We start from the raw sequence: 144,179 nt of genomic DNA on the forward strand, positions 1-144,179 counted from the left end.
ACAATTCGTGCTGGGCCCTCCCACTGCACGTCTAGTTTGTTGTTTAGCGATGTGCGCAATATCATGACCTCATCGCCAACCTCAAAACGACGGGCCCTGGCTGTCCGATCATAATAAACCTTGGCCCTCTGCTGGGCCTTTGCCATTGCTTCACCTGACAACTCCTGTGCCCTTCTTAAGCGTTCGAGGAGCTTAAGTACGTACTCTACCACGACTGGGTCGTCGCCCCTACCTTCCCATGATTCTCGAAGCATGCGAAGCGGAGATCGAAGCGAGCGACCGTACACCAGTTCAGCTGGCGAAAACCCCGTAGCCGCATGCGGCGCGGTCCTTAAAGCAAACATCACCCCAGGCAGACACAGCTCCCAGTCAGTTCGATGTTCAAAACACAAGGCTCTCAACACGCGCTTCATGACGGAGTGGAGCTTCTCAACGGAATTCGACTGTGGGTGGTACACTGAGCTGTGTAGCAGCTTTACCCCACACCTTTCGAGAAAAGTTGTCGTCAAAGCGCTAGTAAACACTGTGCCCTGATCTGATTGGATTTCCGCAGGAAAACCAACTCGCGCAAATATGGACAGTAGTGCATTGACTATCTCAACTGAGCTGAGTTCTTTAAGCGGCACTGCTTCAGGGAACTTTGTCGCTGGGCAGATCACAGTCAAAATGTGTCTGTACCCCGTGGCTGTTACCGGCAGAGGTCCCACAGTATCAATAACGAGCCGTCTAAAAGGCTCCGTTATGATAGGTACCAATTTCAACGGCGCCCTCGATTTGTCCCCTGGTTTGCCCACCCGCTGACAAGTGTCACATGTCCTCACGAAATGGTCTGCGTCCCGAAAACACCCTGGCCAATAGTACTCTTGCAAGAGACGGTCCTTAGTTTTCTTAACTCCTAGGTGTCCGGACCACGAACCCCCATGTGACAAGCGCAACAGATCCTGACGATAGCATTGAGGCACGACCAGCTGATCGAACTCCACTCCTCTTCGGTCTAGATACTTCCGGTACAGGACTCCACCTCTTTCCACAAAACGCGCAGTTTTCCTGGCGATACCTTCTTTGACATTGCAGCGCACGTTTTCCAGGCTGCCATCCTTTTTTTGCTCGGCTATCAAAGCCGACCGGCTGACTTTTAGCAACCTATCAAGTCCGTCTGACGTAGGCGCGATGAGCAAATCAGTAGATAGCTCTTCTAACTTTCCCGCGTCGGGCGTTTCCTCTCCAGTATCTGGCGCCTTTAACGTTACAGACTCTAGTTTATTCAGTTCGGGCGTGCTCTGAATATCAGCTTGCTGCGCCTCTGACCCTTTTTCGTTGTTTGATAACGTCGGCCCCGCAACTACCGCCTTTGCAGCGAGCTCCCGAACCTTCGATCTGGTTAAGGCCTGAACACTAGCTTCACCAAACAAAAGCCCCTTCTCGCGCAGGAGGTGATCGGACCTGTTTGAAAATAAGTACGGGTACTGGGGTGGCAGCATAGATGACACTGCCGCCTCTGTCTCAAGCGCTCCGAAAGGTCCTTCAATAAGCACCTTTGCTACTGGCAGACACACGCTATGAGCTTCCACGGCTTGCTTGATCCATGCGCACTCGCCCGTGAACATATGGGGTTCTACGTAAGACGGGTGAACTACATCCATCGTAGCTGCGGAATCGCGAAGCACTCGGCACTCTTTCCCGTTCACGAGGAGGTCTCGCATGTAAGGCTCGAGAAGCTTCATGTTCTCGTCAGTGCTGCCTAATGAAAAAAACACAACTTTTGGTGTTGTTTCCGGACACTGCGCCGAAAAGTGACCCGGCTTCTGGCACGTATAACAAACGCCCGCTCGCCTCATCTCGAACCGCTTTCTGCGTTCGGCTTCGGCTGCCGTCTCTTTACGTTTGGTCGGATTGCTTTCACTCGCATCCTCACTACGCGTGTCCCCCTTAAATCTCATGGGCGTGAACCTTGGCCTCTCAGACTTGGAGCCAAATTCACCCTTTTGACCGTCCTTAGCTCCGCGAGCTCGACGCGTCACAAACTCCTCGGCTAGCTCAGCGGCTCTAGCTACCGTACTCACGTCTGGCCTATCCAAGACCCAGTATCGCACGTTCTCAGGTAACCGACTATAAAACTGTTCTAGCCCGAAGCACTGCAGAACTTTATCGTGGTCACCAAACGCTTTCTCTTCTTTGAGCCACTCCTGCATGTTCGACATAAGCCTATACGCAAACTCGGTATATGACTCGCTTCTGCCTTTCTCATTTTCCCGAAACTTCCGACGGAACGCCTCCGCAGACAGCCGGTACTTTTTTAGCAGACTCGATTTTACTTTGTCGAAATCCTCTGCCTCCTCTCTATCCAAGCGAGCGACTACGTCGGCCGCCTCGCCGGGTAACAAAGTGAGCAAGCGTTGTGGCCACGTTTCCCGAGAGAACCCCTGCTTCTCGCACGTTCGCTCAAAGTTAACCAGGAACAAACCAATGTCCTCTCCAAGCTTAAACGGCCGCATTAGGTCAGTCATTTTGAACAATACGCGTTCTCCTGCACCGTGTGCCTGACTTCCATTACGAGCGCGTTCCATCTCTATCTCGAGACGCTTCATTTCCAAAGCGTGTTCGCGCTCTTCTTTTTCTTTCTGCTCTTTAAGTTCGCGCTCCTGTTTCTCTTTTTGCTCTTTAAGTTCGCGCTCATATTTCTCTTTTTGCTCTTTAAGTTCGCGCTCATGTTTCTCTTTTTGCTCTTTAAGTTCGCGCTCCTGTCTTTTTGACCTCTCCTCAATAGTCTCAAGGCATTCCGACAGCTCGTCATCCTCAGCCTCTAACTCAAGAATAGCCTTTAGCAGTTCAGGTTTTCTTAGTTTGTCTGAGACATCCAGACCCAACTCTCTTGCAAGCTCCAACAATTTCGGTTTGCGCAACGACTTCAAATCCATGGCTGCTCTGAATGCTGCTTTCTCTACTGCTTACTATTGTCTTGCCGCAAACTAACCCGGCAGCAACGACAACCACAATTACCAGCTCTGTTTGTGACACTAACAAAAGCCTGGCAAAGCTCAGAAGAAGAAAGTCCCGCACTCACCTAACCTCGCAGGCAGGAATTCCGCGCAGTCGTTCCGCTGCAGGCAACCAGTCGTCACACAGGGCTCGTTGCACTGCTCCCGGATCGTCGTTGAGCTGCTCAGCATACTGTCAACTGCATCTCTTCGCTGCTGGCCTCCGTTGTCGCGATCTCACCGCTGGCAGACAGTTGTTTGGGATCTGACTGCTGGTACGATCTGTTGGGAACTCGGCGCTGACGCCCGTGGTTGTACCTGGGTCGCAAGCCCCAAGGGTAGCGTTGGCCTGGCGGCCTGGGGTACAACTGGAAGCATCCGAAGGTCCCGGCAAAGCATGAGTCGACTGGTAACAACGAAACAACTTGTTTATTTTAACATCGCAAAGAGTTGGCGGTCAGGTTTGACCGTAGTAGAGAGACGGGAGAGCACTTCACTCAACAGAAGAAATCGGAGCCCCCCTTTTGGCGTCCGGGGGCAGCTGTTTTTATACTCTCGCAGTTGAGGGCAAGAAGGAACCCCTCAAAAGACGAGCACGTGAATGTACAATGGGCTAATGGTGACGCACACTGTCGTAGCGCTGCGCACGATCTCGTAGCACCCTGTCGTGGCGCTGCGCACGATCTCGTAGCACCCGGTCGTGGCGCTGCGCACGATCTCGTAGCACCTGGTCGTGGCGCTGCGCACGATCTCGTAGCACCTGGTCGTGGCGCTGCCGGTCGGACACAATGACTGGAACGAGATCCCTGCTTTGGCATCGCCTGTTTCGGGCACAATGACTGGAACGAGATCCCTGCTTTGGCATCGCCTGTTTCGGGCCCAATAACTGGAATGAGATCCCTGCTTTGGCATCGCCTGTTTCGGGCACAATGACTGGAATGCGAGGAGGATCCCTAGGCGGTCGCATCGCCGCAGACGCGCCTGGAAACACCTGGCGATGAGTGTTGCGGCGACGACGATCGGGCCAAAATGTCTGCCGCCCCGCCGCAGACGCGCCGGCAAAACCACGTGTCGCAGGCGAAACGCAACAGTAGAAGGACGCCCAGCGAAGCTGTGTATGTGGGCCCTTTAATGGCGAACTGCACCTCCACCGCGGGTCGGCCCGGCATTGCACTACATTCGGGCTCGGCCCATGTATTGGCAGTGCTTAACGCGTGCTTCACCTCCGCCGCGGGTCGGCCCGGCATTGCACTATCTCCGAGATTGGCCCACATATGGGGATTGCTTAACACCTGCTTCACCTCCGCCGCGGGTCGCTCCGGCATTGTACTATCTTCGGGTTCGGCCCACGTATGGGGAGTGCTTACCACCTGCTTCACCTCCGCGGCGGGTCGGCCCGGCATTGCACTATCTTCGGTATCAGCCAACGTATGGGCAGTGCTTAACGCGTGCTTCACCTCCGCCGCGGGTCGGCCCGGCATTGCACTATCTCCGAGATTGGCCCACGTATCGGGAGTGCTTAACCCCTGCATACGTAGCAAAAGGGTCTCAATATAAATTTGCAGTGGAAATAAAGCACTATTACGGGGGCGTACGCGCGCAACCCGTCTCAGGGCCCGCAGCGAAATTACCTTGTATATGCCGCGAAGCGAGTCTCCGCCCCAATCCAGTTCGCTCGCAGCACCCTCGCAAAATTTTTCCACACGCGGCGCCTCAGCTAGAAAGCGCCGTTCGGTCCTGTCCACTATTGTCCAGCACACTGTAGCACTACGAAGGAGGTTTCTGAGCGCGTGTTTTATGCGTTTGTCCCCTTGACATGCCGGCATTGCGGAGTGCGGTCGAATTTGATTACGTTCCGCCGCTGGCATCCCGCGCGGTGAGGCAGTGAGCACGGACGCCCCATTCGGTGATCACTGCGTCTGAAGGGGCAAAGTTCTGATGGTGTTATATAAGTCGCGGGTCGCTTTTTTCCTCGCGACGATAGATTGGATTTTTTAGAACCACTGCTCCAGAAGGGCAGATGTAATGGGCAAATGGAGGCCTCGATCAGGAGAGCACCTGAGGTTATAATAACGCAGGCGGCGCAGGATCTCCAGTGCACCCAAGGGGTAGCGGGGGGATGAAAGCTGGATGCAAGGCGGCCCGTGGGTTGCGGCCGCGGAGGCCGAAGCTTGGCAGGGGGTGTCCGCATAAAAAAATTCGCTGTCCGCGATAGCGGGCAGCCGATCTTCTACTCCTCTGTCCGCGCAGGCCTCAGCGAGTCCCAACCCACGGACCAGTCCGGGTTCTAGCTTTGGTGTCCTCATTGCTACTTTGGTGTCCTGGAGGCGCTGCCTATAATGCGAAATAATAGCACGTTGTTACAATGAGTAAAAACACGATTGAATAAATATAATTACGTCTAGCCGCCAACTTGTGACGCTAAGTTCAGCACTACCGCGCCCCGCGATTTCTGCAACACAACCCAGAACTTTGCCTCTGAAGGTACGTCGGACAGACTTTCTCGCACTTGTGGCGCCGGCACTGAGTCAGTCATCGTCACCGGCGGCCTTTCAGCGGCTTGCGTTCAACCACGGTTGCAAAGGCGCTCTGCCTTCTAGATTTTCAATATGTGCAGCCCTGGCTCTACTACAGTCGCTACTGCTCCCCCAGAAACATCTGTGATGTTATTTACAAGGTACACGGCACGTAAGGTGCGACAAAGCTATGATCCGCCACAACTGACTTAGCACGAGCGCCGCAGGTGCGAGACAGTCTGTCCGACACAGCGGTTGCCAAATCGGGTGTCAGTCCTTGCTGCTTCACCTATTTTACCGCGCCGGCAGCCAGCGTCCGAGCATACACAAACACGACCCTACTCCGCAATGCCGGCACGCCTAGGGACAAACGCCTACAACACGAGCTAAGGAACCTCCTCCGTAGTGCCTAGGCAGAGGCATATAGTCAAGGAGAAAAAAGCCCCCAGATTTTATTTCTCGCGCCTGCGCACAAATGGCTGGCGATCCCTCAAATGAACGTCTCGTTACTTTGCTGCGCAGTCACGCACGGTCGCGCGCGCCCTATCTTGAAAGCGATCCGCAGACACCTCGTACTTCGTGCGTGCTGTCTTTTCACCGCTCTCCGTGGAAGCGATAGACAGCACGAAGGTCACTTCGCTCGCTGCTGCGGCTGCGCTTCCTCACGCCAGCGTTGTGACAGGGAGTGTGCGCGGTCATCTAGTGCGATGTGCTCATGTTCGCCTGTGCGCCCTGACAGCGCGCTTGTTTAGTTAGTAAGAGAAAGTGTCCAAGTTTATACGTCTGATAAAACTACTATCCTTACTTTGTATAGCTGTCTACTAATTTGCTATTGCAATCGATGCTTCACCTTTCGGGCGAAACTGCGATTTTTTATCGGACACTTATGTTGAATTCCAATGGCGGAGTCGGAGCAGCCGACGGACTCCGCGAGCGAGCACTCGACCCTGGCGCAGAGCAACGCCTCCAGATCCGCGAGTGGAACACAACCTGCGCCGCCGGAGCAAAGCGGAAGCGGAAGTTCTATCACCGAGTTACCCAGGATACCTTGCGTGTTGTCATTTCATTCCGCTGTTTGCTCCCAGCACCGCTGCACCGGTCACTTGTCTCTTCAGCGCCGTTCACCTGTTGTTTTTTTAAAAGCGCGGAATGGATATCTCGCCAAGCGTGCAGCAGCTTTTGCTTCCTCGCGAGTCGTGACCAGTGGCGCCTCCTAGCAGACAAACGTGGTAAAGGAAATACGTCACGCAGAGTTCCGGTCCATTCCGCCGATTTTGGCGGAGCATCTTTTTCTGCTCCACGGACTGACTCCCGCTCTGAATCCCCTCCGACTCTCTCATTGGAACACCTTACTCCCGCCCTCACTCTGCCATTGGAACAAACTTGCTCCGAAACGAGCAGAAAAACTTGCTCCGACTCCTCCATTGGAATTCAACATTAGCATCTGAACTTCCTTTAGTTCGAGAGATGTATCGTGCAAAAGAATAACATGGTGGTCCATGTCCATGATGTCCATGTAACAATGTCCGTATGTCTTTTTTTTATGCGAACGAATTGACGTCTATGCCACCTGCCATCCTTGGTCGTCGTCGAAAACGACCTCTTGCCGCACCTTTCAACAATTACAGCGGGTAGAGTTCTCGGCATACTGCATCGCGTAATGCAAAGAGCACTGGACAACACTTAAGAAACTTTGACGTCACGTCTTCCGTGAGCTCAATGCCCATTGAGCGCTTGATCAAAATTGGCCGAAAACGGCAATAGCATAGGATCAGTTGTTGCTACAGTGCGTTTGTTCAGCCGATGCAGCGTAATTCCTAGTTTTGTGGCGAAAGTGTCAAATGACTCATTGAGCGAAAAAGCCAGCGTGTCTAGCAGTGAAACGGCTTCTAAATTCCCATTGTCTCCAACGCCACGTCAGGAGCGGGCCTCACCGGAGCTGAGCTGGCGAAACGGCGAAACCTGCCTGTTGCCGCAGTGCACGGGCGAGGGCATCGCAGCGGCCAGGTCTCCCTCGCTAACGCTATGGGAAGCCTGTGTTATACGCGCGTCCCTTGCCGCGCAAGCTCTCGCCTGCGTTCTATATGCGCCTTGGTAATGCCAACTCCAAACTAGCCAAGCATCTCAACGCACTCGCTTGCCCACCAGAAGTTCATAACTCGAAGGACCGCTAAGCGGTGTTCCATCGGACATTAAGGCTTCCGCATTCACAACTGGGGAGTGAATGCGGAATACACCACTTCTTCTTGCATCGTTATGAACGAAGAGGTAGAAGTGGTGGAGCTACCTTCATAAAGTCCGAAAAAGACAATGGGGTCGGATGACAATATCAATAAAGAATTTGTATCGCGTAAAGACGCGTCGTGGAGCACCTTGGTAGGAGGTTTAATGCAGGAACTCCAGGCTGGGCTACTCCTTTTTCGCAGGCAAGCAAGAAGCTTAGGCCGAGTGAGAAAAAAACATTCAAAAGTGGAAAACGAGCATTTAACATTGGTGCAGGCCTTGAAGACATTTCACTTGTACCTGTATGAGAACAAGTTCAGAGTGTGAACTCATCACCACCCGCTTAAATGTGTAAGCAAGTCAACTAAGTTGTCCAATGGCCGGCTGATGCAATGGAGCCTAGCGATTCGGGAGTGTGAGTTGTACAATGGGTATACAGGGTGATAATTTTCATGTGTAACATAATTTTTAGAAATAACTTGTTAGATACCATAATTCTAGTCCTTGAGCTGTATTATTGAGAGAAACAGATATTGATTGTGATCATGTGGACTTCGACATGCATTGGCTGCGAGGCCGCCGTCGTGATGTCGTCGCGGTCATTCAATCGTCGTCACAGCTTCCTTGACTCACATTTGTTGTCATAACATTAGTCATGGCGGAATAGTCATACTGTGGTTTTACCATCGTACTCACTTCAATAACGTCATCCCATTGTCTCATGCTGTCGTCCTTATACAGACCTTCGTCAGTACACTGTCATCTTTCTTCCTTCGCCATTCTATCGCAACTACGCTGTCGTCATTCCGTCGTGGTTATACTGCCATTTTCATGCCATCGTCGTCATTGCGTCGCTGTCAAACAGTCGCTATCATGGATCTTGGCCATACCATCGTCGTCGTGCCATCGTCGTCATTCCAGCATCGTCATTCGGTTGCCGTTATCATGCCAACGCCGTCATAATTCGTTGCGATTTCATTGTCCTGATGTCACCATCGTCCCACCGTCCTCGTTATACCACCGTGATCATTTAAAACCCGCCATCTCTATTTTTGTCATGCCTTCGTCGTAATACTGCCTTTGTCGTTCCACTGACGTCACTTCTCTCTCGTCATTCCGTTGTCGTCGCTGCTTCGGCATCGTGCAGTCGTCGTCATGCCGCGATGCTCACGAGCGACCTTGGCAAGCGAGTGGCATAGCAAAGTGGGACATTACTACAATATGTCGCATATAGCCGAAACAACGGAAGTCTCAAAATGACCACTACAGATGTTAAATGAACGTCGCTTGAGAAATGCGGTGTGTCGCTACATTGATCGAATGCTAATTGCATTACCATCGACAGTCATCGTGAGATGAGTTTTTCCATGAGTTTCTTTAAGTCGCTAAGCCTTATTTTGTTTCGAGTTCGCCAGAGTACATACAGCGTTCCATCCTATTGCCTCTTCAGCAAACACGCGCCTCCATATAGAGTGAAACGCTTACACAACACTTGTCCTCAATATACTGGCATCACACAGAAAAAGTACCTAACAATTGTCGGAGAGCGACTTCGCAAGAACAGTCTTGCGCGAATTTGTTTTTGTTACCTCGGACTTAAATTTGTTTTTAGGTAAGGTATTCGAATTTGAACCAGATAGTTTTTATTATTATTATTATGCAATTTTCCATTAGTGGTAGTGGCTTATTTCCTGTAAACTGCGAACACATTTCACTAATCTCAGCTGCTGTATGTCTGATGGAATGAGAGAAATACATATACGGGGAAATTTTATAAGTGCGTTTTACGTGCAACAGACGTGCGCGTCGGATAGCAAATGATGACTTGTGCAGGGGACTGATGTGCGCTCTTGTAGGGGCAGCAAAATTTTCTCTTTTCCAGGAGAAAACCCATCGCTGGAGAAAGTTGGCGAACTACAGGAAACCACCGTCCCAAACATAAAGGGCCCCCTCACTGAAGTCATATGGCGCATTACAGGCTAATCGGGCAGCCCTGCATCATATGTGATCCGGATCAAGGCGTTATGCACCTTGTTGCTTGAAGAAAAGCCTTTAAAGTGCAATTATTTCTTTTTTTCGCACCACACAACGTTAAGCCAATGGGAAAGCAACAACCACAGAAGGCTATAAAAATCATGCACAGTGAACATAGACTTCATAAAAATATGCCGAAACATACCTTGCATAAATGACTTCTACAACGATAAATAAATGGTGAGCACCATTATACGGAACTACCATTGACTCTGTGTATCTTTCTCACGTTTAATACCTTCTCGATAGTGATTAGGTACCTTCAAAAGTTGTTCATTCATTGACATCAACGGAATGCTTTCTTTTTTTCAATTCCTTGTGGCGCAGATTACCCGGATCACCTCTTTGTTATTTATCATTACTTACTTTTCTGCTCTAAATACCCTTAAGGTCACTCAGGGGAGGCATGGGAAAAGGGGGGAGAGGTCACGCACTGAAAGGATGATATCCTACTAGAGAAATAAACGGCATCAAAAGGAAGATGCATACAGGATCTGCATAAGTGTAAACACGGAGAAAGCAGGAGATGGAAATTCAAGACGATTAGCAAACCGAGAACAAGGTAAAAGCGGGAACCAACGTTTCGACAAGTGGACTTGGCTTTTTCAAGGCGTCATATGCTTTCCTCGGCACAGTATGTATAGGTAGGCTTCTTTTAAAGTTGAGAGGGCGTAAGGCGGGTTGGCGAGACAATGAAAGCGGGTGTGTTAGCGGCGAGGGCGTGGAATTGAAAAGAAAGGGGTGTTACTGAATGTCGGTGGAGGGATGTGAGGTAGCGCCGTGTGTCAGCCAGTGACGCGGCCGTGTGTTCTTTCGTGAAAGGGGCCTGCACGTCGGGTGGAGGGGCGATTATCTGCTCTGCTGGAGATCAGGCAGCTATCGTCTTTGAAAGAGAATAAAACAAGTGTCAGAAAATGGTGCTCGTAGAAAGAAATTACTAAAATGTATTAAATATATAAATAAAAGAGAAAGGAAAGAAAAGAAGAAAAACACTAAGCAACACCCAATGAAAAATAACTAAGTGCTGTTGTCTATAGCTTAAAAGTTAGCATTGCGGATGTATTCTAAAGCTCCCTTGACAATTTACCGCCTGTTGGTCGCAATGTCTTGAACTTATGGATGAGGTATGATTCTCTGTATTTTCTCTCTCGCGTAGAACGGAAATTTCACTGCCCCGCTGTAAGAATAAAATCAGTTGAAGTTCAGCGCTCAATCTGTCTTTTCGTACTCTGCCTTCTCAAGTTTTTATTTTCCTTTTTTGGCGCAACAATGTATTCTTCACTGTAGGATGTAGCGTTTGCATCCTATAGTCAACTTTCCGCACATACGCCATCGGAATCTGCATAATCGTCGAGCCAGACATGCGCTCGACAACATGCTGTTTCAAGTGGCGCTGGCACATGACTGATGCGGGTGAAACATTTTGTCAGCACGGCGAAGCGCAAGCTCACGTCTCTCGCAAAGTTCTGCGTCTCAGCGCATCGAAAGCAATTATATTTTCACCCGTGGCTTGGACGTTTGTAGCCGAAGTTGCAATTCAGGGCAAAGCAAGTGGTGCCCCTCCGGCTTCTTTTCTGTGCAGGAACACTTTCACTCTGGTCCCGAGGTCTCAGCATCTTCGCATTCACTAATATCGCCCGCAGTCTTCACTGCGCACCCGGAAGGTCTAAAGAAATTACAGGAACTCTGAGAATTATTGTGTCTGCGAGCGCAGCGCACCGTGCCGTCAGCGTGTTAACAGACGACATAAATGACCGCTTTAGAAAATTGCTCATTGCAGCAGGAAACATCGCACTTTTGTGCACTATCTGAACATATTTTAACCATCTTATTTCATGTTTTACAGTGAAAACAAATTATTTTAAGTATAGCAGGCACGCAATTACAACACACTGAGCAGCAGACGACGCGAGCTTCGCGACAGGCCTCTGACCGCTGCGCCACACCCGCTGTCATTATGCCGAGAAGTAGAAAACAACGGCGGTCGGCACACCTACCCATCTAGCCACCGTAGCCTGATCACGCAGCATGGCGCCATCTCTCGAAGGAGCCGGCGTAAAACCCGCGCCGCCGAACTCACGGACCGCTGGCGGTGAAAAGAGCACAGGCAACACAGTCTCAGCGCCAAAACATGACAGGAATTTCACTTGCTAAGGCTAAACGGGGCGAGTGCAGAGAGCGTCTTGCTTGGCAGTGGAGCCCGCCAGCTGAAATCATGGGTTCGCGGCACTGAAATATTTATATCTCGGCTATTAATGGGGGGGGGGGGAGCTTATTTGAAAAAATTTTGCGGCGGAACGCTCCCTAGAGGACACGTTGCAGCTTACAGCGTATAACCAACATTTACTATGGGGCCTGGTGAGGGCGTTTAAAACCTTAAGCGCTGCCTGATAACTGAAACTTGTTAAGAAATGAAACGTGGCATATATTGTCAGAGCAATACAGACTCGAAGGAAAAAAAATAGTATAATGGCTGAAACTATCCTCGATGATTACCTAAGTTAATGCAAAGCATCTCTACCCTCTACGTGGCGTGGCGCAAAGTCGGAAGGAATTCACGTCATTCTGGGGAAACGCACGCTCGAGGACCACGAAATGCCTGCGCGGGCCGCGACATCTTGACAATCTACGATGGGAACTGGAGGCATTGACAGACGCTAGACGCCGCACAAAATTTGTCTTCACCGAAGTGCTTCTGGAAGTACGCCCCTGCGTCCCGTAAGTTCCGGTCCTTTAATCGGCGCTGCTTCATCTAGGCGGCCCATTGGGGCCGATTTACGCTCGAGCCGCACGCCGCGCCGCTCGCCTACCGTACGCGAGCGGTGATACTAAGAAAAAAAAACTGCACATGTCGCACACTGGTGCTCAAATTTCGGTACAAAGCACGCGCGGGCCCAGTGTAAACCGAAATTCATGCATTACTGTGCGACACGTGCATTAAAAGCGGACGTTCGTTTGGTGTGTCGCTGTTCTTGGGACGCGCGTCGCAATTCCTTTGTTGCTCGAGCTCCACGGCTGCGCGGACCTCGTAGGCCCGTCGCTTCGCCTCCTGCCTCGCCGCTTTAGCACGCATGTCGCACCTCTTTAGTCTCCGCAAAGCATTTGCACTCCTAGGCTCCTCTTCCGCTTGATACTTTCGAGGGAGGGTCCATTGTTTTGTCTGCGAGTAAAGGCCTACGCGCAGACTTAGCGCAGCTAGCGCGACCAAGCCACGTCGACTTGTGGCGTGCGCACCAGCAAGATGGTGTCAAGCCAAGCGCGGCGTGTTACCGGGCGCGTGGAGCAAGAACACACCGAACCAAGAGCGGTCAGCGAGCGGGCGACAAACTCTGTCACCTTGGATGGCCGCGTTTGACCTTGGCTCAGACTACGCAGTGGAATGCTTCGCAATTAAAAGCGACAGTGATTCATCAGTGCGGGCAGTTCTGTAGCACTACCATAATTGCAAGGCACAATTATCAGCGTGTGCGGCAAATTATAGACCCCGTTCTGGAGTATTGAACACAAAAGTGCGTGTGTCAGCGAGCTTTCAGTGGGATTGACAAGGGGGGCGATTATACACCATGATGGCTCTTGATTTCTCACGGGGTTCTGAAGTTTAAGACTCTCGCAGCCATGTATGTATTTCTCGTCTGGGTTGTTCGCAGTATACAAAGTGTCCCAAGTATCATGCACCAAAATTTAAAAATATGCATACGCCACTTAGCTGGACAGAACTGTAGGTAATGTTGTTTGCCATCGCTTGGAGATACTCGTATTTTTTTGCCCTCCGCCTCATTAGATAATTAGTCTTGCTTAATTAATCAACTTCTCAAATAATATAATTAGATTAAAAGTGTCATGAAAAACTCCTGATACAGCTTGCTGTTGCTGTATACGTGTTACATAAAAGTGTGCTTTCGAGCACGAAAAAATCCCGCGAATAAATGCAAAGCGACTCGAGCGGCCAGTCGCGCGGCAACTTTGCGTGCATCTGCGGGCAACTTTGCGTGCATCTGCGGGCTTCTTTCACGCCGTAAAGCCACTTTTATGTAGCACATTCAGCAGCAGAAAGCTGCATCAGGAGTTTTTGATGTCGCTTCAAAATTTACTCAATGACACTTTTCATCTAATTATAATATATGAGAATTTGATTAAATTTTAAGGCTAACTATGTAATTGGGCGGAATGCAAAAAAAAAATAATTTGACTATCTACTAGCGTCGGCAAACAACATTACCTTGGTACTATCCAGCTACGTGGCACTGGCATAATCTTAAACCTTGGTGCATGATAGTTCGGGCACTCTGCATGCATCACGTTTGCTTTGCAGTAAAGTTTCAATTGTCAGATAACGGTTGTCCTTTTTTTCTTGATGTATATGTCGTTCATTAGGCACTGCTATTATGTAGCAGAGCGTATTGCTACTTCGGTAACCTGCGCCATAACTTACAAAGCAGCTGAATGCGCACTGCTCTTCTCATAGATGCATCATGCAACTACACAGTGAGTTCACTATGAACACATCTTACATACGCGTGCGCCATTTACTGTACCTATCTGTTCGTGCTTTCCCTTCCCGCCTCTCTGCGCAGTGGAGCAGTAGGCAAGGAGAAGCTTCGGACCCATCTTGTTACGGTTATTTTTCTCCCCTGTTTAATTCATTTCTTATCTGTCGCACCTAGTGGCCAACAGTAAAGCAACGGCGCTATCTCAGTGGACCAACGTTAAATGACAAAGAGAAGGAAAATACAAAAGGAATAGTTAGGGAATAGGGGATCTAGTTATTACAATTGAGTAAGATATCTAATATGGCATCCAGTTATCTAATTTGTTGAATGAACGCAACTCAAAGCTCCCGGAAAGCTACTCGCTCCAATATGGTTTTTCCGTTCTCATCCATTTCGTTAGGAGACCGTGAGGTAAAGCTTCTTTCCAACGTGGCTTACTGCGACCCCTGGGCTTACCGTACTAGGTGAAGCGGTCCGAAGCGAAAGAACACGCAACCCGACAAACCTTGCCCGCCCTCACGACCCATTACCTTTCCCCGTCACCTCAACACCAATTGTTCTCGGACAGGTGGGCGAAATCTAATAATTGTTTCTCTCTCGCTCTTTCTTTATCACGGGAATTTTCTCTTGCATTCATCGGTGCAGCAGGGTAGTTCCAGCTGAGAATATCCGCCTACTGCCCGCGTTTTTTTTTGTTTTTGTTTTGTCTTTTTGTTTTTGTCACGCGCTGCCTGGAGCACTGCGATGCCAAGGGACGAGAGGGGCCTACCGGCGCGTGCACTGTGGCCGCGTTGCTTCGACCGCGAGGCGCTGGGCGACGGCCACGGTGGTAGAGCGAGCGGCGCGAGCCCCGTCCCGTGAAGCCTCTCGCGCCCTGCCACGCTGAACGTTCCTTGTTCGACATCTGTCTCTTCACCCGCTCGAAATAGTGACCCGGATCGAGTGCGACAGGCTCGCCCAGGTGACTGTTCTTCGACAGCCTTGGCTCCCTACATTTCCTCCACGTAGAAAGCTCGGTGTCCACGTGCAGCGACGCCCGCATGTCTCCCCAGAAGAGGCGGTACCGTTCGCGCCGCGGTGGCCGAGGAAGGCGTCGTGGCGCGGCCCGTTCACCATACAACGGGACCCAGCGAGGAGAAGGCGACGTACCGGAACTGGAGCAGGTTTCTGGAGAAGCGCAAGAATGCGCACCTGAACGCACTTGCGAATACGACGACGAGGTAAGACGACGTCGTGCACATCCTCATCGAGCCAGCCGCTCTTTGGCATCACTACCGCATAAGTGAAACTAAACTTGTACCGAGCCGCAGCGCTGTACCAGCGGCTAGGGCGTTGAGCTCGAGGTCGCGGGTTCAATCCCGGTCGTGGCGGCCGCGTTTCGATGTGGGCCAAGTGCAAACACGCCTGTGCTTTTAGATTTAGCTACACATTAAAGAACCTCGGGTGGTAAAAAATATTGCGGTGTAACCGCCTGCGGCATGCCCCAAAATCAGGTCGTCGTTTTGGCGCGTAAAACTGTAGACTGTCTTTTGAAAGCAATGTCTTCGTTAGCGAGTAACCGCTGCTTGTGCGTATCAGGTATGTTGTTTGTGGTGTCATTTTTCTAGCCTCTTTCGCGAGCGGATCCCGGAGTATGTGCAGTGTAATTATAAGTGCCGCTGCAGGCACTTATGCCTTTAGGTATGTGCCACTGGATTACTGGCCCCGTGATTGCTATGATAATGATGATAATGATGATGGTTGCGATGATGTGGATAATCAATGGCAAAAAAGTTTAAAGGCAATTCAACATCTAGCGGATGTCGATCAAAGGTTGTCGCTCTAATATAGCTCTCACAATTAACTATATAGTTCCCACACCCCAGTCGTATCACCCATGCACCCGCCAAAAAGACGCTGTCATTGATCGACTTCAACAAGACGTTGAATCGCCTTCCTACATTTTCTTTAGAATTTCTACTTGCAGCATCAATGAATGGCATGCAGGCAATTTCGCTTGAGATTTAATTGCTTCAGGCTTGTAATTTGCGTGATAATGGCGTGTAGACAGCCTGTGTTCGAGGCACTTCTTTGTGTCATCAAAGTTCACATCACTGGCACTTGAACCACGCTTGACAGTCTGCCGGATTTACTAATCCAGCAAAAGTGTGAGAGAATGGCTTGTCCAGTTCTGTCTTCGGTCATGAAAGCAAGTAAATTGTTTGCTTCCTGTGGTGAGACGGATGTCGACTCAAGCATTGCAGAGAGGGTTGCGTGGGTAACGTTGAAGCAGTTGCGAGAGAGCAACTACTCTCAGTCACCCACTCTCGTTCAACGCCGCGATTAAGTGGTTTGAGCACTTTAAAGCGAGTAGCTTACTTCGGTTCCTTCGCTCGCTTTTGTGGTAGGCGCCGGAGTTTATGGAAAGTCACCGATGTAAAGGCGACGTGCTCTCGCGCAGCTGAGTTGAGGGAGCACTAGCCCCCGAACGCCAGCAAAATCTGGTGCAGTCACACGAGAGCTAGTTGCATTTTTTAATATTTTAATGTCATCTCACAGATGAGGGTAGATTATTGTTGCAACTTTATTGTTAGCATTATAATATTTGTTTTTTACTTCACCCGCACACTATGTGTGCTGCATTGTACAATTCATCCGACGTGCTTTATCCCGTCACCTCATGATTTGTTTCACAGCGCAGCGACTAATTGATCGCGATTAAAAAAAGGCAGTAATACATGATGGATGTCGTCACAATTATTCAGTCAATCTATAGCACTCGCTAGCCGGTGCTTGAGCTCTCAACGGGTGTTCTCTATCTTCCGTCTCGCCAACCTACGTCACCTGGCAGGTCAAAGGAGGATCCGAGTCAGCCTCCTCCGAGACGCAGAGTGGAACGGAGCCGCTGTTGGAGACCACGAGCAGCGAGGCTTCAGCACCAGGCCAACTTGACGTGGAACCTGACAGGGAAACGCACGTGTGGCTCTACCTACAGAAACTGCCATCTGCCCAAGATTTTCTGATCATTTCAAAAGCGCCGCCGAAAGAAACGACCTGAAGTTCGCGAGATGCCTGATGTGTCACGCAGCTACTTGTCGCTGGCGGCAAGGCGTGTCAACTGCCTTCTTTATTCCAATGGCTCAGTGTTTTCTTCTTTCTTCTTTTTACATTGTAGTGTTCGCTATTTACCCAATGTCCGTCTAGCTTGTATTCTTCTTGTTCTCGTGCTACTTTAATATTAACCCTCCACGTTGTACATACTGCGACGTTTGCTAAGTAAAGACGAAAAAAGAGTTGGATCATTGTTTCACCTGTCAATCACTTTCTATCGGTCTCCCACCGCGGCAGCCCAATGGCTATGGCGTTGCGCCGCTGAGCTCGAGGTCGGGGGTTTGATCCCGGCCGCGGCGACCGCATTTCGATTGGGGCTAAAGGCAAAAAAGGCTCGTGTACCATACGCTTAGGTGCCGGTTTAAAACCCCCAGGTGGTCAAAAGATAATCCGAAGTTCCGCACTATGGCGTTCCTCATAATCAGATCGTGGTGTTGGCACGTAAAGCCCCAGAGATTTTTTTTATCACCTTCTAGCATAGGCTACTGCCAAGAAGACGCGCGAGCGTGTAATATTTCGACTTCAAAAATGGCGCTATAACTTTTCGCTGACTTTCTTTCAACATGGTCAGTTTATCGATGACACCAATCGTGTTAAACTACAGATTCAGAAAACGGACATGGAAAAATAACAGAAGTGCACTAGTACGCGCCCATGCAGGTAGGTACCCCATAGAGCTCAGCTTTGCGCACAGTCACGTAGTGATGAGGGTACGCATGCATAAAACGCGCTAGTATTAAGTTGACCGTGGTGGCAGGGTGGTTAGCGAGTAAGCATTGATAATCACGGCGCTTACCGAGCGGTGTTGTACCCTAAATCCTTGAGGGTCATAAGATACTGCTCAGACCAACCTCGTAAGACCAACCTAGAGATTCAGGGTGTAGTGAAGACCGAGAATGAGTGCTTGAGCGACCTACTTTCCAAACTTGGCTCAACGATCAATGAACCAATCGCTGTATCGAACATTGAAACGTGCCATCGTGTACCTACACGCAGTGGTGATCGGACAAATATAATCGTCCAGTTCAAGAGTAGCGCGAAGCGGGATAGCGTTTTCCACAAAGCTAGAAAAATGCGTCTCACAAATACAGATCTTGGGTTGGAAGGCTCTTCTTCGGTGTATGTGAATGAACACCTTTGCCCTGCCCCGAAGAAGCTTCTCGCGATGGCCGTGAAAAGAAAACACGCGCATCACTGGAAATCGGTGCGGTCGTTGAACGGCAAAATTTTTGCAAGACAAGCTGAAGACACGCCCGTCCTCCACATAAGAAACGAGAGTGACGTCGTGAAGATAACGTCGGGGCAGGCGCAGGTGTACAGCGAGTGAGCAGCGCTAATTTGTGCACCCCGCAACTTTGGCTGCTCACCATCGTCAAAATGGCTTATCAAGAGCTGGCTCTCCCGCATCTCATTGCTAAGCAGGATGCATCGGCCACGGCTGTTTTGCATCTTAATGCGCGCTCAGCATGCAACAAGAGTGACGATATCATCCATTTTTTGGCGCAATTTACTTTTAAGTTTAATGTGATCATGATATCGGAAACATGGTACTACATGTGCTATGCTGACTTTGCAAGTTTATTACCGCTTTTTTATTAGTCGGCCCAGCAAAAAAAGGCGGGAGTGTTGCACTTTTTGTTGAAAGCTATGCAAAACACGAATTAGTACCAGACTCTACGACAGTAACAGATTACTACGAAATACTCACTGTAAAGAGTAAAAACAGGATAATATCTCTGGTGCATCGCACACCGAGCGGCAATGTTATCACTTTTCTAGATTTTTTAACCATTCCTAGATTATGTAAGCATGAACAATTTTATGCTTGTGTGTGGCGGCGATCTTAATATAGATGTACTTAAACAGAGTAACTCATCCTTCCAACTGAACACGTGCCTCCAGTCTGCAGGTTTTGTAAATACAATCACCACACCAACACGCATTACAAGTCATACATCTTCTTTATTTGACTTACTCATCCTTGATATTTCTACTACTGTATGCAACACAGGCTCATTGGTGTCTGACATAAGCGACCACTGCCCTATATTTTAATCTACACCGATGTCTCTAAGAAAACAGCTGATGCCTGTCAACAATTCACTTATCAGCGTATAACACAAGCAGGTTTAGAGCTGTTCAAGAATGACGTTATGAGTCACGATTGATTATATGTTTTGAACAAAACAGATGCAAATGAGGCATATAACGAATTTATTATAACTTTTACGCATATGTACGCCAGCTATTTTCCAATGAGGACAGCTAAATATTCCAAAAAAGTTAGATAGCCTTGGGTTACTCATGAGCTTGCAAAAATGATCAAAACAAAAATATTCTCTATCATTCCTTCTTGCGCACGCGCTGTGAATTAGCATTACAAACATTGAAAAAATTTAGAAACATGCTAAATGCTGAACTTAGAAAGGCAAAGGCGGCGTACTATGAGGACTTATTTGCAAATGTTTCTACACAACAGCCAGAAATTGCGTGGCAAACGATTAATCTTGTTCTAGGTCGCCGCAAGGACGATACGCACCTCACATCGATGAAGCTGGGCTCACGTGAGATAACAGGCACAGCGCTTTCCGATTACTTTAACCACCACTTCGTAACTGCACAAAGCCGCTATTGCTGAAGGCAATGATAGCATAGGGGTGGCTTGTGATAACGATGCTGTTCGCGAAAGCGCATTTTCTTGCGCCTACTGATGAATATGAAGTATACAGTGTGTACATGGGGCTGAAAAACAGTAAAGCTTTATACTTAAATAATTTGCAGATTAAACCTATAAAACATGTTTTGCAATTTATTGTACTTCCGCTTGTGCACATTTACAACTTAATTTTAGAGACTGCAGTTTTTGCAGATGCAATGAAACGCGCGAAAGTTTCGGTTATTTATAAAAGTGGTGATCGAAATACCGCGTCTAACTATCGACCGATATCGGTGCTCCCAATTTTTGGAAAAGGAATGGAAAAGCTTATTTTTGCTCGAATGACGGAATTTTTCAATAAAAAGAGTGTGCTTACTGATTCACAATATGGATTTTGGAAAAACAGATCCACAGAAATGGCTCTTCTTACGCTGAAAGAATACATTTTGCAGAGCTTTGAAAATAACTACTACGCAGTCGGCATTTTTATAGACTTTAGTAAAGCTTTTGACAGCCTCAATCACGAGATCCTTATTCGGAAGCTTTGTATGTATGGAATTCGTGGGAAACCGTTAGAATTACTCAAATCATATCTGAAACATCGACGTCCCAGTACGTTTCCATTAATAAACATAACTCGTCCCTCTTAAGTATTGTATGTGGTGTGCCTCAAGGAAGTATTCTTGGACCACTTTTGTTTAACGTTTTTATAAATGATATCGTAACCATAAACAGTGAGGCTCAAGTTATTGTGCACGCGGATGATTGCACATTGTGTGTCTCAGGTCCTAATGCGAATGAACTTGTGCAAAAATGTAATAAAATTATGGCAGGTTTGTCCGATTGGACACAGACAAATAAGCTTAAAGTAAATTCAAAGAAAACAGAAGTTCTAATATTGCGCGCAAGAAATAAACCACTTCACATTAATCATGCTATTTATTTTCAGAGCCAACGCATTAACTGGCTGAAGAATCTAAAATTCTAGGAGTATACTTTTCTTCTAATTTACGTTCGGCTGCCCATATCAAACATCTCTGCGGCAAACTCTCTGCGGTTACCGGTGCTATGGCACGTTGCCGCACATTTCTACCTATGAGAGCAAAACTTCAAATATACTACGGTCTCTTATCGTATATAAATTACTCTTACCTTGTCTGGGCTGCAACATCTAAATCTAACTTGCAAGAGCTGGTAATACTTCAAAAGAAAATCGTTCGGTATATAGAGAACGTTAATCGGCTTTCACCAACAGATAATATATTTCTCAAATACAGACAAAACCGCGTAGATAACTTATACGAACACAGATTACTAGAACAATTTACTTCTCATCCGAATATGTTAAGAATTATTTTACATCCCTTGCCCCTTGCTCAGCTAGAACTCTGCACACACAAGAAACATAGGACACGAAACCCTGAGGTGTGGAAGGTACCATGGTTTCGAAATAATTAGTCTACAGTCCTTAACGCAAAATATACCGACTGTATTAAACAAATATAAGCACACAGCTACGCTAAATAAAAATGGTTTGCGTGACTACTTTCTTTCTTTATAGTGACACTTTAGTATATTGCATCCAAGTGGAAAATGACATTGTTATGCATACGTACGATGTGTAATATTTGTTCTGTATAAAGACCAGTGTATATATCATGTGAGTGCTACTGCGATGTAAGGGACCCTGGGCCTCCGTCAAGCTGCTGCGACAGCTTTTTGCCCAGGTGTCCCTCCAGTTCCTCTTGTTTCTGGTAAATAAAATTTATTGATTGGTTGATTGAAACAGCAAAAAAAATTTTTATTGATTTTATTTATTGGGTATCTGCTTCGCCATTCAGGCATTACAGCAGGGAGGGTACAACTCATATAAACAAAAACTCAAAATTACATTCATAAAGCATGGAAGAAATCATCATTTGAACAAATACAGACAGTGTCAGGTGGTAGAGTATTCCAATCTCTTATAGTACGAACAAAGGAAGAGTAGCGGAAAGCGTCGCTTTTGAAAGGAATCTCACGTATTTTCAATTTGTGATCTCTCCTTTTAGAAACATATATGGGCGGCTGAAAATACAATTCCCTAGCTATCCCCGTTTTAGAGTGGTATATGTTATTAAGAAATTTTAATTGGAGATTTCGACGACGGTGTTCAATAAGATGTCAATGTAATGATTTTTGCGTTTTGTCCTGCTAAGCATCCAGTCATAATTGCCAAGGACAAACCGAACTGCCCTGTTCTGCACTTTTTCTACTTTATCTACAAGTTCTGTAGCATATGGATCGCATATACTACAGAAATAGGCAATATGAAAACAGAAATTGTTGGAAATAGGCAAGGGGAGATGGCGCAGCCAAAAAACATTTAGAATGCGGGATGTCCTCGCCAGCACATTACACATTTTCCTTCGTAGCGTTCCTACGTGTGTCCTGGCCAACATTAGCCGAGTTGCTAAACAGAACATGGAGATCCCGCGTACTGTGTGAATTGATGTAAGCGAAGCTTTCTGGTTTTTTTTTTAGATTGACGGACCATAATTAGCCGTAATGTTGACGACATGCCAGAATAGGGACGTTCATGATGCTAAGCGTTACCTTGCGTGCACCGCTGGTGTTTGTTTACGTACATAGTACACAGAACACACAGCGAGACCTGTTGGCTCGAGGCGTTGTGCGCAATTTAGGCAGCCTGTGAGAAGGTTAGCACTGTCGTTTTGCCTCACATGGCGCATCGCATCATGGCTGAAGTGCTGCTGTGTTGGACGACTGCTTGCGTGTGATGTCTTGTAGTCGCGGTGCATTATTGCGGCTTTGCGTGTGCACGCTCCAGCTACGTCAGTTGTCCGTATAAGCAAACTTACACGCTGTTTATTTTTCAGAAGTAACAAGAACATACTCACCCAACCTTCAATTTACGTATCTCTAGTTTATCCTCGACTGTTCTTATGTCTAGAAGTAGCGCTTCGTTTACTGCAAAAACCCAAACGAGGCATGCTTAATTTCTGACGGCACCATTTCTCTCTACAGTGATCCTTCTATGCATGTGAGCTCTCACGAGCGAAAAGGGGCATGTCTGTTCACTCTTTTCGTGACAGCGCCGCTTCTACCCATTCAGTGTTTCCTCACCCTACCTCATCTCTACCATTCTATCTATCTCCTCTCTAGACTGTTGCGCGTGTGCACGAAGGTAAGCGCTGTAGCTCCTACAATGCTTTTGCAGGTGGTTTGACGCGTGTAATTGCAGCCGTTTCAGATGGCACTGTGGAGGCGCCAAGCGAGGTGTTCTTGGAAAGGTCTGAAAAGAAAAAGCGTAAACTAGGAATGCTTCTTGAGGTCGCATTTCCCCTCTGCCATGCAGGTATGCACGTTATCAACGCCTGACGTCATATTCACGTAACCATTGATGCAGGCATCGGGTGGTGACCAGCAGCGTTGTCTGAACAGCCCAATCAAAGGCTCTCCGAGTTTATAGGAGGTCACTTTTGTTTGCTTTCACAATGAATAATATTGCCTACATTGAGTTTTTCTTATCTAATTGGCTGACAAGAAGCCAGGCGCACGCTCAGGGACAGAGGGATTAGATGGGGCCGAGCCTCTGCACTGAAAATGGATAAAGGATAAAGAGGGCGGTGGCGGCGTCTGCGATTGGTGCGCTTTTTCGTACTTTGCTTGTGTTTGCTGGTCGAAAAAAATCGGTGGCGTGCAACGGACAGATAAAAACGTCGCTAAAATGGATCCTCCGCAAAGAATAGTTGGCAATGTGATGTCGTATACCTGCCAAAAACAGCTCGATAACGTTATACAGCTACGCAAAAAGTTTTGTCATATGCAAATAAACCCATGCTCTCTGGCAGGTGCGAGTAAACAATGCCTGAGCGATCGGCGACAGCCATCTTCTATTCATACTGCAGAGATTTTGCGCCAAAAAACAACACACACAAGAAAGACGGCGACATCACGGGCGCTACTTCAACTGTTTAATGAGGGTGAAAGCACTCGACATATATAGCCCTCCAAAACAGCGCGCATGCGTACAAGGCAACATGGAGTAGAAAGGTTTGTCAGAGTAGGTGCGATAGAAACTTCAGCTCGGCCTCGTAAAGAAAAACCGATGTATCACTAACACAGTCCGGACCCGCTTTCTTGATGTAGAAGGCTTCCAATGTTTCACGCGATGTCTGATGCCTGCCTCTACCAAAATCCTCGCATCGCGGAACCGTGGAAAACAATCGGTGCAAGCCCTGCAGTGATCCACAAGTCGCTCACCTTCATTATTTTTTATACCTTTTGCATATTCCCTAAGCCGGTCGTTCACACAATGCGCCGTCAGTCCAATGTAGGATTTCCCGCAGGACAGAGTAATTTCATATTCGACGTTTGTGGCACACATTACGAAACGCTGGCCATGCTTCCTCTGACAGCCAGACATTTGGCTTTCGCAAGTTATGCGACGGCTTAGCTGGGCAAGCTTTTGGGGCGCGGAGAACACCACCGGTACATTATACCGGTTAGCCACTTTTTTCAGGCTGTGCGTGACTTTATGGATGTACGGGACCACTATAGGCCACTCTTTTTTTCTTCGGCTCTACCCTGCTTACCCCAGCCTTCAACTTCTTCAAAAGCTTTTCTGCCACAGGGACCAAGACCGACTCAGGGAAGCCAGCTGCAACGAGCCTGCCCGATTGGTTGTAAAAACTTGCTTGCATCTCATGCACAGACGACTTCCGGAGCGAGGACTCCAGGCAGAGGTTGGCGATGCCTCTTTTCACTACCTTTGAGTGGGCCGAATTGTACGGCAGGAGCCCTTTTTGCGCACAAGGGGAGTAAGCCCAACAAATGCGCCCATCTGAAAACGTTAACTGTAAATCTAAAAACTGAAGCAAACCATTATCCGGCAGCTCGTAAGTAAAAAAGAGCCCTTTCCCCAGGTTTCTAAAATCATCTAAAACACTGCTCACTGCAGCCTCATTCGAAACGGAGCACTGCTTGTTTAAAACCACTAAAAAGTCGTCCATGTAACGAAACACTTTAAGGACTTTGTCATTAATAAAATGGTGAAAACGATCGTGTAGAGAGCGACCGATAGATGATAAAAAGATAGTGGCAAGTACAGAGGCTATGCAAGAACCTATGCATATACCTTTCTTCTGCAGGTAAGGTTGCTCGTCAAACAAGCAGTTTCTCGACTTTAAACAAGCAGTGCTCCATTTCGAATGAGGCTACAGTGAGCAGTGTTTTAGATGATTTTAGAAGCCTGGGGAAAGGTCAATGTTTTACTTATGAGCTACCGGATAATGGTTTGCTTCAGTTTTTAGACTTACAGCTAAAGTTTTCAGATTAGCATTAGCACCGCGATGACCGAACGCAAGGCGCGTGACATTCTCGCCTGAATAACGCGAGCTGCATGTAGAAATGTTCGCGATGAATGCGGAGTATCTCAACTATTCTCGTGTTTCGTCACGATTCTGTAATTTCTGCACGCGTTTAAGTGGTCGTACGCCTTTATGACTAACTGGTGCCGCTGCCTCTCAAGCGCAAACTCTCAAGCGCAATCAGGTGATTGAGAAATGTGCGGAATATAACCAACCCTTATATATAGCTTTCATTGATTACGAGAAAGCGTTTGATTCTGTCGAAACCTGAGCAGTCATAGAGGCATTACGGAATCAGGGTGTAGACGAGCCGTATGTAAAAATACTCAAAGATATCTATAGCGGCTCCACAGCCACCCTAGTCCTCCATAAAGCAAGCAACAAAATCCCAATCAAGAAAGGCGTCAGGCAGGGAGATACGATATCTCCAATGCTATTCACAGCGTGTTTACAGGAGGTATTCAGAGACCTTGATTGGGAAGAATTGGGGATAAAAGTTAATGGCGAATACCTTAGTAACTTGCGATTCGCTGATGATATTGCCCTGCTTAGTAACTCAGGGGACCAATTGCAATGCATGCTCACTGACCTGGAGAGGCAAAGCAGAAGAGTGGGTCTAAAAATTAATCTGCAGAAAACTAAAGTAATGCTTAACAGTCTCGGAAGAGAACAGCAATTTACAATAGGCAGCGAGGCACTGGAAGTCGTAAGGGAATACATGTACTTAGGGCAGGTAGTGACGGCGGATCCGGATCATGAGACGGAAATAATCAGATGAATAAGAATGGGCTTGGGTGCGTTTGGCAGCCATTCTCAGATCATGAACAGCAGGTTGCCATTATCCCTCAAGAGAAAAGTATATAATAGCTGTGTCTTACCAGTACTCACCTACGGGGCAGAAACCTGGAGGCTTACGAAAAGTGTTCTACTCAAATTGAGGACGACGCAACGAGCTATGGAAAGAAGAATGATAGGTGTAACGTTAAGGGATAAGAAAAGAGCAGATTGGGTGAGGGAACAAACGCGAGTTAATGACATCTTAGTTGAAATCAAGAAAAAGAAATGGGCATGGGCAGGACCTAATAACCGATGGTCATTAAGGGTTACAGACTGGATCCCAAGGGAAGGGAAGCGTAGCAGGGGGCGGCAGAAAGTTAGGTGGGCGGATGAGATTAAGAAGTTTGCAGCCATGGCATGGCCACAATTAGTACATGACCGGGGTTGTTGGAGAAGTATGGGAGAGGCCTTTGCCCTGCAGTGGGCGTAACCAGGCTGCTGATGATGATGATGGTGACGATGATTATGCACATGTGTGAGGCAAAAGACCAGATTTCATAATGTTTGCAAGTAGGAGTGCTAACGTGTATGCTTGCTTTCAAACGGCATTATAACGCAGACAAACTTGCGAGGTAGCAGAAGTACTATCACGTACACAAAACGCAAGAAAGAGTGGTCATCAAGGTTAATCACATTGGTTGAACTAGCTGAATATGACCCAAAAGTTGTACGTTACACTTTCTGAATGCCAACAGGGTTACCACTTTTTTTTCCAGACAATGGACAAGCGACTGAGCATCTACTGCTGCGACGTATTTGATTTCTTGAGGTAAGGCCCGTGTGGATTTAGCATTATCTTACGTATGGGAGCTTAACCTCAATAGGAATCTGGGCGAGTGGGATTACTTCCATTTTGAAGCATTGCACAGGAGAGATAGATGCAGAGAAAACGCCCGCCGTGGTGCCTTAGCGGCTATAGTATTGCGCTGCTAACCACGATGTCGCGAGATCAAATCCCGGCCGCGCCCACCGCAATTCCGTGGGGACAAAATCCAAACGGTCCGGGTTCCGCGCATTGGGTGTACGCTACAGAAACCCCGTCTGGTCAAAATTAATCTTGAGTGCCCTATTACGGCAGGCCTAATGATCAGTTCGTCGTTTTCGCACTAACATCCCAGAATTTAATAGACCGTCTTATTGAAGGCGCCGCCATTTTGCGATCGCAGCGCCGTCTATCGTGTGGCGCCATGCTGGTATGTGGGATCGCACTGGAGGGTGCACGGCGAACCTGCATGCTGTTGACAACCAGTGGCAAGTTTTCCCCCTTTCCCGAGAGGTGTCGACAAGTTGTTTGGATTGGGAAACTTCTTAGCGTGTTGTCACTAAGCTTTTAGCTTCGATATAGCCGCAATATCGAACGGCGACGGGCCTAGAGGCGTTGCCGTAGCTGTCCCCACGATCGAAATAGGAGGCCAGTCAAGTCTGAACACTGTCGATACGTAACGTATACATGTAACGTGTTATTATTGTATGTGTAGCCTTGAACGGCTATTAAGGTATCACTAAGGCGACTACATTGAGAGGTGTCTCCATGTGTCCTGCGGTGTGTCGCACCAGCGTACACCCCAATCCAGGTAACTGCGAAGCCCAGAGGAAGAACGTTTTGCTAGCTTTCGTGGGCCTAAAATTTACGCGGTACGATTTTCTAAACATTGATTATCTGGCACGCGGGCACCAAAACTTAGAAAATGAAGAACTATATATATACAGCATAACTTCATCGAAAGGGCTGTTAACATGGATAATATGAGCTGATGATAGTGAGAGCGAATATGCCACGATCAACCAGACGCACGAGACGCGTGGAACCCTTAGGTCTCGAATGGTGCCTGTGCGTGCCAAGACACCTCGCCTACTCGAGTGAGCTGAAAAACGAACTGCTCTTTGCAAGGGCAACTTTATTTTCTTCAGTAATACAGCGCGCGATGAGCACCGTCGACAGCTTGCCGGCGAGATTCGGAAGCACGGAAGAGCCCAAGTGAACTAGGCCGGCCGACACACGGCCGGAAAAGAGCACATCTTCATTTCTTAGTCGGCGCGTACTGTTTTCATAACACGTCCTCGGTAAACTTCCACCAACACGTTGGTTGCCAAGCATCAAGGCTTTTTCATGTCCTGGCTCCGGACAGGCCGCCATTGGAATATGAACCTGGCAACGTTTAACGCTAGAACGTTATCTAGCGAGGCGAGTCTAGCAGTGCTATTGGAGGAATTAGAAGGCAGTAAATGGGATATAATAGGGCTCAGTGAAGTTACGAGGCCAAAAGAAGCATATACAGTGCTAAAAAGCGGGCACGTCCTGTGCTACCAGGGCTTAGCGGAGAGAGGAGAACTAGGAGTCGCATTCCTGATTAATAAAAATATAGCTGGCAACATACAGGAATTCTATAGCCTTAACGAGAGGGTGGCAGGTCTTGTTGTGAAGCTTAATAAAAGGTACAAAATGAAGGTTGTACAGGTCTACGCCCCTACATCCACTTATGATGACCAGGAAGTCGAAAGCTTCTATGAAGACGTGGAATCGGCGATGGGTAGAGTGAAAACGAAATACACTATGCTAATGGGCGACTTTATAGCCAAGGTAGGCAAGAAGCAGGCTGGAGACAAGGCAGTGGGGGAATATGACATAGGCACTAGGAATAGCAGGGGAGACTTATTAGTAGAATTTGCAGAACAGAATAATATGCGGATAATGAATACCTTCTTCCGCAAGCGGGATAGCCGAAAGTGGACGTGGAGGAGCCCAAACGGCGAGACTAGAAATGAAATAGACTTCATACTCTGCGCCAACCCTGGCATCATACAAGATGTGGACGTGCTCGGCAAGGTGCGCTGCAGTGACCACAGGATGGTAAAAACTCGAATTAGCCTACACCTGAGGAGGGAACGGAAGAAACTGGTAAATAATAAGCCGATCAATGAGTTAGCGGTAAGAGGGAAAATAGAGGAATTCCAGATCAAGCTACAGAACAGGTATTCGGCTTTAACTGAGGAAGAGGACCTTAGTGTTGAAGCAATGAACGACAATCTTGTGGGCATCATTAAGGAGTGTGCAATGGAAGTCGGGGGTAACTCCGTTAGGCAGGATACCAGTAAACTATCGCAGGAGACGAAAGATCTGATCAAGAAACGCCATTGTATGAAAGCCTCTAACCCTACAGCTAGAATAGAACTGGCAGAACTTTCGAAGTTAGTCAACAAGCGTAAGACAGCTGACATAAGGAAGTATAATATGGATAGAATTGAACATGGTCTCAGGAACGGAGGAAGCCTAAAGGCAGTGAAGAAGAAACGAGGAATTGGCAAGAATCAGATGTATACGTTAAGAGACAAAGCCGGCAATATCATTACTAATATGGACGAGATACTTCAAGTGGCTGAGGAGTTCTATAGAGATTTATACAGTACCAGTGGCACCCACGACGATAATGGAAGAGAAAATAGTCTAGAGGAATTCGAAATCCCACAGGTAACGCCGGAAGAAGTAAAGAAAGCCTTGGGAGACATGCGAAATGGGAAGGCAGCTGGGCATGATCAGGTAACAGCAGATTTGTTGAAGGATGGTGGACAGATTGTTCTAGAGAGGCTGGCCCCCCTGTATACGCGATGCCTCGTGACCTCAAGCGTACCGGAATCTTGGACGAACGCTAACATTATCCTAATCCATAAGAAAGGGGACGCCAAGGACTTGAAAAATTATAGACCGATCAGCTTACTGTCAGTTGCCTACAAAGTATTTACTAAGATAATCGCAAATAGAATCAGGAACACCTTATACTTCTGTCAACCAAAGGACCAGGCAGGATTCCGTAAAGGCTACTCAACAATAGACCATATTCGCACTATCAATTAGGTGATAGAGAAATGTGCGGAATATAACCAACCCTTATTTGTAGCTTTCATTGATTACGAGAAAGCGTTTGATTCTGTCGAAACCTCAGCAGTCATGGAGGCATTACGGAACCAGGGTGTAGAAGAGCCGTATGTAAATATACTGAAAGATATCTATAGCGGCTCCACAGCCACCGTAGTCCTCCATAAAGAAAGAAACAAAATCCCAATAAAGAAAGGTGTCAGGCAGGGAGATACGATCTCTCCAATGCTATTCACAGCGTGTTTACAGGAGGTATTCAGAGGCCTGGATTGCGAAGAATTGGGGATAAAAGTTAATGGAGAATACCTTAGTAACTTGTTATTCGCTGATAATATTGCTTGCTTAGTAACTCAGGGGACCGATTGCAATGCATGCTCACTGACCTGGAGAGGCAAAGCAGAAGAGTGGGTCTAAAAATTAATCTGCAGAAAACTAAAGTAATGCTTAACAGTCTCGGAAGAGAACAGCAATTTACAATAGGCAGCGAGGCACTGGAAGTCGTAAGGGAATACATCTACTTAGGGCAGGTAGTGACGGCGGATCCGGATCATGAGACGGAAATAATCAGAAGAATAAGAATGGGCTGGGGTGCCTTTGGCAGGCATTCTCAGATCATGAACAGCAGGTTGCCATTATGCCTCAAGAGAAAAGTATATAACAGCTCTGTCTTACCAGTACTCACCTACGGGGCAGAAACCTGGAGGCTTACGAAAAGGGTCCTACTTAAATTGAGGACGACGCAACGAGCTATGGAAAGAAGAATGATAGGTGTAACGTTAAGTGACAAGAAAATAGCAGATTGGGTGAGGGAACAAAAGCGAGTTAATGACATCTTAGTTGAAATCAAGAAAAAGAAATGGGCATGGGCAGGACATGTAATGAGGAGGGAAGATAACCGATGGTCATTAAGGGTTACGGACTGGATTCCAAGGGAAGGGAAGCGTAGCAGGGGGCGGCAGAAAGTTAGGTGGGCGGATGAGATTAAGAAGTTTGCAGGGACGACATGGCCACAATTAGTACGTGACCGGGGTTGTTGGAGAAGCATGGGAGAGGCCTTTGCGCTGCAGTGGGCGTAACCAGGCTGATGATGATGATGATAATCTTAGAACACATTTTAACAGAATAAGTTTAATGTGGGTGCACGAAGGTGTAGCTTCGTCCATTCGCAATAGTTGACCGACTCGAATACGCGCTGTTCTTTCACATCGCACTTTCTTCAGGGGTGCCGAGTTCGTCACCGTGCGCTCACTGGGAAGAAAACCTTCCGAACAGACACGCGATGGCATCAATTCCTTTCTGTTTATGCTGGCAATACAAAGCGGGTGCTTCTCTGCTATCGCGGCGACGGTGTCCACGAAGTCTCCGCAGCTCAAGGTGCCCTTCACGCTTGCTTCCTCAAGTTATTTTTGCAGCCGAATACAGCAGAGTGGTAGCCTGTCGACCTTGAGTCATCTGTTATCGCAGAAAAATCCCAGCCGAAACAGGCTAGAATAACACTAACTCGCAATGAAACCGCTACCATTCCAAGCTGTCGCTGGGAGAAAACGGAATCTGCACATACCAGTGCGAGGAGGAGAGCGGCGCGGCGCGCTGGTTCGAGGCTACGTTCCTCCTCGCGGATAAAACGGAGATGCTGCCACAGAAGCGCTATTTTTCAAATGAAGGTTTATTACAGACACGCAGCAAATATAGGATCAGCGTACAAGTCATACAGCTGAAGCATTTCAAACCCATAAATACCCGCATGTGTGCACATGTCATTCCTCTGTTTCGATAGCAAGGGGTGAATGTGCATTTTTAGTTCACATTTTTCCCCACGGGTTTGCTGAGGTACTGTTGTAAAAGATGGTTATTCGGTTATTCTTTTTTATAGAGTAAGCATTCTTAGGCTACTCACCCTGAAAATCTGTCCGTCGGTCTGTCTGTCCGTTCGTAACGCCTAACGCGGTGCGCTCTATAGAGAGAGAAAAAAGAATAAATTCGAAAGGAAAAAAAGTACACGCAGAATCTTTTGTGGGAGTTAACTAAATGATGCGTAAGCATTTGATACTAATTACCTGCTGCGTCGCCGTATGCTTCCGTGTTTCGAATAATTGCGAGAAACACCGAGGAAGAATCGTGAAACGGAGATGGCGGTTGCAACACCGAAATCTTAGCTGAGACCAACATGAGACGATGAAGAAGAGGCGTGTAGTAGCAATGCTCACTTGTGTTGTAGGTAACTCCCAGAAGATGTGGACGTGGGATAATATGGCGAGATAGAATTTGTAAATGAAGTAAATATATACAACATTTATTATGTTCACTGCCTCTTGTTTAGGTCTTCTGGTTGCGTTTCTTCTTCATATTCAAATTGGATGATGGTGTGTTTGCATGATGCCACTGCTTCTTGGAAGATGGGCACTGGCCAATACGTGTTGTAACACGTGACGCAATTGAACCATGTCACGTTTGGCAGACCTCGTACGTAGACGTGGTCGATGAAGACCCGCCGTGGTTGCTCAGTGGTTATTGTGTTGGGCTGCTGGGCACGAGGTCGCGGGATCGAATCCCGACCACGGCGGCCGCATTTCGATGGCGGCGAAAACACCCGTGTACTTAGGTCGAAATTTCCGGAGTCCTCCGCTATGGCGTGCCTCGTAACCATAAAGTGGTTTTGGCACATAAAACCCCGTAATCTAATTTTTTTGGTCGATGATGCTGCCTCCTGTCGATGCGAACCATTATCAATAGTGCTCAACCGTACTCCGGCGGCGGCTGCGTATGGCGCGACCACGTGGGCCCCGTCTTGAACGCGATCTGCGATGGGGACACGGTATGCCGGGTGCTGATAGCTTCTTACGCACTACGTTCTCGCCGCTCAGTTTGTGTTGAAGCGAGAGGCAGGACGAAGGTCAATTCGCTCGCTGCATCGGACCCCATCTTGAAAGCAATCGTCCTACGTGACGGACGAACAGAGGGACGGGCGGAGAGGTTTGCTCGTTGGGTAAGCATAGAAATTCAGACGTATTTAAACATGCAGCAGATCCAACCACTTGTAATCTATATAAAGGGAAGCTTTGTGTGAGTGCATAAGAAGTCGAAACACAAGTTCGTGTTTATTGAATGTTCGCACAGAGTGACCGGGAAGGCTTTATTCAGCCATTGTATAGAGGCTAGTGCAATGCCTCAGCCGCTGCCGCGGATGCGCGGAGGCGAGCGCCCTCTGGTGGGGACGCAAAGAAGGCAGCGGTACAAGTACTACATTGTGATTGGTTGGACTATTCGGCAAGAGAACAGCCAGGCAGCAGCACCCACGATCACGAAACCCGGTGAGATTAGCAAAGCGAAGGTTCACTTTGAAAATTCGAAGAAAAATGTTGGCGGTGGTGAGTGTCGAACCTATGACCTAACTCTCAGAAAGCCGAGTGTCTTACCCACTGAGTTTAACACCCACGCTTGCAGATGGCAGATATATCTGAGCCATATGAATGTGTTGTACTGCGTTGTCTGTGTAATCGCGCAACACAGATAGAGAAGCAGCCAATGAATTGATAAGGATGGTAAGTAGGGATGACGGTTTATATAGGTGTGATCGGGGTTTATAATGGTTAGACGCGGATGAATACGGGGATAAACTGCGATAAGGGCTTAAATGGTGTCAGCAATTCTGATGAGGTTGATAAGGGTCGGATCAAATCCGATTAGGTTGATAAGGACCGATAGGGTAGGAACATGCGCAATAATGTTGAAAGCGCTGATAAGGGTCGGATCGACTCCATCAAGATTAATGACGTCGGATAGAGTCTGACATGGTTGATAACGACCGATAAGAGGTTATAAGGGTCGGATCACGTCCTATAAGTTTGATAATGGCAGATAAGGGTTCATGAGGGCCGGAGCGATTACAAAAGCTTGATAACGACATAAAAGGGTTGATAAGCTCGAATCAAGTACGATAATGTTGATAACGCGCGATAAGGGTTGGTAAGGGTCGATAAGGGTTGCATCGATTTCAATAAGGTTGATAACGACTGATAAGGGTAGATAAGGGCTTATACTGGTCGGATCAAGAGGCAAAACCGATTCGAAGGCCAATAAAACATACATTTAATGAACCGTCTACTGCTTGGCCAGTAGCGGCAAACAACGTATGTCCTGTCGTATGTGTGGAGTTGAAGTTCAATGTTTGACGGAAGCCCGTCTGGTCGGGATAAAACATGGTGAAAAGGTAGACAAAACCTGGGGCACTACGCCGACCAAAGTAAAATTTAAAAGAAGGCGTTTCGACTGCACGGGAGCCTTGTGTGAACAAGGCTCCCGTGTGGTAGCCGAAACGTCTTCTTTTCTTTTAAATTTTGCTTTGGTCGGCGTAGTGCCCCTGGTTTTGTCTACCTTTTCACCATGTGTGGAGTTGAGCAGGTGGCACAATGCTTACGCATACAACTCCACTGGAGTTAATGCATAATTTTTTCTCTTCCTTTACGTTAGGCCTGGTCTGCGTTACATATACATATGTACTAATCACTTGCCGGTATTAACCCTTTGAGACGCTGTCTACACAATTGTGCACAGCAAAAGAGTGCATCAATAGCAAAAGCGCTTATGAAAGTAATGGTATTTAAAATGTGTTTCATACATTGTGAAATACTTATTATTGGAACTGTGCTGCAATATTGACTAACGTGCGGAACGTTTTAGCAGAATGAGTGGGAAGGTAGACAGCTGGGTGTCTTAATCTGTGTCAGCATGTTGTATGTAGCAGGTTCGCTTCTTTCATTGTTTTTTACAATATCATACACCAGCAATAATTTTCAAGTGGCTGTATAAGTGCTTTTCAAGCTTTTCAAAACACGATATAGAACATGTTCTCATATTTTGTGTTCCTATCGCGAGGTTTCGCATGGAGTGGAAATTTTGTAAACTTGACAAAACTTTCTAAACAATTGAAAATTCTTAATATTTTCTGCAGCTGTACACTTTCTACGATTCTGAAGATGCAAGAGATGTGGTGAAAGTAACTTTTCACGGGATAAAGTGGCGTCTGAAAGGGTGAAATGTTGAGTTGAAAGAGAGTGTTTCTGCTGTTCCTTCCATTACTGTTTGTGCCTGCTCTTGGCGCTGGTAGGTTAGGAAAGTATGGGAGATTCTTTCGTCAATACTGACAGCAAGTTACTTTCTGTAGTTTGAGAAATATTAAGCACTTGCCTTTTAGAATATCCGTATTTCACTAAACACGAATTCTGCCTAATGATATAAGGTAAAAAAAATTGCGACTGATACTCCCTACAGAAGGACGATCGTCGTGCTAAGCACTATGTATTGCCTCCTTGTTTGCGTGTTTGCGGTCTGAACGTTCTTGCTTATCTTCTTCCGTTAGATTTGAGCAACGCTGCCTATTCCTGGCATTTCTGGCGCCTGACGTAGAAGCATCACTCATCTTTCGTTCAGGCATGTTTGCATTCCGAGAGCAGCTCCTAGGAGCTGTGGAGGGGATGGCGAGCGGCACCCGGTGCCCAATTATTGCACCAATGAGCGAGCGCTTCTGCGCCAGGTGTGGGCCATTTGCTCGGTAGCCGCACCACCATCTGCAGTGCATGAAGACGGCGGAGCTTATTAGGACTGTTACGGGTTGCGCAGTCATCGTGCCCATAGGACCCAGAACCCCCAAATTCTCCTACGATCACGTGACTCACCTTCAGTCAACGCTTACTGCATGGACAATGCAGATTGGCTGTTTTCAATCTGCTAACGAAACCAAGAAATTGCGTTTTATTTTTAAATTTCGTTCATTAACTACTGCACATATCCTCATGAGTTTTTATTATGAAAGATAATATTTTGTTTCCATCAGGATTGTTGAACTATTCTGCTGTAGTTGTAAGCGGAAAATTGATTTTTTAATCTGAACCAGAAAAGTGAAACTGAGCTTGCATGCTCTTCATGAGCGCTTCCTATACGAGGCTTCGCATTGAGAACATACTAAGAATACAGAAAATAAGAACGTTACCAGCATATTAATTTGGGCTTGTTGATTGCTCGTCGTTACAGGGGTACACCATAGATGTCTAACGAAAAGACGCGCAAAGAAAGCACACACAGCCCTGCAATTTCAGCAAAACATTGCCTTTTTCGGCAATCTCTCTCTATCTTGCCGACAGTAGTCCTATATCTTGTTCTTATGCACGCTGAGTGTGTTCTCTTTTGGCTTTCAGCTCGAAACCCAGTCTGATGGACGTGGTGTTTGATCGGGCTTCACTATGCATCATGGAGTCACAGGTTGATCGGCAAAGGTACGCCATGTTGAAACGCTATGGTGAAGTTTAGAACCAGTGAAAGTTAATCAAGTCGGTGGTGATTCAACTTCTTGAAAGCCTAGCATGGGAGCGGGGATACAGAAAGTTTGTGTTAAGTTGTTCTTTTCGTTTCTTTTTATGTCCGTGTTCGCACGCCTGCGTTTCATTGAGCCCTCGAGCAAACTAGCTGTGCGGTGCCTTGCCGCCTGCCGCTTACCGCTCTCGCATTACTCTTCTCGGTACATTCCTCACAAAGCAGCAAGGTTTCGCTACCGCCGAAAAAATTCTGTTTTATTTATTTATTTATTTATTTATTTATTTATTTACAATACCTACAGTGCTCGTGTGGGGCATTAGTGTAGGGGGAATATTAACATAAAAAATACAAATGCCTAAAAAAGCGCAGATTGCTAACAATAATTTAAAATTGTCTACAGGAAAACTGTGAAATGTGGTCTGAAAATAACTGTCTGTCATGCGACGTCACGAAAACCATGATAGCTCCTCATCTGATATGACGTGTACACACTGGTTATGCGTGATTGGACCGAAGAAAAGAAAGATGATTATTTCTGATTCGACGCCTTTTCGCCATTAGCCCTCTGCTATTGGTACGTTATTATAGGGCCTATAATCTTGCTGCAACCCCATTCAATGGCTTGGCGAACGCACTCGTTGATGCATTAAATTATTCTTGCACACTAGTAATAATAATAATATTTGGGGTTTTACGTGCCAAAACCACTTTCTGATTATGAGGCACGCCGTAGTGGAGGACTCCGGAAATTTTGGCCACCTGGGGTTCTTTAACGTGCACCTAAATCTAAGCACACGGGCGTTTTCGCATTTCGCCCCCATCGAAATGCGGCCGCCCTGGCCGGGATTCGATCCCGCGACCTCGTGCTCAGCAGCCCAACACCATAGCCACTGAGCAACCACGGCGGGTACTAGTAAGTGCGGCTTCCCCACAAGGCTTCATCAGTAGTAGGCAAGAAGTGTATGCAGGGTCACCATAGATGATAAACTATTGTCCTTGAACCACTTATTCGAGTTTTTCATAGAAGTGCCTTTCACCTAAGATTTCTCTGCACACAGGGTATTAAAAGGAACACAGTTGAGGAAGTAAACTCCCCCTGACGGCACACGCTTGTGTCCATCTTATAAAAACTGATAAACTGCAATGCCTCCCAAACCACCATGAAAAGCAAACAGAAATGACAGAGGCCTCCACAGTAGAAAGAAGGGTTTCCCGATTTTGAACGACACCTAGTTATGTCAATGCATGGATGACTTCTGGGCCCAAAAGAGACAAAAGACATTCTGTTTACGAAAACATATCTTGAACATCTACGGTGTGTCTTTTATTATTCTTAGGCAGTCTCAAAATAACAGCAGTGGGTAGACAAGACTTAGAAAAAACTATTAGCATCGTGTCTGCTTCCAAGATACGGGCCATCTAGGTCGCAGGTGATTCCTTTCAGGCACATAAGCGCTTAGTACTTCCATACGTGTACCCTTTAGTTAGCTGAGAATGAAACTCTGGTGTTCCGTCGGTCTGCATATACGCCTCGCTATTGCATCGATAAACGTCCAAAAATGTGTAAGTGCCGTTCCTCTTCTGTAGACAGCCTGTAACATACCTACATGTAAATGGGTTAGTAGAAAACTTAATTTAAAAGTGCTCATCCGTAGGGCAGAACATTCCTGACATGGGCCAACCTACACGCAATGAGCCCATGAAAGCGCATTTTGAATAATCAGAGTGGCAAAAAAGCGCTATGACTCTAATTAAAGCATTTCCTGTACACAACGTGAACGTCTGTACACGTAGAACGTCGATTGAATAAATATGGACAGCTCATCGTTTGCGCCACGGTTTGCATGTACTGTCTCCCACGTAGGCGTAGGCGAACATTTTATATTGAGAGCAAAATAGTGTACATTCATGTTGAAAAAATAAAAAATAAGAACATATCTTGTCCTTTTCCCACAAGGCAGCAGGATTCAAACAATAGTGGCATGTCAAATCATCCAGCAATATTCCGAACCTCTTCTCTATTGATAGAAAGCCCTGTTTGCGCTTGACATAAGTGTGTGATAGCTGCTAAACAGCTTCTGAATGTGGCACAACATATGCGGGCACGCAAGCTGGCGTACAAACAAACACAAAGCTTCAGAGGCCGACACGCGCCCACCTTGAGCACTGATAATACATTGCAAGATCTCTACGGCCTTGACGACGATAGGAGACTCGGCCTTTGAAAGCGGAAATAGGACCGAAAGGTTTGTACGTCTCAATAGGTGGTCTCCTCAGTCCAGGTACAATTCTCAAACCATCTACGCCTCGACTCGTTTGTACACATTACCAAAGCTTCAATATCTTTCTAGCTCAATTCCGCAAGACAATAAAAGCCCTAAATAACACTGTGATGCGTCATGGTGAGGCTTAATCTTGGAAACAATCGTTACCACTGCTTAAAAAGGAACCACAGCTTCGTTCATAACTTGACGACTGATCACTGGACTGGCTTAGTACATTCTCACAAAAGGCGCCTGCTTTGGATTGGCTTGGTAGCTATGGGATTGATTGCGAACAAGCTGTTGCTGTCTTTAATGAACACTCCGGGCGCATTTCCGCCGTCGTCGTCGCCGTGATGTTTCATGTAAAGTCCAAGGGTGATAACATCGTGGCAACGCCCCGTATGATGTATGTGTGAGTGAAAGCGTGAGAGGGTGAGCCGACGATGATGGATCGATCTCGCGCGCGCAAGGGAGGAAGGAGGGGAGAAAGCGCGTCGTTTTCCATCGCGTGCTAGGCACGAAGAGGCGGGCGTTCTACTCCGGCGGCGGCTGCATAAGGCGCGCCCGCAAGGGCGCTCTCTTGAAAGCGATCTGCGATGGGGACACAGGGTACTGTTGCGTTTCGCCTGCGACACGTGGTTTTGCCGGCGCGACTGCGGAGGGGCGGCAGACATTTTGGCCCGATCGTCGTCACCGCAACGCTCATCGGCAGGTGTTTCCAGGCGCGACTGCGGCGATGCGACCGCAACGGATCACCCTCGCATTCCAGTCATTGTGCCAGAACCAGGCGATGCGAAAGCAGGGATCATCCCCTCATTACAGTCATTGTGCCCGACCGGCAGCGCTACAACAGGGTGCTACGAGATCGTGCTCGACATGGTGCTACGGCATCGCTACAACAGGGTGCTACGAGATCGTGCTCGACATGGTGCTACGGCATCGCTACAACAGGGTGCTACGAGATCGTGCTCGACATGGTGCTACGGCAGCGCTACGACAGTGTGCGTCACCATTAGCCCATTGTACATTCACGTGCTCGTCTTTTGAGGGGTTCCTTCTTGCCCTCAACTGCGAGAGTATAAAAACAGCTGCCCCGGACGCCAAAAGGAGGGCTCCGATTTCTTCTGTTGAGTGAAGTGCTCTCCCGTCTCTCTACTTCGGTCAAACCTGACCGCCAACTCTTTGCGATGTTAAAATAAACAAGTTGTTTCGTTGTTACCAGTCGACTCATGCTTTGCCGGGACCTTCGGATGCTTCCAGTTGTACCCCAGGCCGCCAGGCCAACGCTACCCTTGGGGCTTGCGACCCAGGTACAACCACGGGCGTCAGCGCCGAGTTCCCAACAGATCGTACCAGCGGTGCGATCCCAAACATCTGGTGGCAGCGGTGGGATCGCCTCCGACTTCAAACAACTGTCTGCCAGCGGTGGGATCGCGACAACGGAGGCCAGCAGCAAAGAGATGCAGTTGACTGTATGCTGAGCAGCTCAACGACGATCCGGGAGCAGTGCAACGAGCCCTGTGTGACGACTGGTTGCCTGCAGCGGAACGACTGCGCGGAATTCCTGCCTGCGAGGTTTGGTGAGTGCGGGACTTTCTTCTTCTGAGCTTTGCCAGGCTTTTTGTTAGTGTCAGAAACAGAGCTGGTAATTGTGGTTGTCGTTGCTGCCGGGTTAGTTTGCGGCAAGACAATAGTAAGCAGTAGAGAAAGCAGCATTCAGAGCAGCCATGGATTTGAAGTCGTTGCGCAAACCGAAATTGTTGGAGCTTGCAAGAGAGTTGGGTCTGGATGTCTCGGACAAACTCAGAAAACCAGAACTGATAAAGGCTATTCTTGAGTTAGAGGCTGAGGATGACGAGCTGTCGGAATGCCTTGAGACCATTGAAGAGAGGGAGACTGCAAAAAGACAGGAGCGCGAACTTAAAGAGCAAAAAGAAAAAGAAGAGCGTGAACTTAAAGAACAGAAAGAAAAAGAAGAACGTGAACGTAAAGAACAGAAAGAAAAAGAAGAGCGTGAACGTAAAGAACAGAAAGAGCGAGAGCAACAAGAGCGTGACCGTCAACACGCTTTGGAAATGAAGCGTCTTGAGGTAGAGATGGAACGCGCTCGTAATGGAAGTCAGGCACACGGTGCAGGAGAACGCGTATTGTTCAAAATGACTGACCTGATGCGGCCGTTTAAGCTTGGAGAGGACATTGGTTTGTTCCTGGTTAACTTTGAGCGAACGTGCGAGAAGCAGGGGTTCTCTCGGGAAACGTGGCCACAGCGCTTGCTCACTTTGTTACCCGGCGAGGCGGCCGACGTAGTCGCTCGCTTGGATAGAGAGGAGGCAGAGGATTTCGACACAGTGAAATCGAGTCTTCTAAAAAAGTACCGGCTGTCTGCGGAGGCGTTCCGTCGGAAGTTTCGGGAAAATGAGAAAGGCAGAAGTGAGTCATATACAGAGTTTGCGTATAGGCTTATGTCGAACATGCAGGAGTGGCTCAAAGAAGAGAAAGCGTTTGGTGACCACGATAAAGTTCTGCAGTGTTTCGGGCTAGAACAGTTTTATAGTCGGTTACCGGAGAACGTGCGATACTGTGTCTTGGATAGGCCAGACGTTTGTACGGTGGCTAGAGCCGCTGAGCTAGCCGAGGAGTTTGTGACGCGTCGAGCTCGCGGAGCTAAGGACGGTCAAAAGGGTGAATTTGGCTTGAAGTTTGAGAGGCCGAAGTTCACACCCATGAGAGCAAAGGGGGACACGCGTAGTGAGGATGCGAGTGAAAGCAGTCCGACCAAACGTAAAGAGACGGCGGCAGCCAAACGCAGAAAGCGGTTCGAGATGAGGCGAGCGCGCTTGTGTTATACGTGCCAGAAGCCGGGTCACTTTTCGGCGCAGTGTCCGGAAACAACACCAAAAGTTGTGTTTTTTTCAATAGGCAGCACTGACGAGAACATGAAGCTTCTCGAGCCTTACATGCGAGACCTCCTCGTGAACGGGAAAGAGTGCCGAGTGCTTCGCGATTCCGCAGCTACGATGGATGTAGTTCACCCATCTTACGTAGAACCCCATATGTTCACGGGCGAGTGCGCGTGGATCAAGCAAGCCGTGGAAGCTCATAGCGTGTGTCTGCCAGTAGCAAAGGTGCTTATTGAAGGACCTTTCGGAGCGCTTGAGACAGAGGCGGCAGTGTCATCTATGCTGCCACCCCAGTACCCGTACCTATTTTCAAACAGGTCCGATCACCTCCTGCGCGAGAAGGGGCTTTTGTTTGGTGAAGCTAGTGTTCAGGCCTTAACCAGATCGAAGGTTCGGGAGCTCGCTGCAAAGGCGGTAGTTGCGGGGCCGACGTTATCAAACAACGAAAAAGGGTCAGAGGCGCAGCAAGCTGATATTCCGAGCACGCCCGAACTGAATAAACTTGAGTCTGTAACGTTAAAGGCGCCAGATACTGGAGAGGAAATGCCCGACACGGGAAAGTTAGAAGAGCTATCTACTGATTTGCTCATCGCGCCTACGTCAGACGGACTTGATAGGTTGCTAAAAGTCAGCCGGTCGGCTTTGATAGCCGAGCAAAAAAAGGATGGCAGCCTGGAAAACGTGCGCTGCAATGTCAAAGAAGGTATCGCCAGGAAAACTGCGCGTTTTGTGGAAAGGGGTGGAGTCCTGTACCGGAAGTATCTAGACCGCAGAGGAGTGGAGTTCGATCAGCTGATCGTGCCTCAATGCTATCGTCAGGATCTGTTGCGCTTGTCACACGGGGGTTCGTGGTCCGGACACCTTGGAGTTAAGAAAACTAAGGACCGTCTCTTGCAAGAGTACTATTGGCCAGGGTGTTTTCGGGACGCAGACCATTTCGTGAGGACATGTGACACTTGTCAGCGGGTGGGCAAACCAGGGGACAAATCGAGGGCGCCGTTGAAATTGGTACCTATCATTACGGAGCCTTTTAGACGGCTCGTTATTGATACTGTGGGACGTCTGCCGGTAACAGCCACGGGGTACAGACACATTTTGACTGTGATCTGCCCAGCGACAAAGTTCCCTGAAGCAGTGCCGCTTAAAGAACTCAGCTCAGTTGGGATAGTTAATGCACTACTGTCCATATTTGCGCGAGTTGGTTTCCCTGCGGAAATCCAATCAGATCAGGGCACAGTGTTTACTAGCGCTTTGACGACAACTTTTCTCGAAAGGTGTGGGGTAAAGCTGTTACACAGCTCAGTGTACCACCCACAGTCGAATTCCGTTGAGAAGCTCCACTCCGTCATGAAGCGCGTGTTGAGAGCGTTGTGTTTTGAACATCGAACTGACTGGGAGCTGTGTCTGCCTGGGGTGATGTTTGCTTTAAGGACCACGCCGCATGCGGCTACGGGGTTTTCGCCAGCTGAACTGGTGTACGGTCGCTCGCTTCGGTCTCCGCTTCGCATGCTTCGAGAATCATGGGAAGGTAGGGGCGACGACCCAGTCGTGGTGGAGTACGTGCTTAAGCTCCTCGAACGCTTAAGAAGGGCACAGGAGTTGTCAGGTGAAGCAATGACAAAGGCCCAGCAGAGGGCCAAGGTTTATTATGATCGGACAGCCAGGGCCCGTCGTTTTGAGGTTGACGATGAGGTCATGATATTGCGCACATCGCTAAACAACAAACTAGACGTGCAGTGGGAGGGCCCAGCGCGAATTGTTCAGAAACTGTCGGACGTTAACTACGTGGTAAGTCTGCCAGGAAAGCGGAAAGCACAGCAAGTTTACCACTGTAATCTGCTCAAACCTTATAGACAAAGGGAAGCAGTGGTGTGCATGATGGTAAACGTTCCTGAAGAGCTTCCGGTCGAGCTTCCAGGACTAGGCTCAGTGACGAACAGGGAAGACACCGGTCAAGTCATTAGTGACCTTATCAGTAAAGCACCGCTGTCGCCCGAGCAGAAAACCGAACTACACCAGCTATTACAAGAGTTTCAAGGTCTGTTCTCTGAGAGGCCTGGTAGGACTTCTGTACTTACTCATGATATAGAACTTACCTCCCCAGAGCCAGTACGATCCAAGGCGTATCGGGTGTCACCCCGCCAGAGCGATATTATGGAGGCTGAGGTAAAGAAAATGCTACAGCTCGGTGTTATTGAGGCAGGTGAGAGTGATTATACCTCCCCTTTGATTTTAGTTGAGGTACCGGGCAAGGAACCTCGTCCTTGCGTCGACTACCGCAGGCTTAATTCCATCACTAAGGATCAAATTTATCCGATCCCTAACATCGAGGAGCGCCTTGAGAAAGTTAGTAGCGCTCAGTTTATTTCCACCCTAGATCTTGTCAGGGGTTATTGGCAGGTTCCACTTACAGAAGAGGCTAGTAGGTATGCGGCGTTCATTTCACCAATGGGAACATTCCGTCCTAAAGTGTTGAGTTTTGGTTTGAAGAACGCGCCATACTGTTTTTCAAGCCTCATGGATAAAGTGTTGCGGGGACAGCAAGAATTCGCTTTACCGTATCTAGACGACGTAGCGATATTCTCCGCATCCTGGTCTGAGCATGTGGCACACTTGCGGGCAGTGCTAACCCGCCTGCGCGAAGCGGGCTTGACAGTAAAGGCTCCTAAGTGCCAGTTAGCACAGGCCGAGGTTGTCTACCTCGGTCACGTGATTGGTCAGGGTCGTCGCCGCCCCTCTGAAATAAAGGTGGCCGCTGTGCGAGACTTTCCGCAACCGCGCACGAAGACCGATATTCGGTCGTTCTTAGGTGTCGCCGGCTACTATCAGAGGTACATCCCTAGGTACTCTGATATCGCGGCTCCCCTGACGGATGCTCTAAGAAAGACAGAGCCTCAAACAGTCGTCTGGGACGAGACAAAGGAAAGAGCTTTTAGCGCCCTAAAGAGTGCCCTAACAAGCCAGCCTGTGCTACGATCGCCAGACTATACAAAAGGGTTCATTGTTCAGTGCGATGCTAGTGAGCGAGGCATGGGCGTTGTACTGTGCCAACGGGAAAATGGAGAAGTAGAACACCCCGTCCTGTATGCTAGTCGTAAGCTGACCAGTCGTGAGCAGGCGTATAGCGCCACCGAGAAAGAGTGTGCGTGTCTCGTGTGGGCCGTTCAGAAATTGTCATGCTATCTAGCCGGCTCGAGGTTTATCATTGAGACGGATCACTGCCCTCTCCAATGGCTGCAGACCATCTCTCCCAAAAATGGCCGCCTCCTGCGCTGGAGCCTCGCTTTACAACAATATTCCTTTGAGGTGCGTTACAAAAAGGGGAGTCTCAACGGTAACGCCGATGGCTTAAGTCGAAGCCCCTAACGTAGGAATCAGCCTCAAAATTGTTTGTTACTGATGTTTTTCTTCCTGAGGCAGAATTTTTTTAACATATTGCTTTTGTTTAGTGTTTCAAAGTGATGATATGCTTTCTAGTGCAATTTTTCAATTTGTGGACGCGTTCTGAGTGATGCTAGACTACTGTAAGGAACTAGGCAGTGGTATAAAAAGGGGAAAGAGCCTGGCAGGGCTTAGTGAGGGTTGTGCCGTGCTTGCTGACTGAGCGGTTGAGTTTCAGCGTAGTTCTAACGCTTGCCGGGAACGAGAACAAAAATGTGAACTCTCCCGAAGTCACTTTGCAGTGTCCCGTGCGAACCTGAACGAGAGAACGAGGCCTTCTCTGTGCGCTGCGCTCAAGAAACGTCGAGGGACGCCCGACTTCGGTTATGAGCATCATCGAGCGACATCCCTCCGGACAGCGGATGCAGTCCCCTGTCCATCGGGATCTCCTTCCCCCGGCGGGGCGGTCTGTTGCGTTTCGCCTGCGACACGTGGTTTTGCCGGCGCGACTGCGGAGGGGCGGCAGACATTTTGGCCCGATCGTCGTCACCGCAACGCTCATCGGCAGGTGTTTCCAGGCGCGACTGCGGCGATGCGACCGCAACGGATCACCCTCGCATTCCAGTCATTGTGCCAGAACCAGGCGATGCGAAAGCAGGGATCATCCCCTCATTACAGTCATTGTGCCCGACCGGCAGCGCTACAACAGGGTGCTACGAGATCGTGCTCGACATGGTGCTACGGCATCGCTACAACAGGGTGCTACGAGATCGTGCTCGACATGGTGCTACGGCATCGCTACAACAGGGTGCTACGAGATCGTGCTCGACATGGTGCTACGGCAGCGCTACGACAGTGTGCTTCACCATTAGCCCATTGTACATTCACGTGCTCGTCTTTTGAGGGGTTCCTTCTTGCCCTCAACTGCGAGAGTATAAAAACAGCTGCCCCGGACGCCAAAAGGAGGGCTCCGATTTCTTCTGTTGAGTGAAGTGCTCTCCCGTCTCTCTACTTCGGTCAAACCTGACCGCCAACTCTTTGCGATGTTAAAATAAACAAGTTGTTTCGTTGTTACCAGTCGACTCATGCTTTGCCGGGACCTTCGGATGCTTCCAGTTGTACCCCAGGCCGCCAGGCCAACGCTACCCTTGGGGCTTGCGACCCAGGTACAACCACGGGCGTCAGCGCCGAGTTCCCAACAGATCGTACCAGCGGTGCGATCCCAAACAGTACCGAGTGCTGATAGCTTAGTGTGCTTTGTGTTCTTACCGCTTAGTTCGGGCTAAAGCGAGAGGCAGCACGAAAGTCATTTTGCCTACTGCTGCTACTGTGCTTCTTGGTGCTAGTGTTTTTAACAGCGAGTTTCCACGGTCATCAAGTGAGATGTGTTCATGTTTGCTTGTGCGCGCTCCACACCATGCTTGGTAATTGGAGATTGTTTACACGTTTAAACGGCCAATAAAACTACTACCCTTACTTAATATAGCTATCTAATAATTTGCTATCGCAACGGATGCTTCGCCTTTGGGTCTATACTGCGGCTTTTAGTTCTAGGTGCGCCAGGAGAGTTTACGTACATTTGCGCTTGTGGAAACTAAAGGGTTGTTGCAGCGCATGACGCTACGTTCCGCCCCGTACGTGAGTGTAACGTACCAAAGTGCGCCTACGCGAAACTGAAACTGGCTATCGTTGAAAGCTTATAAGTAGCACTGCTCAGCACAGAAAAAAACATTATTGGAGAACAGAGAGAGAGAAACTTCATTTTGACGGGGCAAGGAGAGGGGTGGATCCCTGTGATAGGTGAAGCTCTCAGATCAGGGTCTCAGTGGCAGTGGCAGCGCTTTGGGCTCTGGCCATCAGTTTTCGCACATCTTCCATTGCCGAGCTGGTCAGCACCACATTCCACTGTTTGTTCGTTGCTTGTCGGTTGGGAGGATTATTAGGGATGTTTTGGCAGCCTCATGTGGTCTGGTATAGGGTTGCTCGCTCTGTACAGGAATGACCAAGGGGTTCATAAAGAGTGGAGTACGTCGCGTGGAGGAGCGTGAGGTCAGAATAGGTGTTTGTCAGGAGTTTCCTCCACGCCGTGGCTTCAGTAATCAAAAGACTAGCGCAAATAACAGGGACACAGACAGAGAAGACGACAGGACGATTACAGGATGACAGGACGACAGGACGACGATTAGCGCTCGTCCTGTCGTCTTCTCTGTCTGTGTCCCTGTTGTTTGCGCTAGTCTTTTGATTAATGATGACACACCAACTAGCCCAGCTTTCTGCCGTGGCTTCAGCTCTGGAGAGGGATGGGTGGAGTGGCGGCATAATTCTTCTCTAAACGTGCTAGTGTTATGGTTAGTGTGTAGTTATCGTGAGCTGGGTTCTCTGTCGTCTCTCGCAGTGCCCTGTTACAATGACCTCGGGCAATCGTGTGCGCACGATGGCTTCCGCTGACGGCTTTGGGTCCTTATGTCTTTAGTTTAGGCAGTTGAGGATATCGCATGGTACTCCATGCACATGGGCAGTCGCGTATGCTCGACATGCTGATTCACAGTCTGTGATAATATTATTACGATATTATCGGTAGATGCCCGAGAAACGAGCCGCCGCGAGAACGACGACGAAGTGAGTCTGTGCCCTTGGCGCGAGAAAATGTCGGCCTGGCGCTCTGGCTCCAGTCCAGTGTAAATAGCTTGTAAATAGCCTCTTCCGTGTCTGTCTTTGGCTTAGAGCTTCTCGGCCCATTTCCGGAATCTACATCAGGAAACAAGTGGGTTGCAGTGGCGGCTGACTATGCGACCCGCTACGCCGTAACCCGCGCTCTTCCGACCAGTAGCGCAACCGACGTTGCGGACTTCCTTCTACATGATATCATTTTGATGCCTGGTGCTCCGCGTCAATTGCTAACCTACCGTGGCCGTACGTTTTTGGCGAAAGTCATTGACGACATCATGCGGGCCTGCTCCATTCTGCATAAATTTACCACCTACTACCACCCTCAAACGAATGGCGTCACTGAGCGTTTGAACCGCACCCTTACAGACATGTCATCCAAATACGTTTCAGACGACCACCGTGACTGGGACCTGGCTCTACCCTACATTACCTTTGCATACAACTCTTCCCTTCTCGAAACTGCTGGCTTTTCCCCGTTTTACCTCTTGTATGGCCGCGAACCGACGCTATTACTAGACACCGTGCTTCCGTCCGCCACAGCCTCAACTAGCGCTTATGCCCGTGATGCAATCGCCCGTGCTGACCATGCTCGTCAACTTGCGCGCGTTCGTCTACAAGTCTCTCAAGACAAACAGAAGCGACGCTACGACCTCCGTCACCGTGATGTCCATTTTGCGCCCTGCACCCTCGTGTTGCTTTGGTCACCATCGCGTAAAGTTGGCCTTTGTGAGAAATTGCTTTCCTGTTATACCGGCTCATATCGCGTGCTCCGCCAAGTGACCGATGTCACCTATGAAATTGTTCTAGCCACGCCCACTACGTCCTCCGGTGTGACAACCAGTGACATTGTCCACATCACCCGACTCTAGCCCTACAACTCTCCACGTGCCTTGGATATTTAACAGCACCGTGACGGCGCTTTTGCCGCCGGGGGGTCGTATTACGATATTATCGGTAGATACCCGAGAGACGAGCCGCCGCGAGAACGACGACGAAGGGGGTCTGTGCCCTTGGCGCGAGAAAATGTCGGCCTGGTGCTCTGGCTCCAGTCCAGTGTAAATAGCTTGCAAATAGCCTCTTCCGTCTGTGTCTCTCTACACATAACAATGTGAACTTCGTCATCCTGTCTCGATGCCGAAATGACGAGGGCGATGGCGGCCTCTTCTACTGCGGCGACGTTGTGCATAGAAAGCGGTCCATGAAGACTGTCAAAGTTAGTGCAAAAATGAAATGGACGCATTACCAGTACTTCCGAAGTATAGTGCTAACGTAAACAGCAGTGCTTCATCATGGCAGCACAAATTACTGTTTTCGCATTGTTTTCGTGTATGTATTCATAGAAAGCATGGCAGCGTGGCGACAACGACGGGGGCCAAACAATGGTGGTATAACGACGATAGAATGCAAACAACGGAGATGATGGCGCGACGTCGATAGCAGTGTGAAAAATACGGCATGACGACAACAGAATCACCACAGTGCGACGAAGATAGCGGCGTGACAGCAAAGACGGCAGTGCGATGACAATGGTATGACAACGAATGTGCACATCCGTTTTCTTTTCCACGTTTTTAATGCGTAAGCATTTCTATGCTTACTCAAGGAGTAAAACCGTCCGTCCGTCCCGTAAGACGATCGCTTTGAAGTAACGCCCACAGCACTGAGCGAATTCGCCTTCGTACTGCCTCTTGCTTCAACGCTAATAGAGCGGCGAGAACACAGCGCCCACGAAGCTATCAGCACCCGCGGCACTCGGTCCCCATCGCAGATCCCTACCAGGATAGGGGCCCACGCGTCTCACATCAACGCGGACTAAGTGGCGAGAACGCAGTGCACGCGTAGCTATCTTCACTATGCGCTCTCTGTCTCCAACACAAATCGCTTTCAAGATAGGGCCCTCGCAGCCGCCATGCGCACCCGCTGCCGGTGGTTCGACGGTTCACAATAATAATAATAATAATATTTGGGGTTTTACGTGCCAAAACCACTTTCTGATTATGAGGCACGCCGTAGTGGAGGACTCCGGAAATTTTGACCACCTGGGGTTCTTTAACGTGCTCCTAAATCTAAGCACACGGGTGTTTTCGCATTTCGCCCCCATCGAAATGCGGCCGCCGTGGCCGGGATTCGATCCCACGACCTCGTGCTTAGCAGCCCAACACCATAGCCACTGAGCAACCACGGCGGGTTACCATCCTAAGAGCATGCTGCTGCGCTGCCTCCTGCTCGCGTCTCTCGTACTCCTCTACTTCTCATTTGCGCCTCTTTCTGCATCTTCACACACGCGGATTTCCGCTCCACGCTCACGGCTCTGTACTGCTTCGTGCTCAGCAACGGTTCACAATGGTTGAAAGCGGATCATTAAGGCGCTAAAGAGCGACAACGGCTTATAATGACCGGAACGTCATCCGCGCACCTGGCGCCGCTACCTGCAGTAGTTCGCTTGCGTCATAGATTCACCTTGCGCCGCCATCCGCAGAAGTTCGTGCCGCCGCAGCAGTGCCATTTCTGGTCGAATCAAGTTTCATTTGCGTCCATAATGACGCCTGGCTGCGTGGAGATGACCAAGTGGCACAATGCTTGAGCATACTTAGGCAACTCTCAGAAGGCCACATATGTCTTCTACCATTCACATTAAAGTCATACAGATCTTGCTCACCGTGCGCCATGAGAATCCGTCTGAGCGACGCTGTGGTTAGCCGACAATATCAAACGTCATATTTCCACAAGTGAGAGAGAAAGCTTTATTAAATATACTTGCTGGGGTCAAGGGGGGCGAGAGCGGAGAGGCTAGCCCCATCATAGCTCTCCTTCCTCAGGCAGCCGCCAGACCTTGAGTATTGGCGGCGTCGTCGGGCAACCGGACTTCCTACAGTTGGTTCTACGGGCATGCGCTGAGCAGCACTGCCTCCCACTGCTCCGGCGCGGTGATTTTAAATGTAGAGTTGGCGCTGTGTTTAGTGGTGTGTGTCGCTGCGGGACAAGCCCAGATTATGTGGTCGAGGTCGGCGCGACCCACCCCGCACGCTTTGTATTTAGTTGTGTAAACATCTGGGTAGAAGTGACTGTACAGCGAGGTTGTAAGGAGTGTGCGTGTCTGTAATAATCGCCGTATTGTCGGTTGGTACTTATTTAGTGACTTGTCAGGAGGTGGGTAGTTCATTTATGCCTTAGGGTAATGCACGAGGATTTCACCATACGTAACCATTCTGTCTTTCGCGTGGCCGCGCCAGGAGACGACTGCTTCGTCTCCAGCCTGCTGGGCTGCACGATACGCACAGGGGACTTCGGCGACGAACGCGCCCCGCACCTGTCAGCGCCATGCGGCGGGGAAATACCATGCACCATCGCCACCGTCCACAGATGCTAAACCATTATAAGACATCACAAAACTGTCGCATTAAATTTCCGTATTCCTCAAAGTTGTAGTGGCGTTCGGCGATGTACGCCAGCTTTTTATCTACTGTGCATGGACGAAGACGTTACGCCATGACCGCTCTTAGAACCTGCTACTCGAACCAGCGAGTAAGCCTCCGCTATGTGTATTGTGAGGTTCGTTGTTTCAAATCTTTTAAAACGGAGCTTTCTTGCCGAGTTCGAGGCATTTTTACACGTATCTGGCCTCAATACCGAGAGTCTTTAACAGGATAGTGGCGCCATCTAGTAACCTGATGGCAAACTAGTAGTTCACAAGATTTAAGCATAGAGTTTGATACAGTCACTATTAGGCGGAACTGCGGCGCTAATGTCTACGGCAGGTGCAAGCAAGGCGATTCACCCAGCATTGGAATGATGGCTAGTACTTCGATTTACCTAAGCACCGTCTCTGTGGCTTCAAACAGCTTTGTGACTATGGAATTGCTGTTTATGAACTAAGCCTAGTCACGGTCCCCCCCCCCCCTCCTTCGTTATCTCTATTTTAGTTTCATCTTCATATAAGCCCGGCTTTCCTGTTCAAGGGGTTCCGAAAGGTGACAAGCTCCGACGATATTTACAAAAAATACTCGGATATCCGGCAGCATTACAAATTTGAAAGGAAGATATACCCCTTACTGCACCTAAGTCTAACTAGAGAAGATGCGTGTTGCTCTGCGGCGTCTTCAAGCAAACTCCTATGTACACGTCATTATAATGCATAGAATGTACCCGACCCAATTCTCATAGGTTTGCCTGTCCTGCTGTGTACCGGAAACCATTTGTCACAGGTTGATGGGGTGTCCTAACCTTGCCTAACCCAATAATCAAGAAGCTCATTCAAGAACTGAAAACAAAAGCACGGAAGATGACCGCCAAGAATCATGGGATGCGATGCTCTCGGCCGCAGACTTGGAGGACCAGCGAAAGCTGGTGAACCAGGTCAGGGAAGCAGCAGAAGCCAATGGCTACCTGGACTGAGGAGGCCACCCGCCTTGGGTGAAGAAAGAGCTCTCTCTCACTGATTCGGATTGTTCAACTTTTGTTCACTCTCACTCTTACTGTTCTAAACCTGCACATTTATTTGCAAGAAGCAGCCTGAAATAGTCTGCTTTTACCATTACTGGGTCTAGGTTGGCCTGTTTCTTCCTTAATAATTTTCCTTTTTCTCTTTTGAAACTGAGAGGAATCCTAGACCTCACTAACCGATGGTCACTGCCCTTAACCCCACCTAACAATCCTACATCCTGAGCTATATTGGGATCAGCAGAGAGTATCAAATCTATGTAACCTTTCTTTCTTCGTTAGGGCTTTTCCATGTCCACTTCCTGTTACTGCACTTCCTGGAGAAGGTATTAATTATTCGGAGTGTATTTCTTTCAGCCAATTCTAACATCTCTCTTCTGGCGGTCCTTAGAATCGATGGCGTGGTTGCTAATTGCTAGATCACCAGCCTACTCTTCCCCCCTTTTGCATTGAAGTCGCCCATGATTACAGTATACTGAGTTTGCACCTTTGTCATTGCTAATTCAACACCTTCATAAAACTGTTCGATTTATTCAAAGGCATGACTGAAGGTTGGAGCGTAGGCATGTACTACCTTTAATCTATATCTCTTATTTTGCTTTATTATGACGACTGTTGCCCTCTCCATGCTGTAGAATTCGTCAATGTTACCCACTATGTCCTTATGGATTAGGAGTCCTACGCCGTGTTCTCTGTTATCTAGGTGGCCTCTGTAGCAGAGGACGTGGCCGTTAGTCAGCACTGTATAAGCCTCCCCAGTTCTTGTAACCTCCCTAAGGTCAATAATATCCCAAGCATTGCCTGATAATTCGTCAAAGAGCCCTGCTAAGCGAACCTCACTCGAGAGGGTTCGCGTGTTAAACGTCGCCAGGTTCAGTTTCCAAAGGCAGCCTGTCCGAATTCAGACATCTTTAGCACCCTCTGCCACGTCGCAGATATCACTGCCGCCTTGGTCAGATTCTACGTAGCTGCTGGGGACTAAAGGCCATGGGTTGATTGCAAGATTCATGAGGGAGTTAGTAGTCGAATACTGCACCAGAGAGGCCAATTCCTGTTCGGGTGTGGGAGTGTCCTGGTTGAAGCTTAATGGGCCTTCCTAATTAAGTTGCACCTGTGCTAGTATCACCCCACTCGCTCTCAGCAATTTTTTGCCGGTGTCAAGGGCCACTCCAAGCCTGAAAATGTAGTGGACTGGAGAAGGATTCCGACTTCCAAGCTTCGCATTAGAAGCCTAGTGTTCTACCTCTCCTCCGCGCCACCAACACTCCTAATTACTGTAGAAAAATTACTGTAGTGCTCGCTTTCGATGGCTATGGTTGGTGAGAACCATGAAGCAATGGTTTGACACTGCCTTTATCTCGCCGTCTTCGGCTTTATCTCGCCGTGCAGCAAAACGAAATAAAATGTCGATTGATTGTGAGCCTCAGGCAGCAAGAATTGGTCACTGAGTAGGGATCACTACCGGGCGTGATAAGGAAGTCTCCGGCAGAGTCGAGTGACACTGTCACAGCTCCCTGTATCCCAGCTAAAGTTTCAACCTTTTCAAGCATCTTTAGTGTCGAATGTATTTTCCACGAATAAAGTATCCACACGGAGAAATATGTTCTGCCCACGTGTTGCGAGCGCCGAAGCAACGACCTACTGTCATCTCAGTTTGTTAATCTAGGATGTGTGTCACAGTAGATCACGTGGCGTCCCTCTACTCGCAGGTACGCTAAACTGATGAGGTCTGTGCTGGCGCCAGCGTACGCCTACCTCCTCATTACCTTCAAACACGATGACCAAACTTACAAAGGTAAGAATGTGCGCAGTGAGCGAGCGAGTTGTGTTGGAGTGTAACAAGGTAGAGAACTTGATTAGTTGGGTACACCATCTAACTGGTTGGAGGTAACCAGCGGTGAACAAAGTACCGAAAAAGCCCTATGGGAAGCTATACATGTCATAGGTTGAGAAAAATTTAATGAAGATAGAAGCGAATGGACAGCTAAAAAACCAGGTCAGGCAAGTGATGCTGAAGGTATGACGAATGCTGAAGCAATTTCATTTGACAAGTCCACATTTAGAATCGACGAAACGAAAACCGCAGGGCATAAATGATTGGAATCAAAATAGCCCCCTACTAGATCCAATGATACTGGTACAGATTCGCTGCGTCTCTACTACTCCGTGTCTATCATTGTAGTCCTTTGTATGGGATATTTAAAGTTACACTATTCTATCTCCTAAAACTGTGTTGTACCCACTTGAACAACTCTAAATTATTTCCGTCCAGATATTGTACTACTTCCTTCTCATCTCTATGAGCGATCCGGCCCTCTCAGCAATTTCGCTATGAGAAACTTCAATTCTATGCCTATGTGCCGTCTGTGCTTTCACAGCCACATTTTCTAGTATTCCTTTCCATTTCATGGTCTACATTGTTTGAGGGTTCTCTGATGCTTCCAAAGTAGAAACGCCTAATCTAAACTCCTGATCTAATTGTCTAGAGAGATTGTAGGAATGAAAGAAAACAGCTAGTTTCTGAAACAAACGTTAAACAGGTGTTTGACGGGTCGATCACCTTTTCATTGAAAACTTCTGGAGTCATGAAATTACGCTTAGCTTCAGCTACAGCATCGGCACTTTCGATACGGCAGATGTTTAAGCTATGAATCAGCGTCGGCAGCAGGCCCTGGAAGAAATCTACAATTTTAAAAGTCTTTGCACCCTATAGCACTTGCGTTTCGCAATCGCTGTACCGTTTGAGTATGTATATTTCAGAAATTTCGCGCCTTGTTTGTACACTGTATATAGGTACTGGCGGAAATATTACAAATGAATCTACCTTGGGCTACAAAATTACGGGACATTTTTCTCCTCTTTCAGGTTTACCGCGAAACGTCAGTGACTGCAACGTGACGGAAATTTTCGGTAAGGGATTGTACGCAATTCTTTTTTCTTCTGTACTAGACGCAGAAACCATGACGACTTCAAGAACAGAACACGTCAGCTGCCTGTAGTTGGTTCCTCCCTAAAGGAAAGCAACTGCGCGCAAAAGCAAGACGATAGCAAAAAGGTGCACGAAAGTACAAGAGTGGGCCGTGCCTGCTACCTTCATCGTTGGGTATGACACGCGCTAAATACGCAAGTAAACTAATCACGCACGCAAGTATTCAACAGAACATGGAAAGAGTACGCAGAACGTGAAACTCAGTAGTCATTATGCCCATATCTTCCTTGAAACGTTCATGATAAAAAGCGCAAATTAAACATTTAAATAACAAGACACGTCAGTAAAATTGCGAGGGCACATAAGACATAGGGAAACTACATAATATCACAAACAGGATACTGCGACATAGTAAACGGTTCACTGAGAACCAGAGGTGCGAATCAGCAAACCACCGATAGAAAAAAAGAGAAAAAAGTATCGTCGTATTGAAACCTAGAGCTGTGATTAAATCAGGTGCATTTATCGGTGTCCTACTCGAGCAGCAACAGCGTACTTCGCGCGGAAGACGTTCGACATCGCTAGCAGTTTGTGCGCAGGCGCGAGTAAGATCGGGCGTGAGAGAGCAAATCTGGGTGCTTTTGCTCCTTGAATATATGGCTCTGCCTAGACACTACTAGAGTGTACAAGAATATGGTTGATAGGCACGAGCGGCTGGAGGCGGCACGTGCTTTGCAGAAAGGCGCGTGAAGACGAAAAATACTGTGGCGGCGCTGCGATCGAAGTGGACTGGGCCGCGTCAAGGTCGCGCCGTTATAAACTGCTGGCGATTCTGCTCGGCGGGTTCGTTCGTGTGGCTTCGCGCGCTGCTGTTCGGGATCAGACCGCTTAAATGGTGTTTACAATTGGATGCCTTAGGAATGGATGCCCTTCTTTCTCTTCTTTCTTTCATTTTATTTATCTTAAATGCTGCTGGGTGACTGCGCGTGCATTGCGGCCGCGGTGTCGGCTTTCATTCTACTATGTGATTGTACGGTTCCCTTCGGAGAACAAGAATTTTTCTTGTTCTTTAAGCAGCATGAATCTCTTGTGTGTATTTTTGCGCATATAGCTTTCCATCAGTAGGTCTTGCGAAACGCAGATGAAAAAAAAAAACTTATGTAAGCTTCCTGCTTGCCGCTTCAAACAAATAAAACACATCGGCCCCATCCGGCACCATGTACTCAGATTGGCGGGAAATATTCTTACAGAAAAAAAAAACTGCAGTGCAGCATTGCATTCATGTCTCCGTCTTCCTGGCGTAACAGAACGCGGAGTAATTTGAATGGGTTCTTTTATCAATACTGCTCGCACTTTCGGCCCATCGGTGGTCGTGGCGCCTCCTTACACAGCTGCACGTCACGTGACCGTGTGACGTCACGCCAGACCGAGAGACGGGGCCCCAGCTCGCGGCATCGATGGTGAAGCCTTGCGCGCCGCTGCTGCGGCGCTACCGAGAGAGGGCGCTCGCTGGTGTGACGCCACGCTAGGAGGATTAATGCGGCTGCAGCTCCGCTCCTCACAGTGGTCGGCGCGCTGCCTTGCGCTATGTCGGATAATGTATAGCCATAAGTTTAAAAAAGGGCAACCATGTCCACACCATCAGCCGAACCAAGACGCAGCCAAGGGTATTGCTTTCGCAATCTTCCAGGCTTAACCAAGCTAAGCCTTCAGCCAATTTTTTTATTGCAGTCGGCACTCCGGCGCCAAAAACAGTTTTAGGTAACTGTTACATATGCTAATCTTTGGCCCCTAAGCCGTTTGAAATTTCTTGTTTAGTACAAAAATCAGTGCCCTTCCACTTTGTGTAGAAGGACGACCAGCGAAGTTGTGTATGTGGGCCCTTTAATGGCGAACTGCACCTCCACCGGGGGTCGGCCCGCCATTGCACTATCTTCGGGTTCGGCCCACGTATGGGGAGTGCTTAACACCTGCTTCACCTCCGCCACGGGCCGGCCCGGCATTGCACTACGTTCGGGTTCGGCCCACGTATGGGGAGTGCTTAACACCTGCTTCACCTCCGCCACGGGCCGGCCCGGCATTGCACTACGTTCGGGATCGGCCCACGTATCGGGAGTGCTTAACACCTGCTTCACCTCCGCCACGGGCCGGCCCGGCATTGCACTACGTTCGGGATCGGCCCACGTATCGGGAGTGCTTAACACCTGCTTCACCTCCGCCGCGGGTCGGTCCGGCATTGCACTACGTTCGGGATCGGCCCACGTATCGGGAGCGCTTAACCCCCTGCATACGTAGCAAAAGGGTCTCAATATAAATTTGCAGTGGAAATAAAGCACTATTACGGGGGCGTACGCGCGCAACCAGTCTCAGGGCCCGCAGCGAAATTACCTTGAATATGCCGCGAAGCGAGTCTCCGCCCCAATCCAGTTCGCTCGCAGTGCCCCCGCAAAATTGTTCCACACGGGGCGCCTCAGCTAGAAAGCGCCGTTCGGTCCTGTCCACTATTGTCTAGCTCACTCTAGCACTACGAAGGAGGTTTCTTAGCGCGTGTTTTATGCGTTTGTCCCCTTGACATGCCGGCATTGCGGAGTGCGGTCGAATTTGATTACGTTCCGCCGCTGGCATCCCGCGCGGTGAGGCAGGGAGCACGGACGCCCCATTCGGTGATCACTGCGTCTGAAGGGGCAAAGTTCTGATGGTGTTGTATAAGTCGCGGGTCGCTTTTTTCGTCGCGACGATAGATTGAATTTTTTTAGAACCACTGCTCCAGAAGGGCAGATGTAATGGGCAAACGGAGGCCTCGATCAGGAGAGCACCTGAGGTTATAATAACGCAGGCGGCGCAGGATCTCCATTGCACCAAAGGGGTAGCGGAGGGATGAAAGCTGGAAGCAAGGCGGCCCGTGGGTTGGGGCCGCGGAGGCCGAAGCTTGCCAGGGGGTGTCCGCATAAAAAATTCGCTGTGCGCGATAGGAGACAGCCGACCTTCTACTCCCCTGCACGCGCAGGCCTCAGCGAGTCCCAACCCACGGACCAGTCCGGGTTCTAGCTTTGGTGTCCTCGTTGCTGCTTTGGTGTCCTGGAGGCGCCGCCAATAATGCGAAATAACAGCACGTTGTTACAATTAGTAAAAACACGACTGGATAAATATAATTACGTCTAGCCGCCAACTTGTGACGCTAAGTTCAGCACTACCGCGCCCCGCGCTTTCTGCAACACAAGTCAGAACTTTGCCTCTGAAGGTACGTCGGACAGACTTTCTCGCACTTGCGGCGCCGGGACTGAGTCAGTCATCGTCACCGGCGGCCTTTCAGCGGCTTGCGTTCAACCGCGGTTGCTAAGGCGCTGTGCCTTCTAGATTTTCCCCCGCAGGGGCGTCTGCGTCAGCAGGCGTTTGGTGTGTTGCGACACCACGTACCCGAGCACACGAGGGTTGGACCCTCCCGCGTGTAGCCGTGCGCGGCTTAGCCGTGTCTGGGGAAAAGGGGATCCTGGGGGTTGAGCCGATGCTGGGTGTTCGGACCTTTAAGGCCCCCCGGCGGAGGCAACACACCTCTTCGGCCTCGGCTTCACATAGACGGCACCTCCAGACTGACCCACCTGGAGGACATCGGCAGTCGCCTTTTCCTGTCTCTCCCTCTTCGAATCTTCGTCTTTATCTCCCACTTTTTGACCTTTCCTGTCTCCTTCTCTCTTCTTATTACTTCTTTTCTCCTGGCGGCAAGGGTTAACCCTGTGTGGCTATCCAACCTTGGGTACACCATATTCGGTTATAGTGATGGCGTACGACTGGCGTCGTGCAGACTTGCATGCAAGCTCTGCCGCGTCCCCTTGTTGGGCTCCGTGGTGGGCGGTCGGCGCTGTTGCCGAATGTATACATTTTTCCATGGAAACTTCTTTCCCTTCCCTTGCTGATCGCCCTCAAAAACGAGGGCGCACCGAAGATGTTTTGAAGTTTTTTGGACGCCAAACCCAGAATTTTCCCCGCTTCCACGTTATTCATTCCGAAAAGCCAAACAAAGCAGTGCGAAACATTTCACCATTCCTTGTTTCAAAGTCCCTGACTGATGTTTTTGGTCCAGGATACAAGGTGTCGAGAATGGCAAGCGGCGACCTCCTCGTGGAGCTCCGCGATGTAAAACAATATGAAAAACTACAGCAACTAGTGTCATTTGGAGAGACCCCCATAACAGTAACCCCGCACCGTACAATGAACACCACCCGTGGTGTTGTGTCAGATGATGATTTGCTTGAGCTGACTGAAGCGGAACTCCTGGAGGGCTTCAGCGAACAAAATGTGATCAACGTGTGAAGAATTAAGATGAGGCGGGATGGTAAAGAGATTCAGACGAAGCACCTAATAATTACTTTTGGATCAAGTATCTTGCCCGAGTCAATCGAGGCCGGGTACATCAAGCTCCGCGTTAGGCCGTACGTGCCAAACCCACTGCGTTGTTTCAAATGCCAACGCTTCGGTCACAGCTCGCAGAGCTGCCGAGGCCGCCAAACTTGTGCTAAATGTAGTGCCCAAGAACACACCTCTGAAACATGCGAAAACGCTCCACACTGCGTGAACTGTGATGGCGAGCACGCCGCGTATTCGCGGTCGTGCCCGTCTTGGAAAAAAGAAAAAGAAATAGTTACAATCAAGGTTAAAGAAAACATATCTTTCAAAGAGGCACGCAGGCGGGTTGCATACCTACCTAAGGCTAGCTTTGCCGAAGTGGCGCGTCAGGGGGCAGCGTTCACAACGGCCTCCGGCGGCTGTCCGACCCACAAGCCGTGAGTCGGCAGCAACGCCATCTGCCCCCGCGGCGGTTGCAGCTAGCGCTGCTCCGTCAACACAGCAGACGGGGCCACCGACCCCGAAGGTGGGCGCAGCCGAGGCTGCCCCAACCTCCCCGGCCCCTTCCAGCGCTGGCAACGGCCGGCGCAGCCAAATCCCCCAGGGAGCCCCATCGACCTCCGGGCTGGTGGGCGCAGGGGTCTTGCCCTCCAAGGCGGGATCCTCGCTGGTAATTTCCCGCTCGCCAGAGCATGTGTCCGGCGCCTCACAAGAGGCAATGGACACTACACCTATCCCCAAGGCGCACCAAGCGCCTAAGGAGCGGCGAGGCTCACTCGAACGCTCCAGAAAGGGCAGAACCCCTGTTACAGGGCCTCGAAAGAGCTCTGTAACCTAAGGCACCACCTGTTTCCATACACACAGCACTTTTAACCTTCAATATGGATACACAAATTATTCAATGGAACGTTAGAGGTCTTCTTAGGAACCTTGATGACGTGCAAGAGCTTATCCAAAAACACAATCCAAAAGTGCTGTGTCTACAGGAAACACACCTAAAATCACAACACACAAACTTTCTCCGACAGCATGTTACTTTTCGCAAAGATCGCGATGATGCAATCGCATCATCGGGAGGTGTTGCAATTGTAATCCAAAAGAGCATAGCATGTCAACATTTACAGCTACGAACGGCCCTTGAAGCAGTGGCGGTTCGAATTGTTTTGCTAAACAAACTATTCACTATTTGCTCGATTTATATACCCCCACACTACAAACTAAGCAAACACGAATTTCAGTCCTTCATAGATGAATTGCCAGAACCTTACGTTGTACTTGGGGATTTCAATGCGCACAACAGTCTGTGGGGCGACTCTAGTATAGATGCGCGAGGTCGTCTTGTTGAACAGTTGCTCTTCTCTTCTGGTGCATGCCTGCTGAATAAGAAGGCACCCACATATTATTCTCTCGCCAACAGAACATTTTCATCAATTGACCTCAGCCTAGTTTCCCCCTGTATACTGCCTGAACTCGAATGGGAAGTTATGAACAATCCTTACGGGAGCGACCACTTCCCCATACTCATAAGAACATCTAAAGAAAACGAATATCCTCCACAAGCTCCTAGGTGGAAGATAGACACAGCCGACTGGCAGAAATTTCGAACTCTCTGTAGCATCTCATGGGCTGACCTGTCTTCTTTAGAAATTGATGCTGCTGTGGATTATCTTACAGCATTCATAATAGATGCTGCGTCAAAATGCATATCCGAAGTAAGTGGTTTGACATGCAAACCACGTGTACCATGGTGGAACAGCGAATGTCGGACCGCCCGTAAGAATCAGAACAAGGCGTGGGGGTTGCTGCGAGCTTCTCCCACCGCTGAGAATCTTGTTAACTTTAAAAAAATAAAATCCCAAGGTAGGAGAACCCGCCGGCAGGCCAAAAGAGAAAGTTGGCACAAGTTTTTATCGAGTATTAACTCGTTTAGAGATGAGGCCAAAGCTTGGAACAGGGTTAATAGGATTAGAGGGCGGCAAACATACTCACTCCCTCTAGTAAATACACAGGGCGATACACTGAAAGATCAGGCCGACTCACTTGGGGAGCACTTTGAGAGTGTATCAAGCTCAAATCATTATTCGCAATCCTTCCTGAAATATAAACAAATAGAAGAATGCAAGCCACTCATCAATAACTGCCGACAGAATGAACCGTACAATTGCCCTTTTAGTGCTGCCGAGTTGAAAGCTGCCTTGAGCGCATGCAAGAGTTCCGCACCAGGATCTGATAGAATCATGTATGAAATGCTAAAAAACTTACACAATGACACGCAACTTACACTACTCACACATTTCAACACCATGTGGGATGCAGGGTACCTTCCAACCGCGTGGAAGGAAGCCATTGTGGTCCCTGTTTTAAAACAAGGCAAAGACCCTTCCTCAGTGGCAAGTTACCGCCCGATAGCCCTCACAAGTTGCATTTGTAAGGTGTTTGAAAAAATGATAAATCGGCGACTCACTCATTTCCTTGAACAGAGCAAAATGCTTGATCCTTATCAGTGCGGCTTCCGAGAAGGGCGCTCCACAACCGATCATCTCGTACGTGTTGAAGGGAATATCCGGGACGCATTTATACATAAACAGTTCTTCCTATCCATATTCCTCGATATGGAAAAGGCGTATGACACAACGTGGCGTTACGGAATCTTAAGAGACCTGTCAGAAATGGGCATCCACGGTAATATGTTAAATATAATAGAAAGCTATCTGTCAAATCGTACCTTCCGGGTAAAAGTCGGCAATGCACTCTCGCGTCCTTTTACGCAAGAAACGGGTGTACCCCAAGGAGGCGTGCTCAGCTGCACGCTCTTTATCGTGAAGATGAACACGCTTCGTTCTTCACTACCACCCGCCATCTTTTACTCTGTCTATGTAGACGACATTCAAATAGCTTTCAAATCTTGTAACCTCGCAGTCTGCGAGAGACAGGTACAGCATGGCCTGAACAAAGTGTCAACATGGGCAGACAGGAATGGATTTAAGATCAATCCTAACAAAAGCTCTTGTGTTCTTTTTACAAGAAAGACAGGCCTGGTTCCGGATCCTTCCTTAGAACTGTGTGGACAACGAATACCTATCAGCAAACAGCACAAATTCCTAGGAATCATACTTGACTACAGACTCACTTTCATTCCACACATTAAATATCTGAAAGAAAAATGTCTAAAAACAATGAACTTAATGAAACTTCTATCCCAGACTACATGGGGTAGTGATAGGAAGTGTTTAATGAACCTATACAAGAGCCTAATTCGGTCTCGATTGGATTATGGTGCTGTAGTATATAACTCTGCCGCCCCGAGCGCACTAAAGATCCTAGATCCTGTCCACCATCTAGGAATCCAACTGGCCACTGGCGCTTTCAGAACGAGTCCCATACAAAGTCTATATGTAGAATCAAATGAATGGTCTCTCCACCTACAGAGATCATACATTAGCCTTACATATTTCCTTAAAGTGCGCTCTAATCCTGAACATCCATCTTTTGATACCGTTACCGATATGACGTGCGCTACACTTTACAGCAACCGTCCCTCCATAAGACAGCCTTTTTCGCTGCGTGTGAAGGAGCTTAGCAATGAAATGCATGTCCCACTCCTCGAGCATCGCTTAATGCACACAATCAAACTCTTACCTCCTTGGGAGTGGAAGGTGATACAATGTGACATATCCTTTATAAAAGTTACAAAGCACGCTCCTGAGGCCGAAATCAGAATGCATTTCCTAGAACTCCAGCACAAGCATTCCTGTGCAGAGTTCTACACAGACGCTTCGAAGTCAAATGCCGGAGTATCCTATGCAGCCGTCGGCCCATCCTTCTCGGAATCCGACGTACTGCATCCGGAAACAAGCATATTTACGGCTGAGGCCTACGCATTACTCTCTGCTGTGAAGCATATAAGAAAATCAAAACTTCCAAAAGCAGCGATCTATACAGACTCCCTAAGCGTCGTGAAGGCCTTGATGTCAGTCTATACACACAAAAATCCTGTACTTAGTGAACTCTACACCGTCTTGTGTAAAGCATACATATCTAACCAGCGTATCATTATATGCTGGGTGCCTGGCCACAGGAGCATTGAGGGTAACGTTCTGGCGGACGAGATGGCCACGTCAATCGCATCGCAAACTGTTAACCCTACCGCTGCGGTGCCTGTCACACATCTGAGGCCTTTCTTGCGAAGGAGATTGCGGGACCACTGGCAACGCATGTGGGACGCGGAAACGAATAATAAGCTCCACCTGATAAAACCACAGTTAGGATTCTGGCCCTCTACTACAAAATCGCGCCGAACAGATGTCCTATTCTGTCGGCTCAGAATAGGACACACGTTTGGCACCCATAATTTTCTACTAACCGGAAGTGAGCCTCCAACCTGTGGTAGATGCGGGGAGAGGCTGACCGTGCTCCACGTCCTTCTGGAGTGTCGGGAAGCCGAATCTGAAAGAATGAAACATTTTTCCTTAGCTTACAGACAGCACATCCCTCTTCATCCAGTAATGTTCCTCGGCCCAGAACCGCTTTTTAACACAGACACAGTCCTAGGTTTTCTGAGAGATGTGGTCCTACATGTTATTAGCCCCATGCATTCCTAGCGCTTCCTCTCTTTAGAGGATGCCGCTGGGATAGTTCTACGGTATAGCACATGCCTCCAGACCCTTCTGCTTCAAGGGCTCTAAGGAGGCAGTAGTGCTCTAGCATTTACTATAATCTGATATATTTTACCTATTGTATCATTCTTTTTAAATGCATCGATATGTTCATAGTACAGGTCATATGTCATCGCCATAATTTTATTACACAGATTTTACGCACTGTAGAGCGTATATTTTAAGGCCCCTTTACAGCCACGTCACACCAATCTCATAGTAATCATAGTTACACTGCACACCCACTACCACAGACATGGCGCTCTTTGGCCATTCCTGGCCCTTGCGCCATAAAACCCCATACATCATCATCATCATCTAGATTTTCTATATGTGCAGCCCGGGCTCTACTACAGTCGCTACTACTCCTCCAGAAACATCTGTGATGTTATTTATAAGATACATGGCGTGTAAGGTGCGACAAAGCTATGATCCGCCACGACTGACTTAGCACGAGGGCCGCAGGTGCGAGACAGTCTATCCGACACAGTGGTTGCCAAGTCGGGTGTCAGTCCCCGCTGCTTCACCTATTTTACCGCGCCGGCAGCCAGCGTCCGAGCATAAACAAACTCGACCCCACTCCGCAATGCCGGCACGCCTAGGGACAAACTCCTACAACACGAGCTAAGGAACCTCCTCCGTAGTGCCTAGGCAGAGTCATATAGTCAAGGAGAAAAAGCCCCCAGATTTTATTTCACGCGCCTGCGCACAAATGACTGGCGATCCCTCAAATGAACGTCTGGTTACTTTGCTGCGCAGCCACGCACGGTCGCGCGCGCCCTATCTTGAAAGCGATCCGCAGACACCTCGTACTTTGTGCGTGCTGTCTTTTCACCGCTCTCCGTGGAAGCGATAGACAGCACGAAGGTCACTTCGCTCGCTGCGGCGGCTGCGCTTCCTCACGCCAGCGTTGTGACAGGGAGTGGGCGCGGTCATCGAGTGCGATGTGGTCATGCTTGCCTGTGCGCCCTGACAGCGCGCTTGTTTAGTTAGTAAGAGAAAGTGTCGAAGTTTATACGTCTAATAATAATAATAATAATAATAATAATAATAATAATAATAATAATAATAATAATAATAATAATAATAATAATAATAATAATAATAATAATAATAATAATAATAATAATAATAAACTCTTTTATTATTTCTATAAAACCAAATACATTCATCAGGCCTGCCAAAGCCACATTGGGCTTGACTGGCAGAGCGTGACAGGCAGCGTACAAACTGTCACAATATCGAAAAATAAAGAGAAGAGGAAAAAAGAAAGAAAGAAGTAGAGATACAGGAAAGGGATAAATGTATATACATACACTTATACTCACACTGTACTCATTTATAACAGGTGTACGTATATGCACATATATAGGTTTGAAAAGACATCTGGCGCGTACAAGTAGCAACATGCCTCATGATTACTTTGCGTGGCACAAAATAAGTAGATGATTATAAATAATAAAATGAGTCAAAAACCACAAATTTTTCAGTAAAAGCTGTGCGGGAACAAACTTTCTGATCATATTTTTCTTCTCTGTGCCAGCCAATGCCAGTACCAAAGCCACTCTGTGGGCGCAATGCAGGAGGAGGTGGGCGAGGTTTATTTCTTTACATGTTATAGCCGCTTAAATCCGCACGCTTTAGTGCTTTCTTGAGCTTGTATTTTGATGTTGACTGCAGCACGTTACGGGGTGCAAAAAAAAAAAAAAAAACTACTATCCTACGTTACGGGTGCATAAAACATGCATGCACTACTACGTTACGGGTGCATAAAACTACTATCCTTACTTTGTATAGCTGTCTACTAATTTGCTATTGCAATCGATGCTTCGCCTTTCGGGTGAAACTGCGACTTTTTTTATGGCACACTTAGCATCTGAACTTCCTTTAGTTCGAGAGATGTATCGTGCAAAAGAATAACATGGTGGTCCATGTCCATGATGTCCATGTAACAATGTCCGTATGTCTTCTTTTGATGTGAACGAATTGACGTCTATGCCACCTACCATCCTTGGTCGTCGTCGAAAACGACCTCTTGTCGCACCTTTCAACAATTACAGCGGGTAGAGTTCTCGGCATACTGCATCGCGTAATGCAAAGGGCACTTGACAACACTTAAGAAACTTTGGCGTCACGTCTTCCGTGAGCTCAATGCCCATTGAGCGCTTCATCAAAATTGGCAGAAAACTGCAATAGCATAGGATCAGTTGTTGCTACAGTGCGTTTGTTCAGCCGATGCAGCGTAATTCCTAGTTTTGTGGCGAAAGTGTCAAATGACTCATTGAGCGAAAAAGCCAGCGTGTCTAGCAGTGAAACGGCTTCTAAATTCCCATTGTCTACAACGCCACGTCAGGAGCGGGCCTCGCCGGAGCTGATCTGGCGAAACGGTACACCTGCCTGCTGCCGCAGTGCACGGGCGAGGGCATCGCAGCGGCCAGATCTCCTTCGCTAACGCTATGGGAAGCCTGTGTTATCCGCGCGTACCTTGCCGTGCAAGCTCTCGCCTGCGTTCTATATGCGCCTTGGTAATGCCAACTCAAAACTAGCCAAGCATCTCAACGCACTCGCTTGCCCACCAGAAGTTCATAACTCGAAGGACCGCTAAGCGGTGTTCCATTGGACATTAAGGCTTCCGCATTCACAACTGGAGAGTGAATGCGGAATACACCACTTCTTCCTGCATCGTTATGAACGAAGAGGTAGAAGTGGTGGAGCTACCTTCATAAAGTCCGAAAAAGACAATGGGGTCGGAGGACAATATTAATGAAGAATTTGTATTGCGTAAAGACGCGTCGTAGAGCACCTTGGTAGAAGTTTTAATGCAGGAATTCCAGGCTGGGCTACACCTTTTTCGCAGGCAAGCAAGAAGCTTAGGCCGAGTGAGAAAAAAACATTCAAATGTGGAAAACGAGCATTTAACATTGGTGCAGGCCTTGAAGACATTTCACTTGTACCTGTATGAGAACGAATTCAGAGTGTGAACTCGTCACCACCCGCTTAAATGTGTAAGCAAGTCAACTAAGTTGTCCAATGGCCGGCTGATGCAATGGAGCCTAGCGATTCGGGAGCGTGAGTTCTACAATGGGTATACAGGGTGATAATTTTCATGTGTAATATAATTTTTAGAAATAACTTGTTAGATACCACAATTCTAGTCCTTGAGCTGTATTATTGAGAGAAACAGATATTGCTTGTGATCATGTGGACTTCGATATGCATTGGCTGCGAGGCCGCCGTCGTGATGTCGTCGCGGTCATTCAATCGTCGTCACGGCTTCCTTGACTCACATTTGTTGTCATAACATTAGTCATGGTGGCATAGTCATACAGTGGTTTTACCATCGTACTCACTTCAATAACGTCATCCCATTGTCTCATGCTGTCGTCCTTATACAAACCTTCGTCAGTACATCGACGTCTTTCTTCCTTCGCCATTCTATCGCAACTACGCTTTCGTCATTCCGTCGTGGTTATACTGCCATTTTCATGCCATCGTCGTCATTGCGTCGCTGTCAAACAGTCGCTATCATGGATCTTGGACATACCATCGTCGTCGTGCCATCGTCGTCATTCCAGCTTCGTCATTCGGATGCCGTTATCATGCCAACGCCGTCATAATTCGTTGCGATTTCATTGTCCTGATGTCACCATCGTCCCACCGTCCTCGTTATACCACCGTGATCATTTAAAACCCGCCATCTCTATTTTTGTCATGCCTTCGTCGTAATACTTCCTTTGTCGTTCCACTGACGTAACTTCTCTCTCGTCATTCCATTGTCGTCGCTGCTTCGGCATCTTGCAGTCGTCATCATGCCGCGATGCTCACTAGCAACCTTGGCAAGCGAGCGGCATAGCAAAGTGGGACATTACTACAATATGTCGCATATAGCCGAAACAACGGAAGTCTCAAAATGACCACTACAGATGTTAAATGAACGTCGCTTAAAAAATGTGGTGTGTCGCTGCATTGATCGAATGCTAATTGCATTACCATCGACAGTCATCGTGAGATGAGTTGTTCCATGAGTTTTTTTAAGCTGCTGAGCCTTATTTTGTTTCGAGTTCGCCGGAGTACATACAGCGTTCCATCCTATTGCCTATTCAGCAAACACGCGCCTCCATATAGAGTGAAACGCTTACACAACACTTGTCCTCAATATACTGGCATCACACTGAAAAAGTACCTAACAATTGTCGGAGAGCGACTTCGCAAGAACAGTCTTGCGCGAATTTGTTTTTGTTACCTCGGACTTAAATTTGTTTTTAGGTAAGGTATTCGAAATTTGAACCAGACAGTTTTTATTATTATTATGCAATTTTCCGTTAGTGGTAGTGGCTCATTTCCTGTAAACTGCGAACACATTTCACTAATCTCTGCTGCTGTATGTCTGATGGAATGAGAAAAATACATATACGGGGAAATTTTATAAATGCGTTTTACGTGCAGCAGACGTGCGCGTCGGATAGCAAATGATGACTTGTGCAGGGGACTGCTGTGCGCTCTTGTAGGGGCAGCAAAATTTTCTCTTTTCCAGGAGAAAATCCATCGCTGGAGAAAGTTGGCGAACTACAGGAAACCACCGTCCCAAACATAAAGGGCCCCCTCACTGAAGTCATATGGCGCATTACAGGCTAATCGGGCAGCCCTGCATCCGATGTGATCCGGATCAAGGCGTTTTGCACCTTGTGGCTTGAAGACAAGCCTTTAAATTGCAATTATTCCTTTTTTTCGCACCACATAACGTTAAGCCAATGGGAAAGCAACAACCACAGAAGGCTATAAAAATCGTGCACAGTGAACATAGACTTCATAAAAATATGCCGAAGCATACCTTGCACAAATGACTTCTACAACAATAAATAAATGGTGAGCACCATTATACGGAACTACCATTGACTCTGTGTATCTTTCTCACGTTTAATACCTTCTCGTTAGTGATTAGGTACCTTCAAAAGTTGTTCATTCATTGACATCAACGGAATGCTTTCTTTTTTCAATTCCTTGTGGCGCAGATTACCCGGATCACCTCTTTGTTATTTATCATTACTTACTTTTCTGCTCTAAATACCCTTAAGGTCACTCAGGGGAGGCATGGGAAAAGGGGGGAGAGGTCACGCACTGAAAGGATGATATCCTACTAGAGAAATAAACGGCATCAAAAGGAAGATGCATACAGGATCTGCAAAAGTGTTAAAGCAAAATAAATAGTGTAAACACGGAGAAAGCAGGCGATGGAAATTCAAGACGATTAGCAAACCGAGAACAAGGTAAAAGCGGGAACCAACGTTTCGACAAGTGGACTTGGCTTTTTCAAGGCGTCATATGCTTTCCTCGGCACAGTATGTATAGGTAGGCTTCTTTTAAAGTTGAGAGGGGGTAAGGCGGGTGGGCGAGACAATGAAAGAGGGTGTGTTAGCGGCGAGGGCGTGGAATTGAAAAGAAAGGGGTGTTACTGAATGTCGGTGGAGGGATGTGAGGTAGCGCCGTGTGTCAGCCAGTGACGCGGCCGTGCGTTCTTTCGTGAAAGGGGCCTGCACGTCGGGTGGAGGGGCGATTATCTGCTTTGCTGGAGATCAGGGAGCTATCGTCTCTGAAAGAGAATAAAACAAGTGTCAGTAAATGGTGCTCATAGAAAGAAATTACTAAAATGTATTAAATGTATAAATAAAAGAGAAAAGAAAGAAAAAGAAGAAAAACATACACTAAGCAACACCCAATGAAAAATGACTAAGTGCGGCTGCCTATAGCTTGAAATTTAGCATTGCGGATGTATTCTAAAGCTCCCTTGAAAATTTACCACCTATTGGTCGCAATGTCTTGAACTTATGGATGGCGTATGATTCTCTGGATTTTCTTTCTCGAGTAGAACGGAAATTTCACTGTAGGATGTAGCGTTTGCATCCTATAGTCAACTTTCCGCACATGCGCCATCGGAATCTGCATAATCGTCCAGCCAGACATGCGCTCGACAACATGCTATTTCAAGTGCCACTGGCACATGACTGATGCGGGTGAAACATTTTGTCAGCACGGCGAAGCGCAAGCTCACGTCTCTCGGAAAGTTCTGCGTCTCAGCGCATCGAAAGCAATTATATTTTCACCCGTGGCTTGGACGTTTGTAGCCGATGTTGCAATTCGGCGCAAAGCAAGTGGTGCCCCTCCGGCTTCTTTTCTGTGCAGGAACACTTTCACTTTGTCCCGAGGTCTCAGTATCTTCGCATTCACTAATATCGCCCGCAGTCTTCACTTCGCACCTGGAAGGTCTAAAGAAATTACAGGAACTCTGAGAATTATCGTGTCTGCGAGCGCAGCGCACCGTGCCGTCAGCGCGTTAACAGACGACATAAATGACCGCGTTTGAAAATTCCTCATTGCAGCAGGAAACATCGCACTTTTGTGCACTATCTGAACATATTTTGACCATATTATTTCATGTTTTACAGTGAAAACAAATTATTTTATGTATAGCAGGCACGCAATTACAACACACTGAGCAGCAGACGACGCGAGCTTCGCGACAGGCCTCTGAGCGCTGCGCCACACCTGCTGTCATTATGCCGAGAAGTAGAAAACAACGGCGGTCGGCACACCTACCCATCTAGCCACCGTAGCCTGGTCACACAGCGTGGCGCCATCTCTCGAAGGAGCCGGCGTAAAACCCGCGCCGCCGAACTCACGGGCCGCTGGCGGTGAAAAGAGCACAGGCAACACAGTCTCAGCGCCAAAACATGACAGGAATTTCACTTGCTAAGGCTAGACGGGGCGAGTGCAGAGAGCGCCTTGCTTGGCAGTGGAGCCCGCCAGCTGAAATCATGGGTTCGCGGCACTGAAATATTTATATCTCGGCTATTATTGGAGCGTATTTGAAAAAATTTTGCGGCAGAACGCTCCCTAGAGGACACGTAGCAACTTACAGCGTATAACCAACATTTACTATGGGGCCTGGTGAGGGGCCCTTTAAAACCTTAAGCGCTGCCTGATAACTGAAACTTGTTAAGAGATGAAACGTGGCATATATTGTCAGAGCAATACAGACTCGAAGGAAAAAAATTGTATAATGGCTGAAACTATCCTCGATGATTACCCAAGTTAATGCAAAGCATCTCTCCCCTCCAGGTGGCGCAAAGCCCGAAGAAATTCACGTCATTCTGGGGTAACGCACACTCGAGGACCACGAAATACCTGCGCGGGCCGCGACACCCTGACAATCTACGATGGGAACTATAGAGGCAGTGACAGACGCTAGACGCCGCACAAAATTTGTCTTCACCGAAGTGCTTCTGGAAGTACGCCCCTGCAGCTAGCGCACAAGTTACGGGACCAATACTTGTGCACTACCCAGGACCCCTGCGGATCGGCGTACTCTTATGCAGGTTCGGAGAACGCTGAGCTGGATCAGCCGTTCCAGCTCCACGATTTGCGGGCAGCCCTGGCGAAAATGAAACGTGGCACAGCCCCGGGTCGGGACAAAATTACAGTCAAATTACTCGCTAACTTACCCGACCCGGCCTACCAGTCCTTATTAGATTACATCAATTCAATCTGGCTCGGGGACGCGCCACCCCCCAACGATTGGAAAACCGCTCTGGTCACTTTCATTCCCAAACCTGGCAAGGCCATCAACACGGACAACCTTCGCCCCATCTCTCTCACCTCGTGTGTGGGCAAACTAATGGAGACGATGGTGCGTGACAGGTTGTCCGAGTTCATGGAAAATCTACACATTGTTGCGTTTCGCCTGCGACACGTGGTTTTGCCGGCGCGACTGCGGCGGGGCGGCAGACATTTTGGCCCGATCGTCGTCGCCGCAACACTCATCGGCAGGTGTTTCCAGGCGCGACTGCGGCGATGCGACCGCAAAAGATCACCCTCTCATTCCAGTCATTGTGCCCGAAACAGGCGATGCCAAAGCAGGGACCATCCTCTCATTCCAGTCATTGTGCCCGAAACAGGCGATGCCAAAGCAGGGACCATCCTCTCATTCCAGTCATTGTGCCCGAAACAGGCGATGCCAAAGCAGGGACCATCCTCTCATTACAGTCATTGTGCCCGACCGGCAGCGCTACAACAGGGTGCTACGAGATCGTGCTCGACAGGGTGCTACGAGATCGTGCTCGTCATGGTGCTACGGCATCGCTACGACAGTGTGCGTCACCATTAGCCCATTGTACATTCACGTGCTCGTCTTTTGAGGGGTTCCTTCTTGCCCTCAACTGCGAGAGTATAAAAACAGCTGCCCCCGGACGCAAAAAAAGAGGGCTCCGATTTCTTCTGTTGAGTGAAGTGCTCTCCCGTCTCTCTACTTCGGTCAACCTGACCGCCAACTCTTTGCGATGTTAAAATAAACAAGTTGTTTTGTTGTTACCAGTCGACTCATGCTTTGCCGGGACCTTCGGATGCTTCCAGTTGTACCCCAGGCCGCCAGGCCAACGCTACCCTTGGGGCTTGCGACCCAGGTACAACCACGGGCGTCAGCGCCGAGTTCCCAACAGATCGTACCAGCAGTCCGATCCCAAACATCTGGTTGGCAGCGGTGAGATCGCCTCCGACTTCAAACAACTGTCTGCCAGCGGTGAGATCGCGACAACGGAGGCCAGCAGCAAAGAGATGCAGTTGACTGTATGCTGAGCAGCTCAACGACGATCCGGGAGCAGTGCAACGAGCCCTGTGTGATGACTGGTTGCCTGCAGCGGAACGACTGCGCTGGACTCGTGGCTGCGAGGTTTGGTGAGTGCGGGACTTTCTTCTTCTGAGCTTTGCCAGGCTTTTTGTTAGTGTCAGAAACAGAGCTGGTAATTGTGGTTGTCGTTGCTGCCGGGTTAGTTTGCGGCAAGACAATAGTAAGCAGTAGAGAAAGCAGCATTCAGAGCAGCCATGGATTTGAAGTCGTTGCGCAAACCGAAATTGTTGGAGCTTGCAAGAGAGTTGGGTCTGGATGTCTCAGACAAACTAAGAAAACCTGAACTGCTAAAGGCTATTCTTGAGTTAGAGGCTGAGGATGACGAGCTGTCGGAATGCCTTGAGACTATTGAGGAGAGGTCAAAAAGACAGGAGCGCGAACTTAAAGAGCAAAAAGAGAAACAGGAGCGCGAACTTAAAGAGCAAAAAGAGAAACAGGAGCGCGAACTTAAAGAACAGAAAGAGCGAGAGCAACAAGAGCGTGACCGTCAACACGCTTTGGAAATGAAGCGTCTTGAGGTAGAGATGGAACGCGCTCGTAATGGAAGTCAGGCACACGGTGCAGGAGAACGCGTATTGTTCAAAATGACTGACCTGATGCGGCCGTTTAAGCTTGGAGAGGACATTGGTTTGTTCCTGGTTAACTTTGAGCGAACGTGCGAGAAGCAGGGGTTCTCTCGGGAAACGTGGCCACAGCGCTTGCTCACTTTGTTACCCGGCGAGGCGGCCGACGTAGTCGCTCGCTTGGATAGAGAGGAGGCAGAGGATTTCGACACAGTGAAATCGAGTCTTCTAAAAAAGTACCGGCTGTCTGCGGAGGCGTTCCGTCGGAAGTTTCGGGAAAATGAGAAAGGCAAAAGTGAGTCTTATACAGAGTTTGCGTATAGGCTTATGTCGAACATGCAGGAGTGGCTCAAAGAAGAGAAAGCGTTTGGTGACCACGATAAAGTTCTGCAGTGTTTCGGGCTAGAACAGTTTTATAGTCGGTTACCGGAGAACGTGCGATACTGGGTCTTGGATAGGCCAGACGTTTGTACGGTGGCTAGAGCCGCTGAGCTAGCCGAGGAGTTTGTGACGCGTCGAGCTCGCGGAGCTAAGGATGGTCAAAAGGGTGAATTTGGCTCGAAGTTCGAGAGGCCGAAGTTCACACCCATGAGAGCAAAGGGGAACGCGCGTAGTGCGGATGCGAGTGGAAGCAGTGCGACCGAACCTAAGGAGACGGCGGCAGCCGAAGCCGAACGCAGAAAGCGGTTCGAGATGAGGCGAGCGGGCGTTTGTTATACGTGCCAGAAGCCGGGTCACTTTTCGGCGCAGTGTCCGGAAAAAACACCAAAAGTTGTGTTTTTTTCAATAGGCAGCACTGACGAGAACATGAAGCTTCTCGAGCCTTACATGCGAGACCTCCTCGTGAACGGGAAAGAGTGCCGAGTGCTTCGCGATTCCGCAGCTACGATGGATGTAGTTCACCCGTCTTACGTAGAACCCCATATGTTCACGGGCGAGTGCGCGTGGATCAAGCAAGCCGTGGAAGCTCATAGCGTGTGTCTGCCAGTAGCAAAGGTGCTTATTGAAGGACCTTTCGGAGCGCTTGAGACGGAGGCGGCAGTGTCATCTATGCTGCCACCCCAGTACCCGTACCTATTTTCAAACAGGTCCGATCACCTCCTGCGCGAGAAGGGGCTTTTGTTTGGTGAAGCTAGTGTTCAGGCCTTAACCAGATCGAAGGTTCGGGAGCTCGCTGCAAAGGCGGTAGTTGCGGGGCCGACGTTATCAAACAACGAAAAAGGGTCAGAGGCGCAGCAAGCTGATATTCAGAGCACGCCCGAACTGAATAAAATTGAGTCTGTAGCGTTGAAGGCGCCAGATACTGGAGAGGAAACGCCCGACACGGGAAAGTTAGAAGAGCTATCTACTGATTTGCTCATCGCGCCTACGTCAGACGGACTTGATAGGTTGCTAAAAGTCAGCCGGTCGGCTTTGATAGCCGAGCAAAAAAAGGATGGTAGCCTAGAAAACATACGCTGCAATGTCAAAGAAGGTATCGCCAGGAAAACTGCGCGTTTTGTGGAAAGAGGTGGAGTCCTGTACCGGAAGTATCTAGACCGCAGAGGAGTGGAGTTCGATCAGCTGGTCGTGCCTCAATGCTATCGTCAGGATCTGTTGCGCTTGTCACACGGGGGTTCGTGGTCCGGACACCTAGGAGTTAAGAAAACTAAGGACCGTCTCTTGCAAGAGTACTATTGGCCAGGGTGTTTTCGGGACGCAGACCATTTCGTGAGGACATGTGACACTTGTCAGCGGGTGGGCAAACCAGGGGACAAATCGAGGGCGCCGTTGAAATTGGTACCTATCATAACGGAGCCTTTTAGACGGCTCGTTATCGATACTGTGGGACCTCTGCCGGTAACAGCCACGGGGTACAGACACATTTTGACTGTGATCTGCCCAGCGACAAAGTTCCCTGAAGCAGTGCCGCTTAAAGAACTCAGCTCAGTTGAGATAGTTAATGCACTACTGTCCATATTTGCGCGAGTTGGTTTTCCTGCGGAAATCCAATCAGATCAGGGCACAGTGTTTACTAGCGCTTTGACGACAACTTTTCTCGAAAGGTGTGGGGTAAAGCTGTTACACAGCTCAGTGTACCACCCACAGTCGAATTCCGTTGAGAAGCTCCACTCCGTCATGAAGCGCGTGTTGAGAGCGTTGTGTTTTGAACATCGAACTGACTGGGAGCTGTGTCTGCCTGGGGTGATGTTTGCTTTAAGGACCGCGCCGCATGCGGCTACGGGGTTTTCGCCAGCTGAACTGGTGTACGGTCGCTCGCTTCGATCTCCGCTTCGCATGCTTCGAGAATCGTGGGAAGGTAGGGGCGACGACCCAGTCGTGGTGGAGTACGTGCTTAAGCTCCTCGAACGCTTAAGAAGGGCACAGGAGTTGTCAGGTGAAGCAATGACAAAGGCCCAGCAGAGGGCCAAGGTTTATTATGATCGGACAGCCAGGGCCCGTCGTTTTGAGGTTGGCGATGAGGTCATGATATTGCGCACATCGCTAAACAACAAACTAGACGTGCAGTGGGAGGGCCCAGCACGAATTGTTCAGAAACTGTCGGACGTTAACTACGTGGTAAGTCTGCCAGGAAAGCGGAAAGCACAGCAAGTTTACCACTGTAATCTGCTCAAACCTTATAGACAAAGGGAAGCAGTGGTGTGCATGATGGTAAACGTTCCTGAAGAGCTTCCGGTCGAGCTTCCGGGACTAGGCTCAGTGACGAACAGGGAAGACACCGGTCAAGTCATTAGTGACCTTATCAGTAAAGCGCCGCTGTCGCCTGAGCAGAAAACCGAACTACACCAGCTATTACAAGAGTTTCAAGGTCTGTTCTCTGAGAGGCCTGGTAGGACTTCGGTACTTACTCATGATATAGAACTTACCTCCCCAGAGCCAGTACGATCCAAGGCGTATCGGGTGTCACCCCGCCAGAGCGATATTATGGAGGCTGAGGTAAAGAAAATGCTACAGCTCGGTGTTATTGAGGCAGGTGAGAGTGATTATACCTCCCCTTTGATTTTAGTTGAGGTACCGGGCAAGGAACCTCGTCCTTGCGTCGACTACCGCAGGCTTAATTCCATCACTAAGGATCAAATTTATCCGATCCCTAACATCGAGGAGCGCCTTGAGAAAGTTAGTAGCGCTCAGTTTATTTCCACCCTAGATCTTGTCAGGGGTTATTGGCAGGTTCCACTTACAGAAGAGGCTAGTAGGTATGCGGCGTTCATTTCACCAATGGGAACATTCCGTCCTAAAGTGTTGAGTTTTGGTTTGAAGAACGCGCCATACTGTTTTTCAAGTCTCATGGATAAAGTGTTGCGGGGACAGCAAGAATTCGCTTTACCGTATCTAGACGACGTAGCGATATTCTCCGCATCCTGGTCTGAGCATATGACACACTTGCGGGCAGTGCTAACCCGCCTGCGCGAAGCAGGCTTGACAGTAAAGGCTCCTAAGTGCCAGTTAGCACAGGCCGAGGTTGTCTACCTCGGTCACGTGATTGGTCAGGGTCGTCGCCGCCCCTCTGAAATAAAAGCGGCCGCTGTGCGAGACTTTCCGCAACCGCGCACAAAGACCGATATTCGGTCGTTCTTAGGTGTCGCCGGCTACTATCAGAGGTACATCCCTAGGTACTCTGATATCGCGGCTCCCCTGACGGATGCTCTAAGAAAGACAGAGCCTCAAACAGTCGTCTGGGACGAGACAAAGGAAAGAGCTTTTAGCGCCCTAAAGAGTGCCCTAACAAGCCAGCCTGTGCTACGATCGCCAGACTATACAAAAGGGTTCATTGTTCAGTGCGATGCTAGTGAGCGAGGCATGGGCGTTGTACTGTGCCAACGGGAAAATGGAGAAGTAGAACACCCCGTCCTGTATGCTAGTCGTAAGCTGACCAGTCGTGAGCAGGCGTATAGCGCCACCGAGAAAGAAGGTGCGTGTCTCGTGTGGGCCGTTCAGAAATTGTCATGCTATCTAGCCGGCTCGAGGTTTATCATTGAGACGGATCACTGCCCTCTCCAATGGCTGCAGACCATCTCTCCCAAAAATGGCCGCCTCCTGCGCTGGAGCCTCGCTTTACAACAATATTCCTTTGAGGTGCGTTACAAAAAGGGGAGTCTCAACGGTAACGCCGATGGCTTAAGTCGAAGCCCCTAACGTAGGAATCAGCCTCAAAATTGTTTGTTACTGATGTATTTTTTCCTGAGGCAGGATTTTTTTTTAACATATTGCTTTTGTTTAGTGTTTCAAAGTGATGATATGCTTTCTAGTGCAAGTTTTCAATTTGTGGACGCGTTCTGAGTGATGCTAGACTACTGTAAGGAACTAGGCAGTGGTATAAAAAGGGGAAAGAGCCTGGCAGGGCTTAGTGAGGGTTGTGCCGTGCTTGCTGACTGAGCGGTTGAGTTTCAGCGTAGTTCTAACGCTTACCGGGAACGAGAACAAAAATGTGAACTCTCCCGAAGTCACTTTGCAGTGTCCCGTGCGAACCTGAACAAGAGAACGAGGCCTTCTCTGTGCGCTGCGCTCAAGAAACGTCGAGGGACGCCCGACTTCGGTTATGAGCATCATCGAGCGACATCCCTCCGGACAGCGGATGCAGTCCCCTGTCCATCGGGATCTCCTTCCCCCGGCGGGGCGGTCTGTTGCGTTTCGCCTGCGACACGTGGTTTTGCCGGCGCGACTGCGGCGGGGCGGCAGACATTTTGGCCCGATCGTCGTCGCCGCAACACTCATCGGCAGGTGTTTCCAGGCGCGACTGCGGCGATGCGACCGCAAAAGATCACCCTCTCATTCCAGTCATTGTGCCCGAAACAGGCGATGCCAAAGCAGGGACCATCCTCTCATTCCAGTCATTGTGCCCGAAACAGGCGATGCCAAAGCAGGGACCATCCTCTCATTCCAGTCATTGTGCCCGAAACAGGCGATGCCAAAGCAGGGACCATCCTCTCATTACAGTCATTGTGCCCGACCGGCAGCGCTACAACAGGGTGCTACGAGATCGTGCTCGACAGGGTGCTACGAGATCGTGCTCGTCATGGTGCTACGGCATCGCTACGACAGTGTGCGTCACCATTAGCCCATTGTACATTCACGTGCTCGTCTTTTGAGGGGTTCCTTCTTGCCCTCAACTGCGAGAGTATAAAAACAGCTGCCCCCGGACGCAAAAAAAGAGGGCTCCGATTTCTTCTGTTGAGTGAAGTGCTCTCCCGTCTCTCTACTTCGGTCAACCTGACCGCCAACTCTTTGCGATGTTAAAATAAACAAGTTGTTTTGTTGTTACCAGTCGACTCATGCTTTGCCGGGACCTTCGGATGCTTCCAGTTGTACCCCAGGCCGCCAGGCCAACGCTACCCTTGGGGCTTGCGACCCAGGTACAACCACGGGCGTCAGCGCCGAGTTCCCAACAGATCGTACCAGCAGTCCGATCCCAAACAACATCTTCGCAGACACCATGTTCGGATTTCGCCCGCACAGGTCCGCACAGGATGTTCTGCTACAACTCAATCGGGACATCCTTGACCCGGTCGAATGCCCCCACAACGATAAGGTCGTACTCGCCTTAGACTTGAAGGGGGCCTTCGACAACGTTACTCACGAGGTAATACTCACCCATCTTTCACAAACTGGCTGCGGACTCAACGCGTTCAGATACATTCGGCAATTTTTGACAGATCGTGACTCCTACATTAAAATCCAGGACACTGAACACGGTCCCTTCCGACTTGGAACCAGAGGAACACCACAGGGTGGAGTGCTGTCTCCTCTCCTATTCAATCTGGCTATGATGCACCTGCCGGCCCAATTGGGTGCTGTCGCTGGTGTGCAGCATGCGCTGTATGCCGACGACATCACCCTGTGGGCCACGCAGGGCTCACTCGGAGACATTGAGGCCAACCTGCAACAAGCGGCGACCATAGTGGACCGTTATGCTCGCCACTGTGGCCTGCAATGCTCCTCTCAAAAGTCTGACTTTGTACACATACGCCCCTCACCAAAGTGTACAGCCAAAATTGAGCTCTTTCTGGCGACAGGACCACTTCCTGAACACACAGAAGTCCGGGTACTGGGGCTTTTCATTGATCAACATAGACGGTCGAACACTACCCTGGCCCAGCTCCGTAAGGTGGGGGACCAGGTGGGCCGCATGGTCCGCCGGGTTTCCAACAAACGCGGGGGGTTGCGGTGCAAAGACGCCTTGCGGCTGGCGCATGCATTCGTGACCAGTCGAATGTTATATTCGACTCCTTACCTCCACCTTCGGAAAGAAGACGAGGATGCACTCGAAGTCATCCTCCGCAAAATTATTAAGAGAGCCCTCGACCTCCCCGTGAACACCTCCAACCAGCGACTCCTGGGTCTAGGCATGGTGAACACGTTCCGGGAGCTCCGAGAGGCTCACTTAACTAACCAATACACACGCCTCTCTAAGTCGGGTCGCCGCCTCCTTGCCCGATTACACATCCAACACACCACCCTTATGGAAGAGCGAGTACGACTCCCCTTCGAGTGGAGATGCGCCCTCCACGTACGCCCTCTTCCTAACAACATGACACGTGAGGACCATAATGGTCGGCGCATGGCGCGGGCGGAAGCCCTGGGCCGCCACTATGGGTCGAAACCCGGCACTTATTACGTGGACGCCTCCGGCCCCCACCATGGGGGATGGTACACGGCCGCAGTCGTCCACCAGTCCAAAACAGTTAACGGGCTTACATTTCGCGCCCGCGACATAACTCATGCGGAGGAGGTCGCCATTTCACTGGCTGCTACCCACTCTGATTCCAAAACAATTATCTCTGACTCGCGAGGGGCCTGTCGGAACGTCGAGCAAGGCTGGGCTCCATACTTAGCCTACCGACTACTTCAAAGTTGCACCTACACCGGGGACCCCGCTCACCGGAACATAGTATGGGCTCCTGCTCATATGGGTCTCGAGGGGAATGAGGCAGCCGATGCCGCCGCCCGCGCGCTCTCTCTCCGGGCTTCCTTTCTCGACCCCCTAGATCAGGATCTTGAATTCAATCCCGCGTATTCTTTTAAATACATTGTCCTGCATTATCAATCTGACCATAGCCTTTACCCTCGCCCGAGTAAAGGTCTATCTAAGACGGAGGAGCGGCTTCTACTCCGTCTCTATACGAACACTCTGCTGTGCCCGGCAGCACTCAAACATTTTGATCGTTCTTTCACGGGCAGTTGTCCGCACTGTGCGGAGACGTCTTCGGACATCTACCACATGGTGTGGGCCTGCCCATCTAACCCAGCTATTGCCCCTCACCCAAACCCCACTCGGGAGGACTGGGAGGCGACCCTGCTCGGCTGCTATGACCTGCAGGCCCAAAGGACCTTGGTCGAACGCGCCCGGGCAGCGGCCGACGCCACTGGGGTCCCGTACTAGGGATTCCACCCAGTATTTTAAGGGCCGGGCCCCTAAGGACCGGCCCATGTGCGTGCCTCCATGTGCTTCTCGTCTGAGAGTAATAAAAGTTTTTCAACAAAAAAAAAACCTGCGTCCCGTAAGTTCCGGTCTGTTAATCGGCGCTGCTTCATCTAGGCGGCCCATTGGGGCCGATTTACGCTCGAGCCGCACGCCGCGCCGCTCGCCTACCGTACGCGAGCGGTGATACTAAGAAAAAAAAAACTGAACATGTCGCACACTGGTGCTCAAATTTCGGTACAAAGCACGCGTGGGCCCAGTGTAAACCGAAATTCATGCATTACTGTGCGACACGTGCATTAAAAGCGGACGTTCGTTTGGTGTGTCGCTGTTCTTGGGACGCGCGTCGCAATTCCTTTGTTACTCGAGCTCCACGGCTGCGCGGACCTCGTAGGCCCGTCGCTTCGCCTCCTGCCTCGCCGCTTTAGCACGCATGTCGCACCTCTTTAGTCTCCGCAAAGCATTTGCACTCCTAGGCTCCTCTTCCGCTTTATACGTTCGAGGGAGGGTCCATTGTTTTGTCTGCGAGTAGAGGCCTACGCGCAGACTTAGCGCAGCTAGCGCGACCAAGCCACGTCTACTTGTGGCGTGCGCACCAGCAAGATGGTGTCAAGCCAAGCGGGGCGTGTTACCGGGCGCGTGGAGCAAGAACACACCGAACCAAGAGCGCTCAGCGAGCGGGCGACAAACTCTGTCACCTTGGATGGCCGCGTTTGACCTTGGCTCAGACTACGCAGTGGAATGCTTCGCATTTAAAAGCGACAGTGATTCATCAGTGCGGGCAGTTCTGTAGCACTACCATAATTGCAAGGCACAATTATCAGCGTGTGCGGCAAATTATAGACCCCGTTCTGGAGTATTGAACACAAAAGTGCGTGTGTCAGCGAGCTTTCAGTGGGATTGACAAGGGGGGGCGATTATATGCCATGATGGCTCTTGATTTCTCACGGGGTTGTGAAGTTTAAGACTCTCGCAGCCATGATGTATTCTTCGTCTGGGTTGTTCGTAGTATACAAAGTGTCGCAAGTATCATGCACCAAAATTTAAAAATATGCATACGCCACTTAGCTGGACAGAACCTAGGTAATGTTGTTTGCCATCGCTTAGAGATACTCGTATTTTTTTTGCACACCGCCTCATTAGATAATTAGTCTTGCTTAATTAATCAACATCTCAAATAATATAATTAGATGAAAAGCGTCGTGAAAAACTCCCGATACAGCTTGCTGTTGCTGTATGCGTGTTACATAAAAGTGTGCTTTCGAGCACGAAAAAATCCCGCGAATAAATGCAAAGCGACTCGAGCGGGCCAGTCGCGCGGCAACTTTGCGTGCATTTGCGGGCTTCTTTCACGCCGTAAAGCCACTTTTATGTAGCACATTCAGCAACAGAAAGCTGCATCAGGAGTTTTTGATGTCGCTTCAAATTTTACTCAATGACACTTTTCATCTAATTATAATATATGAGAATTTTATTAAATTTTAAGGCTAATTATGTAATTGGGCGGAATGCAAAAAATAATTTTGACTATCTACAAGCGTCGGCAAACAACATTACCTTGACACTATCCAGCTACGTGGCACTGGCATAATCTTAAACCTTGGGGCATGATAGTTCGGGTACTCTGCATGCATCACGTTTGCTTTGAGGTAAAGTTTCAATTGTCAGATAAGGGTTGCCCTTTTTTTTCTTGATGTATATGTCTTTCATTAGGCACTGCTATTATGTAGCAGAGCGTATTGCTACTTCGGTAACCCGCGCCATTACTTACAAAGCAGCTGAATGCGCACTGCTCTTCTCAAAGATGCATCATGCGACTACACCGTGAGTTCACTATGAACACATCTTACATACGCGTGCGCCATTTACTGTACCTATCTGTTTGTGCTTTCCCTTCCCGCCTCTCTGCGCAGTGGAGCAGTAAGCAAGGAGAAGCTTCGGACCCATCTTGTTACGGTTATTTTTCTCCCCTGTTTAATTCATTTCTTATCTATCGCACCTAGTGGCCAACAGTAAAGCAACGGCGCTATCTCAGTGGACCAACGTTAAATGACAAAGAATAGGAAAATACAAAAGGAATAGTTAGGGAATAGGGGATCTAGTTATTAAAATTGAGTAAGATATCTAATATGGCCTCCAGTTATTTAATTTGTTGAATGAACGCAACTCAAAGCTCCCGGAAAGCTACTCGCTCCAATATGGCTTCTCCGTTCTCATCCATTTCGTTAGGAGACCGTGAGGTAAAGCTTCTTTCCAACGTGGCTTACTGCGACCCCTGGGCTTATCGTACTAGGTGAAGCGGTCCGAAGCGAAAGAACACGCAACCCGACAAACCTTGCCCGCCCTCATGCCCCATTACCTTTCCCATCACCTCAACACCAATTGTTCTCGGACAGGTGGGCGAAATCTAATAATTGTTTCTCTCTCTCTCTTTCTTTATTACGGGAATTTTCTCTTGCATTCATCGGTGCAGCAGGCTAGTTCCAGCTGAGAATATCCGCCTACTGCCCGCGTTTTTTTTTGTTTTTGTTTTGTCTTTTTTTTTTGTCACGCGCTGCCTGGAGCACTGCGATGCCAAGGGACGAGAGGGGCCTACCGGCGCGTGCACTGTGGCCGCGTTGCTTCGACCGCCAGGCGCTGGGCGACGGCCACGGTAGTAGCGCGAGCGGCGCGAGCCCCGTCCCGTGAAGCCTCTCGCGCCCTGCCACGCTGAACGTTCCAAGTTCGACATCTGTCTCTTCACCCGCGCGGAATAGTGACCCAGATCGAGTGCGACAGGCTCGCCCAGGTGACCGTTCTTCGACAGCCTTGGCTCCCTACATTTCCTCCACGTAGAAAGCTCGGTGTCCACGTGCAGCGACAACCCGCATGTCTCCCCAGAAGAGGCGGTACCGTTCTCGCCGCGGTGGCCGAGGAAGGCGTCGTGGCGCGGCCCGTTCACCATACAACGGGACCCAGCGAGGAGAAGGCGACGTACCGGAACTGGAGCAGGTTTCTGGAGAAGCGCAAGAATGCGCACCGGAACGCACTTACGAATACGACGACGAGGTAAGACGACGTCGTGCACATCCTCATCGAGGCAGCCGCTCTTTGGCATGACTTCCGCATAAGTGAAACTAAACTTGTACCGAGCCGCAGCGCTGTACCAGCGGCTATGGCGTTGAGCTCGAGGTCGCGGGTTTAATCCCGGTCGTGGCGGCCGCGTTTCGATGTAGGCCAAGTGCAAACACGCCTGTACTTTTAGATTTAGCTACACATTAAAGAACCTCGGGTGGTAAAAAATATTGCGGTGTAACCGCCTGCGGCATGCCCCAAAATCAGGTCGTCGTTTTGGCGCGTAAAACTGTAGACTGTCTTTTGAAAGCAATGTCTTCGTTAGCGAGTAACCGCCGCTTGTGCGTATCAGGTATGTTGTTTGTGGTGTCATTTGTCTAGCCTCTTTCGCGAGCGGATCCCGGAATATGTGCAGTGTAATTATAAGTGCCGCTGCAGGCACTTATGCCTTTAGGTATGTGCCACTGGATTACTGGCCCCGTGATTGCTATGATAATGATGATGGCTGCGATGATGTGGATAATCAATGGCAAAAAAGTTTAAAGGCAATTCAACATCTAGCGGACGTCGATCAAAGGTTGTCGCTCTAATATAGCTCTCACAATTAACTATATAGTTCCCACACCCCAGTCTTATCACCCATGCACCCGCCTAGAAGACGCTGTCTTTGATCGACTTCAACAAGACGTTGAATCGCCTTCCTACATTTTCTTTAGAATTTCTACTTGCAGCATCAATGAATGGCATGCAGGCAATTTCGCTTGAGATTTAATTGCTTCAGGCTTGTAATTTGCGTGATAATGGCGTGTAGACAGCCTGTGTTCGAGGCGCTTCTTTGTGTCATCAAAGTTCACATCACTGGCACTTGAACCACGCTTGACAGTCTGCCGGATTTACTAATCCAGCAAAAGTGTGAGAGAATGGCTTGTCAAGTTCTGTCTTCGGTCATGAAAGCAAGTAAATTGTTTGCTTCCTGTGGTGAGACGGATGTCGACTCAAGCATTGCAGAGAGGGTTGCGTGGGTAACGTTGAAGCAGTTGCGAGAGAGCAACTACTCTCAGTCACCCACTCTCGTTCAACGCCGCGATTAAGTGGTTTGAGCACTTTAAAGCGAATAGCTTACTTCGGTTCCTTCGCTCGGTTTTGTGGTAGGCGCCGGAGTTTATGGAAAGTCACCGATGTAAAGGCGACGTGCTCTCGCGCAGCTGAGTTGAGGGAGCACTAGCCCCCGAACGCCAGCAAAATCTGGTGCAGTCACACGAGAGCTAGTTGCATTTTTTAATATTTTAATATCGTCTCACAGATGAGGGTAGATTATTGTTGCAACTTTATTGTTAGCATTATAATATTTTTTTTTACTTCACCCGCACACTATGTGTGCTGCGTTGTACAATTCATCCGACGTACTTTATCCCGTCACCTCATGATTTGTTTCACAGCGCAGCGACTAATTGATCGCGATTAAAAAAAGGCAGTAATACATTATGGATGTCGTCACAATTATTCAGTCAGTCTATAGCACTCGCTAGCCGCTGCTTGAGCTCTCAACGGGTGTTCTCTATCTTCCGTCTCGCCAACCTACGTCACCTGGCAGGTCAAAGGAGGATCCGAGCCAGCCTCCTCCGAGACGCAGAGTGGAACGGAGCCGCTGTTGGAGACCACGAGCAGCGAGGCTTCAGCACCAGGCCAACTTGACGTGGAACCTGACAGGGAAACGCACGTGTGGCTCTACCTACAGAAACTGCCATCTGCCCAAGATTTTCTGATCATTTCAAAAGCGCCGCCGAAAGAAACTACCTGAAGTTCGCGAGATGCCTGCAGTGGCACGCAGCTACTTGTCGCTGGTGGCATGGCGTGTCAACTGCCTTCTTTATTCCAAAGGCTCAGTGTTTTCTCCTTTCTTCTTTTTACATTGTAGTGTTTGCTATTTACCCAATGACCGTCTAGCTTGTATTGTTCTCGTGCTACTTTAATATTAACCCGCCACGTTGTACATACTGCCACGTTTGCTAAGTAAAGACGAAAAAAAGAATTGAATCATTGTTTCACCTGTCAATCACTTTCTATCGGTCTCCCACCGCGGCAGCCCAATGGCTATGGCGTTGCGCCGCTGAGCTCGAGGTCGGGGGTTTGATCCCGGCCGCGGCGACCGCATTTCGATTGGGGCTAAAGGCAAAAAAGGCTCGTGTACCATACGTTTAGGTGCCGGTTTAAAACCCCCAGGTGGTCAAAAGATAATCCGAAGTTCCGCACTACGGCGTTCCTCATAATCAGATCGTGGTGTTGGCACACTGTAAAAAAAATTTCTTCAGTTTACGGTCAAAGTTGCAGGTAAAACGTTGCCGGACACTTTTCCGTTAAATGAAAAACGGTGTTTCCGTAGAACGGACAGGCCGTAAAAATTATTTCCGTTAAATGGAAAATGGTGTTTCCGTAAAACGGACAGGCCGTAAAAATGATTTCCGTTAAATGGAAAATGGTGTTTCCGTAGAACGGACAGGCCGTAAAAATTATTTCCGTTAAATGGAAAACGGTGAGCTCCGTAGTTGTGATTACAGAATTGACCGTATTTTGCAAATAAGAAAAACGGTGAGTTCCGTAAAACGGAAATGCTGTAAATTGAGCCCCGTACTTGTGATTATAGTACATGACCGTACTTTGGTAATGAAGAAACGGGGACTTGAATGCTCGTGTTCTCGAGCCAAATTGTTTCGTTCATTGGAATAAGTTATTTTGGGCAATGAACTACCCAAGTCGTACATTACAACGTGGATAACTTGCAATATCATTTAAGATATAGCTGGAAATGGGGCAGAAATCGTAGCACACAGGAAATACACCACACAGAACGTGCTGTGTTTGCATGTTTCCTCCTAGTGTCATTGTTTTCTACACCGCTTATTCTTCGTGTCAGTGTTGTCATGTTGCACTTGGGTTCTGCATCCAACATGTACACAGCATACATAGAGATTTGTGTTCGAGAAACAACAAGCCACTTGAATCTGAAAAAACCTGTGTTTATTCTGCTTACTGAAAAAAGCAGGGTGTGAGACCGGGCTAGTTGGTATTCCACGCTGAAGTGACCAGCACAAGAGTGAACGCGGGACACTAAAAAGGTGACAAGAACAGGTGTGAACTTCCAATTGGTGTTTATTATGAAAAGGCATGTATATGTACTTTTGTGCACTTGATCATAATCAGTTACAAAAGCGCACTAAGGCCGCCCCAAGGCCTAAGGCGGCCTCCCACATACAGACCCCAGGTATGCAAATTTTTTAATGTCAACGCTAGGGATAATTTGCTAATGCAGTTGCCTTATGCGTTATCTGCCCCCTCAATGATGGGCCTAGTGCTTTCTTGCGCGTTGCTTGCTATGATTTCTGTTTTTTCAGAGTGCATGACATTTGCATGGGGAGTTTTGGATTCCAAGGAAACCCTCTCTCCCTTTTGTACTTTTGTATTATGTTCCTGTAGTCTCACATTTAGGCACCTTCCCGTTTGTCCCACGTAACGCTGCCCACAGAAAAGAGGTGTGCTATTCACTACTCCCCCCGAGCATTTCGACGAAACCTTTTCTGTGAGCAATGTTGCATGAAATTGATTCTCTGCTGACAGGGCTGGTTTTGGCACATAACTGAGATAACTTGTTGGGTGCGGGAAAAATGACCGAAACTCCCGCCCTTTGGCCTATTTTCTTTAGTTTATGCAAGATAGCGTGAATGTATGGGATGACTGCTAGATTCCTGCGAACAGTATCACATAGGTGCAACTAAAGAAAATAGGCCAAAGGACTGCAGTCTTGGTCATTTCTTCCGCACCCCGCAAGCTATCTAAGTTATGTGCCAAAACCAGCCCTGTCAGCAGACAATCAAAATCATGCAACATTGTGCAGAGAAAGGGTTTCATCAAATGCTCAAGAGGAATAGTGTATAGCATACCTCTTTCCTGCTGGTAGCGTTACGTGGGACAAATGGGAAGTTCCCTAAACTTGAGACTACAGGAACATAATCGGAGAGTACAAAAAGGGAAAGAAGGTTTCCTTGGAATCCATTGCTCCCAATGCAAATGTCATCGACTGTTTGAAAAAACAGAAATAATAGCAAGCAGTGTGAAAGAAAACACTAGACTCATCATTGAGGCAGCGGCTATTGCAGAATGCAACTGTGTTAGCAAGCCATCCCTATAGCACTGACTGTTAAAGAATTTGAATATCTGGGGTCTGTATGCAGGAAGCCGCCTTAGGCCTTGGTGCGCTCGTTTATTTGTGATGGCCATGTTGACTTGCATGATTGTAACAGATTATGATCAAGTGTGCAAGAGTACATATACATACCTTTTTGTAATGAACACCGGTTGGAAGTTTACGCCTGTCTTTGTCGCCTTTTTAGTGTCCCGTGTCCACTCTTGCGCAAGTCCTTTCCGCATAGACACTAGAAATTGGCTGACTAGAGGAAGGATTGGTTGAGACTTGGAATGACTGGCTGCTTGCAGAGGCCTTCGGCTTTGCCTGAAAAGAAACACCAATCAATTAAGGCTGTTCAATTATTTACCATCATCATCACTATTGTTACTCAGATAAACAATGATTTCGTATTCACAACTGTCACTACAAGTGCTCTTGTCAAAAGAAATGGTTCAGACTCAGCCATGTTGGTATACATTCATTCGTAGCCTTATAGCATAAAAAGCTTCAGACAGAAAGGACCCAAGTCAATTGATGGTTTGCCTGGAACAGCCAAAGATGTCATGTGCACATTATGACATTCGGAGATTACTTCTCCCATATTTAGGTAGAGCTGCCATGGCCACATACTGCAGACCATAGCTTTCAACTTTCACTGCTCTATTGCTCCATTAAACAACCTTGCAGATTTTACTGTTTCCCAAAACAATGAAGCACTCTTGAAACAAGCGCAAACCATGCATGTTGTTTACTTCCGACCCAGAACAAGCAAGCCAAAGATATTGTCCAGCTGACAGGCTGGTAGAATAGCAACAATACAAAAAAACCATGCTTGCACCACAACTGTGTCACAACAGCCGTCAGCCCCTTTCGGATATGGTTTGTGTCACGGAAGAAGTATCAATGTGGAATATTCTTTTTACTCAAGCAGTGAAAATTGAAAGTTACGGTTGTGAATGCATCAACATACCCTTCCCATCTTCATAAAAAGTTATAATATTGCACTGTGTTCACCGAAAAATTTGCCCTTTTTGTAAAGAAGCCTGCAATCATGCCTGGACCCCATACATGGCTCTGGCAGGCAGTACTGTTTATTCTGTCCATTTCTTGACTTGCAATTCCATAACGAAACAAATAATGCAACATATTTTTTCAGATTGCATTGCTTCATGTGAATGTGCTTAATTCGGGAAATTTCTGAAATGAATCAAGCCTCTCCTAAAAAATTTTAAAGTAGAGTAATTCATTAACATGCCTAAACATGAGCACTTCTCGTAGATTTTGAGAGCCAATGAGGACAGAGCTATTTGCTCAATTTTCTATGACTCATGGCAACAGGATGGCCAAATTCCGTGCTGTTAGTAAATGCAAAGAAAAAAAACTTTGGTCAATTTATGCAATGTTTTTTTCCAAAATTTTTCTTCTTTATACCGTAGTGGGGGTACTCTGTGGTAATTAGTTGGAATTAATGCTATTGGCCTGCAGTCTGGTACAAAATATTTTTAAAGCCGCAGCGACAACACTATTTCCTGCGGATCTATCCAAAATGCAGATTCGGTAAAATACAGGGAGAATGCTTCTAACTAAACAGGTAATTCTATATTGCTTTTTGCAGAGACACCTTTTTTTTTCTTGGAAAACTAAGGTTAATTTCATTGTTGCCAGGCTTGGGCAGCAAAATAAATTTTTAAATCAAAATTAAAAGTGATCGCCAGGCATGTCCAGTTGAATTGATCTGAACATGCCCTACTGTCGGCAGTACACATGTTGCCACTTTAAAGGCCTGCAAGAAGGCACCAGTTACATTTTCTAGGGCAAGAAGGCAATGAAGTATGTTACTTAAGGCAATTAGTCACAGGAGTCCTTGATGAGTAGAAGAAAATTTAAAGACTATAAATTGTTTAGAAGACTTAAGTCACATAAAAGTACCATCATTGTATTGTGCTAAAACTAACCTAAGAGACTGAAACCTGACATGATAAAAATGGAGCTTGAGAATGAAGGCTTGCTCAACAAGCAACAGAACGACAAAAAATGATATGCATGATAAATTTTAAAAAACACGCTGTTGAGGACGGTAAAGAACTAGGCACCATGACGAAATTTGTAAATATGCAAGCATAGGATGGAGTCAGTTGGCGCAAGCCATATATATTTACAGATTACTAGGAAAGGCCTTCGTCCCGCAGTGGACATAATGTATGTGAGAGCACTGTGCCCCTTCGATTATGCAGTCCCAGACTGTCCGCAAACCACCTGCGGCTTCTGGTCTGGCTTGCATTGACAGAAGGGCGCATCTCAGTCATGTGATCCCGCTGCCTGGGACTGTCCAAGGTTTTGTTTGAAAGCACCGTGATTGGAAGTCGCTCTCCTGGCTGCTGTTGTCTGCTATTAGCTGCTTAAATTATGGGGTTTTACGTGCCAAATCCACTTTCTGATTACGAGGCAAGCCGTAGTTGAGGACTCCGGAAATTTCGACCACCTGGGGTTCATTAACGTGCACCTAGATCTAAGTACATGGGTGTTTTCATATTTTGCCCCCATTGATATGCGGCCACCGTGGACGGGATTCAATCCCGTGACCTCGTGCTTTTAGCTACTTGTAGATAGCGCCCTACCCAGCAAATTCAGTAGCGTGGTCATCAAAATGGTGCAGTCTCAGAGGCCATGTCGCCGACACAACCATAAAGCTTGCATAATGGAATTGCAGCCTGAGCACATTGAACATGTTAACAAAGCTCAGTTTACATCGTGCTCTCGCTCTTCGGGCCCCTTAACCGCTGTATTTAAGCCAGCTCATTCATTTCCTGTAAAATTTAAGCGTCATTGCCACACAAAAATAAGCAAAAACACGGTTGTGCCACATCACTGTTCACCCACAAAGCACAGGCCGATATCCTCAAAGCTCGTGAAACCGTCTACTAAAGGCCTGACGTGTGTCTAGGACAGAGCGCGTCTACACTGTCTACTAATCCTGCACATCCAAAAGCAAAATTCCGAATTTGGGTAACAGAAGGAATCAGCACACATGTCAACAGCAATCTGTGAAGCTCTGATTATACAGGTTGTCCCACGTAACTTGAGCCAAACAATAAAAATGTGCAAATGTGACGTAGCTCGACAGAACCAAGGTAATGTTGTTTGCCGTCACTTGGAGATACTTAGATATTTTTTCATTCCACCACAATAAATATTTCATCTTCGTTAATTAATCAACTTTTCAAATATTATAATTAGATTAGAAGCGTCCATGAGAAAATTGTAGAGCAACATGAAAAGCTCCCCATACAGCTTTCTGTTGTTTGAGACATGCTGCGTAGAAGTGTTTTTTCGAGAAAGAAGCTCGCGAATACACAAAAAGTGCTGTGAATGGACAGTCACGCAACAATTTAGTGTGTATTTGCAGGCTTCTTTCACGCTAGGAAAAACACTTTTATGTAGCATGTATTAATCATAATATTTGGGAAGTTGATTAATTACCGAATACTAATGATTTAATCTGGCGAAATGAAAAAGAAATGAGTATGTCGAAGCGACGGCAAACAACATTACCTTGGTTCTGTCCAGTTACGTGGCATTTGCATATTTTCAATGTTTGGCTCAAGTTACGTGAAACACCCTGTATGCCACGCCAGCTACCAGCATTAAATATCTACATGCAATATGATATGTTTCCTCGTCCACCAGTTTCACTCATCTGAACAGCGAAATCTACATGTTTACTATGCATATAGCAATGAGCATGACAGATGTCACGAAACACATCAAGAAAAGCAAGCATTTGCGCCTGATCACTGTGTTTTGCCTTAAAAAACACAAGGACTAAGGTTGCAGCAATTAGACCACTCATGAAAACCTCGCATCATGGCACACAAAGCATCGATTTAACAGAAGCGATAGCTGAGTGCATGATATTTGCTGTCTGGAACGCGCAAAGTACACATAAACACACAGCCTCTTTTAAAACATAGCGTCAAGCCCGCATGCATCTTTTTAAGACAGCCGCTGTCTCGTAGCTACTTGCATATGTCTGAACAAATATCTGCTGACAGCTCTGAGAGTCCGCAGAGTCTGTGACTTCTGGTAAAATGAATGCGATACTGGCTGCTCTCGGACTGGTGGATGGGGCTTCCGAAGCCGATTGAGAAAATCAAATGCGGGACAGCAGTGCTAAGCAGTCCAGGTCTGTCAAGGACTGATAATCGAAGAGGCCCACTAATGCTTTGTGTTCCTATCCTATGTAATCTCTTCATACTGATCAGCTCAAGCTGCATGGCAAAGTCTCTTGTTAATGCTCTGAAGACAAGCCTCTGGCCCAAACATTGGCTATAGAGACGACCATCGTTCGACAACTGTTGATCTGTTCATAGAAGTGAGAATTCCGCGACAAACTTTTCAATGAAGTAAGCAATATGATGATGAACTTGTTTCACAAAACTTCATAAGTACACCTGACCTTTGACTCATTTTTGCATGTAAGTAAATATTATGAAATTGTCGCTGTGAACAGTTGTCCCCGACTGCTGTACACTTGTGATAAAAAATTAACCGTATTTGAAAGTTTGTATAATTAGCCAGGAGAGCCGCACTTGCTGGATGGCTCAACATTTAATTTGGAAAAAAATTCAGCAGTGAGCAGCAATTGTATAACTAATGACCTTGAACATCTTTTATAACTATTAATTTGTAAACAACTGTTGTCGAACAGCCCACCTACTGAAGTTTTGAACACATTGTACACAATTATAGCACATACTACGCGAAATAAGATCTGTAATAGACCTTACCAAATACAATATTAGTGTGGCGGCAAGTCAAATGGCTCCTTGCAATGCTTGCGTCCTTCCTGGGAGAACAAAAAACGACATTAGGCTTACACTGACAGCACCAAACCACATAATTTAAGTTGCAAACAAGTGCCCCAGAACATAGGAAGTTCTAATTAGATATGGTCAACCTGCTTGACCATGTCACAGACATTGAATGACAGAATGTATTTTTATGGAGCCTCAACTCTATGAAATACATGCTAATACAAACATGCTAGTACACAGAATCAAATTGGATGCATGAAAATTCTCAGTAAACCTTTATTTCCTAGCAACCACAAGTTGCTCTTTGTGAAGTGCAACAAGTGAGTGTCTAACCTACACTAAGAAGGTGGAAAATTCGGGATCCTTTTTGGTGAATAACTAACCATATCTCTACCGGTACCCAGCAATACAAAGGTGAATTGTAAGTATTATATTGATTAACGAAACAGTTCAGTGCTACCAAGCAAGTACAATAAATTATTTCGAATTCATCTTCATGTCAGGCTAACCAAGTTAATTTTCTTTAGATCACATGAGAGAATGGTTGGAAAAAAATATTGGAATCTGTCAACAATGTTGAAGAAATTTTATGATGGCCTGCAGTTGTTGAAATAAGACCTGGGGCAGGGGGAGAAAAGACAAAGAAGTGTGATAAAAAAAAAATGGGGCCTGTGCTGTGCAGCTACTAAATGCAGTTTTATTAAATTATGATGTGCAAAACAGCAGATGTAAGAGATGCGAGACCCTCAGGTGGTATTTTGCAATGTTGTTACGGGAAATTGTTTCAAGGAGCATGACTCCTTAACCCTTCAAGGGTCAATGACGTATATTTACGGCACTGTCTGTAGGTTTAAAAAGCGCGACAATTTCCTAACCTTTTCTTTTCTGTCATGTGCTGCCATTATGTGGAAATACAGGGAATTTCTTTTGCACGCCTCGCTCTCTCAGTTTTCGTTGCATGGTTTGTTTTAGCGCTAGTTTGCTCCTGCGTGTCTATGTACTACCGCTTGCGCATTGGCGTGCGCGCGGGCGGGTGGCGGCTTGGGTTTTGTTTTCGCAGGCCGTTTCGGCTTCTTGCGCTTGCAAAACTGATGGCTATCTCGTTACTAATCGCTCAAAAGGCTACTGCTTGTTTCTCGCTCATTTAGTGCTCGCAGGGGTGCGCATAGGAAGGATGCTGCCGTGCATGCGCTTCTGTTGCTCCTTTTTTTTTTTTTTGAGACTCGCGAAAACTAATTGCATCTGGTTGGCGATAAGATGAAGATTAGTGGAAGTTTGTCACACGTTTTGCTTTTTTGATGGGCACACAACTGCACAGTTTTCTTGAGTGCATGCACCTACACAGTTCGATTACACTATGGATGTACTATCATAAGCAATATGAAAGGGAACACAGGAACGCGTGGCAAACAGCCTTGAAACAGACTCGGAGCGATACGCGGATGGCGCTGTGAAAAACGAAGGGGGAAAGGCGAGTGCTCTTCCACTAACTGTTGGCACTCCCACCACGCTGGCATTTCTACAAAGGAGCAGCTTACGTCATGGATCGTCCGACAGCCGATAAGACGGTGATCGTCACCAGTGACTTACACCGATTCACTTTCTTTTCTTTCATTCTCTTTTTTTGTTCATGCAACCGCTTGATAGTACTCCGAGAAAAAGTTTGCCCTGTATTTTAAACCGATTCTTTATTTGAATCGACGCACTCGGTTGTCAGTGGCACCTCGAACAGCGGCGACGCTCAAACCAATGACGACAGAGGAATAGAATAAAGAGAAATTTAAAAAAAAAGAACATTGACAAACTGTCTCTTGTGCGACTGTTGCACGAAGTTCGTTCAGAAAAAATTCACGTCGCACACTGCAGTGGCCCACGCAGAGCAGTCAACTCTGAATTTGCAGCCTCAAGATGCCTCGAGTGCCTTTTAAAGAGCGGGAAGATATAATAGAAATGTCTAAAAGAGGTTATACACAGCGCAATATTGCTCTCGTGACAAGCCGTCCATTGAAAACGGTCAACCGGATTATCCAGGCTTACCGAGACGAAGGACGCATAAACGATGCGCCGCACCGCACACCACCTCGATCAACAACGAACGACCAAGACCTTTGCATCGTGGCTGCCGTCAGCGACAAGCCATTTCAAAGTGCAAAAGACATTCGAGGTGCTCTTGGCTTGAACAACTTGAGCGACAGCACGGTACGACGAAGGCTTAGAGAAGCAGGACTGCAAAGTCGCATCGCCGCACAGAAACCTCTGCTCACCGCAGCCAACAAAGCGGCTCGCCTGAGGTTCGCTACTGAACACCGCAGCTGGAGTGAGAGTTGGTAGAAGTATGTAGTTTTCTCTGATGAGTCCACGTTCTCGAGCCGCTGGGACCAACGAAAGAGAGTGTGGTGGACCGCAAACACACGCTTTAGTCCGCAGAATATCCAGGAGGTGGCCGCCAGTGGACGCGTGTCTGTGAACGTCTGGGGGGGCGATTTCCCACGCAGGCTTAGGCCCACTGGTGAGAATTGATGGGAGGTTCACCAGTGCTGCGTATTGCACTCTGCTCGAGCACCAGACGATCCCCTATGTGTTGAACAGGCTGCACCTGGATGGGTGTTATTTTTTCCAACAGGACTTGTCTTTCGTTCACACATCGAAGGACGTGGCGCGCCTTTTGGAAGAGCGAGGGGTAATGCAACTTCAGTGGTGTGCGAAGGGTGCCGACATGAACATTATAGAGCACGTTTGGGGCCGTATGAAAGTGAACCTTTCGAAGAGCTCACTAGAATTGGCGAACACCGACCAACTATGGGAAGCAATAGAACATGAGTGGAAGCCCGCCTTCAGCGTGATACCGCACTCATCGAGGCTCTCTACGCATCTTTGCCTCAAAGAATAGAGGCCATCGTTAAGGCGACGGTGGCATGACGCGTTATTAGGCCACCAACGAACAAAGCAAAGGACGAGGATAAGCTGCGATAACGCTATTGCCTTATTTCATTTGCTTCAATATCTTTTTAATATTCGGCAAGCGCCAATAAACTTATTTTGAACTTACCCTTAAAGACAATTTTTTCCCGGTTTAGAAGATTTACCATAAATCAATATCGAAGTCCGGAACAGTGCTATCTTTTGTAATGATTCGACGCAAAAGGTTACCAGTGACGCAATATCGAACAGTGTTATCACTGTCTGCTGGCGATGTGAAATTCCGCACTTTGCAGACGCATGGCGGGAGTGCGAACAGTTGTTAGAACAGCGTCCCCCTTTCCACTTTGTTTCCAACGGTGGCCGCTGCATATCACCCATATAGCTGGGTCTGAGGGTGTTTTCTACGCGTTCCTGTGTTCCCTTAGATATTGCTCATAATAGTACATATTAGTGTAAGAGCAGGAACATTTGAGTCTTGCAAAGTATTCTCGTGTGCACATTTTCAAAGCCTTGAACTATAACAATGTAACAAATTTTTTACTCTTATAGGTTTATTTCCTTTTTTATCATTGTTATTCATGAATAACGAGTACCATATATACCAACGCAAAACAATTTTTTTGTGGCTTTACGGACACCCTAGAAAAATTACGGTAAATTTTTTCGAAATAAGTCCCTAAGAATTGGAATCTGCAATAAAAAAAATCGACCCTGGGCGGTCAAATATGGCGAAAAAGATCGACCCTCAGAGGGTTAATTATATTCATGTAATCTTTAGAAACGGATGGCATAAAGGACATACTTGTTGACAGTTTTATAGCAAGTCATGAACACGATGCACGCGGGAGTTAAAGAAGCATCTTTAAAGAATGCTCTAGAAACTTGCAAAAAGCAAGTTTCTATAACCTCTCACAACACCGAGCTTCACCTACAAGTGTTGTAACATTTCCTTGCAACGTGCAGCACTGTTTTCACAGACATAGTTTGAATCACTGTGTCACAAGCTCTGGAAACAAAAGTGCATACATAAGTGCTAAACAAGCACATATGATGCCCTACCCCTACTGCACAGACACATTTATCTACACTAACACATGTAGATGGATTATGTCATCCATTTGGTAGCTTCTGATCATGTTCCAAAGCATGAATCTCATAACTGCAAATTCTATAAGAATGTGACACCGACTGATTACTTGGGGACAACACGAAAAGATGGGAGAAGGCCAAACAACACGAGCGCAGGCTAAGACTTTTGGTTAATTGCACACACACACACACACACACACAAGCAGACAAACAAACAAATATTAGGCCTATTTGTCCTGCCTAGTTGCAGCTGCAGGACAGCGGGATGTTGTAAACAACCACACAGTTGAACTGCTGCATGTGCCTCTTGCTACACTTTGCGCCAAGGCCTGGTCTGATTCACCTTTTTGAACCCAGATTTTGAGACCATGGCTGACCTTCTGAACGTGATCTAACAGTGGTCACACCACTGTAGGCCAATGTTAGACCTGGGTATAGAAGTTCTCCTCGACTTGTTGAGGATGCTATTTCGTGCTTCTGTGACAGAGCTTCACAGCCGAACAGTGCGCTGATGAGAAAGGCAGAATTCCCTCCTTAAAAGACGGGGCATAGATGCAGTGCACATGACACTCACCAAAGAAAACAATGAGGTCAAGAAATGGAAGATCACTGTCTAGTTGTAGTTTTCCAGTAGAACACGTTGTGGGGGCTACTTGGTGAAGAGCTTTCAGAAGATGAAGCGCCAACAGAGACAACACAGTAAGAAAGAACAAAGACAGCACAAGCTGCTACTTGCAACTGTTTATTGAGGTCAAAAGCAGCTGAATATATAGCCATGGGGAGAAGGGGAAGAAAAAAACAGAAGCATTGCTTGTGTGAAGGCGCACGCGCGAGAACACAGAAGATGAAGGGAATCATAAGATTAGCCAAAATCTAAAATTTATCTAAAAACATGCATTCATTTGTGTAAATATTCAGACACAGGCATGCTGACACAGGCATCCCCTCTATTCTTAATCTGGTTGGCCTCCAACAACTCACGTGCCACAGTGTATTTGCTTTTAAGCACGATCGTTGTATCCTGAAGCCTTGCTTCACATACATGCTTATTCTCATTCCTGCAGGCCTTGCAATGAAGTGGCAAGTTTGAGCCATAACTATTTTTCAGCGGAAGCTTGTGCTCCCACAGGTGTTCGCTGATACATCAGCCAGTTTGTCCGATACACTCTTTCCCACACTTCCACGGTATGCGACCGCTTCTTCACACTTCACAAAAGGATTTGTATGTTTAATAGAACACTCTACTTTTAGAGTCATGAGATCCAATCAGGCGGCACAAAGTAGCAAGCTTTCGGGGCGCAGCAAAAACCACAGGAATTTTATATTTTGCGGCGATGTGTTTAAGATTACGCGCCACTTCATGAGAATACGGTATCGCCACTGGATACGGCAGAAATCCTTGCGGGCACGAGGTCGGTATACCGACCCTGCAATTAATTGTTGCAATATAAGTCTATGCACTCAAAGACTGTTAAACGTGCGATTGCCACTATGTGCCTTGAATTTACCCTTAAAGAATTGTGCTGTCATAAGGCACACAAAACCTTTGACGAACAGATTTTGAAGTTGAAGAAAGCTGGCTTTCCTTGTTTGGTTTTGAGCAAAGTTTCGGAGGCGTTGAAAAAGGTGCAAAAAGAAAAAATGAAGCAGTGAAGAAGGTCAAACATTGGAAAAGAAAGCTACAGTGGTGATACCGTATTCTCACAAAGCAGCACATAATCTTAAACATGTCATCGTGAAATACAAAATTCCTGTGGTTTCTTCCGAGCCCCAAAAACTTGCTACTTTGTGCCGTCTGATTGGATATGATGACTAAGAAAGTAGAGTGTTCTAGTAAACACACAAACCCTTTTGTGAAGTACGGAGAAGGGGTCGTATACTGCATACCGCTGAAGTGTGGGAAGGAGTAAACCGGACAAACTGGCCAATGTATTAATGAACGCCTGCAGGAGCACAAGCTTTCACTCAAAAATGGTTATGGCTCAAACTTGCTGCTTCATTGCAAGGCATGTGAGAATGAGAATAAGCAAGTACGTGAAGCAAGGCTTCCTAATACAACAATCATGTTTAAAAGCAATGACACTGTGGCACGTGAACTTTTGGAGGCCAACCAGACTAAGTAAAGAGGGGACGCCTGTGTCGACCCCCCGTCTCCGACTATTTACAGAAATGAACGCATGTTTTTAGATAAGTTTTAGATTTTGGTTAATCTTATGATTCCCTTCATATACATCTTCCATATTTTTGCACATGCGCATTCACATAATCAGTGCTTCTTTTTTTTTCCTTCCCCCTCTCCCCATGGCTATATATTCAGTGCTTTTGACCTCAATAAACAGTTGCAAGTAGCACCTTGTCCTGTCTTTGTTCTTTCTGACTGTGCTGTCTCTGTTGGCACTTCATCTATTGAAATGTAGTTTTCCCCTTTCCATGAGCTCATCTAGCACTGTAGAGAAGACAGAAAACAAATAAATCAACCCATTTAGTAGCCTTGCTTCACGTCATATAGGGTAGAAAGTTTCCAATGAAGCAGAATACCTTTACTACGCTGGTTCTTACAGCAGCTAGTGTTTTACGACTAGCTGACAGTGTTCTCGGCAGTGAAAAGTCACAATTAAAGTGGTTGAGCAACTATTTAATGTCTCCTACAAAGTGCCACGCATGTTAAAGTAAGCAAAACTACTACTGAAAGGCAAGCTCCACTATCTGGGCCTGAAGATTTTCTGTGGTGAGCATCGAGCTGGAGCTATTCCCTGTACTCAAAGGTGTTTTTAACTTTTCTATTGGTGCATCTGAACACTGAAGCATGTTGTTGCTACAGGAACACCGGAGATCACATTTAACACTTGGTACCACCCCGACGTGGAGGGGAGCTTCCATAACCAAGTACAATGTTTGCTTTTAACAGTGCGTTCGCACTGCCTTTTAGCATGCATTGCCAAGAAGCATGTAATGGAGTTGAACGTAGCTGACGTCTTAGGTCAGACAACTTCGAGTAAGCCAAGGCCTATGACTGTTATGCAATCAGTACACAAAGGCAACCATCAATTCAAGCAAATTGTTCAGAGAGTTGAAACTACCTTTTTATTTTCAGTGCCAAGCAATCTGGGCACGTACAAAATGTTAACCGGACCAGGGCAACACGTGAAGTTTACATCAAAAAGTATGTGCTGGAGTTCATAGGTACTATGGTTGGTGCTGTTTACAATATCCCACTGTCCTGCAGCCACAATTATGTAGGACAAACCGGCCGACGACTCAAGGATTATCTTACAAAACATGCACAGACCCTTGACACAACATGGGGGAGCAACATAGCTATTGATGCTGCTTTGTGCAGTTGTACACCAAATTTTTAGCAGTGAAGTATCTTCATCACACATTTTCATAGCAGACATAACTTTCAGAATAGCTCCTACTATGCTAGCGTGTCATCACTTAACCTGCCGGAGCATTCTGAATTGGGCTGCTTGGTGCATGTTTAGAAGGGAACCGAACAGGGCTACATACAGGACAAAGGGAATATGTTGCTGTGTACAACGCTGTCACTTCATACTGGCAGTAGCACTGTTCGTTCCCTTTTAAATATTCATATCTTTTGGTCGCCTGACCACGCAACGCAGCTGCGAGCTCAGGCTATAATTTTACATTGTTACGTTGCCTTCCAATGTTGCACTTAATTACATCATCGCATACTCACCTGTTATAGTTAGCTCAACACTAGCTCACAGTGAGCTTATTCGTGGCTAATCTTAGTTACCATGGAGCCCATGCATGACAGTGCTAACGATCAGTGTGCAGTGTTGTTGCATACTCATTAAGCCAACACTAGACAAACAGTTATTTTATTGGTGCGTGTTTTATCTGTTGCCTCAAATCTTGAACTCTGGCACTATAAGTGTTTTTTAAACACCACTCATATGTGCAACCAAGTCAGGTATGAAACAATATCCCTTTCAAGTCGAGGTGCTCATACTGAACCAATTTGTTGCCACAGGAAAACAAATCATCAATTATCCTTTGAATGCATCTGCAAAAATTACTCTACTTGCATAGGCCTCGTCATTCCACCAACATTTGCAGTCACTGTCTATTAAGACTGCATATGCAAGACAGATATACAATAGAATGGCACAGCTTTCCAGAACAAAGAGCACCACTAGACAGACTGCTGTGGCACACTTTCTCAGGCCCGCTGGCTGAGAAACTGAGCACAAACCGGCACACAGACATCCTTCACTGGTGCAATAGCTGCAATTGAAGCAAATAATATCAGGTATTTTCAGACCGGTCGTCCACAGTAAAGCAAAAACATTTTCATATACAAATACTCTTGCACATAAGCTTGTCACCGAATTACCAATTGCTGTGGTATCGTTTGGTGTCTTCAATTGTATCGTTCAACTCATTTAAAAAAAGACTTCATGAAGCACCTTCTATTCAGCAAAACAGCAGACATTTTGCTCTACATAACTCACAACATGTATTTAGAATAATTATTGTATTGATGCCTATATGCTGAAAATTAGTCTATGCAACTAGAGACAGTCAGTATTAGAACCAGCCTTTAACATCAGTGTTGACACATCTTTTGATTTTTTATACCAGTTTGGAACATTTGTAACTTTGGATGTCCATTACACACTTTTTGGCACCGCTATTCTGTGTCAAGGTTACGTTAAAAATTACTTATCACATGCACTTGCTTTACAATTAAGCCGCAGATGGGCAAAATTTACGTGGCAATCCACTCCCAGATTACGTTAAATGCTGACGTATTGCGTCAGAACGTTGATAGTCAGCCTGGTAGCTGTCTGAAGTAAAAACAAAACAAAAACAAAAATTCGCGAAACATCTGGTGCCGATTACCAGCTAGCAAAATAATCAATTTCTTCTCCAGCGACCCTTAATGGGTATCACGCGGACACTTTCAAGTGCGATCGCGCACGATTGCTCGGGCTCGATCCCAAAGTGTTCCAAGGCACCGTGTTACACCAGTGTTACGTAACACTGCAGATCGCACGAGGTTACGGCAGCAAGCACGCTACACCGTCCATTCATTGTGATGTAGGGGCATCGCATGCAACATGCTCTATGAGGTCTTCATACACAAGTAGACTTTAAATTCCAGAAGCAGTCTTTCAATTACGGATATGAACACAGCGATTATGCACGCCAAGCACACTGCGTCCTAAGCTTAAGGAAAAATAGAATTTCGCTGTGATGCAATGCGTCGCCGAATACGGCTAACATAGTGTTACACCGCGCCGTGAGAGATTGCTAAGGGGAACAGTAACTTCACTTTATTTTGGAATGCCAAGAACACATCACAACACATTGCAAAACTGGAATGCCAACGTCAGTAAAACAGCTGCCACATACAGCCGATAACGAACTGCTACAGACGACATCGTCGCTGATGTTGCCTACGCGCCTCAATGTACTCTATATGAAATCAGCACAACAAACGCTACACCATTTATCACAGACTCGCAATGCCGCGGCTTTATCAATCCTCATGGCCAAGCGGGAATGTCGTTACAGGGCATTGACAGGGCATGCTCACACAACACAGTTCAGCCCGTCACCGGCCATCGCAGTGCATTTCGCACGCGCGACGTGCACCAACAACAAAAAAGGACACTTAAATCACTTACTTGCGTAGCAGTCCATCGTCGATTCCTTCTTATTCTCTCAGTGAAATCCCAAATGCAACAGGTATACCACCACCGCACACCGCCATTTCCAGCCGCTGTCCACTCTGTACTGTTGAGGCGGAGAAATGCAACCCGTCGTGTAGAAGCGATGAAGGGTGGTAAGCAGCGCCACCGCTGAAACCTCTTCCGTTTGTGCGTGCGTACTACGATTCGCCTATGAATAATGTTCAAGCAGCGTTACCTATGGTGATATTAGGTAACTGCTGGTAAACGTGGGCGGTGTCTTTTCTTTATATTCGTTGCGTGTTGATTTTTCGCTCTTAACATGCTCAGTTGCCCTCCACATCAAATTACGGACGGTTCTCCGTATTTCAAAAACAGAGCTCACGTCCGTTTTTTTACGTAGAATTCCGCCGTTTTTCATGAAACTGAACGGTCTACGTAATTATTACGGCAGGTTTGACTGTAAAATTACGGAAATTTTTTACAGTGCACGTAAAGCCCCAGAGATTTTTTTTATCACCTTCTAGCATAGGCTACGGCCAAGAAGACGCGCGAGCGTGTAATATTTCGACTTCAAAAATGGCGCTATAACTTTTCGCTGACTTTCTTTCAACATGGTCAGTTTATCGATGACACCAATCGTGTTAAACTACAGATTCAGAAAACGGACATGGAAAAATAACAGAAGTGCACTAGTACGCGCCCATGCAGGTAGGTACCCCATAGAGCTCAGCTTTGCGCACAGTCACGTAGTGATGAGGGTACGCATGCATAAAACGCGCAAGTATTAAGTTGACCGTGGTGGCAGGGTGGTTAGCGAGTAAGCATGGATAATCAAGGCGCTTACCGAGCGGTGTTGTACCCTAAATCCTTGAGGGTCATAAGATACTGCTCAGACCAACCTCGTAAGACCAACCTAGAGATTCAGGGTGTAGTGAAGACCGAGAATGAGTGCTTAAGCGACCTACTTTCTAAACTTGGCTCTACGATCAATGAACCAGTCGCTGTATCGCACATTGAAACGTGCCATCGTGTACCTACACGCAGGGGTGATCGGACAAACATAATCGTCCAGTTCAAGAGTCGCGCGAAGCGGGATAGCGTTTTCCACAAAGCTAGAAAAATGCGTCTCACAAATACAGATCCTGGGTTGGAAGGCTCTTCTTCGGTGTATGTGAATGAACACCTTTGCCCTGCCCCGAAGAAGCTTCTCGCGATGGCCGTGAAAAGAAAACACGCGCATCACTGGAAATCGGTGCGGTCGTTGAACGGCAAAAGTTTTGCAAGACAAGCTGAAGACACGCCCGTTCTCCACATAAGAAACGAGAGTGACGTCGAGAAGATAACGTCGGGGCAGGCGCAGGAGTAAAGCGAGGGAGCAGCGCGAATTTGTGCACCCCGCAACTTTGGCTGCTCACCATCGTCAAAATGGCTTATCAAGAGCTGGCTCTCCCGCATCTCATTGCTAAGCAGGATGCATCGGCCACGGCTGTTTTGCATCTTAATGCGCGCTCAGCATGCAAGAAGAGTGACGATATCATCCATATTTTGGCGCAATTTACTTTTAAGCTTAATGCGATCACGATATCGGAAACATGGTACTACAGTAACTGTGCTATGCTGACTTTGCAAGTTTATTACCGCTTTTTTATTAATCGGCCCAGCAAAAAAAGGCGGGGGTGTTGCACTTTTTGTTGAAAGCTATGCAAAACCAGAATTAGTACCAGACACTACGACAGTATCAGATTATTAAATACTCACTGTAAAGAGTAAAAACAGGATAATATCTCTGGTGCATCGCCCACCGAGCGGCAATATTGTCACTTTTCTAGATTTTTTGAACCATTCCTAGCATATGTAAGCATGAACAATTTGATGCTTGTGTGTGGCGGCGATCTTAATATAGATGTACTTAAACAGAGTAACTCATCCTTCCAACTGAACACGTGCCTCAAGTCTGCAGGTTTTGTAAATACAATCACCACACCAACACGCATTACAAGTCATACATCTTCTTTACTTGACTTACTCATCCTTGATATTTCTACTACTGTATGCAACACAGGCTCATTGGTGTCTGACATAAGTGACCACTGCCCTATATTTTAATCTACACCGATGTCTCTAAGAAAACAGCTGATGCCTGTCAACAATTCACTTATCAGCGTATAACACAAGCAGGTTTAGAGCAGTTCAAGAATGACGTTATGAGTCACGATTGATTACATGTTTTGAACAAAACAGATGCAAATGAGGCATATAATGAATTTATTATAACTTTTACGCATATGTACGCCAGCTATTTTCCAATGAGGACAGCTAAATATTCCAAAAAAGTTAGATAGCCTTGGGTTACTCATGAGCTTGCAAAAATGATCAAAACAAAAAATATTCTCTATCATTCCTTCTTGCGCACGCGCTGTGAATTAGCATTACAAACATTGAAAAAATTTAGAAACATGCTAAATGCTGAACTTAGAAAGGCAAAGGCGGCGTACTATGAGGACTTATTTGCAAATGTTTCTACACAACAGCCAGAAATTACGTGGCAAACGATTAATTTTGTTCTAGGTCGCCGCAAGGACGATACGCACCTGACATCGATGAAGCTGGGCTCACGTGAGATAACAGGCACAGCGCTTTCCGATTACTTTAACCACCACTTCGTAACTGCACAAAGCCGCTATTGCTGATGGCAATGATAGCATAGGGGTGGCTTGTGATAACGATGCTGTTCGCGAAAGCGCATTTTTTTGCGCCTACTGATGAATATGAAGTATACAGTGTGTACATGGGGCTGAAAAACAGTAAAGCTTTATACTTAAATAATTTGCAGATTAAACCTATAAAACATGTTTTGCAATTTATTGTACTTCCGCTTGTGCACATTTACAACTTAATTTTAGAGACTGCAGTTTTTCCAGATGCAATGAAACGCGCGAAAGTTTCGGTTATTTATAAAGGTGGTGATCGAAATACCGCGTCTAACTATCGATCGATATCGGTGCTCCCAATTTTTTGAAAAGGAATGGAAAAGCTTATTTTTGCTCGAATGACGGAATTTTTCAATAAAAAGAGTGTGCTTACTGATTCACAATATGGATTTTGGAAAAACAGATCCACAGAAATGGCTCTTCTTACGCTGAAAGAATACATTTTCCAGAGCTTTGAAAATAACTACTACGCAGTCGGCATTTTTATAGACTTTAGTAAAGCGTTTGACAGCCTCAATCACGAGATCCTTATTCGGAAGCTTTGTATGTATGGAATTCGTGGGAAACCGTTAGAATTACTCAAATCATATCTGAAACATCGACGTCCCAGTACGTTTCCATTAATAAACATAACTCGTCCCTCTTAAGTATTGTGTGTGGTGTGCCTCAAGGAAGTATTCTTGGACCACTTTTGTTTAACGTTTTTATAAATGATATCGTAACCATAAACAGTGAGGCTCAATTCATTGTGCACGCGGATGATTGCACATTGTGTGTCTCAGGTCCTAATGCGAATGAACTTGTGGAAAAATGTAATAAAATTATGGCAGGTTTGTCCGATTGGACACAGACAAATAAGCTTAAAGTAAATTCAAAGAAAACAGAAGTTCTAATATTGCGCGCAAGAAATAAACCACTTAACATTAATCATGCTATTTATTTTCAGAGCCAACGCATTAACTGGCTGAAGAATTTAAAATTCTAGGAGTATACTTTTCTTCTAATTTACGTTCGGATGCCCATATCAAACATCTCTGCGGCAAACTCCCTGCGGTTACCGGTGCTATGGCACGTTGCCGCACATTTCTACCTATGAGAGCAAAACTTCAAATATACTACGGTCTCTTATCGTATATAAATTACTCTTACCTTGTCTGGGCTACAACATCTAAATCTAACTTGCAAGAGCTGGTAATACTTCAAAAGAAAATCGTTCGGTATATAGAGAACGTTAATCGGCTTTCACCAACAGATCATATATTTCTCAAATACAGACAAAACCGCGTAGATAACTTATACGAACACAGATTACTAGAACGATTTACTTCTCATCCGAATATGTTAAGAATTATTTTACATCCCTTGCCCCTTGCTCAGCTAGAACTCTGCACACACAAGAAACATAGGACACGAAACCCTGAGGTGTGGAAGGTACCATGGTTTCGAAATAATTACAGTCTACAGTCCTTAACGCAAAATATACCGACTGTACTAAACAAATATAAGCACACAGCTACGCTAAATAAAAATGGTTTGCGTGACTACTTTCTTTCTTTATAGCGACACTTTAGTATATTGCATTCAAGTGTAAAATGACATTGTTATGCATACGTACGATGTGTAATATTTGTTCTGTATAAAGACCAGTGTATATATCATGTGAGTGCTACTGCCATGTAAGGGACCCTGGGCCTCCGTCAAGCTGCTGCGACAGCTTTTTGCCCAGGTGTCCCTCCAGTTCCTCTTGTTTCTGGTAAATAAAATTTATTGATTGGTTGATTGAAACACCAAAAAATTTTTTATTGATTTTATTTATTGGGTATCTGCTTCGCCATTCAGGCATTACAGCAGGGAGGGTACAACTCATATAAACAAAAACTCAAAATTACATTCATAAAGCATGGAAGAAATCATCATTTGAACAAATACAGACAGTGTCAGGTGGTAGAGTATTCCAATCTCTTATAGTACGAACAAGGAAAGAGTAGCGGAAAGCGTCGCTTTTGAAAGGAATCTCACGTATTTTCAATTTGTGTTCTCTCCTTTTAGAAACATATATGGGCGGCTGAAAATACAATTTCCTAGCTATCCCCGTTTTAGAGTGGTATATGTTATTAAGAAATTTTAATCGGAGATTTTGACGACGGTGTTCAATAAGATGTCAATTTAATGATTTTTGCGTTTTGTCATGCTAAGCATCCAGTCATAATTGCCAAGGACAAACCGAACTGCCCTGTTCTGCACTTTTCCTAGTTTATCTACAAGTTCTGTAGTATATGGATCGCATATACTACAGAAATAGGCAATATGAAAACAGAAATTGTTGGAAATAGGCAAGGGAAGATGGCGCAGCCAAAAAACATTTAGAATGCGGGATGTCCTCGCCAGCACATTACACATTTTCCTTCGTAGCGTTCCTACGAGTGTCCTGGCCAACATTAGCCGAGTTGCTAAACAGAATATGGAGATCCCGCGTACTGTGTGAATTGATGTAAGCGAAGCTTTCTGGTTTTTTTTAGATTGACGTACCATAATTAGCGGTAATGTTGACGACATGCCAGAATAGGGACGTTCATGATGCTAAGCGTTACCTTGCGTGCACCGCTGGTGTTTGTTTACGTATACATAGTACACAGAACACACAGCGAGACCTGTTGGCTCGAGGCGTTGTGCGCAATTTAGGCAGCCTGTGAGAAGGTTAGCACTGTCGTTTTGCCTCACATGGCGCATCGCATCATGGCTGAAGTGCTGCTGTGTTGGACGACTGCTTGCGTGTGATGTCTTGTAGTCGCGGTGCATTATTGCGGCTTTGCGTGTGCACGCTCCAGCTACGTCAGTTGTCCGTATAAGCAAACTTACACGCTGTTTATTTTTCAGAAGTAACAAGAACATACTCACCGAACCTTGAATTTACGTATCTCTAGTTTATCCTCGACTGTTCTTATGTCTAGAAGTAGCGCTTCGTTTACTGCAAAAACCCAAACGAGGCATGCTTAATTTCTGACGGCACCTTTTCTCTCTACAGTGATCCTTCTATGCATGTGAGCTCTCACGAGCGAAAAGGGGCATGTCTGTTCACTCTTTTCGTGACAGCGCCGCTTCTACCCATTCAGTGTTTCCTCATCCTACCTCATCTCTACCATTCTATCTATCTCCTCTCTAGACTGTTGCGCGTGTGCACGAAGGTAAGCGCTGTAGCTCCTACAATGCTTTTGCAGGTGGTTTGACGCGTGTAATTGCAGCCGTTTCAGATGGCACTGTGGAGGCGCCAAGCGAGGTGTTCTTGGAAAGGTCTGAAAAGAAAACGCGTAAACTAGGAATGCTTCTTGAGGTCGCATTTCCCCTCTGCCATGCAGGTATGCACGTTATCAACGCCTGACGTCATATTCACGTAACCATTGATGCAAGCATCGGGTGGTGACCAGCAGCGTTGTCTGAACAGCCCAATCAAATGCTCTCCTAGTTTATAGGAGGTCACTTTTGTTTGCTTTGACAATGAATAATATTGCCTACATTGAGTTTTTCTTATCTAATTGGCTGACAAGAAGCGAGGCGCACGCTCAGGGGTAGAGGGATTAGATGGGGCCGAGCCACTGCACTGAAAATGGATAAAGGATAAAGGTGGCGGCGTCTGCGATTGGTGCGCTTTTTCGTACTTTGCTTGTGGTTGCTGGTCGAAAAAAATCAGTGGCGTGCAACGGACAGTTAAAAACGCCGCTAAAATGGATCCTCCGCAAAGAATAGTTGGCAATGTGATGTCGTATACCTGCCAAAAACAGCTCGATAACGTTATACAGCTACGCAAAAAGTTTTGTCATATGCAAATAAACCCATGCTCTCTGGCAGGTGCGAGTAAACAGTGCCTGAGCGATCGGCGGCAGCCATCTTCTTTTCATACTGCAAAGATTTTGCGCCAAAAAACAACACACACAAGAAAGACGGCGACATCACGGACGCTACTTCAACTGTTTAATGAGGGTGAAAGCACTCGACATATGTAGCCCTCCAAAACAGCGCGCATGCGTACAAGGCAACATGGAGTAGAAAGGTTTGTCAGAGTAGGTGCGATAGAAACTTCAGCTCGGCCTCGTAAAGAAAAACCGATGTATCACTAACACAGTTCGGACCCGCTTTCTTGATGTAGAAGGCTTCCAATGTTTCACGCGATGTCTGATGCCTGCCTCTACCAAAATCCTCGCATCGCGGAACCGTGGAAAACAATCGGTGCAAGCCCTGCAGTGATCCACAAGTCGCTCACCTTCATTATTTTTTATACCTTTTGCATATTCCCTAAGCCGGTCGTTCACACAATGCCCCATCAGTCCAATGTAGGATTTCCCGCAGGACAGAGTAATTTCATATCCGACGTTTGTGGCACACATTACGAAACGCTGGCCATGCTTCCTCTGACAGCCAGACATTTGGCTTTCGCAAGTTATGCGACGGCTTAGCTGGGCAAGCTTTTGGGGCGCGGAGAACACCACCGGTACATTATACCGGTTAGCCACTTTTTTCAGGCTGTGCGTGACTTTATGGATGTACGGGACCACTATAGGCCAGTCTTTTTTCTTCGGCTCTACCCTGCTTACCCCAGCCTTCAACTTCTTCAAAAGCTTTTCTGCCACAGGGACCAAAACCGACTCAGGGAAGCCAACGATCCTGCCCGATTGGTAGTAAAAACTTGCTTGCATCTCATGCGCACACGACTTCCGGAGTGAGGACTCCAAGCAGAGGTTGGCGATGCCTCTTTTCACTACCTTTGACTGGGAAGAATTGTACGGCAGGAGCACTTTTTGCGCACAAGGGGAGTAAGCCCAACAAATGCGCCCATCTGAAAACTTTAACTGTAAATCTAAAAACTGAAGCAAACCATTATCCGGCAGCTCGTAAGTAAAAAAGAGCCCTTTTCCCAGGTTTCTAATATCATCTAAAACACTGCTCACTGCAGCCTCATTCGAAACGGAGCACTGCTTGTTTAAAACCACTAAAATGTCGTCCATGTAACGAAACACTTTAAGGACTTTGTCATTAATAAAATGGTTAAAACGATCGTGTAGAGTGCGACCGATAGATGATAAAAAGATAGTGGCAACTATAAAGGCTCTGCAAGAACCTATGCATATGCCTTTCTTCTGCAGGTAAGGTTGCTCGTCAAACAAGCAGTTGCTCGACTTTAAACAAGCAGTGCTCCATTTCGAATGAGGCTACAGTGAGCAGTGTTTTAGATGACTTTAGAAGCCTGGGAAAAGGTCTGTTTTACTTATGAGCTACCGGATAATGGTTTGCTCCAGTTTTTAGATCGACAGTTAGTTTTCAGATTAGCATTAGCACCGCGATGACCGAACGCAAGGCGCGTGACATACTCGCCTGAATAACGCGAGCTGCATGTAGAAATGTTCGCGATGAATCCGGAGTATCTCAACTGTTCTCGTGTTTCGTCACGACTCTGTAATCTCTGCATGCGTTTAAGTGGTCGTACGCCTTTATGACTAACTGGTGCCGCTGCCTCTCAAGCGCAAACATTACAGTGGAACCTGTACTTCATTTGTAAACAGAGCGTTGTCAAGGACGAAAGAAAGGCATGGAAATGGTTTCCATCAATGAGTACTTTACAAAGGTTGGCCGTGTGCGCTGCAACGCGAGTGTAAAATGCGTTAACTGGTTCTCCCTCTTGCGAATGTGCCATTTATTGCTGCCGTCGGATGTTTAAAGCAGTTGTTGACCAATCTGTCTCAAAACAGATGAACCCCTTATCGAGAACATTTGCGTCATATTGCTCGACTTCTTGGAAGCTGCGAAAAAAAGAAAGAAGAAATCGGCACACTTGACAAACACGATCGCAGACTATCAACCGGTATTTAATCGGAGGACACTCGAATGTATATGTAAACAAAGGGTGCACGTACGCGACAGCTGGACTTTGAGTCGCAAAAATAAACAACTGTTACAAAGCTGACACGCGCGGCACACGTTGAATGATACTTTTTCATTCATTCAAAGATGTGGCGTCGAGCACGCTGCTTTCGGTTCACGGGGGAAATAGCGAGGAGAAAAACAAAGGGACTATCGTGGCCGAAGTTTGTACCGAATATTACAGAGCTGCAAGTCTACAACATATACAGCACGCACAGCCACCACGCTTTAATCATGCGGAGTCGTGCAGAGAAAGAAACAATGCTTGCATGTTGTTCACAGATGCAACGTAGTTTCAACGTGCCCAAACGCACACATTCTCGTCAACGCGTGAACTTGTATACGTAATTTAAACGAATATCATATACACGCTAGAGCTTTATTCGAGTGTTATGCCTTGAGTGTTGTGCACGTGCTTTCAATCTGGATGGTCTTTCCATCCAATATTGGATTGAAGAAAGACGTGTGACAGGAATTCATATACTTAACTGCCAGTAAATAGCATGCGCCACGCGGAATAATAGAAACTATCTAGGAAGCCAGTGAGAACTTTCTGCTGACGTGGTTGGCAGTACATTATGCAAAACACACTGAATAATGTTGTTTGAGCCTTCCATGAGCGCTTACGGAAAATTGATAGCTCAGGAATTTATTCTTTCGCTTGCTTTTTTTTTGCGCGCAACAATGAATGGTGCGACGAGGAGCGCGCGTGGACGCTCATTAGCACGCAGAACATATGGAGAACATTGTACGTTAGAACTCAAGAGAAGCAGAGAGAGGGAGTGTATGAATAAAATAATGAAAAGCGCAGTAATATTTTTCTTTGCCGCAACGTAGCTCGATGCGGCGAAGCTTCGAGGTTGACGGCTGTATCAACGTTCTAGGCTGGTGTTGTCTTATATACCGCGCCGTGTGAATGAAAACCTTGATTATTTACAGCTCGGTTATTGGCTATATAAATCTCAGTTATTGGCACACGTTCTCGGCCGTGGAACCATGATGCTTGCTTCAAGGCACGTTACGCTCCAATATCATGCTAAAGCGAAGCTTTATTTGGAAATTTAGGTGGGCTGGGGGGGGGGGGAGCGGACTTTACTGTACGCTTTCCTTGACGTCAGTGCATGATGACTTCGTGTGCTTCTAACTAATGAACGATCCCCTCCTTTCGTCTATTCTTCTCGCTAACGCTATACGCGAGTACACACACGCGGCAATAACGTTTGATAATTTGTGAGTTTGTGAGTTCAATAAATGTTTCGACATCATCAATGGTGCAGGCTGAGCGAGATTGAGGCGTAGCATCCTACAATGGCGCTGGTCGGCCGCAGTGGCGGAATTGATGCTTTCACTATGCTACCTTTGTTGCGACAGCAAGTATGAGGACAGTCCAGGCGCATCTGTGCCGTCAGCGTAGCCTTCACTGTGATGTTCCGTACAAAGGCTAAGGGCGATAACATCGTCGCCGCGCGCTTTGTGCTGTAAGGGCGAGTGACGGCCACGACGGGTGAGGCGACGATGGTTCTCTCAATGTCGCGCGCTCAAGGGAGGAAAGCGGGTACGAAGGGTGCCGTTTTCCGTCGTGCGCAAGGCACCGGGGGGAGGGGAGGAAGGGGGAGCTGTACTGTGGCGGCGGCTGTATATGGCGCGGCCGCGCGCGCCCCGCGGGGCCTATATTGAAAGCGATCTGCGGTGGAGACAGCGTGTGCCGAGTGATGATAGCATCGTGTGCGCTATGCTCTCGCCGCTTGGTTCGTGCTGGAGTGAGAAGCGGTAAAGCCCCTCAAATTTCCAAAAGTAGCGCCATTCTCAGATCTTCCCGCCACCCCGCTCTTCCCGGCGTTTCCTCCTCCACGCGTCCTGTCGGCCCAGCCTCCTCCGCTCCACCATTGGCATATCTGTGCGACGTGGAAGAAGCGTCGCGCTTTTGTGTGTTTTTTTTTCTTTCCAACCCTCTCCGACCGCCATTGCTGGCCCAAAGCGGCGAAATTACGCGCAGACGGATTGGTCGGGGGAGGCCGCGGGATGAAATCGCGGCCACGGCGTTCGCATTTCGATGGGGGCGATATGCAAAGACACCCATGTCCCGTCTATTGGGCGCACGTTACAGAACCCCAGCTGGTCAAAATCATTCCGGAATGCCCCATTATGGCGTGCCTATAATCATATCGTGGTTCTGGCATGTAAAACCCAAGAATAATTTTTTTCTTTGTTTTGTATGCCTTGAGTGTTCCAGTTAAAGCAAAACTGCTTCCCTGCGAAAACTTACTACGCAATAGAATACAGACGTACGTAGCATTCAGATATGAAATAAGCACTTCAACAAAAGTGTTACTGGAGTTAGTGAGGAGGGACAATTATTTTGAGAACCTCTGTTCAGTTGTCCCCTCAAGTTCGTTATTGCTATGAAATTCCAACCACTTGCACTGTAATAAATAAAAAAACGATTCCATGTGCTGGTACGTTGTTCAAATTATCAATGCTGTCTACGTGTGAAAACGCTGCTCATGGCCGCCACAACCCGTGCATGAGCTACAAACATGTGTAAAACGCGCGGAGCAGAAGCGACCCTGTTGCTAGGCATTGCTGGCCCCAGGGAGTTGGAATCTCTAACGCGCCGGCCGAACAAAAGTGTCCTGCAGCTACATAAATGAACCTACAGAACCACGTAGACGTATTTTTACGCAGTCAAAACCTGGAACTGATGTAAACACGCGCGTGTGTGAGCACACCGTGTGTATGCGTCGTGTTTCAGCAACACGAACGGCGTTATACACCTTAAATAATAGTCCTTCTATCTCAATTTTTGTTGCGCAATTCCAACAAGACATCATTAAGGCCAGTTACCGACTGGCGAAGCAAAACCTCGCCTCAAAAACTGCTCCGCAGGGCTGGAACGAACTTCTCCGTGGATTTCCTCCCGTAGCGCGCGAGACGTCGTCTGCTACGGCCGGGTCAGCACAGGCGGCGCCACTGTCGAGAGCGTGACCAGCGCGGGAGGGAAGTGGAGCAGGGAGGGAAGTGGTTGGCGCTACTTTTGGAGATTGAGGGGTTTGACAGGGCGGCACAGAAGTCAAGCCGCTCGCTGCTGCTGCCGCGCTTTCTCACTCCAGTGTCTTGCAGCGAGTGTGCGCGGTCATCCAGTAAGATGTGTTCAAGTTTGCTTGTGCGCGCGTGACACCATCCTTGGTTTTAGTTAGTAAGCGAATGTTCACAAGTTTACACTGCCGATAAAACTAATATCCTTACTTCGCATAGCTCTCTACAAATTTGCTATCGCAATCGATCCTTCGCGTTTCGGGCGAAACTGCGACTTTTACAGCGAAGCAACATATGGCTAAGGCATAGTCCATGTCCATGCATGAACAATAGAAAAGGTGAGCGTGAGCTGATCCCGGAGATAGTGCAATACCGGGCCGAACCGCAGTGGAGGTGAAACAGGCTTCAAGCACTCCACCAAGACTCAAGGTCTCGCCGTCGCCTGAGAAAGGGAGGCTCCGGTCCGGCTAGTCTCCCGGCCCCCCGTCTCCCTTGACCTCAGCAAGGACTTTGAATAAAGTTTTTTCTCTCTCTCTCCGCCAATAATAATAATAATAATAATAATAATGATGATGATGATAATAATAATAATAATAATAATAATAATAATAATAGTAATAGATGAAATAAATAAATTATAGACGCATTGTATTAAGTCGTGCGTATACTGGAATTATTTGTGAACAGAACCTGAACTCACCAGCAGAAGGCGTTGCCATATATGAAAAAGATCAAATGTATGTACAACCCTACACCCTTGACTCGCGAGAAGACAATGCCACCGACTGTAGGGATGTCTGTACGTACAAGCAGAAGACGGAATTGTGATATCCACTGTTTATATATCCCTAGGCACACCCAAGTGGGATATCGAGAAGTTCATGACCACGCACATTATTCTGGTTAGCCGTGATGAAATAACCACCTTGTGATCATCTTTGGTGACTTCAGTGTAAATATTTCAAAACCAGACAAGAAATTGTTCACTCAGTTTGTTTTGTAAGAGTTTGGATTGAAGTGCCACACCAATCCAAGTCACTCAACAACGGTCGTGCATAGATTTAACTTTGGCCAAGATTATCTCCATGGTTGTAACCGAACCAGCCAGATTATATTACAGTGAACACAAAGCTATCGTCACTACCATTACGAAATGATGAAAATAAATGCATGTACCGTTGCCAAACCCGGGCGGATGTTCCAGATTCGCCAACCATGACTTTGAGTGGCCCTGGCTAACACTCCTAAGGCTAGACCTAGTTAACATAAATACCAAAGTTAGTGGACGAATTGATAGCCGTCGCCGAAGCACAATTGCTACTGCAACGTACTCCTAATGCGGAGGTTGTGGGTTCGGCTCCCACCGGCGACAAGTTATCTTTTCGTCTACTTTCATTTCCCCTTCGTTATTTTCTACATTACAATTTCAACCACAGTTAATTTTTCTCGATGCTTCCCTTGGCTTTAATTTGTTTCGCTGACATTCACTATATCAGCCAAACAGTCGGGCACAGCCTTGCATTTGCTGACAATGCGAAATTTTTAAGCAACAACAATGAAAAATGCCGAGAATCAATGTTGTAGCAACAAAACCTGGTAGTTAAAGCGCGCTTGCTTAAGAAATATGTCACAGTGGTTGATCGGAGCCAGTCTAGAAAACCCTGGTTCCATGCTTTAGGGCAATACGTTTAAGCGTAGAAGACCAGGAACATGGCAGAAAAAACACTTAGGAAAAAGCTGCCTGATTAAGCGGATTCTGCCCTGCGATTTGGCCAATGTCACGCATGGTCAGCGCGCTGGCAATACGTTTGGTCACCGCCCAACATGCACTTCTGTCAGCATTCCGGACTTGTTTCTGCCGCCACATATTTGTAAAGCGGTGACCCTGAAATGGTCAAATCACAGTTTCATACAAAGGCAAGGTATTCTCTTATAGTTACGATTATCACTTTTGCGCTTAATGTTTTGAACATTCTATTTTAATCTGATAACTTTTCGTATGAAAACAGGTCGGCCAATTTCGTTTCCCACATAGCCATCCTTATGCTGTGTTTCTGCGTGGTGTGCTGCCAAAATCAGAACTGATATTACGCAGGGTTAACAAGACCACACCCACACAGACATGAAGAGAAAGAGACGGAAAAGGGGCCATCTTCCTTGCACCTCGCATCTTGCATCTTTGCTAATCCCAGGTTACTGAGGTGTTGTTAACCATAAACCAATAAAAACTTGTCTAGTAACATTTTTTCGAAATGTAATTTTTGTATCTTGTGTTTTCGAGCGCATGGCGTGACTTCACGGTATTTCGGGTTTTCATCGTTTTTGGTTTAGTACATGTCTCAAAGGAGGACGCTGTGTCTCGAGTGAATACCTTGCGTTCAAGAAGCAGCCCCGAGAGAGCGTGCCACGAGCGACGCGTGCCCATGAAATTGTACAGATGCACGCCTGAACCACGCAAAGCCCGATCCAGCAACCGGCGTGGCACCTTTTGCTTCCAGGGATTTTGCCCAGGACTGCGTCCACACCTGGAACGGTCGAGCTTCACGATCGATGTTGCCGATGTACCTGAGGGGTCCGCGACGCTCGAATGACCACGTAAGGCACTTTTGTTCCTCTCAGCTTCGTGTTTCGCTGCGCTGAAGAAAACCTTTGTGACACGCCACGGTGGGTAAGCGGTTACGTGGCGCTTTACAACTGAACTTGAGGTATCGGGTATTCTCGCCCGTGGTAGCCGCCTTACTACTTTCTTGGACACCCAAAACATTGCCACGAAGTTCTATCTGGAGGCTCAAGTTTATCGCACCATCTGCCTCATCTGAAACACCAACATGAAAAAATAACTAATCGGAACATCTGTTCTTTGTAATCTAATAAGAGTGCTATGTGCAATCATTCCGTAGGCGGTCTTAGGCAAACATGAGGATTCAAATGAGTACTGTGAAGCTCGAATTAAGCCGCTGATATCAATGTAAGAAAAGTTAGAAGCGCAACACCAAGGTAGAGTCGCTTTCATTTGTTCGCGTAACTACTGAGGCTGATAGTGCTTTAGGATGGCGACAGCTTGCGCGAAGGTCAATGCACATCACTGCAGGACGTGGACAAAACCAGGACTATTGCGCTGGTATATCGATAATTTATTTACCTATTGTCCTTCGCAGTCTCTTGGCGTACGTGAATGCACAGTGTAGCATAGCACTAAGCAGTGGTGCAGTTTCATCTGGCTCATCAACCTGTGCATTCCTTGCGCCTTTACCAAACCGCTTTTCGCTGTTCAATATGATTAGTTATATAGACAAATGGCAGACACTGCCACATCCTGACTGGGAGCTTACCACTATCATTGAAAAGAAAGATGTACAATCGCTTCATTCTACCGGTGCTAACATATGAGGCAGAAACTTGGAGGTTGACAAAGAAGCTCAAGAGCAAGTTACGAAACGCGCAAAAGCGATGCAACAAAAATGCTAGGCAATACCTTAAGAGACAGGCAGACAGCGGTGTGGATCAGAGAGCAAACGGGGATAGCCGATGTTCTAGTTGACATTAAGAGCGAGAAATAGAGCTCGGCAGGGAGCGTAGGATTGATAACCGGTGGGCCATTAAAGTCAAAGAACGGGTGCAAAGAGAAGGGAAGCGCAGTCGAGTACGGCAGGTAACTAGGGAGCGGGGGTGATGAAATTAGGAAATTTGCAACCGCAAGTTGAATCAGTTGGCACAGGACAGGGGTAAGTGGAGATCACAGGGATCTGTGATCTCCACTTTTTATGTCCACAGAGTGGGCATAAAATAGGCTGATGATGATGACGGTGATGATGATAGACAAACAAAGCTAAGGTATTGCTGTCTGAATTTGCAATGAAATCGCTCGTCAAGAAATTAATTTGTCTGATGTCCCTACACTACGTTTCAATCTGACAGCGTAGTGAAGTGTTCGAGCTATTCTCTTGCACACGATACCGCTCCCTAGAAGGCATAGACAGCGCCCTGACGTGCAGGGAGACGCAGCACGAAGGCATGTGCTTCCCCATCATTATCACTACTGATTGGCTGCCGTCAGTGATAGCGGGTATCTCATTGCCTCACTAACGTTAAACAGAGTAGCTAGGCATACAAAGTGCACATTGTGACTTCATGAAGGTACTGTCGCGCTGTGTTCTGTTTCAGTAAAGGCAAGAGTTTTTCGACCAACTGTGCTCCTGCAAATTTTCTCTGAAGGGGATATCAATACTTGTATTATTTTATGTATGTTATGGTCATGTTATTGTTTTCCAAACATATGCTCTATTCATCTACGTCTTTCCTTACAAAGGCTTCTTTGTTTATAAACCTACAGCTTTCATGCAACAAAAGTTTGCTCTAATCCGAGCCGGACTCATGCGAATGCATGTGCGCGTGCGCTAAGAAGCACGAGAAGACATAGCCAGTGTACGTGCTGCTTGCTATGCTTGCTTTAAGTGTGAGAGGCCATACAATTACGACTGCTTTTTGCTCTCAGGTCTGCGAGATTGAACCATGGAATTGCCTTCTGCGCGAGTACAGTGCGTACTTGGTCAGCGGATATCCCAGCTTGTTCCCGTCGGTCAACCAACTCTTGTCCACCCTTTGCTACCTGTGGCGCATCCTGAAGTGTCGTCGGGGCACTGTGATAAATGTTTCACCGCTAGCACTGCGCGTGGCTGCTTCCTCCTTGGGGAGCTGTCCCCATGGAACAGATCCATTTGGCTCAACGACATCGAGCTACGCGAAGTCAGTCCAGTATGGCTGGTCTTGACTTGGTTGCGTGAACGCATTGTTCCCGGCACGTCCAAGCAACAGCGCAGGCACTCGTTCGCGCTGGTCGACTGGCTGCTCATGGAACAATACAGCATTGAGTTCGTGAAGCTGTGTGGTGAGTCACGCATCTCGGAAAATCACTCCTGGTTCCGGGATGGCTTCAAGTTGAGCGGCAGCCTGAGGAACGTCAAGCTCTGCTACTACCTGCTGGACGACTATCTGCGAAGAGACCTCATAGACTCGCTCCTATGCGCGGTGACCACGCTCGACACGCTCGAGATCGTGAGTGTGCGCTTCTCGAGCGTCGGCGTTCGCATGCTTTGCGAGCTGCTCAGCAGCTGCGAGCGCCTACGCAGGCTCGTCTGCTCTGAGAACTGGATCAACGTGCCCGAGGCCGAGACACTGGTGCGCTACAGAGCAGTGGTACACGGCCTGCGCAAGGTTCACATCGATGACCTGTTCGCGACAGCCAAATTGTGCTAAGTGTTGCACCACTTGGTGTCTCGCAGCGCGGTCATCGAGTTCGTTGTGAGCCGCTGTGAGCCCGGCGTGTATGGGATGCGCCACGTCCTCGACTATTGGTGCGCGCCACTTCAGACATTCGCAAAGTACAATTTTGAATTGCACGAGACGTGCCGCTCGGACTTTTCCAGGGCGGTGAGCGGCAGTGTGAACGTCAAGAGCCTAGTAGTCATGTGCTCCGCGGCCTCCCCTGGTCGCCACCTGTATTTCGCGTCTGTTATTTATGGTGAAGGCGATGAAATGCAGGGCACGTTTCTGGGTAGTGTCATTGAGCGGTGCGTGTCTCAGCGCCGATTGCCGCCTGCAGCTTGCACACTTGCGGTCGGTGAACTGTAAGCTGGAGCTCCTGAGGCTCGGCACGGTAAAACAGGCGAATTTCTCAAAGCAAGTCGGCGACAGAGCCCTTACAAGCACGGTTGAGTTCAACGGCTTCTACGCTGCGATATACGACCTGGTCGCTTGTCGAATCATAGCCTCAAGACCCGTGGGCTCTGTAGACTCTGTGGGCAACACATACCTCTCGACGCTAGTGGTAAGGATGGGTCTAGCCATCTACTGCAGGCTGGCAATCCTGCTTTACATTGTCGCGAGATGTGGCCACCTTCAGGACGCGCAGCTGGTCTTCGGTACATGACGCAGCGCAATGTTATAAGCAAGAGCTACAGCCTCTGCTCCGTCATCTTCGGCGGCTGTACGTTCGATTACCACGCGGCCACCATTTTATTAACGTTCTGTGCACGCGTTCAGCACGCAAAAGCACCTCACGCTGAGCGCGGTGTCGAAATCCACTGCCATGGCGATGATGGAGCTGCCGCGACGTCTGGCATATATGCTTTTGACCTTCGAAGACTGCAAACAGCGGGACTACGAACAAAATGTTTTCAAGATACGTGACGCACCGTGACCTAACCTGTGTCTCTGCTACAGCATGCGACGCGGTTCATCATGCCGCCCGGCTTGAACGAGCGTCCCCGACGTTCGAGAAGGGGTCACAACATTTCTACACGGGCAGGTTTGACAGAGACCGAAGCAGCTGAGACCATGAGTCGCGAACAACGATAGCTAGACATCCACTTCCTAGCCCTCGCTGGTGCAGTCAGGGGCAGTCGAGCGCTGCTGCGGCGCAGCCGGTGGCTATCACCCTCACAAGCTGGATGAAATTAACTTCGACAGATGCATTAAGTAATGTGGTGTCTGGGCCTCGCTGACATCCTGCAGATGACGGGACAGCGGTGTGTAGAATTCTTCGCAGCCTGTGTTAGGTCGCATTCCGTACCTGTTATAGAGGAAACCGGTACGTTAAGGCTGTCCTCTTCATTAGGATCAGTGCAATATTTTCTGCCACAACGCTGGCGAATGGTATTTAGTAGGACACATTGTCTGTGGCAACATCTTATTTTGTTGTAGCGCAAGCTGAACAAGGACAACAGAAAGGCACATCTGACACACACAGCTCTAAAGCGGCCGTTTAACGAGAAACGAAGTCGATGAGGATAGCAACAATTGATTCAGTGTTTACGTGCTCGGCTCGCGGCAGCGCACATTTCCTGCACTGAGCAATGTTATGCTTTGATCTTTTTTCGCACGATTAATATCAAGTGAGAAAACGAACGCTTGCCGCATGTGACGTTCTGGTAATGGCAAAGGCGTTTCAATAGGCCACCGTCTCTTCTGTTCAGTCTTTTGCCCCCACTGTGTTTTTGCTCGAATTGCTTTTTGAAGATTAACCCTATGTTCTACTAGACATAAAGGAATTCCTGCCGAGTTCCTGTTGTCCATAGTACATATTGTCAAGTGGTTGAAAGAGGACTGGCGACGTTTAATGAGGGCAGCTGGCTCCTGAAAAACACCGCGGCGCGACCTGTTGTTGTTGTTGTTGTAGCCTGTGGCTACCGAGCGGGCTGGTTAGCACGCGCGCTTCTTTCTTCTTGACCTTGCCTGCCTATTCTGTTGCACTGTGCCCGCTACTGCAGGTGGCAACAGGAGCTCGATAAGGTCAGGGCGGCATAATTGTTGTAGCAAAGTTTTTTTATCTGCTCTCGGGGAGGGGGAGGAGGAAAAACTTTATTTGCTCTAACTGGTTAGAAATTAGCGGTGGCAGATGCGGTCGGCCGTCTTCACGGTCTTCTTCCCCATTTGCGCAGGGTCGACGCCCCTATTCCAGGGCACCACTGAGGGTGGCTACTCGGTGAGCGTGCCTTACTAGTCCATGCTGGACTTTCGGGTCGCTGCTGGAGAGCACCCTATCCCACTGCTCCGCACTCGGGTCTTTTATTTGAAGGAATTGTTGATTCTGAACGCATCCCCATGTAATGTGATATAAGGTGGGCTTGGCGCCGCACCAGGGGCAAATATATCTATACTGGGTGGGAAACATCTTGCTTAGTGTGTTTAGATTTGGGTACGTTCCTGTTTGCAGCCTCCTCCAAGAGGTTGCTTCATGCTGATTTAGGCTGCTGTGGGGTGGAGGGTATTTGATTCGGACGCCCTTATAGTAATTCAGAATGTCTGAGTAGCTTGGGTTGACTGGTATGGGTTCCTCAGGGTCGGTGCTTGTAGCCGCTCGGTTTGTGTGCTCTCGAGCTGCCTTGTCCGCCCTTAGGTTCCTTTCTATTCCAGCGTGTCCCGGTACCCAGAAAATTGTATGCCTGACTTTGTTGTTAGCCCTGCAGGAGCGGAGGATGTGAAGCGCTCTGCGTCCTATTCGGCCGTTCATGTAATTCCGACACGTAGTTTGCGAGTCGGTCAGTATAGTTAAAGACCTTTCGGATCGGTAGCCCTCCACTGCCGCTAGAGCTACGGCTATTTCATCAGCTTCCGTTACCGAGCAGTCCTTCACTGACGCGCTGCTCATCTCTTTGTAGTCCGGGCTTATTACTATCGCAGCTGTCGCAGCTGACTTTACTATGTTGGTGCCTCTTTGCTTGGCATATACTGCAGCATCTGTGTGTACTGTTGTGTTTTTTGTGGCCAGGTACTTTTCAACGTATTCCGCCCTTGCGTCCCTTCGCGCCGTGTGGAGGTTTGGGTCCATGTTTTTCGCTAGGGGGCTAATAGTGTATGTTTTCCGATATTCATCAGGAATCCCCTCCGTTCTTTGGGTTTCTTTGATTGATTCCGCGAAGCCTAGCCTTATTAGCAGTTCCCTTCCCGTTTCGGTCTGCTGGAGTCTCAAGAGGTGTGCGATACTTTGGGTTTCTTTTAGTTCTTCGAAGGTGTTGCTTAAACCAAGTGCCATTAGTTTCTCTGTCGATGTATTGTTCGGCAGGTGAAGTGCTGTTTTGTACGCTTTGCGTAAAATGGTGTCTGCTTCTTGTATTTCCTGTTTGCTGCAGTTAAAGTACGGGAGTGAGTATGCGACCCTGCTGACCACCAGGTCCCCAACCAGCTTAAGGGTGTCTCCTTCTTTCATCCCATATCTCTTTTGTGACACCCGCGTGATCATGCATGCTATTTGCGTTGTTGACTGCTTGAGTGTTTTCAGCGTGTGGGTGCAGCGCTGGTTGGATTGCACCCACATTCCAAGGATCCTGATTTGTTGACTTTCCGGTATCGGCTGCCCCTTCAGCCGCATGTTAAGGCTTTCTTTGCTTCTCTTGCCCCGTGTAATTCTCAGAAGCTCGGATTTCTCCGTTGAGCACTCAAGGCCTCTTTCCCCGACGTATTCTTCCACGCAAGTGGCTGCTTCTTGCAGATAGCTTTCTTTTTGGCACAGCGAACCTTTAGTGGCCCATATGGTGATGTCATCTGCATACATGGCGTGTTGTACGCCTTAGATTTTGCTTAGTTTATGCCCAAGGCCAATCATTGCTATGTTGAAGAGTATCGGGGAAATTACTGAACCTTGGGGTGCCCCCTTGTTTGGTGTGGGGAATTTTTGCGAGCGGATCTCTCCCAAACCTATTGCTGCTGTTCTATTGGAGAGGAAGGCTTTGAGGTATCCGTGCACTTTCTTCCCGCAGTCTACGCTGTTAAGGCCTTCCAGGATTGCCGCGTGGCTGACATTGCCAAAACCTCCTTTTAATGTCTAGTGCCATTAAAACGTGTTCTCCGTTGTATGGTATGCTGCTGAGATGGTGCATTGGTTTTCCTCACCAAGTCTCTGGCACATATATTTGCCTTAACGCGTCGCTGAGCTTTAGATTACGAGCAACAAATGTTCGAAAACGGTAACGCGATCAGTCGATTACTTTGTTTTACGGTACGCTAAATTAAAGCTGTGAACATAAACGAAGAATTGTGAAGTGAAATAATATTTGGAAGAAGGAAGTGATCAAGAAAAATATCATTCTTGAATAATCTGGGCTTGTCGCTTTTTGTGAGCTTTCAGTACACGGCTCCCTGCCAGCGTGGTTCAGGGCCTGCTCGTATAATTCGGTGAGCTAGGGCTCCCACAGTCGGAAACTAAGGCGGCCATGTGTTGAGATTTCCGAGGACGGGGAAGAAGGGATGCGTACTATGTCCGAAGGACGCAAAGACAGCGGTAGCATCTGGTAGACACAGGTGGATGCAGCTATTAGTTGTAGAAAAATTGTGGACACACATTTCACTAACGGGGTATCGAGGGTTATTGTTGTAGCTGAAATTGTGGGACATAAGTGAAGTTTGCTAAGGGCCCATTTACGCTCGAGTCGCCCCATCGCCGCAAGCCGCACCGCACGCGTGCGGTGGCGCGAAAGATTGCACGTATCAAACACTTGTGCACAAATTTCGGTTTACAGTGTGTAAGGTATACACTGTGCACACAGTGTAGATGTTAATTTGTGCACGAGTGCTGGATACGTGCAATTTTTCGCGCGACCGCAAGCGTGCGGTGCGGCTTGCGGCGATGGGTGGCTCGAGTGTAAATCGACCCTAAGAGAGGTCACGCAGGCAAAGCGCAGGCAGTGATGGTTCAAATAATGTAGCAGAATATCGAAGCAATACCAATAGAGAGAGATAGACAGAAGAATGGGAAAAAGGAACGGAGGGTTTCGATAAATCGAATGGAGCGGTGTGTTTACACCCGCACGCCATAGGCGCTGGTAAAAAATATTTCACTAGCAAAATAAAAGCACCCTCACCCAACGTACGGTTGTCGCTGTACACCTTTGTGGAACTGCTGGAAAAGGTCTTAGTTCTGCAGCAACATACATTTGTTAACATTAACTGTTTCTGAGGTACGTGCAGAGGCCTTGAAATTAGGTGTGTGTGCGTGAGTGAGTGAGAAAACTTTATTTGGAATGAGGACGATTCGCTTCAGGCGAGTTAGTGGGCTGGGGCACCCGCCGAGGTTACGGCCAAGAGTTCTTGCCTCTCGGCGGCTTCCTTGGCCCGCTGGACTGCCCAGAGTTGGTCTTCTAGGTTTGAGCTGGACAGCGCGGCCTGCCATCGCGCGTGACGGCTGTCGATGGAGGCTGCGCTCGCACTTTCCTGTGTTAGTTCCTGGCATTCCCATAGCATGTGTTGTAGCGCAGCTCTGGTGCCACACACTTTGCATCTATTTGTTGTGTATATTTTTGGATAAATAGCGTGCATTAGCATCGACTACAAACCAAATCCTACAAGGTGTGTGTGCGTGTGCGGAAAACTTTATTGAAGAAGAGCGCTTAACCAGTTTTGGACGTAATGTTTTGGGGAAGCACTCACTTGCCTGCCACCAAACTCATTGAGCGGGTATCTGCAGTAAAAGTTATTCTAGAGCCTGGGAGGGAGTAAAGCAACTGCCCACACCATTGCACCTTCCGTCCTTCCTGTCTGTTTACATGTGTTCGACATATGTTGAGTGGGATAATGACCTATTCATACAAAAATGGCATATATCTAAAAATTGACGTAGCACCAGTTTTTAGCGATATTTATTGAGCCATGCTTGTCCAGAAACTGGAAACTCCTGGGGGTTCTAATGTTGCACAGATTTTTAGTTTTGTTTACAATTTTTTATTATCCAAGATTGCGAGTTTTGTGGGCCCCAAAGGCCAGGCAGCAATACTGCATGAACTAAAGGGCGTCAAGGAAAAACAAGATGCGACAGATATGACAATTAAGCAGCTATCCCACAGAGTTACAACGATGGAGGCCAAGGTAGAATCGCGTGACCAGACCGATAACTATGGTCTTGACCCTGCGCTGCGTGAAATCACTGCAAAGCTAGAAGAAGTTAATGTGAAATGTGACGACGCCGAGAACAGGCGGCGTCGGTCAAACCTGCTGATCTTTGGTTTTCAGGATGACGCGAAAGAGAACTGGGATGGCTCGGAGCAGAAAATAATCACATTTTGCTCTAATCATCTAGGAATCACTGTAGCCGAATCCCAGTTTGAACGTGTACATCGGTTGGGAAGTTCGCTGTTGAAAAGCAAAGGCCCATCATTGCGAAACTAACGTTTTTTAAAGACAAACCGCGAATTCTGGCATCCGCGCACAAGTTGAAAGACTCGAATTATTCTATTCCCGAAGACTTTTCTTTGCCGACCAGGTTAGCTAGGTGGAAACTACTAGAATTCGCCAGAAACTAGAATAAAAAGAGGAAACTGGTCGCTGATAAACTGCGCATTGACAACTAAACATACGTGTTTGATAGCACGACTAACTCAGTTGTGCTATCAGCAAGATAGCTAGGCAAGAGCAAATGCACTCAGGAGAGGCCTAGGTCATCTAGCACTAGCCCACGGCTATCATTATCATTTACTGAAATCCGAAGCTTGCTTCCTAAACGCGATGAAGTGTTTTTTTTATGATACTAACAGCGATAATATGGCACTGACAGAAACCTGGCTTCATAAAGATGGGATGGACAATGAAATTTTCCCTACCCAAAATAACTATAACATATACAGGCGTGATCGTTCCTTTAAGAGAGTTGCCGGTTTCCTTATCACCACCAAGAAAGCGCTTGCATCATACCACGTACTATTATGAGCAATATGAAAGGGAACACAGGAACGCGTAGAAAACACCCTCAGACCCAGCTATATGGGTGATACGCAGCGGCCACCGTCGGAACCAAAGTGGAAAGGGGGACGCTGTTCTAACAATTGTTCGCATTCCCACCGTGCGCCTGCAAAGTGCGGAACTTCGCATCGCCAGCAGACAGTGATAACACTGTTCGATATTGCGTCACTGGTAACCTTTTGCGTCGAATCGTTACAAAAGGTAGCACTGTTCCTGACTTCGATATTGATTTGTGGTAAATCTTGTAAATCGGGAAAAAATGGTCTTTAAGGGTGAGTTCGAAATAAGTTTATTGGCGTTTGCCGAATATTAGAAAGATATTGAAGCAAATGAAATAAGGCAATAGCGTCATCGCAGCTTATCCTCGTCCTTTGTTTTGTTCGTTGGTGGCTTAATAACGCGTCATGCCACCGTCCACTTGAAGGACGGCCTCCATTCTTTGGGGCAGAGACGCGCAGAGAGCCTCGATGAATGCGGTATCACGCTGAAGGTGCTTACACTCATGTTCTATTGCTTCCCATAGTTGGTCGGAGTTCGCCAATTCTAGTGAGCTCTTCGAAAGGGTCACTTTCATACGGCCCCAAACATGCTCTATAATGTTCATGCCGGCACCCTTCGCGCACCACTGAAGTTATATTACCCCTCGCTCTTCCAAAAGGCGCGCCACGTCTTTCGATGTGTGAACGGGAGACAAGTCCTGCTGGAAAAAATAACACCCATCCGGGTGCGGCCCCTTCAACACATAGGGGATCATCTGGTGCTCGAGCAGAGTGCAATACGCAGCACTGGTGAACCTCCCATCAATTCTCACCAGTGGGCGAAGGCCTTCGTGTGCAATTGTCCCCCAGACGTTCACAGACACGCGTCCGCTGGCGGCAACCTCCTGGATATTCTGCGGACTAAAGCGGGTGTTTTCGGTCCGCCACACTCTTTTTCGTTGGTCCAAGCGGCTCGAGAACTTGGACTCATCAGAGAAAACTACACAATTCCACTCAATCTCGCTCCAGATGCGGTGTTGAGTAGCGAACCTCAGGCGAGCTGCTTTGTTGGCTGCGATGAGCAGAGGTTTCTGTGCGGCGATGCGACTTCGCAGTCCTGCTTCTCTAAGCCTTCGTCGTACCGTGCTGTCGCTCAAGTTGTCCAATCCAAGAGACCCTCGAACGTCCTTGGCATTTTGGAATGGTTTGTCGCTGACAGCCGCCACGATACAAAGGTCCCGGTCGTTCGTTGTTGATCGGGGTCGTCTGCGGTGCGGCGCATCGTTTACGCGTCCTTCGTCTAGGTAAGCCTGGATAATCCGGTTGACCGTTTTCAATGGGCGGCCTGTCACGAGAGCAATATTGCGCTGCGTATAACCTCTTTTAGACATTTCTATTATATCTTCCCGCTCTTTAAGAGGCACTCGAGGCATTTTGAGGCTATAAATCAGAGTTGACTGCTCTGCGTGGGCCACTGCAGTGTGCGAGGTGAATTTTTCTGAACGAACTTCGTGCAACGAGAGACAGTGCAAGTCTTCGTGCGAACTTCGTGCAAGTCGCACGAGAGACAGTTTATCAATGTTCTCTTTTTTAATTTTTCTTTATTCTATTCCTCTGTCGTCATTGGTTCAATCGTCGCCGCTGTTCGAGGTGCCACTGACAACCGGGTGCGTCGATTCCAATAAAGAATCGGTTTTAAATACAGGGCAAACTTGGTCTCGGAGTACTATCAAGCGGTTGCGCGAAGAAAGAGAATGAAAGAAAAGAAAGTGAATCGGTGTTAGTCACTGGCGACGATTACCGTCTTATCGGCTGTCAGACGATCCATGACGTAAGCTGCTCCTTTGTAGAAATGCCAGCGTGGTGGGAATGCCAACAGTTAGTGGAAGAGCGCCCTCCTTTCCCCCTTTGTTTTTCACAGCGCCATCCGCGTATCGCTCCGAGTCTGTTTCGAGGCTGTTTGCCACGCGTTCCTATGTGCCCTTTCATATTGCTCATGATATTACATAGTGATTCTTCTCTGGAAATAGTGTGGGATGCTTGTGCAACGGCTTCGGTCAAGGTATTGGTTGGCGTCTGCTACCAACACCCAGATTCTGATCTCTCCTTAATTAATAAACTTCATGCCAGTATTACTTCTGCCATCCAAACATGCCCAGCTGAATCCATTTACCTGGTTGGTAACTTTAACTTCCCGCACATTGAATGGCAGAATTTGTCAACCTCGTGTCGCACCTCAGCGGAGCTTATCAGCCTAACTTTAGAGTTAAATTTTTTTCAAGTGATAAATCAACCAACTCGTGGTTATAAAGTTTTAGATCTTATCTTCTGCAGTGCACCTGAAACGACTGGCGATATTTTGTACTTCGATGGTTTTAGTGACCACAAGCTTATTCAGTTAGAGCTTATTGTTGCATTAGCATTTCAATGTACTACAACCAGGCAAATTCGCGATTATAATAGAGCCGATTATAAAGAAATGAATAATAGGCTTAATGACTTTTTCATTCAAACGTTCTTGCCCTCATTTTCGGATAGGTCTGTTGAACACAACTGGGTGCTTTTTAAGAACATGATAAATAATCGAGTATACAAATATGTTTCCTTGATTTCTATCTCAAATGACAAATCTAAACCATGGTTCACAAAAGCTCTCCGTCGTCATCGAAATCGAAAGAAACGTCTCTACAAAAAGGCCAAGCTCGTGTCCACACTATCGACTTGGGAAAAATACAGTGTATGCTTAAAGTTCTGCTGTTCGCGTTTCTACGGATAAATATTTTTCTCACGACCTCCCCTCTCTCTTAAAATCCAATCCCAAAAAGTTTCGGCGTGTGATATCTCCCGACAGTGCTAGTAACCATTTTTCACTGACCAATGATGGCCATCTCCCACTCTCTGATAGTAAATGCCCTCATGCATTTAACAGATACTTCGCTTCGCTATTCATAAGGGAAGGTCATTCCAACATACCCGTTATACCTGATCATGATTGGCAATACATGGCCCCTATTAATGCACCGTTGAAGGTATCGCTCAACTCATTGATAACCTAAAGATTTATACAAGTGCTGGTGTTGACAAGATTAACTCTAAAATATTAAAAAGCACTTCATTAATTTCTAGCCGAATTCTTTGCCTCGTTTTCCAACAATCACTATTATCTGGTTTGCTTCCTACCGACTGGAAAATTACCAAGATCATCCCTATGTTTAAAAGCGGAAACAGAAATTCATCCGAAAACTACCGTCCAATTTCACTCACATGCATTTGCTGTAAATTACTACATTATCGCTTCTCACATTTACAGTCCACCTCGAACATAATTCCTTCCTTTTTCCTGAACAGCACGGCTTCAGAAAAGGATTTTCTTTTGATACTCAACTTCTAGAATTCACGATTGATTTGCATTTTAACATGGACGCTAACATACAAACTGACTGCATCTTTTTAGATTTTGCTAAAGCTTCTGACCGCGTTGCACATTCCCGTTTGTTCTCAAAATTATCTGCTATTTGCCTAGATTCTTTTACACTGTCATGGATGCGTAACTTTCTTTCCGCCAAAAGTTTACAACAGTTAGCAATCTTCATCACTCTGTGACGTAACTTCAGGTGTACCTCAAGGAAGCGTTCTTGGTACTTTATTTTTTCTCATATACATTAACGACCTGCCCGCTAACATATCTTCTCGTCTACGACTCTTTGCTGATGACTGCATCATTTACCGCTCCATTAATTCCATGGATGATCACCTCGCGCTCCAAAGTGACCTTAACCTAATTTCCAGTTAGTGTAATGGCAAATGACATTTCACTCGAATAAATGCGAAGTTATCTCTTTCAGGCCGCAAGCCTACCAATAATTATTTCTCCTATCTCATAGACAGAACGGTATTGTCTCAGGCATCATCATACAAGTATTTAGGTATTCATCTCACGCATAATCTTTGGTGGACCACGCATGTCAACACAATTTGTTCGAAAGCTTCAATGACATTGGGGTATCTGCGCCGGAACCTGTGGAATTCCGCTAACAGTGTTCGAAAAATGGCCCATCTAACACTTGTGCGGTGTTGTGCCATTACCACTAGCCCGGATTCCGAATCTACAAGATGCAGAATTTATCCTGCGAACGCCCTTTGGACAAACCCGGAGCTGCGCCGAAAGGCCCAGCGCCCTAATTCTCCCTTGACAAGTCAAGATGCTGAGTCGTCAGGCAGCGGCGTCCCAGGAGAAGCATCGGCAAGCGACATGTCCAAACGTGCAACAAAGTGCTAGACAGCCCGGCGCCGTATTTCCTTTTCCCTGGAGGTCACCGCGCACGGCAACTTGGAAGCGGGTGGCCAGCGCGGTCGCCGGTTTGACCTCTCGGACGACCGTCGAGTGCTGGCTTTGTATTGGGACGTTTGAGTAACAATCGTTTCTCGGGGCTTTATAAGTCCCGACGCCGCCGCCTGGAAAACCGGATCCACCGACCCACCGGGAGCCCAGTGCCGCTCTCGAGTGGAGTGAGATGTGTCACGCGTTGCAGTCTCGCCGGACGTCGCCAAGCGGGAACAGTCGCGTTTGCTGTGAGCTCTTGGCCCCCGTGCCGATCCGATCTTGTCCTGTATAATGACCTGTATATAGTGTATAAAGTCCCTTTCGTTATTCTCACCGACGCCTGAGTCGGAGTCTTCGCTACCAACGCTCTGTCACGAAACGGGTGACGAGTGCTACGGGACCACAAAGTCGTAACAGTGGTGGCAGCGGTGCAAAGTCGTAACAGTGGTGGCAGCGGTGGGATGTCGTAACAGTGGATGGCAGCTACGGGATTGACCGGCATCGGCTACCTCGGCGCGGTGAGTGCCTGAAGTTTACCTCAAACACCAGACTTTCTCTGACACAGGTTATAGTAGCTTAGGGAAGGATTTGGAGTTGAATTGTGTTAACCTTGTGTGTTTCAAGCCTAGTGAGAGTGTTTTGAAAACCAGGGGATGCTGAGGGGGTAAACAGGGCAGTGTGTGAAATACTTGCGGATGTCTTACTAGTAGCATTATAGTAGCGTACGGAAGGTATATTCAAAAAGGGTAAAACAGCAGGAGGACAGTGTGCACGATCGAGAAGTACAAGGTCAAAGAAGTTCTCCAAATTTGTGAGGAGTTGGGCATTGAGTTGGGCTCAACCAAAAGAAAGAATGCGATCCTTGAGGTCATGAGGACTGGGGACGTAACGGCTGAGGAAGCCGAAGAGGCCTGGGCGGATATCAATGAACGTCGGGAGCGGCAGGCAGAAAAGGAATGTCGCGAAGAGGAAAAGAGGGAGAAGGAACGTTGCGAGGAGGAAAGGAAAGAGAAGGAGCGTCGTGAGCACGAGCTTAAAATGAGAGTTGGAGTCCCCAAATAGTTCGCCGGCGCCTAGTCTCACTTCTAACGGTCCAAGAATACGCGATCAACTTCCACCCTTTGTCGTCGGAGAGGATATGGCCATATACCTCGTGAAATTTGAGCACGTGTGCGAACGGAATAGCATTGAGCGACCCCTCAGGGCACAGAATCTGTTAGCCTTGCTTGCTGGGGAGGCATCGGACGTAATAACTTGCTTATCGAAAGAGGCGTTTGAGAGCTACAGTGATGTGAAGGAAGCGCTACTGCGGAAGTACAAATTGTCGCCCGAAGCTTTCCGGCAGAGGTTCCGGTATGCAAAAAAGGGCAGGGAGTCGAACGTTGACTTCGCGTTTCGTCTAAAAGCCGACCTGGTGGAATGGCTGAAGTGCGAAGAGGTTTACGAGGACCGCGACAAAATCGTCGAAGCATCGCGTTGGAGGAGTTCTACCGTGTCATTGATGAGGATGTCAGGCTCTGGCTGCAAGATAGGCTAAAGGAGGTTAGGCTAAACAAGGTAGCAGAGTTAGCGGAAGAGTATTACACCCGCCGCAGCTTGCACAGCAAGGCAGTGCGCGTAGAAAAAGCAGATAGGAGATGGGTTTTCCGGGAAGCCCGAAAAACGGAAGCCATTAACTTGCTACAATTGCAAAAAGCAAGAGCACATCGCTGCGAACTGCCCAGAGAAAATTGCTTTTGCAACAAAACAGCGAAACGATACGACGCGTTCTTTTAAAAAACGGAAACCGTTAACCTGCTACAATTGCAAAAAGCAAGGGCACATCGCTGCGAACTGCCCAGAGGAAATTGCTTTTGCAACAAAACAGCGAAACGATACGACGCGTTCTTTTGAAAAACGGAAACCGTTAACCTGCTACAATTGCAAAGGGCAAGGGCACATCGCTGCCAACTGCGAAGAGAAAATTGCTTTTGCAACCATACAGGAAACTCACAAAAACATACGACTATTGGAGCCATATGTGCAGGAAATTAAGGTAAACGGTAAGAAGTGCCGAGCACTTCGGGACTCTGCAGTAACTATGGACGTTGTCCACCCGTCTTTCGTCTCCTCGAGTGATTTTACGGGAGAGTGCGCTAGGATACGGCAAGTGGCCGAGGAGGAGAGTGTCTGTTTACCGATCGCAACGGTTATCATTGAAGGAGAGTTTGGGAAACTTTACACAGAAGCCGCTGGGTCTGCCGCCCTCCCGGAGCACTTTCCCTACCTCTTCTCAAATAGCTCGGAGCAGCTGCTGAAGGATCAGGGCAAATCATTCTTTGCCGACGTGGCGTACATGGCCCTCACGCGATCCAAAGCACGCCCGCTGTCGAGGGAACTTGACTTTGCGTCGGTGAGCGAACAGCGGTGCGGCACACGGACCGATCAAGGTAACTTGAGTGTCGAGCAGGCACGGGAGAGGCAGAACTCGGAGGCTGGCCTGGGCGAGCGTGTCCTGGAAGTGAGTGGGAGTGACACGTGCAGTGCTAGCCGCGATATGGACGCGACGCCGCAGTTAGGCGACGCGGGCTCCACACTCGCTCCGGTTTCCGCCAGCTGGCAGGAGCTGGCTGCAGTTGAAAGGGAAACTCTGATTCGCGAGCAACAGGAAGACTGTTCAATAGCCGATCTGAGGAAGAGCGTCAAACGGGGAGCGAAAAAAAAAAGAGGGTATCATTTCACGAGGAATCTGGCGTATTGTACCGCCGCTACACGGATAAGCCGGGTCGCAAATATGAGCAGCTTGTGATTCCTCGAAAATATCACTGAAAAAAATGAATGACCTCACTTGCTTCCTCAGTGGTATGTTTTCGGTCCAAGTGATTTCAAGGGGACCATTCTAATTTTCATTATTATTGCTGATTATTAATTGTTCGGGATATTTTGGTGTGTTGTTAATTTGAAAAATGGTTGTTTGAGCCTTGTGTACCAGATCGTACACCTGCCTCTTGTTGCAGCGGGAGCAAAAAGGGGAATAGCAATTTAGTTAGGTTGATTTGGAGTATGGCCTTGTCTGGTGTTTGACGGGAGACAGAGGGCACTTGTTCGTGTTGGGTGTTGCCTTTTGCCGGTCGGTTTTGCAAGCTGCAGAACGACCAACCGGGACCAGTGGCGAGAAGCAGGGGATTAGGAACGACCCGAGCGGAGCTGGTCGAGGTGCCTTGGCGACAACGCGGTGAGCAGAGCTCCTGTCGTCGCAAGTGGGACCTGGGCACGTGAAGTTACCTGGCGTCCGGACACTGGACGTGATCTTGGACGAGCCTGACGAACGCGCGCGCCTGGCATCCGAGCCACGTGGAGGCAGCTCGTCTTCCCGGCGCCTTATCTGATGGCGGGGATGCTGTTGTGCCATTACCACCAGCCCGGATTCCGAATCTACAAGATGCAGAATTTGTCCTGCGAACGCCCTTTGGACAAACCCTGGGCTGCGCCGAAAGGCACAGCGCCCTATACTCTCCCTTGACAAGGCAAGATGCTGAGCCGTCAGGCAGCGGAGTCCTGAGGAGAAGCATCGGCAAGCGACATGTCCAAACGTGCAACAAAGTGCTAGACAGCCCGGCGCCGTATTTCCTTTTCCCTGGAGGTCAACGCGCACGGCAACTTGGAAGCGGGTGGCCAGCGCGGTCGTTGGTTTGACCTCTCGGACGACCGTCGAGTGCTCGCTTTGTATTGGGCCGTTTGAGTAACAATCGTTTCTCGGGGCTTTATAAGTCCCGACGCCGCCGCCTGGAAAACCGGATCCACCGACCCACCGGGAGACCAGTGCCGCTCTCGAGTGGAGTGAGATGTGTCACGCGTTGCAGTCTCGCCGGACGTCGCCGAGCGGGAACAGTCGCGTTTGCTGTGAGCTCTCGGCCCCCGTGCCGATCCGATCTTGTCCTGTATCCGATCTTGTCCGATCTTGTCCTGTATAATGACCTGTATATAGTGTATAAAGTCCCTTTCGTTATTCTCACCGACGCCTGAGTCGGAGTCTTCGCTACCAACGCTCTGTCACGAAACGGGTGACGAGCGCTACGGGACCACCTCAAAGTCGTAATAGTGGTGGCAGCGGTGCAAAGTCGTAACAGCGGCCACAGCTAGAATATGCAGCATCCATATGGTCCCCATATCAAAACTACTTAATAAACTTGCTAGAATCCGTACAAAATAGAGCCGCTCGCTTCATTACACGTAACTACAGTCCCCTTTCTAGCGTAACACAGATCAAACTTGATATTTCTCTTGAACCATTACATATTCGTCGTTCAATCGCTCTTTTATGCTTATTTCATAAATATCGCCACTGCACCAGGAAATCTGCGTTACCTTTCGAAGCGCCGTCACACATTTCGAGCCGTTTAAATAATCAGTACAGCATCAAGCGCATATACGGAAGAACACAAGCCTTCAATTCATCAGCCCTTCCACGTGCCATCGTTCTTTGGAATGATCTTCCCGATAATATTGCATCCATATGCAACCATCTATCATTCCATGATCAGCGGCGCGCATACTTTCAAGTGTCATCGTGACGTTAAACCTTTTCTTGTATAAAATATCGCACTTTTTGGCTATCATGTTTTGTAAATCCCTGCTTTATTTCTTTTTTCTTTAGTCATGGTGTCAGACATTTCTGCTGTATTTATATACTTCAATTATTTTGTGTACTTTGCTCTTGTTTCTTGCTGCTTTTTAGTAGGAGCCCTGTGCAATGCTTTCCCTTTTCTTTTTTTCGCCTGTATATTTTGCATTTCTTACAATATCCTTGTTCGTCCCCCTTACTCAATGGCCTCTGGGCGTGTAAGGTATTGTAAATAAATAAATAAATAAATTTGTGGAGCTAAACAGTTCTGCGTAGGCCAGATTTACGGAATGTGCTGGGAGTGAGTTTCAGAATAGGGCTTTGGGAGACCACTGATAGACTTCGAGAGAAAGAACAGGAAGAGCATATTTACAACTGACCTATTTTACGCTCTGATGTGTTTGCCTTCACATACTTTGAGATGATCTATGTAACAGCAGAAACAGGGGCAAATTGTGATGACGCAGACGGCCGTCATTGCCTGATAATTGAAACTCGCCTTAAGGGCAGGCACTGCTCGACAGTGGTCATTTCGTCTGTTTTCCTGTTTAGAATCGCCCTTTTCTCGCTTGATACCACATTCCCCTCCACTTTCTGCATTACCAGCGCAATTTACGCTGCCAGCAGTCGCGTGCACTCTAAAAGGAGATGCGTGCTGGCCACTCTCTTATGCGGAATTCAGCTATTCTTTTTTCCCTGTCGCTAGTCCACGAAGTAGTGAGTATACCCTACTCTATTTGTGCCGAATTGGAGACGGTGCTACATTGAGAACTAATAGAACTACCGAAAATTGAGTTAGATATCAATAACTGGTTGCTCTGGCAAAACGAGTTCCAGCATGCTCTTTGTTCGTCGACTAGAAGGCACCATCAGCGAAAAATTCCTCCCAACGGCGTCCTTTGTGTTAGTGCCTGCTCCCACCTTGCATGCTTCACGAATTGTAAAAATAAAAGTTGTTGGCTCGAAGGCACGAAAATGAAGGACATTCACCACGGTATCTTTCCAGAAGGAAAGTGCAAACTTTTGTCTGCTCCTTCAGTTAGCTTTTTTTTTTTACTTTGCGCATTGCTCATTGAAAACACAAAGAAAACGATAACGTTCTAGTATTATGCGTGTGTGAATCGTACTGTAAAGCCAAGTAAAAGATGCCAACGGCTGTTTATTCATACATTGCTTATCCGAACATCGCGCTTCACCACTATAAAACTGCTCAGTACAGCGGTCTCAGGGCATTTTTTGCGTGCAAAGTTGACCTGTAAGAAAATATCCACTCGTTAAGGCCATGTTATAAGGCCGAAAGACAAACGATTTTTTATTCTATCACCCTCCAATGTCCAAAATACGACGCCGCTTATAAATCCTGCTCCGTGGGTCTCTTCCACAGATCCATGATGTCTGACCCTTTGGTCTTCTCTTCGATCTTGGCGGCCATTTTCTGCAGGAGCTCCCGGTTGAAGTAGTGCTTCCAGTCGCCCACCTTGGCTTTGCGCACGAAGTTGAACACCTTCACGTCCTGCTGCTTCCCGTCGGCGGAGTCTGTCGACTCGAACTCCATAATCTTCTTCATGAACTCAGGGCTGCTCTTCTCCATGACCTGTTTGAAGATGTTCTCGTCTCTGTCCAGCAGCTTGCCGTACTCTTCGCCGAGGAAGTACGCCAGCTTTCGGATGCTTCCGGGCGTGTCCTGCTTGAACTGCTCGTAGGTGCTGAAGAACACGTTCGGCTCGTTCCTCATCTCGTAGCCAGCCAAAATGTGGTCGAAGTAGTCTCCGAATCCGAAGTTTCCCTCGAGAAAGCAGTCGAGGAAGTCCTCAAAACTTCCGTTCTCGAAGCGAAACTTGGCGATTCCTTTGACGTGATGATAAAACGACACGGAGCAATCCCACGGGTTCCGAGCCATGTAGACGTACTTGGCGTTCTTGTGGCACGAGTTTCGGCTCAGGATCGGGAGGTTGGTGCGCATCATTCTCGGGGACGGCATTTTATCCAAAAGCTCCTGCGTTCCGTTCATCTCCATGAAAGCGGCCTTCTCAATGTGGTCGTAGTAATCAGTGGCCGACTCGCCCTTGTTCAGGATCAGGAGCATGACCTGCTGAACCCAGTGCGACCCCGATTTCGGGTAGGCCACTAGGATGACGTCACCGTCGCGCGGCTTGAAGTTGAGAGCGTTGCGCAAGCATTCCGGTTCACAGTACGGTCCTCGGGGGACGCCATCAATGATGTTGTAGTAAGGTATCTGCCTCTGCTTCTTCTGAACTTCCTTCCTACTCATGGTGGTGTACGGTAGTTCTTGTATTCGAGTCTGCGAGAGAAAAAAACAAACAAACAACATAGTTCATATTTTCAGAAGGCTCTATAATGGGCAGCCTATGAAATTGCTTTAGAGAGGGTGAAAGAGCATAAAATATGCCCATAATCTGCCTCGTCGTGCATACGCAACGGATACAAAGCATAAAGCCAAAGGCATCAAGTAAATGAGGCTTGCGCCAGTCACTTGTATAAACTGTGTGTTCAGCGGCAGGAAAAGTGAAAGCACCAATGCAGGAAGAGTGAAGTGATGCAAAATATAAAGGACTGTTAGGTTTTTTCCAGAAAACTTATTATTGTGAGCCAGAATAAGAGTGATAGGCAATTAAAACTCGATTATGCTTTTACCTCCTTGATTGAACTTATAAGAAGGTGCTGTTGAAAGGCAGCAATGACAGAAACAAAATTTTATAAACAAAGAAAAACCAGACGAAGACGTTCTTTCTTGCTCTGTCCGGGCCACAACGGTGGTAAACATCGTCCACGAAGAAGGAAGGAAGTCCGGAGGGCACGAATTAATCTTTTCTGTAATACATCGCGGAAGTGAAGACATAAAACGTGGTGTTGTCTCTCTTAAATGCTGCATAGACGGATGAAGGCATGCCTGCTCAGTGTAAAGGTTACCATAAATTTGTTTACTACTGCCAATGTTGTCAGCCGATGGCTAGAAATATAACTCTCACACCTTTTTTGCCCGCGTATTTCATTTCCTCGGCGAACATTCTTTCCGAGTGAACTGGACGCGAAGTGAGGAGTTGGTAATTTCTGTTTCGCTATAGAATCATTAGGAAGTTCATTCTACCACCACGTTCATTGGGTACATTGTAGTTTGCACTAAACGTGAAGGAAGCAGCTACGATTTTTTTAAGTGTAAGTGCAGTGTCTTACAGATCAGTGTTTGTGGAAGCAAGTATTCTGGGGCGCAATTCACTAAGCCGCGCTGTTCGTACCCAGTTTCTTAGCCAAAAAGTTCTTACGCTCAGATAAGGGTGCAACCGGCGTGGCAGCGCATTTAACGTACGGCGTCGTATGAGAAGGAGGAGAAAAGAAAGCACGGATTAAGTGACAAGAAATGAAGGCGCGGTCAACTGATAGCATGACGGCGGATCATGCACATGTAATTCAGGCTTTATTCTTACGGCAAATCACTGCACACTCCTATTCGACAGCTTCCTTTTCCGGGCGTCTGCTGCAGCGCTGAGGAGCGCAACCCCGCTCACCCGCACACTGCACCGCAGTCAAAAGAATTGCAGCGGAAGTGTTATGCGTTGTTTTCACATTTATACGAGAGACCGGACTGAGGGACACATGGTGACATATTTGGAGCAGAAAGAGACGCTCAGTCGAAGGAATTGCCAGCCGAGTCTGCCAGGCTAACCCCACCTGTATACATCACCAACGCCACCACCCCCAACGTATTAAATTACCGAAATAAAAAAGTTCCATAATACATAGTTCGTATGGTCTCAAGGCAAGAGGCCCAGCACCCGTACGTTCACCGGTATGGCATGTGATCGCATTGCAGATGGCTGCAGGTGCGGTTATACTACCGCGCATAGGCTCAATATCAGCTCCCTGGGCCGCCGGTACCATCTATAAGGTGCTGATCGACGATGTTGTCGAACGCCGATCGACGGCAAAACGCACGCTCCCCTCGCATAGGATCGCTGTCGAGGGCAGAGAGAGCTATTAAAATAGCCCTGAAAGAGAAATACAAAAAGAAGCCCGCGCTACCGACTTTCGCAAAATTATCACAGAAAACTTCACTTTACGTAACATCCACACCTGCAAGTTTTGCTCCGTGTCACACGTTGACACGGTATCAGCGTTCATCGCGTCTTGTTGGCTTCTACTCAGCTAATAAAACACGATGATGCTTTGCACCAGGTAAAGGGTTGTTCTTGAAGGTTCAGGCGGCCTCGTTCCGACGGAGACAAAATACACAAACTTTCGCGCACTTCAATTTTGGAGTCTGGTAATAAATGATAGGTGGATGACCTTAGGGCCTCCAGCTTCTAACTACGTTGTCTGCCATAGCCAAAGTGGCACCTCATAGAACTCAAGTCTAATCATTCAACATCACTAAGATGGTCAGCGCCAACGTTGTCATAAATTTACTAGCCTGACAAAACACGTTCAAGTGCACGCCAGAATAATGCACAGTACCCGACACGAAACACATAGCGGTTCAGCATTCTAGTTGGTTTCGGATCAAATGGGTTCAAGTTTTCGACCTTGCGACACTGAAGCACTTTGTCACTGCACATGTAGTACGATTGCAATGTGGGGGTTGTGGTATCTAAGCGGCGCCCGACGCCGTTCTGTAAAAAAGTGAATGCGCCCTCGCAGTACGAAGCGAACTGCGGCTCAAGAGCAACAGTCCGTTAATATTACGCACAAACTTTGTATGTTGTAAAACGTCATCAGCGTACTTTTATGTTCACTGCAGGACGAAGGCTTCTCCCAGTTATAAATAATTACCCCTGACCTGCGCTAACGGATTCCAAGTTATGCCTGCCGATTTCCTGATTTCATTACCCCACCTTCCTTTCCCTAGCACCCAGTCTCTATTTCTAATGGGCCACCGTATGTGCCCTACGAATTACGTGGCCTTCCCAGCTCCTATTTTCCCGCTTAATGTCACCTACGACTACCCCCGTTTGTCCTCAGGTCCACACCACTTTCTTCCTTTCTCTTAGCACTAGGTCTAACATTTTTCGTTCCATTGCTTGCTTGAGATGTCCTTAACGTATTCTCAATCTTTATGGCGAGCCGCCAAGTTTCTGCCCCTTATGATAGTACTTGAAGATAGGAATGATTGTACACTTTTGTTATAAACGACAGCGGTGAGCTTCCGGTCACGATTTGCTTATGCCTGCCGTGTGCACTTGGAACCATTTTCATACTTCTGCAAATTTCAGTCTAATGATCAGCATTCCCTGTGGTTAATTGACGTAGATAATCTTACTCCTGTATATACTCTAGAGGCTGGCTGACGGTCATGAATTCTTCTTTGCTTGACAACGTATTAAACATTACCTTTGTCTTCTGCATATTTTCTTTAACCTACTCTTACACTGTCTGAGTTAAGGTTCTCAATCAATTGTTGCAATGTGTCCATAGCGTTGCTGTACAGGACAATGTCATCGGCAAGCTGAAGCCTGTTGAGATATTCGGCGTTGATCATCACCCTTGATCCTTCCCAGTTCTCAGTCTAATACCTCGAATACGTCTAAGCATACAATCAATATTGCCACGGGGCAGAATTAGTGAAACGTAGTCTGAGGCGATAGGGTCGACGGCCGACGGGCTGGTGGCGAACGGGACTGGTGACGGTGGAATACGGCTGTTTAGATTTTGTGAATCGACTTACGCTTACTATTGGCGGAAATTGTGAAGTGCGCACCTGCGCTACCCTTACATATACGCATTTTTTTTCGATTACAGCGCTCGTTTTTGCCGAGGCGGCGATTGCAAGCTTCCAGATATTAAGAACAGTTTTCATTCGGGAACGCGCTTTTATCGTAAGGTTATTCGTAAGCCAAATTAAGAGCTTAAGTTCACTTCGCGAATCCTGTCCCTGATCTTGATGGCCAGCCTTCGTGACAACCTTACGACGGCTGCAGCATTGCAAGTTAAGCGAAAAGATAAAATTCTATCTATAAGAAACAAACTTGTAGCGCAGCAAAACAATGGAGCAAACGTTTCATTCCTTTTGTGTGCGCAGGGTCACATAAATATTACATTCAGTTTTCCATTCATAACAGTCCGATTGAGGTTACTGCTTCCTAAATGGTGGGGTAAAAAAACCTGCCCCCTTTACCCAACGTTCAGCAGAATAGCTGAAAGGCAGCAGGGTTCACGAGCTCAAGAAGATGAATGACAAGAAGCTTGAATGACAGTAACACTGAACCATTAAGCATCTGTCTTCCTGACATAAGAAAGTTAAAAAAAATTAAATTATGGGGTTTTACGTGCCAAAACCACTTTCTGATTATGAGGCACGCCGTAGTGGAGGACTCCGGAAATTTCGACCACCTGGGGTTCTTTAACGTGCACCTAAATCTAAGTACACGGGTGTTTTCGCATTTCGCCCCCATCGAAATGCGGCCGCCGTGGCCGGGATTCGATCCCGCGACCTCGTGCTCAGCAGCCTAACACCATAGCCACTGAGCAACCACGGCAGGTACATAAGAAAGTGGGCGCGACTTGTTTCACCAGCTGCGAATATTTTGCGTGCGCATCACAATAAAACAACTTTATGCGAATTGCTTGTGAAGCGCAAACTGGCCGTCGGGCAGACTTTCTAGGAGCAAAGGCTATGTGGGAAATTACATTGAACATCGAGGGCGCACTTTTCCGGCACAGCATATTAATTTTCGTTCCTTATTTCCATTTCAAAGCAACCCTTTTGTTCCTTTACGAGTTATTTCATGGGAACGGCCAAACAAAGTTTGCTAAGACCAGTCGATTGTATTCACGTACTAACAAGAACAGCAAAAAGCTTGGGTTATGGGCTGTATAAACAAAGGTTTGCGCTTTTTCTTGTTACATACATTCGGTAAGAGCATTAGTTAATGGCAGCTGAACGCGTGCGCCAACTATCTCTGCCACATGACTACGAGGATAATTTTTCTTTTTTTGATTTATACGTTACGTAGATGGCTACAACAACATTGTATAAGCAGCACTCTGGCTTGTTACCAACCCCTACGTTAATCTCGTCCTTGAGCTATCCAAGTTTCACTAGACATACATATTCTTCTCAAGCATCGCGTAGCACTGATTGTCTCACGATGCCGCCTTCTTTTAGTTTTATAACAAAGTGCTCATAGAACATCATTTATGTAAGTGTGATTATGGCTAACAGCACGAAATACGTGGTGTCAACGAGCTTTCAATCAAGCATCCTCAAATTCTTGCTGATCTCACATGAATCTTTGTTATTCAATCACATGAGAGAGAGAAGGAGATGAGAATGTAAAGGCAGGAAGGTTAGCCGGAAGAGAGACTTCTGGTTTGCTACAATACAAAGGGGGATATATAAGGGGCAAAGAAAACAAAACCTGAGTTAAAGCAGACGCACGAAGAAAAGGGGAAATGGGGAGGGAAACGGAAGTACTAATTTCTCGCATACATTCCCCGAGAATAGGACCTTCAATAGCGCTTTGACTGACTGCGGGTGGGATGACCCTACTGGCCGGTACGTACTTCAGAAATGCCTCCGAAAGCGGACGGTTGTCGGACTGCCTATTGTGGTCGCGACGAACTAATATGTCTGTGCTTTAGCGAGGACAACAGCAAATAACGTGTTAAATAGTCTCCTCGCTGATGCACTATTCACAAGCAGCACTGGGCCTGTTTCATTTTACACTTCCTACTGCGCACGGGCTGCCACAGCCAGCCGGAGCGCCTTCGTTTTCCTCAGGTTGCTTCGCCAACTGCGCTACGCACTTCGGCCGCGCGTTCGTTTTAGTTGGGCTGGACGCTGGTTCTGGCTACCCGCGGGCTGCCAGAAGCAGCCAGGACGATTTTCATATGGCTGCTGTCTGGAAGTTATCTGGCTATAGCTGATTACAAAAAGAGGCGATGAGCGCTCGCCGCCATTTTTATCGAGACTTAACGGATTGAAACGCCGGCGCTTGAGGAGTTTTAACTCGCCCAGCAAACTGGCTACAGTCACATTCGGATTGAATTACTTTTAGCGCTATCTTCTAAGATTCTACCGCACCGTTCCGCCTTCCGAGATGGTGAGATACGAACGCAGGGGAACCATTTAATATTTTTTTTTTTTGCAGCGAAGCTCTCTATGGCTAGGATCCGGGATTTTATGGCGTCCACGCGGAAAAACTTTCCCCTAAAAAAGTGAGAGTGAGAGAGCCAATAACAAAAGCAAACGCATGTCGCCGCTCGTGTCAGAGCTCGGTTAAACGGCCTCCTGTGTCTGAAAATGGAAACGGCGCTCCGTCGCAGCTGTGTCTCTGTGAATGTATATGGTAGTGCGCCATGTAGTGTGCGCCTCATAAGGCAACCAAGAGGAATTTTCGGTACCATTTCGCTCCGCCGCATTCTACGGGAAGACCACGCGTGATACGTACGCCTGAAGAGCAGCGTATCTACGAGGAGCGACAGCGAGATCAGCGGCGCGAGAGAGACCGTCGACATCGTGGCAAACCGGCGGCCCGGGAAGAAGTGCGTGCCCGCGATGTGGTAAGTAAGCGATGAGCAAGCGCCGACGACGCATATCGCGACGCCTACAATGCCGCAAAGAGACGTCCACGCCACTAGGGCACGGTGCCGGGATTCGACGACGCCTACGCAAGGTTCCAAAGAGACTTCCTGGATCGCAGCTTCGGATCAACCTGCCAAGTTTCTGATCGCCTATGGTTCAATAACGACCTCTCGGAAATCAACGACATACGGTCGGAAGAGCGACGGCAGAAGGCGGTGGATGAGCTGACGCGCTGTTTTCCCGGCTACAACGTTGGAGAGTTTGGAGTCTGCGGCACGTGTAATGAGGCGATGATAAAGGGTAACGTGCCTCGGTTCAGTACAATGCGTGTACAGAGGCTCTGCTCAAGGGTGCGGTTCCATGTTTCTCGATGACGAACGGTTACTTGTACCAGCATGTGCCGGCGTATGTTCCGAAGCTCATGCGCCGATCGGATCAGCTTGGCTGGTCATCGACCTTCGCAGAGTAGAATGGCTCATGATATTTTGTTTATG

General features: G+C 47.6%; 4 protein-coding genes and 1 long non-coding RNA gene across 5 annotated transcripts in view; 3 read left to right on the top strand and 2 right to left on the bottom strand.

The window, feature by feature from the left end:
- Positions 1-15,080: 15,080 nt before the first annotated feature.
- LOC142567901 (uncharacterized) lies at positions 15,081-17,514 on the top strand. Its single transcript, XM_075677994.1, has 2 exons — positions 15,081-15,461; positions 17,072-17,514. Exons 1-2 carry the CDS (start codon positions 15,282-15,284, stop codon positions 17,276-17,278), a joined length of 387 nt encoding a protein of 128 aa, XP_075534109.1. The 5' UTR covers positions 15,081-15,281; the 3' UTR covers positions 17,279-17,514.
- A 9,396-nt stretch (positions 17,515-26,910) lies between these two features.
- LOC142567989 (thiopurine S-methyltransferase-like) lies at positions 26,911-82,552 on the top strand. The gene is made up of 4 exons (XM_075678083.1): positions 26,911-26,965; positions 36,265-36,342; positions 53,747-53,832; positions 82,542-82,552. Exons 1-4 carry the CDS (start codon positions 26,916-26,918, stop codon positions 82,550-82,552), a joined length of 225 nt encoding a protein of 74 aa, XP_075534198.1. The 5' UTR covers positions 26,911-26,915.
- A 706-nt stretch (positions 82,553-83,258) lies between these two features.
- LOC142568013 (uncharacterized) lies at positions 83,259-85,722 on the top strand. The gene is made up of 2 exons (XM_075678106.1): positions 83,259-83,676; positions 85,277-85,722. Exons 1-2 carry the CDS (start codon positions 83,497-83,499, stop codon positions 85,481-85,483), a joined length of 387 nt encoding a protein of 128 aa, XP_075534221.1. The 5' UTR covers positions 83,259-83,496; the 3' UTR covers positions 85,484-85,722.
- Positions 85,723-87,638: 1,916 nt separating this feature from the next.
- LOC142567905 (uncharacterized) lies at positions 87,639-102,502 on the bottom strand. The gene is made up of 3 exons (XR_012825294.1): positions 102,348-102,502; positions 92,653-92,711; positions 87,639-88,189 (listed from the first exon to the last, which is right to left on the bottom strand). It is a non-coding gene; the product is annotated as an uncharacterized LOC142567905 (long non-coding RNA).
- Positions 102,503-136,285: 33,783 nt separating this feature from the next.
- LOC142568005 (amine sulfotransferase-like) overlaps positions 136,286-144,179 on the bottom strand; it is a 15,144-nt gene continuing 7,250 nt past the window's right edge. The window contains exon 2 of the mRNA XM_075678096.1: positions 136,286-137,448. Coding sequence (XP_075534211.1) covers positions 136,498-137,418 — 921 coding nt within the window. The 5' untranslated portion in view covers positions 137,419-137,448 and the 3' untranslated portion in view covers positions 136,286-136,497. The remainder of the gene's footprint in view (positions 137,449-144,179) is intronic.

Source organism: Dermacentor variabilis, unplaced genomic scaffold (genome assembly GCF_050947875.1).
Source record: "Dermacentor variabilis isolate Ectoservices unplaced genomic scaffold, ASM5094787v1 scaffold_15, whole genome shotgun sequence".
NCBI lineage: Eukaryota > Metazoa > Arthropoda > Arachnida > Ixodida > Ixodidae > Dermacentor > Dermacentor variabilis.

What these genes read in the sequence shown, in the direction of transcription:
- LOC142567989 (XM_075678083.1), top strand. Translation starts at nt 26,916, where the DNA reads ATGGACAAGCGACTGAGCATCTACTGCTGCGACGTATTTGATTTCTTG. An exon ending in GACGTATTTGATTTCTTGAG is followed by an intron (nt 26,966 to 36,264) that starts GTAAGGCCCGTG and finishes TTTGGCTTTCAG; the next exon opens with CTCGAAACCCAGTCTGATGG. An exon ending in TCACAGGTTGATCGGCAAAG is followed by an intron (nt 36,343 to 53,746) that starts GTACGCCATGTT and finishes CTCTACTCGCAG; the next exon opens with GTACGCTAAACTGATGAGGT.
- LOC142568013 (XM_075678106.1), top strand. Translation starts at nt 83,497, where the DNA reads ATGTCTCCCCAGAAGAGGCGGTACCGTTCTCGCCGCGGTGGCCGAGGA. An exon ending in CTTACGAATACGACGACGAG is followed by an intron (nt 83,677 to 85,276) that starts GTAAGACGACGT and finishes GTCACCTGGCAG; the next exon opens with GTCAAAGGAGGATCCGAGCC.
- LOC142567901 (XM_075677994.1), top strand. Translation starts at nt 15,282, where the DNA reads ATGTCTCCCCAGAAGAGGCGGTACCGTTCGCGCCGCGGTGGCCGAGGA. An exon ending in CTTGCGAATACGACGACGAG is followed by an intron (nt 15,462 to 17,071) that starts GTAAGACGACGT and finishes GTCACCTGGCAG; the next exon opens with GTCAAAGGAGGATCCGAGTC.